Source organism: Myotis daubentonii, chromosome 3, assembly GCF_963259705.1.
Source record: "Myotis daubentonii chromosome 3, mMyoDau2.1, whole genome shotgun sequence".
Classification (NCBI taxonomy): Eukaryota; Metazoa; Chordata; class Mammalia; order Chiroptera; family Vespertilionidae; genus Myotis; species Myotis daubentonii.
Genome location: NC_081842.1, coordinates 163,304,557 through 163,419,090, shown reverse-complemented (window position 1 = coordinate 163,419,090; position 114,534 = coordinate 163,304,557). Strand labels below are relative to the sequence as shown.

Genomic DNA, 114,534 nt, shown 5'->3' with positions numbered 1-114,534 from the left:
TACAGGAATTCACAAACAAAATCAATCACTTCAAATGGCCCATGAAAAGAAGAACTTGCATTTAATATTCTATAGTAAATATTCACCCAAGAAAGCGTACATTAAAAGAACATTAGGAGGTGAATATTCAGTGTGCTGTATGGGGACTTCGCTGTGTGGTTTCCATTGTGGCTGATGGGTGTTTGGTAACTGAGTCCCTGCGCTTCAGTAACCCTGGTATGTGTTCCTAAGGGCTAGATGTAACACCAGGGCGGTTCAGCAACTTCCTAAGATTTCAGAGTTAGAGCTTTTCTTCAAAAATTAAGTGAAAGCAAAACACGAATTATTGTACCTAAAAGAGAAAATTGTGTATGGTTTCGTGGAGTCCTTAGTGACTACTAGATATGTGTATCAGATCCCAAGCAACACTTCTCAAGACAGATTACCTTTGTTTACTGAAATTCCATTACTGATCTATTTGAATTACATTTATTTAGTTATTTATCTTAACCTTCATTGTTGAGAGTATTATTTGAATTACATTTAAATGGAAGGATATAAACTCATTTTTTTAAATTATTTTTCTTGATTTCAGAGAGGAAGAGAGAGGGAGAGAACATCATAGAAACATCAATGATGAGAGAGAATCATTAATCAGCTGCCTCCTGCACCCTCCATCCCCCCACTGGAGACCAAGCCCACAACCTGGGTATGTGCCCCAACCGGGAATCGAACCATGACCTTCTGGTTCATAGGTTGATGCTCAACCACTGAGTCACAGTGGCCGCCTACAACCTCATTTTTAAAATCAAAACCCCCCTCAAAGATTAAAAATCTTGATTTCGAAGCTAAATGAATGCTAGGTAAAAGTGGAAGGAAAAGCTGAAATTCTGTTAGGACTAAGACAGTGTTATTTAAACACTTAAGTACCTATTTACAATAGACCAAATATTTACCCTCATGTAGGAATGGCCTCATTTCAGAAATATACCCTGGCTTCCAAGAGGGTGATGATTGAGATTTCCCAATAGACCTACTCTGAGAGAAGGGTCTCTGTGCCCATTCTCTCTCACTGAATTGTCAGGTGATAACACGCCTGCATATTTCATTCCTGACCTAGTTACTTCTTCCATCCTCACTGCTTCTCTCTTGAACCTCATTTTGTCTAGTTGTTATCATTCTCTCATGGTAGGCTTTTTGTTGTCCACAGTGTGCTCTTAAACCAGCAGTCTTTGGGGGCTGTTAAGTTCTCCCCTGTAGATTTTTAAACTAGAGACCTACCTTAGGAACAGGTTTGGGGTAGGTCCTGCCATGACCATATTAGATGAGAGGAGTATATCTGGCTACAAGACAAGGGTTTTTGAAATACCATCCTGGTTTCCCAGATCCAGGGGAGTAGGAGAGGGAAGGAGGACCAAGACATAGACTCCTGGTACTGAAACCAGGACAGTCCTGGGAAAACCAGGATAGTGAGTCACCCTATCAAAAGGCCACCTCAAAAAAAGAACTGTGATGCTAAGGCCTTGGAGGGAAAAGTGAACCAATTGCCTAGGTTCTAGTATATGCCAGAAGATAATTTGGAATGGAGAGCGATGGTAGAGTGTCCATAAGATTCAAACATGAACAGGAGTAAGCCCTCTATTCTATCTCACTCGTCCCCACCAACTCAGGGTATTGAACCAACATGGAAATGCAAAAAAAAAAAAAAAAAAAAAAAAAGCGCTGCACTCCTGTTTGTTTCTACTTAGAGCTCTAATGTTACATACTACCTTGGGTTGTTCTGTCTTCTTATGTATGTGTCCTGTCAGTCTAATTAGATTGTAAGCTCCTTGAGGGCAGGAACTGTTGCTCCTTTATCTTTGTAGCCTCATGCCTAGTACAGTGCCTTGCACACAATAGGCAGTCAATAAATGTCTGTTGTTGATGATAACCTCTTAATGTTGACCTATACCTATTGGATTGGTAATTGATATATAGTCTTCCATTTAAGATGTACAGGACACAGAATAGGTGATAAAATAGTTACATTTTAAGAGGTTGCAAGTGTATAATGTTTTTAATCAGCAGCACTGACCTAGATTTTGGTAGAATAATGTTGCTGAACTCATTGGGTTTGCTAATGCTGGCTGTACTGAACATAGGTGAAGTAAAGCTCAGCAAGCTTTGTGTCCTCGCTGTTAGTGGCACAAATTAAATTTACTATTGACAAAGGCTATACCATGCGCAGAAGGGCCGTGTGAGCTCTGACTTCTGTGGTTCAACTACAAAAGCTGCTGGAAATCCAACTGGTGGTTACTGAGGGTCTATAAAAATTAAGTTTACATTTGTCTTAAGAACAAAATGAAACAAACAAACAAAAAACAGAACCCTTGTGTTTCTATGAAGCGATCCAAAATGGTTTCATCTCTATCCAATGGGAGGGGAAAGAACTCATGGGAAAAGGTGGGGCATTCCAGGCTCCTGAGTTACTACCTGGCCAGCACCTGGTGTCCAGTTACCTCCAGGTTGCTTGTGAAGGCAAGATGGCACAAAGTCAGTAAAGGTGAGTTAGCATCCAATGGCTACCTTGACAAAAGTTCATAATCATTACTTTCTTAAGCACAGAATTCCTTTCATCATCTACTCTTCCACAATTGTGTAATCTCAATTTCATTTTGTAAAGTGTAGGAAAAAGCACTAGAAGACACAGCATTAAACTGAGAAAAATGCTTATTTCTGAATGGATAGGATTAGAGATTTTCTCACAATTTCAAAATTGTTATTATAATCACATAATGTTATTTCATAAAATATTTAAAAAGATATCAGAGCAGGATTTCAAACTGAATCCCAACAGGGGTGTTCAGAGAAAATCTAATACATGCCATGTCTAACTACACATTAAAAGAATGTCTTTGCTTTACTACATAAATCATCTCAAGGGTTAGCATCTTTAGTTCTTTACCATGTGACTAGTTCTTCAATTTCAAAACCAAATATAGGAAATCCATGAGATTGAATCAAAATCTTCCAGTTGCATTTTAGCTACTGAATATCTACTGGGTGCTTTGCATTTGCTTTGTATATATCATTTCACAATAATCCTATTATGCCATTGTGCAAATAAGTACAGGAAGACAAAGAGAGTTTGTGTATCTGACCCCCCAGAGTGATGAACAAGAGAGTGGACACACGGCTGCCACATACCAGGCACTATTCCAAGTGCTTTACATATAGAAATGCCTTTAATCTGCGCAATTGTCCCAATAAACACATAGGTTCTTTTATTGTTCCCCTTTTACAGATGTGAAAACTGAGGCACAGGGCCCTTCAGTAACTGTCCCAAGGTCAGAGGCTAGTAAGTGGGAAAGTCGGGTTAGAAGCCACAGGGTCTGTCTCCAAAGTCTGTCCTCAGTCACCTTGTACTTCGTGGCAGAAATTTAACCCTACAGGTAGCAATTCTATCACATCACATTTATAGTATATGTCATATTTGATACATACCAAATAATAGTTACACATATGTAAATCATGAAGCAAACACAAGAAGAATATTACCACTAGCCATTAACCTACATGAATGTTCCTTCTATTGTCCTAGATTTTCTATTTACCATTCTCTTGCTTTTAAATAGTGTTATTATATACAGATATATCAATGAATAATCTATTGCTTAGTTTTGCATATTAATTAACATAAGGTTAATAAAACAGTGTGTTTAGTTTTCTAATACTTGCTTTTATTCCCCAGGATTTATTTATTTATTTTGCATGGAACTCTAGTTTATTTTCACTATTGCACACTGCTATTGTGTGAATATGTCATATTTTATTTTTATCCATTCTTCTTTTAGTGAACATCAAGGTTTTCAGTATGTTGCTAACATGCACAATGCTTTTACGAACATTCTTGGAAAGTTCTTTTAGTGCACGTGTACAAGGATTTTTATATAGAGTAATAGAGTATATGCTGAAAAATAAAACTGTGGGGCTATAAAGAGAAGTTGTTCACATGTGCATGATTTTGCCAGATTGTCTTCCAAAGTGGCTGGACACTTTATATTCCTAACAGTAGTTGTCCACTTTTTTGCTAACACTTGGCTTGGTATTTTCAGACTGCAAATTTTGCCCATCTGGTACATGTAAATTTTATCTCATTGTGACCTTAACTTGTATTTCTCTGACTAAACTTGTGAAGTTTAGTATTTTTTTCTTCATTAGTATGGCCTCATCTGTGAAATGGCTCTTCATCTTTGTCCACCTTTCTTCTGGTTACTTTACTTTCCTTCTCTTTGAAGGAATTTTTAATATATTCTAGATATTGTGTTTTGTTGATGGCATGTGTTGCGAATATCTTCTTCTAATCCGTGGCTTGTCTTTTCTTTTTCATGAATGCCTTTCAATGAACAGAAAAGTTTTAAATTTCAGTGCAGTCATGTTTTCTATCTTTGCTTATACCATTAGAGGTGCCTATATTTTATTTAATAAATCTTCCACAGCCCTTACCAATAACTATTTTTCTACCTTTTTATCTTGAAATTTTCAAAGTTTTTGTCTTTCATGGGGCAGTAAGGGACTTATATTTTCGTAGAAAGTGAGGTAAAAATCACTCTTGTTTTTTGTAGATACCAACTGTCCCAGCACCATCTCCTGAAGAATTCATTCTTTTCCAGTGATCTGCAAAGAAATTTCTGTATATGTGAGGATTTACTTCTGTTCTCTGTATTCTGGCCCATCTAACTGAAGTGTCTATCCCCACACAGTCCTAATTACATAGCTTTATAGTAAGTAAGTCTAGATATCTGGTAGGGCTGTTTCCCCTCACCTTATTCTTCTTGAAGAATGCCATGTTTATTCATTTTTTAAGTCACTAATTTTTACTGAGTTGTTTTTATTCAATAAAGTACACAGATGTTTGTATATATATTGATGAAATTTTCTATATCTGTACACACATGTAACCAATAACGGGATCACAATATAGCACCTCTCCAGCACCTGGAAAGCTCACTCATGCGCTCTTCAACTCTCTTGTCAATGCTAACCATTGGCCCCCATCAATGCAGATTTCTTTTACCTGTTTTTAAATTTTATATGGATAGAATTATATGGTATGTACTTCTTGTGTCTAATTTCTTTCAGTCAAAATTATCCCTGTCAATGCATATCGCAGTAGTTCCTTTGTGGTTGTTGGATAGTATCACATTTGAATACCAGTTCTAAAGATGGTGGTCTTTGGGTTGTTTCCAGTTTAAGGCTGTTATGAATACACCTGTTATGAACATATTTACCCACTCTTGGTATTGTCAATCCTTATACATTTAACCCTTTTGCTTTCTATATAGTTGTAAATCTTTATGGGTTTAGATTTATATATTCTTGATGAATAATAATGTTGAGCATCTTTCTATATGCTCATTGACCATTTGCATATTCTCATTTGTGACATGTTCCCTCACTAGGTTCTCCAGCCAGGTTCTGTCCAGGTTCTCCAGCCAGGTTCAGTCACCAGGTTCTAGTCAGGTTCTCTTGCCAATTTCTGTAGTCAGGTTCAGTCCAGGATCTCCAGCCAAGTTCTGGTCTGGATCTCCAGAGAGGCTCTGCTCAGGTTCTCCAACCAGGTTCAGTAGCCATGTTCCCTCGCTAGGTTCTCCAGCCAGGTTCTGTCCAGGTTCTCCAGCCAGGTTCAGTCACCAGGTTCTAGTCAGGTTCTCTTGCCAATTTCTGTAGTCAGGTTCAGTCCAGGATCTTTTGCCATGTTCTCTCGCTAGGTTCTGTCTCTAAGTTCTGAAGCCAGTTTCTGTCCAGGATCTTTTGCCATGTTCTCTCCAGCGAAGTTCTTCTGTCTGTAGGTTCTGTGTAGGTTCTGTCTTCTTGGCTCTCTTCTAAGTTCTGTCTCTCGCTGTCTTGTTACATCTGTATTTATACCAGTTGATTCAATCCTATCAATCTCTATTACAAAGGTTAGGGCGTTTCTTATCTCCATTCCAGGGAGTAAAGATTATGTAGCTTAAGCATGATTGTTCGTAGTTAAAGTGATTAATTACCCGCCTGGCACTTAGTTGAGGGGTTTTATTCCCTCCCTAACTTCAGGGGAAAATCCCTACCTGGGGAAACAACCTTTCTCAGAGGTGACCTTGGTTAAAACACATAGTGCCAAGAAGGTGAGCAAACATATTAAGAACAGTATGCCATGTATGCCAGGTCCCTTGAAACAGCAAGGATGGATCGGCTCCCGGCACTTACATTTTAGGCCTTTCTCATAAACAACAAAACATTTTTTCCTTTTCAAATTTGATAATTTCTTTTATAGGGGGTTAAGTTCATTTCCAAGTTGTGGGAATTAATGATATATTTAGACTTGTTACTATTATCTCGCTTTACAATTTCCACTCATTCTTCTTTAAGTTTTTCTTTCTTTTATTGCCTCTTTGTTTCAACTTTGTATGGTTATTATAATTACTATTACTGTTATTCCACCTTTTTATTATTAGTTTGGAAGTGATATACTTAAGAAATTCTATGATTAATCAATAATTTTAATTTTTTCTCCCTGCCTGAATAATTCTCAATCATAAACTCCCTACGCACAGTCTATTTCCATCTGCCTCATTTTCAATGCCACACATAAGAAATTATTTTCATTTAATATAACATATATAGTTTAAATTTATAAAAAAATTAAATTAAAAATATAAATGTATTCAGGGCAAAGATTTGATGGGAAAGTGGGTATAATCTGGAGCCATCCGTTCACAGATACAGCAGGTCTCAACCTCGAAGCCCCCCTACTCTTTCGGTGGCTGAGCAGCAGCCAGGGAGAGGGATCAAGATGTCTAAATGAAGTTCAGTCTCTTTGTGACTTCTGACTGGAGCAAGAGCCATAAAAGGCATTCACCTTCCCACATTCTCGGGAAGATGATGTCTTCTCCTCTTTCCAAAGAGCTGAGACAGAAGTACAATATTCGATCCATGCCCATCCAAAAGAATGATGAAGTTCAGGTTGTTCAGGGACATTTACAAAGGGCAGCAAATTGGCAAAGCAGTTCAGGTTTACAGGAAGAAATATGTCATCTACATTGACCAAGTGCATAGGAGAAAGCTAATGGTACAACTTTCCACGTGGGCATTCACCCCAGCAAGCTGGTTATCACTAGACTAAAGCTGGACAGAGACGTAAAAAGAGCCTTGAAGTTAAAGCCAAATCTCACCCAGTAGGAAAGGAAAAGGGAAAATACAAGGAGAAACAATTGAGAAGATGCAGGAGTAAGACAATCTTAGATACAACTTTCATTAAAAACTTAAAATGAAGAAAAATGTATATATAAATTGTTTAAATGTATACTTCTTTATTTCTACGCTCTACATTTCTTTTGGCATATCACAAATTTTATATGGGTTTCTTTGTATTTTTTATAAATCCTTTAAAAGTTCCATTGGTGAAGATTTATTTGTAGGGAAAACATATCTGATCCATATGCCTAAAAAGGTCTAGCTCATCCTTGATTTTTGGATATAAAGTTCTAGGTTAATAGTGATTTCCTCTCACCTCTTTAAAGATATTGTTCCACACAGTCTCCTGATTTATGTTGTTGCTGACATGTCTATCATTTACTATTATTACTCTGTTCAGCTCTGGCTGCTTATACAACCTTGTTGCTGTTAATGGAGTCCTGAAGTTATGCCACAATGTGCCTACACATGAATTTTCTTTACTTACTTTGCTAGACAACAAGTTAGTTCCTATATCTATATATTGCCAACTTTTATTAATAATAGAAAATTATTAGCCATTATCTTTTCACCTATTATCTCTCCTACATTCCCTTTATTCTCTTTTTTTTTACTAATATTAGATACATAATAGGTCTGATGGTCTGATTTATCTTCTATGCTTTTAATTATTCTTTTATATTTTTCACCTCCTTGTCTTTGTGTGCCACATTCAAGGTAAATTATTTAATTCTATTCCTCAATTCACTAATTGTCTCTTATCTTGTCTAATCTGTTATTTAATGCAGTCTAACTCAGACCAACTCACCAATTCAGAGCAGTATTCTTTGGCCCAAACCTATATTTCTATTCCTATATTTTTTGTAAAACATTTCTTTGTGGACTTATTGAACATGTAACTATATCTATATATATATAAGCCTAAGCAACTGACCAACTGGCCAGTAGCTATGATGTGCACTGACCACCAGGGGGAAGACGCTCAATGCAGGAGTGGAAACCATAGACATGGAAACATGGAAGAGACTGATGAATCTCAGAGGAAAGGGGGTAGGGTGAAGGGCAGGAAGAGGTTAACCAAAGATCTTATATGCATACTAGAGGCCCAGTGCACAAAATTTGTGCGCTGGGGCAGGGGAGGGTGTCCCTCAGCCCACCCTGCCCCCTCTCTCAGTCCAGGAGCCCTCAGGGGATGTCCTACTGATGGCTTAGGCCCGCTCCCCGGGGAGGGGCCTAAGCCACAGTCTGGCCTCCCTCTGTTGGAGGCAACCAGGCTGATCAGGGGAAGGCGCCAGCCCCATCACCCCACTGCTGGCCGCCGCAGCTGCCAAGGTGTTTTCATCAACACGGACTCCAGTCCCTTCACCACAAAAAAATGGCAACTTTCTTTAGGCATTTTCAAGATGTCTCTTTCATAGGATATGACATTTCTTTCTTCTTTTTTTTTTTCCTCCTCACATGAGGATATTTTCCCATTGATTTTTAGAGAGCGTGGAAGGGAGAGGGAAAGACAGAAACATCAATGTGAGAAGGACACTGTGATTGAGCCTCTGCATGAGCCCTGACCTGGGCCCCGGCCACAGAGGAGCCTGCAACCTGGGTACATGCCCTTGATCAGAATCGAACCTGGACTATGCAGTCCACAGGCCGAGGCTCTAACCGCTGAGCCAAACTGGCTAGGGCAGGATATGACATTTCTTAGCCCCTCCAGCAGCGGACCTTCATTTTTTCCTCCAGGAGTGAGGTGAAAAAACCCTAGATCACCTTCTTGGATTCTTATTACCCAAGTTACCAAGAACACTGCGAGTAGCGTACGGGGAGCTTAGCCAGTGAGCGATAAGAAAAGGTGTTTCCTCTGCAGCTCACGTGCAGAGGCAGGACTGCTGGAGAGGGCCTGCCCTCGGCCACAAGCGGGCTTTCTCTCTCTCTCTCTCTCTCTCTCTCCCCCTTTCCTTTTCCTTCTCCCTCTCCTTCTCCCTCTCCCTCTCCCTCCAGTCCACTCTCTCTAAAAAGCAGTGAAAAAATATCCTCTGGTGAGTATTAAAAAACAAAACAAAACAAACACAGAATAACAGGCCTCCTCCTTGGAGATGCTGAGTATGTAGGCCTGAAAGAGAGAATTCTTGGCTCTGTGAAGATCCCTACATGAATTTTATTAACAATACTTAGAAAATTAGCCTAAGCCACACCAATGATTCAAGTTTGTGCTTTTCTGTGTTCCAGGGAAGAATCAAATGATCTTTTGTTTTATTGTGTCAAAACAAAATTTTGCACTTGTTAAATACATAATTCTTATTCAAATACATAATAGCAGATGCAAAAGTTCTGTTTAACTCAGTGAAGGGACTGGCAGAATGATAATGCTGTTCAAAGGAGATTGCCAAAGATGAAAGCCTGAAGTAAAACTAGATACAATCTGGCTAATGTCCTATAGGACAATAAAACCATCACTTTTTGAATTGGTTTGTCTTCTAGACAGAAATTAGTTACATCTTTAAAAGCCTAAAAATTCTTTTCATCTTCTCACTCTGCTGATCATAATATGTAACTTTCCAGGGCTGTAAAATTTCAAAATATATGGAACTTATTTAATTGTAAATAGTGTATCAGAGTTATGTATTTCATAGAAAAGGAAATGATCCAATTATACTGAAAGGACTTGCTGTCAAAGTTTTACTCTGGGCCTGCACTCGGCCACAGAGGCTGCAGGCGGGCCTGCCCTTTCCTCTCAGGGCCTGCGATCGGCCGGGGAGGCTGCAGGTTGGCCCGCCCTCTCCTCTCCCAGCCTGTGCTCAGCTGCGGAGGCTATGAGCTGGCCCCCTGTCCCTGTCTGTGTCCACTCTGGCCACCCTGTCTCTGTCTCCGTCTCCACTCAGGGCCTCACCTGCAGACGCAACCTCCTCCTGTCTGGCCATGACCCGTTACGGCGTCCTGGCCTAATTTGCATATTACCTTTTTATATATATACTAGAGGCCCAGCGCACGAATTCGTGCATGGGTGGGGTCCTCGGCCTGGCTGGCGATGGGGGCCAATTGGGGTTGGCTGGGACTGTGGGGGGAGGTTGGCTGGCTGTGGGAGGTTGGCTGTGGGAGCACACTGACCACCAGGGGGCAGCTCCTGCATTGAGTACCTGCCCCCTGGTGGTCAGTGTGTGTCATAGCTACCAGCCGGTCATCCCATCATAACAGTTGCTTAGGATTTTATATACATAGATAGACTAGAGGCCCAGTGCACGGATGCACTGGTGGGGTCCCTCATCCTGGCCTGTGGGGATTGAGTTGAAACCAGCTCACTGACATCCCCTGAAGGGTCCCGGATTGTGAGAGGGCGTATGCCAGGCCGAGGGCCTCTAGTAATCCATATAAAATCACAAAATACTCAAGGAAATATGCCACCCTAGGGGAGATTCAACAGAAGTAAGTAACCACACTTTGTATATTTTAATTAGTTATCAGGAGCAAAATATAAAATAATTATATATATATGACATTATTAAATATTTTAAATGGATTTTAAAATAGGAAAGTTGTCATAGGAACAACTACAATTCCCAGTAGCATCTTCCTATAATCCTGCATACCAAACCATATCAACCTCAGGGGGGAAAACAACCTAAATAAGGAACTTAACATTTATCTACCCGAAATCTAATTTTATTGGTGTCGGCCTGTCAAAACAATTTTAATTGTCATCGCTCACACATCTAATCTCTTATTGTTTGTGCCAAGTGTAAAGTTGATAAGAATATTATTTGGGAGATGGTTTTTCAGCCAAGGCTTCTGTGCAGGATAAGAGAAAGCCCCTGATTTGGATGGAACTGATCTACCTGGAATTTGTTCTTACACAGATTTCACCCCTTTTTTTTTACAACAAGAGCCTTAAGCAAACATATCACTGAAAGCAGTCTCTGTCTATATCATCCCCTGGCCTGTCACAAACCTAAAAAAACAAAAACAAAAAACAAACAAAAAAACCTAAATAGGCACCTGGAGACCACTGTATTCTCTTAAGTTCCACCATCAAATAGAATTTTCAAATTCCTTTTTTGTGCCTCTTGGCTGACTTCCAGGGTGACCTTTCTCCGCAGTATTCTGCTCTGGTGTTCAGCGTCCTCTCTTCCTTTTGTCACACCACCTCCTTCCACCTCTTCGACCCACATGTCTGCCTCATTCCTTCCCTGGGTTTCAAAGGGGGTGTGAGCATCTGGCCTGGCATTTTTAGTAAGGGATAGGATGAAACAAGATATTGGGGAGGGTTACCTTGATTTTCTTTGTATGTACTACCATTTCATTATCACATCTTACTGTCCTACTTTGAGGTGGTAACAAGGTATGGGTTTGATGGTTCCCAAATGGCCCACCCAACTAAACCCTTCATGAGACTAGAACTATCCATTCTGTATCTAATAAGAAGAGATCGAGAGGGGAAGCAGGCTCACTCACAGGGTCAGAGAAGATCACAGAGAGTTCACTGGCAAGGATTCATTCCCACAGTCTGCAAAATCAGGAAGTTGATCCTTAGAAGTCTTTGGATTTCTGTCAAGTTATTTTCAACAGAGACAGGATTGTCAATAGCAAACAGTTTCCACGGAGGAAGCAGGACCAAAGCTAAAGGTAAGTAGAGAGAAGTGAGCTTGGATAAAAAAGGAGGAACTCTACAAGGGCTGGATAAGAGAGCTTAGAAATAAAACTGGAAAAAGAGGCTGTGGTAAAATTATCACAGACCTTATAGTCCAAACTGAAAGTGTGAATTTGGTGATGTTAGCAGTGTATCACTGAAGTTTGCTAAGCATGGAAGTCATATGAGTAAAACAATGCTTTAAGACAGTGGCTCTCAACCTTCCTAGTGCCACGACCCTTTAATACAGTTCCTCATGTTGTGGTGACCCCCAACCATAAAATTATTTTCGTGGCTACTTCATAAGTGTTATTTTTCTACTGTTATGAATCGTAATGTAAATATCTGATATGCAGGATGTATTTTCATTTTTACAAATTGAACATAATTAAAGCATAGTGATTAATCACAAAAACAATATGTAATTATATATGGTCTTAGGCGACCCCTGTGAAAGGGTCATTCAACCCCCAAAGGGTCGCGACCCACAGGTTGAGAACCACTGCTTTAAGAGGTTCTAAGAATGTTAAAAACACTTTTTTCTACTAAAATTATTTTTTAAAGAAAAATAACTTCAAGCATCAGTGTTTCAGTTTGTATAAGGTTACTCCTTGTTATCAGTATAATTCTACATGACTCCAATAGAGAAACAAATGTTATTTGACTTATTTTAATAATAATAAACCTGTACCCTTAATACCAAATATCTTCCCCCTTAAATTAATCATCACTATTGCCGTGTGTGTGTGTGTGTGTGTGTGTGTGTGTGTGTGTGTGTGTGGTCTCAGACTGATTTTGGCAAATAAAGTGAAGAAGTTAAATAGCTGAGGGCAGAAGAGGGAGCCCAGTTTTCCAATCTGATTCAACTACAGGACAGAGTTACTGCAAGCAGAGAGCAGGGGTGGCTGTGCACTCCAGAGGAGCGAAAGGCCTGTCAGCCAGTCCATCTCACAGGCCCACTCTCTGCCCCCTCCCAGCTGTGCGCCTCTCACGTTACTAACCCTCCCTTTTCTGTGAAGCTGGGGTTCTCCTATTGTGTCTTTGCTACAGCGCTGCAGTAGGAATCAAATAAGAACATAGGAAAAGCTCCTGTCCACGATTCCTCGGTCCCAGCAGAGGTCCTCTGGACCTGCTCTAAAAGAAGTGGCTACGTATGTCTGTAGGGACTTAGGAAGTCATTTTCATAACCTCCCCTTGTTAAAACATCTACCTGCCCAGGAAGTGCTGCCCACACCATGCCTCTCCTTCCTCCTGCCCACCTTCTCCGGCACCTGGTATTTTAAGACTCCTGTGCTCCACTGATGGAGCGTTTCCTGGTCTCACCGCTGGAGCTGACCTCTCTTCCCACTGTATTCTGTTCGAAGGTCTCTCCCAGCTTTTGTTAACTGTCTCACTCCCCACGGTAGGCGGGGGCTCCTGGGGTTCAGGTTTAGCTGGGATTCATCTGCGAATCTCCAACACCTATCACGATGCTTGAAACCAGGTAGAGGAGTTTGGGAAAGGGAGAGAGAGAAAGGTAAGTTATTTCAGTCAATAAGAGGTCCCTGTCCTCATCATCTTGTGGTTGGTGGGGATATGGATGTGCAATGCTCATATGGGACAGTGAAACCCAAAGGCTCTGTGGGGCTGGGAGGATGGGAAGTGTGACCAGGGCGGCCTCTGGAGCTTGACTGGTGCGTTAGAAAAGTCTTCAAAGTAACTTAACCATTTGATGGGATAGATTTGTAGTGTGAGTCATGTAACAATTGGTTTATTTCTTTTCCCCAACAGGCAGTTTCTTCCCTTTTGAAAGTAAGTTTTCAGGAATTATTTTATCTTTGTTGGAAACCAGTGCAATAGTAAAAGACATCCCCTGCCTTTGCGTAAGTCAACAAAATTGAAAGCTCATTGCACAGGGTGATGAGGTGAAGGAGCACAGAGCTTTTGCACCAATTCCTCTCCTTTCTGCCTGTGAGGCACTCATTCCACTCTGGCCTAGCCTACATGGCCTTCTGGGATTGCCTTTCTCTGGTTCATTCTGTCCCCAGTGCACCATGCAACTCATAAAGTACAGCTGACTCTTGAACAGTGCAGAGTAGGGGCACCAACCTCCCACACAGTCGAAAATCTTTGTATAACGTTTGAGTCCCCTCCAAAACTTTACTGATAGCCCACTGTTGATAGGAAGCCTTACTGATAACACAGTCAATTATTAACACACTAGGGGCCCGGTGCACGAAATTCGTGCACTGGGTGTGTGTGTGGGGGGGGGGGAGTGTCCCTCAGCCCAGCCTGCCCCCTCTCACATACTGGGAGCCCTCAGGCGTTGACCCCCATCACCCTCCAATCGCAGGATTGGCCCCTTGTCCAGGCCTGATGCCTCGGCCAGAGGCGTAGACCCCCATCACCCTCCGATCACCTGATCGGCCCCTTGCCCAGGCCTGACGCCTCCGCCAGAGGTGTCAGGCTTGGACAGGGGACCCACATCTCCCCCCGATCACTGGCTCTGGCCCCCCGCTCAGGCCTGAGGCCTCTGGCCCAGGAATCATGCCTGGGCAGGGGACCCCCATCTCCCTCTGATCGCTTGCTCCACCCCCCGCCCAAGCCTGACGCCTCTGACCCAGGCTTCAGGCCTGGGCAAGGGGACCATCATATCCCCCCAATCCCCAGCTCAGCCCCCCGCCCAGGCCTGACGCCTCTGACCCAGGCTTCAGGCCTGGGCAAGGGGACCATCATATCCCCCGAATCCCCGGCTCCGCCCCCCACCCAGGCCTGATGCCTCGGCCAGAGGAGTTGACCCTCATCACCCTCCGATCACCAATCACCGGATCGGCCCCTTGACCATGCCTGAGGCCTCCGGCAGAGGTGTCAGGCCTGGGCAGGGGACCCCCAGATCCCCGCGGTTGCAGGCTCCGCCCCTGCCCACGCCTAACGCCTCTGGCTGAGGCGTCCGGCCCGGGCAGCAGGGACCCGCAGCTGCAGCGGCCCCGCGATCATGGGCTCCACTTTAGGCCCAGGCAAGGGACCCCTAGCTCCCGGGACTGCCAGCTTCGACCGTGCCCAGCTCCCATCGCTGGCTCCACCCCTACTTCCTGCTATCACTGGCCAGGGCAGAAAAGGCGCCTGATTCTCCGATCATGGCCTGCCCCTGCCCTGCCCCCCAGCTCTTAGCTCCCCCCTGGGTTTCCGATCACTGTCAGTGGCAGGGGGCTTCTTCCTGCTTTCCCTTTCGCCTCCCTGCATTGTGCCTACATATGCAAATTAACCGCCATCTTGTTGGCAGTTAACTGCCAATCTTAGTTGGCAGTTAATTTGCATATAGCCCTGATTAGCCAATGAAAAGGGTATCGTCGTACGCCAATTACCATTTTTCTCTTTTATTAGATAGGATGTTTTTATGTTATATATATTACACATTGTATTCTTACAATAAAGTAAGCTGAAGAAAAGAAAATGTTATGCATTTACTGTATTTATTGAAAACCATTTGCTTATTAGTGGACCCTCAACGTTCAAACTTGGGTTGTTCAAGGGTCCGCTGGACTGATTTTGCTCAGCACTTGCCCCTGAATTCTGACCAGCTGCAGAGTTAGTCCTCATCCTGCAGCCTGGTCTCCCTCATCGGCTCTAGTACCATCTCTCACAGCCGCCAGGTGCGTCCCAAAGCTCTGGCTACATCAGGTGGTTGATGGTGGCTCCAGGCTTCACTCTGCCACTCCCGGCACCTCGAGTGCTGCCGTGTGTCCCATCTCGTGACACAATGTTCCCACCACAGTGTTTCCCTCTGTCCCCACACAGCCTTCAAGGTTCCGTGGAGTAAATACCTGCCATTGGCAGTCCAGCTTCCAGCTTCCCACATTTTAGGCCAAAGTTCCACATATTTTCTTTGAAAAAACAATCCCTTCCACTCGTAACCATGTGGTTTATGGGGACTTAGCTCTACACACCGCTCCAGGAGCAGGCCCTGACTGGCTTAAACCTACCACACATCCTGTGTCACCCCCCCCCCCACACACACACCCAATAATTGGTTCAGGGATGGAAACATGACCCTATGCAGGGGAGCACACTCTTCCCCAGCTCACAGTGCTTTAGAGTCGAGAGTGCTAAAGCCCTATCTGCTGCCGCAAGGAGAATCACCTTAGGCATGGAGCCATCATGGAAAGTAGATACGAGAGATAGATCTAAGAATAGCATCGAGTGCTGGATCAAGCTGGGCCTGAAGACAAACTTCTTCTGAACACTTAACTATGTAAATAAAGTCTATTTTTTAATCTAAGCAGAGCTGTGTTGGATTTTCTGTCATTTTAAAAAAATGTGTATCCCACCAATACTCTCAATTCAATAACAGCTCTGGAACTCCCCTGGAGCTCTCTTCTCCACGGCCCTCCTCCGCATCCCCACCTGTAAATGCCTCAGAGACAGAGGCTGTGTCATTCACAGGGAAGGCATTCACACTTGACAAATATTGGAGGGATAGGAGACAATGTATAGAGTAGATCAGCACCAGGGAGCAGCCAAGTGCAATGTCAGTACAATGGTGTTTGTAATAATTCCACCTCCCTGCTGGACATTTTTCTCGGCTGTGGTTCTCCAATGAGAGTATGGAGAACCACCGCCTGGTTGGCAGGAGGCTTAGAGATGCAAATATAGCCAGATATTACCCAGAATCCATCCACTGAATTATAGTACAGTAGAAGAGAAAAATTAAAGGGTGCATTAAAGAGTCAGTATTGCTTTAAAAATTTTAATTATATAGGTACATAACATATATGTGCATTAGGTCACAATGTAAAATGTACTTCTTACTGCTGATGGGAGTGAAATATTTGTAGAAACCCCTGATCCGGCTCCCACCTGGGAAGATTCTATAATACAGAATACAGAAGAATAGAAACAGTGTGTGACATTAGGGGACTTATTTGGTAAAACGCCTTATTTACTCGCACAGATATATGCATACATATATGTACTGAATCCCAGTGTGAAATTTATTTCTTGCTGTGGGTGGTAGCCCAAAGTCTGAAAACCACTGATTTGCTTTCTAACTGAGGCCAGAAATATTACAAAACAGTGTGAGTGCCGGAGCTGCAAGCCGGCAACATAAGAGAGGAAAAAGGGGACACAATCCCCTCAGCACCGAGAGCTCCGTAGCAGGCAGATGTCTGTGCAGAATGAGTGCTGGGCTTCTAGGCAATTGCAGAATGGCAGGTCACAGGGCTGCTCACAGAGCCGAGGCAGACAGCAGGGCTGGGCCACACCGGGCCCGTGTCTTCCCATCCGGTCCCCATGCCCAGCTCTTCCAGGTATTGCATTGAAAGCCACGCAGACACAGGGGCCTGGAAGAGAGGCTCAGCATTCTGAACTGCTTGTTACCTTTAGCTGCCAGCCTAAAGGACCCCCCAGGGCTGCTCTGCAAGGAATCTGACCTCCAGAACCAGTTACAGGGACAATGTACAGGAACTTGTGGCTGCTTGAGTTATCTGAAGAATAACAGGAACAAAAGCCAGGTGTCTCTAAAAAGCAGGTAATTTGCTTTCTTAAAAAATTGTTTGCTCTTCCCGTGTTTTAAATTGTTCATCTCTTGTCTTCTACATTCACTTTTAGTGTGTGCCAGTCTCTAAACGTTTAGCACTTAGAGAACGTCACATTTCTTTGACTAGTTTTAGCTTCATTTTAATCTTCCTTTAAAATAAATTGTTTCAGCTACCTGGTTTGCTCTTTATATTCCATTTAAATTTTCCTTCCATTGTTTTCACTTTAAAACATCTTTGTTCCCTTTTTCTACTTTAGCTTTACTCACAACTATATACTTGAAATTCTAGCTTCTGATTTTAACACCTAAAATATTTCTTTTATCCTATTTTCCCTAGTAATACTTTATAATTTCTGAACTTCTGGCTTTGTCTTTTAACCTGTTTGATACATTTATGCCTTTGATTTGATGTCTCTTACTTCAGCCTTAATATTTCTCCCCAACCTTTAGTTTTATTGTTGTATAAGTGTTTTTTCTTATTTATAATTTTAATTATTCGTTTCCTTGTATAACGTGCATTTATCAAGCTGACAAGCAGCAGAAGTGTGAAGCTCGGGCTCTTCATCACTGTTCTATTCAGCCTTCTTAATCTGTAGGCACTTTTGTAACGAACTGAACAAGGATATTTACAGTCTGCCTCTAAGATGCTTTTTTCCTCTTTTGATCCATCTCCATTCTTGGCAGGGTTACAAGAAACCTCATTGCCTGAATCTTTCCATTTCTTGTATTCATTGCAAGGAGGATGGAAAGCTGCCTAAAGCTAGAAGAATCCAGGGTTTTTAAAACAGAATCGACAGGACTCTTGGCAGGTGGCTTCCAGGTGTGTGACACCTGGGCCAGCTTCAGCATGGACTGCCAGGAGGCGGCAATCCTCCCTCTCAACCTCAGCGGGCCTCCCAGGGAAGGCTGCAGACTAGGGGGAGGTGGTGAGAGGGGGCTCGTCCCTTGCCCTGGCCTCTGGCAGGGAAGAGGACTTCCCCTTAACCCAGAGGCATAACCTGAACAATTTAAATGACTGCGGTCAAGAATCTTACCCTTTAATACCACCTTGTCTGGGAGGGGGTGTATCAATCAAAGTCCGTTAGAAGGCAGACATCACATACTAAGCCAGTCCATGTTGAATGGGGCCAGCCACTGCCAGGTCACGGGGTGTGTGGTAAATGTGACTGATTCCATGGACATTCGCTCACCGCTGCACTTCCTCGCTGTGAGATGAGTGCCTCGGTCAGACGCAATGCTTTGCAGAATGCCATGATGGTAGGTACAGATTTCTGTGAGCTCACAGAGGGTGACGCTAGCAGAAGTTTAAAGAGCAGGGAATGCAAATCCATACCCAGAATATATCTACCTCAGTGTGGACAAACTTCTGCCCACTCTGTGATAGTCCATGTAGCAGACCTGCACCCTGGGGAATGGAGGCACCAGCCCAGTTAGTGGCTGAGAGTGAATGTAGGTCTCCGCTGTTGCTAAACGAGGCGCTCAGCAGTAGCAGTAGCCAGAGCAGGACTTGGTAAGGAGAAATCCAACCTCTCGCGCCCATACATAGTCTTCACCCACTGTTCTCATGGACCCACCGAGCAAGCACTGGGATGGCTGGCAGAAGAAGCTAGCTGACATCCACAGAGTATGGCGTTTTGCCCACCTGATTATTAAGAGCTTCCTTTACAGAATGCTATGGCGAACATTTGCATGGGGCATGGATATTCTGTACAGTCTGTACCCATTCAGAGAGGATTCAGAATCTAAAATAAGAAAAAGAAAAATAGAGAAGAGCTGGTTAACGAGGTGATAATGAACGGTGTTAAGTTCATCATGGGGTATGGGGTATGCCGAGTCAGATTTCTGTGGGCCTTTCCAAAGGGGCCCTTCTGGAATTCAAGAGAGAAATGAAGATACCGAAATTGGGCTGCAAATGAGGTAGAGGTAATAGTGGAAACCACAGACGGGGGGGTGGGGGGGGGTTGAAGTTGGAGATTTGAGGACAGGACTGTGCAGACCATCGGGGGAGGAGCACACGAAGATGAGAGTCTAGGGAAGAAAGCCCAGGGTGGAGCGAGGTAGGGCCATGAAGGCAACAGTGAGAGGAACCAGCAATTGTTACATATTAAACATTAAGGAGGGAAAAGTACAATACAGGCAGGAAAAACTCCATCGGATTTGGCAGTTAGACCATTGATATCAGTACAAAAAATCATTACAGGTGAGCAGTGGGAGCAGGTCGCTTCAGAAAAAGGTTTGTGAATGAATACAAGGCAGGGAAGCCAAGTCAGTGAAAGCTGCCCATTTATTCAAAATAAGACCAGGAAACGAAGTAAAAAGGAGCTCTATGTGGCATTTCTATATTAGCATTTAAAAGTGGACATAGGATTTCGAAAGTTTTTAAGACGAGAAAGCTTGAACATTTTATAGAATGAAAGGGAAAGCACTTCTATGCGAAGGGAGACTGCTGGACCAGAAGAGAGGCACCATCCCAGAACAAGGGATGGGGTTCATAACTCAAACTCCGTGACCAAATGGGTGCGGGCAGGGATAACAGAGGGGGGGAGGGAAATTTGTAGGATGTACAGCAGCAAGTAGAGTTGGTCACTTTCCCCCAACTTAACTTTCAGATTACAAAGCATATTCCTCTGATGACAGTAAAGGCTGACTTGGAGGGACAGGCCTGAAGAAAATTTGTAATTTTGACTGTGCAATAGTGGGGAATGAGAGGGGAAAGAAGAGAGAAATCTAATCTGGTTGCTTAGTCAAAGGCCACTGCTTTCTTACAGCCTTCTCTGCCACTTCCGCTGACAGTAAGCACAATATTAATAATGTGTTTATATAGCAATTAAAAATAGTTCCTTTTAAAACCCCTATTCTATCCCCTTACGTGGCACTTGTCATTTTCTGCTATTTACTTAGTTATTTTCATGTGTGTCTTGAGTCTGCAGGCCTACGCTCTATCCACTGAGCCAAACCGGTTCTGTCATGTGTGTCTTTTAAGAATTGGTAACGCTTCCAAAAAGAATCCTCTTTTTGTATCCCTCATTGCATCTACTAGACTGGGTGCCATAGTAACACAGTATTTCAGTAACTACCCCTATACAACAAACCAGCCTAAACTTCGTGAGTAAAAACCCAACTTTTTTCAAATTATTATTTCTTACCATTCCAGGGATCCACGCGGTGGTTCTCGCACGGGGAGCTCTCCTGTGGCTGCAGCCGGGACACGCCTGGAGCCTCCCTCCCTCCATCTCTGGAGGGGGCTTGGACTGGTGCCTGGGCCCAGCAGGGCTGTGGGCCAGCACACACATGTGGCTTCTCCAGGTGGTTGGGCTCCAAGAGCAAGTGTCCTGAGCGCGCCAGGCTGCTGCCGGGTCACCTTCCAGGCCAAGCTTTGGAAGCCATGCAGCATGACTCTGCCACATTCCATTCGTCCGAGTTCAATCCTGAAGGCCGGCCCATGTTCCAGGGAGGGGACTGTAGACCCCACCTCTTGAAGGGAGGACTGTCACAAGAATTTTCAGATCCTGCATACAGTAAGTGCTAACTAAGTGCCTGTTGAAGCATTAAATGTGTTGAACAAGCCTCAGAAGAAAATACTAGTCAGGGTGACCGGCTGGTTCCTGTGATCTCCCCTCTGTAGGAGGAACTTGAATAGACAGAGGTCGCTATGTTCTTACAGGACCTCGGCCCTCTGGCCAGGTGAACCCCTGAGACTGACAAGGTTAATCAGTTCTTCCACAGACAGGTAGAAATGGAAATAAAGTTATTTTCCCCCTCCTATGTGAAGCTCTCGAGTCCCCAGGCATGTGAGCAGTCAGTCTCCAGGAGGGGTGAAGGCAGCATGCAGAGGAACTCCAGGATATTCCAATCCCCCGTGAGGCTCAGAGCAGACCGCCTTCTTGGGTGGGTGGGGGTGCGCGGGGGGGGGGGGGGGGGCGGTATGTGAGATGTCACAATATCCCTCCAGTAAATCCCTCTCTTGGCCTAAATCTGTCCTAGTTGGGTTTCTGTCATTTGACACTTGAAAGTTCTGACTCACGTGGGGTGGGGTGGGGTGGGGTGGGGAGGGAAAGGGAGCTTCCTCCTGGAAATGCAGTCCACACTGTGATGGCAAAGTGAGAGAGAAATTCAGAGCGATTACTACCCAGGCATCCAGCACCTGCAGTGGGGATATACTGTCCATCAGGTCGTGCTGAAGGTGTGCTTACAGCAAAGTGGACAGACCACTGAGAGAGAAGATTGAAGGAAGGCTGAGAAAAGCTTCAACCTATTTAAATAGGAGGGGAAAATAGAAAAGAGGGTCTGCAGGTTGAAAATGGACAGTGTTGAAAGAAAGTGAAAAGGAACTGTTACCGCCCTGACCGGTTTGGCTCAGTGGATAGAGCATCGGCCTGCGGACTCAAGGGTCCCAGGTTCAATTCCGGTCAAGGACATATACCTTGGTTGCGGGCACATCCCCAGTGGGGAGTGTGCAGGAAGCAGCTGATTGATGTTTCTCTCTCATCGATATTTCTGACTCTCTATCCCTTTCCCCTCTATAAAAATAAAAAAAAATAAAAATAAAAATAAAAAAAAAACCTGTTACCCCCAAAAGACATCTGCTACAAACAGAAGGGAACAGGGCCGTCCAAGGCTAATGTAACCCCCGGGCCTGAGTGGAGGTTGAGAACGAGCCAGGCAGAGTTCTGCCCAGCATAGGACAAAAGGCTGACTTCCCCTATGTGCCAGGCGCTGTATGTGCTTTACATGTGTGACCTGAGTTAAGGGCCCCTAGGTGTCCTACGTGGTTCCTGCCAGCTGCCCCTGGAACTCTAGCACAGGAGAGGACCACAGAGCACGGGTCATATCACACGAGCTGCCCGCACAGGCCCCGACCGGGTGTTCCTCGGGCAAACGCACAATCCTCTGAAGTCTCTGAGGCTGCAAGCAGCCCAGACAACAGGAATGATGGGACCACCTTCCCGTGCTCGAGGTAACTGAGTTTTTAATGACTGGTTTCTTAGTCACACCTTCATCGATTATCGATCCCGTTACTCAAAAGTATACACAGTTAAATTAATCCAAATATTTCAAAGCACATTTCCCAAAGAGTGAAAATTTTGCACTGAAAGAAAAAAAAAAAAAAGAGACTGGTGACCAAGATGTACTGTCCATGAACTGAAAGACTCTATTTATGCAGCAGATACACATGCAGGCAGGGCAGGTGGCAGCAATGAGGTACTGAAGACACTGCCTCTGTGATAAATGCCCTCGGGTAGGAGACATGACAATGAAGTAATGAGGCTGATTCCATGCAGAATTGCACACCGATCTCATTATAGCCATACCTTGTGGGATGTTTATAAAATATTTCTTTCACAAGTTAAAACAGTATCTGTTACAGATGGATTTAATTTTGGTAAAATCAATGAAAAAAGTTGTATGTTAATGCAACATTTGTTGTAAAGATTCCAGAAACACATGAGTCAAAAATTCAAATTACGATTCTCACAGTAACTGTGACTGTGCTATACAACATACATAATGGAAGAAATGTTACCCACATACACCACTGTAAAAAACACGCAGTAAGCAGAAACAAGCTGAGTTATACTTGTTGTGGGAACCATCGTTTTCAACTAGCGAGGATATATAAAAATTGAAACCATAAATGTGTGCATTATTTTATGTACTTAATTCGAATTTTTCTTGATCCAATTTAATCAGCTTTGCATCCAAACTACATTTACCTTTCATAAACTGCAAATAGATGACTTTCATAATTTGCGAATCTGCATCGTTTGGTTTCCTTTACTCACACAGGCTGCCTTTGCAGAACGGCATCAATATTTCCCGCCTCTCCCCCCAAAGGTCACGACGTGCCTGCCGGGATGCATTTCTCTACATCCCTTTCCTCCCTGAAGGACACCGTAGGGGAGGGTAAAAACACCAAAGAGACAAGAATCACATTGAGTAGCTTAGAAAGGTAAGTAAGTACAACAGAAAAGAGGGCACCGGTACCGTTACCTTTCCCCTTAGCAACTTCCTAAGCAAAAATGAGACAAATAACACCACCATATAGTTAGTTTCCAAAGTGATTAGTCATAACATTATCTCATCTGATCCTCACAACAGAGAGACAAAAAGAAAACACGTTTTGGTTGTTTAGCTCTTCGTGACTCCAATAGAATATATTTAAGGGTGTGCTTTTATGTTAGCATTTAGAGTCTGGGCCATTTAATTGCACTTACAATATTACCCACTTACCATATGCAGAGAAGGTACTTATTATTGAAAGCAGAATATACTTTATGCAAAAAGATCATGGTTACGAGCCAAATACTTAACATATTTTAACTTTAACTATATTTTGAAAATTCAATAATGAAACAGAAAGAGCTACACCTGCCCTTTGCAACTCCGCCTGGGCAAAATGAATCCTGTGCATTACATCCAACACTTCTTGTCCCAGTTTGGTTTTAACTAAGAAGGGCAGCTAGCACAACCTCTGAAGAGGAATCCCTTTACTTCCCAGCAGTCTTTGCCATCAGGGCTTGATTCATTACATTCAAACTGAATTACTCTGATTCAAGAACAGTCACATTTCCTCTAAGTAGCCCCACCCCACCAGGTCATGACCTGGGGTGTGCAAAGGGTGAAATGGTCAAACTTCTTTGTCTACTAGCACTACTATAATTGGCTATTAGAATTTAGGTCTCCCCCCATCCCCACCCCCTCCTTCGTACAGAAGGATCCTTTTCCACATAATCAGGTAAAATTTTCCCTTCTTCATCTTTCTAGTGCACCAAAGACCAATTAAAATGAAGATCCAGAGCTGGAAGTAAGCTTCAATATCACTTGTTCTAACCTGGGAGAGAACACAGTTAATCCTCTGCTTGTGAAAAGTATGACCACTTTGCATATCATTAGAGGGTAATAACTGAGTGCTAAAAGGAAAACAAAACCTAAGGAAGGGGCTTATTGTGGAGAAAGAGTTGTCTTTTTAATGTTACCTACCATATACAACAGACCTTGCAATGAATAATGATTGACACATAAGTTCTTGGATAAAACATATAATCACATGATCTCACTCATTTGTAGAATATAATGAACAACATAAACTGATGAACAAAAACAGATCCAGAGACAGAGAAGCATCGATCAGACCGTCAAACCTCAGAGGGAAGGCAGAGGAGGATGGTGGGATAGGGGAGAGATCAACCAAAGGACTTACATGCAAGCATATAGGCCTAACCAATGGACACAGACACCAGGAGGGTGAGGGCATGAGTGGGGAGGATAGGGGGTAATGTGGGGATGGGTGAGGGCATGAGTGGGGAGGATAGGGGGTAATGTGGGGATAAGGACACATTTGTAATAACTTAATCAATAAAAAAATTTTGAAACAAACATATAATCCAAATAGGTATTCCATGGGACATAAATATGCAACTTTCAGGGTTTTCCCCCCTTATCTGTGAAGAAACAATATCTGGGGCTGACAGCAAAGCATATTCTGAATACTATTTCCAGTTATTAGAAGGTATGAAGCTGGCAGGTAAATGATGGAGATAATGGGCTCTTGGATCTTGTCAGAGACCAGAAAAGGGGCTATTTACTTACTGCCTTATGTGATAAGCCAGTCAGAGGTAAAGGCAGGGCTATAAGCGTAAATCCTCCATACAGTCCATTCACTTTATGGGACTGTCGCAGGAAAACTATGGATCCGGCCAGTGGGCAAGGTTTACCTTAAACAGAATGAAACAACCGCTCTTTCAATAGGGAAACTGAAGCGAAAGTGGTCAATTCTAGATGGTCACAAAATGAATGAATGCTTAGAAGTATAACATGGTTGTTTCTCTTGAGCAGCCAATATGACCTTTGGCAGAAATTCCCAAAGGTCTTAAGTTTTCCAGATAAACTGACAGCAAATAAGGTCCTGAAGACTGTCAGTACCATAGATTAAGAAACTAATTTTTCATATTTAATTAAAATTAAAGCTACAGAATTCCATTAGTGACTGACAGTAAAATATTCACACATTAAAGAATGGACCAAAGGACAATTTTGGGAACAAGGTAAGAGGTCCAACAATAGAACACTGTTAAATAAATTACAGTACATTCATAAAATGGGTGCTCTGCAGCCATTCCCAATGTGTTCTTGCAGAATTTCCAAGGAGAGGCAAATGGTTGATAACATATTGTGAAATGAAAAATGAGATTACAAAATGGTTCTATACAATCTCTATTTTAGACCCGCGAAAATAAGTACATAGAAAAAAGACTGGGAGAACATACCCAAAACTACGATCAGAAATTAGCTCTGCTGGTGAGAATTTAATGTCCTCTTTTTTCTTTTCCAAATGAAAAGGGGCTAATGGGCAATTCTTTCTTTTTCAAAATGAGTCAATAAGTATATTCTGACCTCTTTGTCCCATTTTTTAAATAACACACCAAAGAAAAACATGAAAATATATTTAGCGGCATTTAACACTTGCATTAACAATTATTTTTCTTTAAGTTAAAAAACAATAGTGCACCAAATTTAGTTTCCTTATATTTTTTTGCCAATTCACACAAGTGCAATGAATTTTTAAAAAGATATGACATAAACTTTTATCCAAGATTGTAGTCTTCCATGCAGTCCTCTTTATGCATCATCGCGCCTAGAAAATGAACTTCATGTGCTTGATTCCATAAGTTTTGAAGAAAACCATGATGATGAGTGCCCACAATCCCAGAATAAAACCCCCAGGAGGATGCCAATCTTTCAGCTTTGGTTTCTGCAAAATAAGGATGACATCACATGGTAAATTTAACAAGAGGCAAAGAGTTCAACAATGGGTAAAGCAAATACTAACAGAAAACAGACATTTCACAAGCTGTGTTTTAAGGGGGAGTAATTTAGCCAAATTAAATGTCTTAAGATAGAAACAATGGTGAAGACTTCAAACCAGATAAATATCTCAAGGTGGCTCTTATCAACATCAGTTTCAAATGATATTTTGTTCCCTCAAAGGGGCCTTCCCTGACCACCCTACCCACCCATCTCCATTCAGACAGGTTATTCAGTAGCCTAACAGTCCTCCTTTTGAATTTACATGTTCATTAGTTTGTTGGTTTTATCTGTCTCTCCTATTAGACAATAGCTCTATGAGGGTCATCTTGTCATATTCCCAGCACCGACCTGCACAGTGCCTGGCACATGGGAGATACTCACACAGTACACTAAGTCAGTAGAAAACAAAAGCTACCCAATCCATTTATCCTGACACTCAACAAATACTTGTTTGGGGGGCAGTGCCTTTGGCCATGTTACTCCCTTGATTAGAATGCTCCTTACTCCACTGTGCCTATTCAAAACGCACTAACTCAAATGCCAACTCCTCCAGATTTTCCCAGCTGATATATGCTTTTCTTTTCATCTGTAGCTCCTTCTACTTTTACTTCTACCTATTATCAGTTATCTTTATTGCTTATCTCCCTGTAAACTTCCAGGGCTCAAATTCTGTCTGAGTCCATTTTACATCCTCTTCTCCATCCCCTCCACCTCAACACTAAGCCAAGTCTTGTATGTTTCCTTGCCCAACAAGGACAGGCAAACCAGTCTTCCTCATTTAACTGTCTGTCAACAGCTGCACTATGGCCCTGAAATTGGAGGTCTGTGAGTGACTGTGATCTCTTTATGAGTTCTACTTCATGAATTACTAGCTAAGATTGTAAGGTTGTTATGATGAGAATCATAATTTAGAATAGAGTGGAGAGAAACTGTAATCTGAACTTTGCTTCAGTCATCATGTAAACTCCATCCAACAAACGTTCACAAATCTCTTAGAAGAATCCACATCTTATGGTTTGGTTTTCCCTTATATAACCAGGACACTTAACCTCTTCACTTTTAGTAGTGCACGTTAAGAAATGTGGTGGTGTTGTGTGTGTTTTTATATACTTCATCTCTTTAAAGTGCCCCCAAACCAGGCACATGGAGCATGGTAGCAGATGATCCAAATTTAGCCTAGCAAAACCGCATTGATGCCTGCATGCCAATCACTAGGAAATGTGTAACCAACTATTCTTCAGATGCAGATCTGAGAAGATTGTTCAAACCTAAGTAATCAGTGAGAGGCATCCACCTGTTCTGCTGGCAAACACCAACAGTGCTCTAAGGGGGGGGGGGGGGGGAAGGTGAGGTTGAGGAGTAAAAATACGCCCACGCAGAGAAAGAAATATTCTAAAGATGCAGAGAACATAGCTCTGAATAAGATTTAATAAGGAAGCAAAAGATAATTGAGAAAAATTTTAGTTGAGATGGACTTGAATAAAGACGCACAAGGAAAGGAAAAGATGCACAAGGAACCAAAATATATTTTTCTTAATGTTACAGAGAGAAAATAAAACAAGATACAAGGACAACAGGCTAGATACAAAGAGAGCTGGGTCACATAATTTTGTAACAGCAAATTAAAATCTACATTGAGGAAAAAGATAGTGTCCTAAGGACATCATTAAGTCCTTCTTTCACTTAATTGTGAAAGACTGTGGCAAAAAAACCCCAAACCCCAATTCTCCATACTTCCCTGCATCTACAGCCTTTGCAATACGTTGCTTTATAGCAGCTCTCATCAAGAGGTGGAATCTATCACCCAACCGGCGTGGCTCTGTGGTTGAGCATCGTCAACCTCTGAACCAAGAAATCACTGTTCAATTTCCCTGTTAGGGCACATGCCTGGGTTGTGAGCTCGATCCCCAGTTGGGGAGCATGCAGAAGGCAGCTGATCGATGATTCTCATCATTGATGTTTCTATCTCTCTATCCCTCTTCCTTCATCTCTGAAATCAATAAAAATATATATTTTTTGGACTATATCCTCTGAGATGACAATGTGGAAGGAAAAACCCTAAAATTTTATTTTCATAAGAAAATTAAGTTGCATACTTGTAACCTCGGGTTTCTGAAACAATGGTATAAATACTAGTAAGAAGAGTGTGAAGGGCAGCTAATCCACCCCTTGTCCACCATGAACTTTGTTCAGGTCGGGGGAGGTCTGTCAAGATAATCCCCTCTGACCCTTCTAGAATAAGAAATACTCATTTGAACTAAATTTCACAAAGTAAGAACTTCTTCAACCACCTGTTGCATCCTAACAGTGCTTACAGCCAGCCTTTGATAGAGCTGTCCAGGAAAAATACTGCTGTACTGTCTCCTGGAGGTAAATTTCACACATGTCTTTCCCATCCAACCCCCTCACTTTAAAGGAACTGCAGGGATGCTCACTTCTGGCTCTTGCCTATAGTCTTCCTGGAAACAGACCAACTCCACTTGTCACCATGCCAGGAATCGCTCTCAAGGAAATGAAGTGGGGGGATCTAGAGACTAACTCCCCTAGCTTCCCTCTATCCTTCCTCCTCCCAACTGCAATCTAGGTCGGAGGCCTCGTTCCTTTCCATTTGAAGTTAGCCATTTATGTCATTCAGATGTTGCCCCCTTCTGGAGAAATGAACATCTCCCAGGATCTTGATGCACCTTACCCGTGGTAAACTTGCAAAGCAATTCATCTAATCTAGGATAATTAACAATGATTTGTTTTTAACTGTGATTTTATTTTATTTTATTTATTTTTATTTATTGTGATTTTATTTTTCATAGAAAGTTGACCATGATTTTTCCTTAACCATGACCTTTTTTTCTGTGATAAGAACACCCACTATTAACATTTTTAACATGGCTCTGGAATTTCTGGCCAATTCAGATATAACATTTAGGAAGGAGAAGTAAATTCTCATTATTTGCGGATAGTTTGATTAGTTATCAAACAACTCAAAATAAACTTATAATTATTGTTATTAAAGAGCTCAGACTTAAGATAAACATATTTAAAAAACCCTCCCAATATGCCAGTAAAAACAAGTCAAAAAATAGAAAAAAATTACAGTTGCAATAGCAATAAGAAATATTAAGTAGCATGAGATATAAGGCAAACAATCTGTATTACTCTATAGAGAGGGGTAAATAGTCCTGAATATAAAAAGGAATATGATAAAGCCAATCTATAATGTTGTTCTGATGCAAAATACATCAATGAAACAGAATAGAAAGTAGGCGATCAGCCCAGTATCCAAGAATGTAGTATACAATAAAAACTATTAAAAGCCAATAGGCAAGGTGTTCTAACAAAGGATTAACATTTGGAAAAAAAAAATCAGTTTTGTTTCTAACCCAACACTATAAATCAAAATAAACTTTACATGACTTAGAATTAGATGAAAAAATGTCAGATGGGGGGAAATTTTTTTTAATTACTTTTGTAAAGTGGCACCTACGGACACATCATAATGGGGCTACGTTAATCGCAAAGGTGGAGAGCAGTTACAAAGGAGCTCATGTGGAGAGAAGAACAGGGGTCCAAGGGCCAGCAAGCTGGGGGGACTGTCAGGTGGGTGGCTACTGAGGAAGGACTACTTGGGAAAGCTGGCTCTTGAACGAGGTATCGAGGTATCGTAATTGGGTTGGTGAAGAGGAGGGGATCACACCCAGGCAGTGGCACATGGAACAAAGTCATGGTGATGAGAAAAGCCAGGCATTGGGAAAAGGGTGACGCCCCAGCCTGGGCTGGTGCAGGAAGGTGATAAAAGCTCCAGGAGGGTAGAAACTGGCATCCTCTTTGTTCACTGCAGAAGCCAAGACTGGCACTTAGGAAACCCTGTTGAAAGAAGTAGCAAGTTTGAGCCATGGAGAGTCATTCTGTGAATGCCCAGCTATGTGTTGGGATTTGAGACAATGAGAAGCCTTGAACCAGTGACTAACCACAGGTAAATGGGGTGAAGATATAAAATGTGGGAGAATATGCACAGTAAAGGAAGATATAAGTTTAAAAACAATGAATAAAAACAAGGAAGAAAAGGTAAAAATATTTTTATAAAAAACTTTTGAAAAGATCTACATTTTGCAAAATGTATAAGTCAAATGAAAAGGTAAATAAATAGGATAATATGACAGAAAGGGGGTTGAATTCAGTACATGAATATTTCCCAAAAATTAATAAGAAAATATACAAATATTTATCAATAAATGGGAAAAGAAAATTGTTGAAAAAGGAATAATTATGAGTGGCTAATTAATATTAGAAAAAAATCAGTTTTCCTGGTCACAAAAACAAATTAAAAATGATATTTCTTTCTCTTTTTAAAATTAAACTAGTAAATGTTATTAAAGATGGACTACTTTTCAGGAGAGTAATCTATTAACATGTTCAGAGGTCTTTAAAATGTTCTTACTTATTCACTTCTGGGATATATTATACTCCTAACTAGGATCTATATTAAGAAACTCAGAAATGTTGACAAAAATTTAACAAAAAGATTTTCTTCTCAGTGTTATTTATATAATAAAAAAACAGGAAATAATCTATATCAGAGGTTCTCAACCTGTGTGTCGTGACCCCTTTGGGGGTCGAACGACCCTTTCACAGGGGTCGCCTAAGACCATCGGAAAACACATATATAATTACATATTGTTTTTGTGATTAATCACTATGCTTTAATTATGTTCAATTTGTAACAATGAAATTGGGGGTCACCACAACATGAGGAACTGTATTAAAGGGTCGCGGCTTTAGGATATCAAATATTTATTTATATAAATAAAATGAGAAGTACTATACATCCACATAATTAGCCATAAAAATGTTTTCAAACAATTTTAATAACTTGAAAAGATGTTTATATTGTGACAAGAAAATAAAAGCAAGATGCAAACTAAGTATAAAATATGATCTTTATTTCTATAACAATATTCAAATGAAGAAAATATACTAAAGTTTTAATAGTATTTCTCTGGGGGAAGTAGGATTAGGGATAGTTTTAATCTATTCTCTCCATATATCTATACTTTTGAAAGTATGTTTTCTACAATGGATATGTATGTCTCTCACCATTTTGGTGGAGGAGAGGAATTTACAGAAAAAACTTGTATTAAAAGAGCCCACCTAGAAAAATCTTCATATATTCACTTTTTCCAAATTAGGAGATGTACTGCAATAACACTGTTTAGTATTTGATATCCTACTTTAAGAAAAAGTAACATCAATAGCATGACAGCAACAAAATAAAGTGCTTTTTCAGTATGTACTTAATAATATTCTTGAAGTATAACAATGCTGCTATTTTTAAGACAACTATAGGTAATATTTTAGACATTCTACAATGATTTTACTTACAAATGACAGATTGTTATAATTACTATTGCTTTTTGAGATATGTTAGCATAGGTAGCTAGATAGTAAAAGAAGGGAGCAAAAGGAATCAGACATTGAAAACCCTAATAAACTGGGAAGCTGAATCCAATACTGGGCCTGCTTCACTAGGAGGCTACAGTTTCACACGCTCCCCAGGGAACCACCTGTCCATTCCCTGAAGATTACTGGGAGGAGGGATAGAACAATAAAGGGAAATTCTTCTGCGGGCACATGCCCTGTTGAAGCCAAGATGGCCTAAGGCAGGGGTGGGCAAACTTTTTGACTCGAGGGCCACAATGGGTTCTTAAACTGGACCGGAGGGCCGGAACAAAAGCATGGATGGAGTGTTTGTGTGAACTAATATAAATTCAAAGTAAACATCATTACATAAAAGGGTATGGTCTTTTTTTTTTTTAGTTTTATTCATTTCAAATGGGCCGGATTCGGCCAGCGGGCCGTAGTTTGCCCATGGCTGGCCTAAGGGGAGGTGCTTCTACTAGGAGGCATGGACATTAGGAGGCAAGATGGTGACCATAAAGGCCTGTCTAGCCTGGGAAAAGCATCAGATTGGATAAGGGACACAGGACCCTGGAAGATGGAGGAAATGGACTAATTAGTAAGAGGATCCAACACAAGCCCACAAAAGATTGGGAAGTTGACTGGTTCGTTTCAAGAAGAGCCTAGTCTTTCCCAAACCCAAGATAATAGAATCCCAGCTTAACAAAGAGCATCCTCTCCTCTCCTCTCCCCTCCTCTCCCCTCCCCACCCCTCTACTTCCCTCTCCTCCCCTCCGCTCCCCTCCCCTCCTCTCCTCCCTGGTAACCCATGCTCAGCACTTTCTCCCACAGCACCTATGGGGCGCTGGGGCTCAAGGAGACTGCATGGGCCTGGGCACAGAGCCAGCAGGAGTACAGCCAGGAACACAGAATGAGCTAGCTAGATAAGGACAGAGACATGGACTGAACCACTAGCACAAAATGTCTGGACACTGGCCCTATTTCTGGGCCTGATGAAGACAAGGCTGAACTTTTCCCATGGCAGGATGGACAGAGATGAGGCACCAGAGCTGAACCCAGGACCACTGCATCTTCCCCTCCCATACATAGGTCTCCCAGAATGCTTTCCTTGCAACTCCGTGAAAGGACTTCATTTTCACCAGCAACAAGCTCATATTTAAGTATAGTTTATAACTTCATTTGTGTCCTTATTAGAGCTTCTCATAAAATGACTGTATGTAGTTAAGGTTCTCTACTGACTGCTATTAAGTACACTTTTTTTTTAACCTTTCACAATAACAGTGATAATACAAAGGTGAAAACCATACTTAAACACTGCAATGTGTCATGAGCAAACACTTAAAGGCTCAAGGGCCACCTATTATATAAATGCCTAATACTTCAAATTAGATAGGTAGCTAAGCAACACTGCACTGCCACTTGGGAAGAGTATTCAGTCTCTTCTTTCACGTTGCTGGGAGAACATTACCACAGAACTTTAAAATAGTTAACGGACCACAGATCTAAGTATTAACTTTATGTAAAAAGAGAAAACTAGGATTTTCATAATTGTATATATTTATTGGCAAGCAAATGAAAATTTTCAAGGTTTCAATGGGATGCTTTCTTAAAATATAATAAGCATATCAGTTCAGTTAGACTGTATTTTAAATAAGGTCACAATTACAATTACTTTAGAAAATAGCTGTTTTTAATTGTTTAATCAGTGATAATATGTTAGTATATCTAAACTACATCCTTTCTATAAAATATAATTTGTACTCTTCAAGTGATGTTAATGATATAAATCAAAGACATCCTATAAAACCCCTTCCTCCTGAGTATGCACAGGACTTGTGACTATGATGGGATATCGCCTGTGATTAGGTTACATAATTGAGCAAAGATGAATGGACTCTGAAGATGTAATGAAGGTCCCTAATCAGTTGGCTTTTAGTTAATCAAAAGGGAGATTATCCTGGGGCAGGAGCTGACTTAATGAGGTGAGCCCTTTAGAGGAAGGTCTCGATATCAGAGACAGAAATCAGAGAGACAGATACACTAGGAGCAGACAAGATGCTCTGCTGTTGTGGAGTGGAACTGGGGAAGGAATGGCAAGCAGTCTGCAGGAGCTGAGGGCCTCAGTGAGTCCTACAACCATGAGTAACTGAATTCTGCCAACAACCAATAAGCCTCCTCGAGGACCCTGCGCCGCAGATGAGACTGCAATCTGGTTGACACCTAGACTGAAGCCTTGTTAGGCGGTAAGCATAGGACTAAGCTAAGCTGTGTCCAGACTCCTCAGCCATGAAAATTGTGAGATAATAAATGCTTTAAAATCACTAAATTTGTTTGCTATGCAGAAATAGAAAACTTGTAACGAAAGTATTCATTGCATCCGATACTTATTCCTCGGATTCCTTGGGGAGAATAACTAATTAAGATATTAACGAAATATGTTTTTAAAAAGTAAAGAGAATGAAATATTCTAGTCTAATTCTTCCCACTCTCCCAGATCAATTCTCTAAGACCCTGCTCAAATATCACCTCTAGATGAAGCCTGTTCTCATACCTCAGTAAAAATTAATTTCTGCTTCTCTGTGCACCAATGGCCAACTAATGGGTGTGATTCTAATACATTTTGGTCTTATCTATTTCTACACCTTAAGAAGGTCTCAAGCTTTGAATACAATAAGGTAATCAACTTAATACTAGTTTCCTCTTGAAATAAGAAATATAAAATATTCAAATACAAATAGTAAATACACAGTTACTAGTTATACTCTTGGTTTTATGACTTAAGGAAAAATAAGAATTGCACTAATCAAATAATACGATCTATTTAAGAAGTCTTAGTGAGAAGTTAAAAATATTTCTTTAAAAATATGCAAAACAATTTGAAGTTTGAACTACATGAATTTATTTTTTAGTTCTTCACTAAGATATACAGCATACATGATTAAATGTTTCAATCTCCACTTTACAGTGGCACACAAAGGTAGGCACAACTGACTGGAGTGGAGAGGTCTTTGAAATCATACGCAAATCTGATTATTTAAAGCAAGAAATACCTCCACACACATATGCTTTGATTTTTACATCTACATAAAAATGGCTACCTTAAAAACTACTATGACTTACCTTTTTTTGTAATCCATGTAGCAAGAGAAGTTTTAAGTGCATAATAACAGGCATTATTATGCACCTTCTGCATCTTTAAGGTGTATATATCTATGTCCTACACATGAAAGATGAACCTAAAATGTTTTCCTAATAGGTTGACAGGTGCTTTTAAAATTCAGAACTGCTATTTTATTTTAAAGCTAGAAAAATCTCTTTGTACTGTATTGTCTTACATTTTTCTCGATTTTTCATCAATAATAAATTCAGCAAATATTTTGAATGCCTACTATGTTCAAGCCATTTTAGCTAAGTGGCTCATAAATATGGTTATTCTTTCTTATAAAAGTAAAAATGTATATGAACATAGTTTGTATTTATGTTTGTATGTCATGAAAAAGACCATTCTCATTTACATTTGTATAGAAAAGTTGACAAATTCTTCTTAAGTAAAATTAAGGTATATGTAAGTTTTATAAATTAGCAATGTTCATAAATATTGATGATGATGATAAAAAAAATTATTTCAAGGTTTTTTCCTTTCTCTGCAAAGAGCCAGATAGTAAATATTTTAGGCTCTGTAGGGCATACAATCTCTATACCATGTACTCAACTCTGCCTCCTAGTGTATAACTAGCCTTAAACAATATGTAAACAAATGGGCATGACTGTGTTCCAATAAAACTTTATTTACAAAATCTGGTGGCAGGCTGGATTTGATCTATGGGCCATGGTTTTCCGTGCTCTAGAAAATTGCTATTGAATGGGTTCAGATTATGACACCCCAAAATATGCCACTGATTATTTTGAACCAAAGGCACTTGAGAAATAGCACATGCAGAAAGGGTTCCTTGACCTCTACCTTTCTATCTAAAAGTAGATTATGGAATTTCCTATGAGAAAGGTGCTTCTGCTGTACCAGGAAGAGTGAACTGGTTCTGTTTTTTTCACTGCATAACGAACTTTTTTTCCTTTTACAGATTCTCTATCTTAAAGTAGGTACAAATATGTAGCTAGTAAACTAGCAAAGGAACACATCACTTGTCCCTTCCCAGGATCTAGATTCTAGAGAAAGGACCATCTCTCACTTCCAGTACTGTCTGCCTCAACCACAGAAAGTGAACATTTATTCAAACACCAACAAGCCTCTACTAAAACACACTTCTGCCCTAATATTATGATCTACACTTAACCCTTAAGGCAAATATACTTGGAAAACCTAAGAATACATCAGAAACTATGTGATACATTTTGATATAATAGAATATAGAAAATAAAAACATCCTTCATATTGGGCACATTTATAAAATTACAATGAATTTTAAAAGACCAAAACTCAATTTATAAGTTTCATCATGATTATATCATATCTGTTAATGACAGAAAATTCATATTCATTACAAATTATATTAACGAGTCTTTACTATTTATATAAAATATATTTTAAAAAAGAAAAATTTTATAATGTATTTTCAATGACATACCAAAAACTTTTCTGAAAGTCTTTTGTCTTAGTAACTAAGATGATAAAGTTGTAATGCAAAGGAAGTAAAGTTAATTACTACCAAGCTCTTAATATTCAAAGTACCACCACAGGTCAAATGTCTAATATTCATTAGGGATGTTTTCTTTCTAAATGTAATGAACTCTAAATTACTTTGACTTGTGAAAGAAATGTGTATTTGTCTAGTTGTTTTTAATTACTGATTGTTTACTTTAGTCATGTGTAGCTAATCCTCAAGTCCACTCATACAAATTAGAGATCATCAGAGCTCTTTGACACTCATTTTTCTTACAACTTAGTACAAATCACAATCTATTTGGCTGCCCTCCGTGGTGAAGAACAGACAAAGAATTAGTACAGGAAAACAGTGAATGAGTTGTATTCCAAATGTGCTGTTTATCATCAGTTTTATGGAAAGCAGAAAAGATATTTTTGAAATAAAGTTACATTGTTAGATTATGAGAATAATTCACAAGGGCCTATAAATCCTTAATGTTGCTGAACTATCTGAACTAAATATGAATCCTCAGATTAGATGACCACATAGAAGAAAGTCTTCTCTTGATTCTGAACAGGAAGCTAAGTAGTCAGGAATCGGGACCAAGGGGGAGGGAGGAAAGGAAGTAGAGCCAGGAACCCAACTAATTGGGAGTTACTAAGGAACCACAACTGGGTGGGGAAGGAGGGGTGCATAAGGGAGACATGAGCTTTAAAATGTACGAATGTTGCTAAGACAGGCAACTGCAGATAACCAGTCATGAGACAGTTATTAAGACGTATAATCAATCCCAAGAATGTTATTAAGACAGAATTCTTTGGAAGGACCAATCAGGAGCTAGCAAGGCATGTATCTGCCCCTAGATTAAAAAGCACATGCTTCCTCTCTTCTCTCTGGCACGCAATGGGTTCCTGATGTTCCTGTGGCGGAGGAGCACATCCCCTGTGCCCACGTGGCTTATGGCCATGTGGGACTCTACATGTAGACCAATAGACTTTAACATCCAACTGTAACATGGAAAGGAAGCTCTGGACACTGGCCTGCTCCTGAAACCCTCGCTACACCTTTTCCAGGACTGGTTTCTCTTAATAAACTTTACTTCCACTAACCATTTTTGTCTACGAATCTATTCTTCAGTTTTGTGAGACAATGAATGCAGGCTCAAACATACCACAATTTGGTTTCAAATCAAATGAGCAACTATTGATAAAATTTTAAATAAGCAAAGCTAACCATTGGGACCCTCTCCTATCCCTTTTTGTGCCATAACCCTTCAGATCTCTACCTTGTCTCAAGCCCTCATTGGAGAGCCAAACGGTTGGGGTGGAGAAAGGAATCAAGAATAGAATTATGAAGCGGGTGACTCTCTTTACAACAGATTCTAAATAAATGGATACTCATGTGTTGAATATTGAGCTAGCTCAGTTGATATTTAGTTCTTCCAAAATATGGTTTTAATTAACCATACATGTATTACATCTGTTGGCACCTTATTCATCAAATGTCCTGGGACCAGTTCCTTCATAAAAACTGTTACAATGCTCACAGGAGAAATGGCTTTGAACTCAGACCTACATCCAAATTCTGGCTTTGCCACTTACAAGTAGAAGATCTTAGGCAAGTTACTTAAACCCCTCTGAACCTCAATTTATCCAAGTATAAAATAGGAGTGATAACTTTTTCAATGGTACTAATTATTTCTCATGATGATTATGATTAACTGTGAAATATGATGTTTGTACCTGTTTACAGGTACATAATAAATATGAAAAGGAGTAGATTAATTTCAGAAACATTTAAGAAACAGAATAAAAAGGAAGTTAAAACCAATTATATATGAACTAGAGGCCCAGTGCACGAAATTCATGCATGGGGGAGGGAGGGGCCCCACAGCCCAGCCTGCACCCTCTCGCAATCCGGGACCACTCAGGGGATGTCCAACTGCTGATTTACAGGCCTAAACTGGCAGTCAGACATCTCTCTTGCAATCTGGGATGCTGCATGCACCAGTGACCATACTTTTCATACAGGTGAAAGGCATCTTGCTGTTGTATGGGCAGCTAGATTTTTTGCCCTGATTATAAAAAGTAGTACATAACATGATCCTTCTGAGGCAGTAGTACCATTTCCCCCATCTTATGGGTGGGAAAACTGAAGCAGAGAGAAGTTAAGTAATTGGCTTTGTCACACAGTTTTAAGTGTCAGAATCAGGGCTGACCACAAAATGTGCAAGCCAGAGTCCATGCATGTTATCGCTGCATCATGCTGTTCTTTCAATGTTAGAGTAGCCTTGCCAGATTTTAATTTTTAAATATAAGAGACTGTTCCCGATATATAGGTAGGGTCCATAAGCCTGGCCAGCAATCAGGGCCTACCTGTGGGGAGACTGGCTGGGCGATTGGGCCCCCACTGGCACCTGCCTTAGCTGGCTGGCCTGGCACTGCCCACTCGCCCCACCCCTCACCGACTGGTCCTTCTGCAGGTGGTTCCACCATTTGGTTGATTTGCATATTAGGGTTCTCTTAAAACATAATAAGAGAACCATTAGGAAAAGGTTAAATTCTGCTTTAGACAATGTATTAAAGTCCCAAGTGAAGCTATCTTACAGGCAATTAAATGTTGTTCTGCAACCCAAGAAGGAGATGAGAATATTTGGGGGCCACCAGTATGTAAGTGAAACTGAAAACCATTATGGTAGATACAAGAGTAGGGAGTGCATGTTCAATAGGAATTTGTACAAGAGAATTATAAAGATAGGTCTAGGAGATCAGCAAAGGTTTTTCAAATGAAGAAATCAGAGAGATGGGTATAAAACCAGTATACAGTGGTGGTCCAAGAACAACAACAAAAAAAGAAAACAACAACGAAATGAGTTTTCAGAGAGATTAATAGAGTTCAATACTACAAAGAAGTCAAAGATTTGGATGATATGAAAATTGGGAAATTTTAGTGCACTTTGCAAGAACAGTTACAGAACAGCTGCTGGGATACAGACTATAATAAAGTAGACTGAGGGGGGGGGAAGGGAGTAAAATGAATAAAACTAGTTTATTCTTTTTATTGTGGTAAAATATACATAAAATTTACCATATTAATCATTTTTAAGTGCACAGTTCAGTGCCTTTAAGTACACTCATACTGTTGTGCAACCATCATCACCATCCATCTCCAGAACTTTGTCATCATTAGACAAAAACTCCCCAGTCCCTCCTCCCTCAGCTCCTGGTAATCATTATATTCTACTTGCTGTGTCTATGAATCTGACTAATCTAGGTGGAATCATATAATATTTGTACTTTTTGTTTGGCTTACTTAACTTAGCACAACATCGTAAAATTCAAGCACTTGTCAGCATATCCTTCCTTTTTAAGGCTGAATAATATACTGACACTGTATACCACACTGTTTACCCATTTATTCACTGATATACTGTGAATAATGCTGTTGTAAACATTGGGGTACAAATATCTTTTTGAATCCCTGCTTATAATTCTTTTGGGTATGTACTCAGAAGTAAAAGTGCTGGATCATATAGTAATTGTTTTAATTTTTGGAGGAACCACCACACAGTTTTCCACTGTGGCTATACCATTCTACATTTCCACTGCAAAGGGTTCCAATTTCTTCACATCCTCAGCAGCACTTACTATTTTCTGTTTTTGTTATTTTGGTAACAGCCATCCTAATGCATGTGAAGAGGTGTCTCATTGTGCTTCTGATTTGCATTTCCCTATTGATTAGTAAAGTTGAGTTTCTTATCATGCGCGTATTGGCCATCTGTATATCTTCTTTGGAGAAATATCTACGATGTCCTTTGCTCATTTAATTGGGTTGTTTTTCTGGTACTGAGCTAGTCTATTTTTAAAACATCAATAAGAGAGAAGGGAAAGAGTGAAGCTGGAAAGGAAAGCAGGATTGAGGAAGACTTTTTAAAGCACTTTTCAGCAGTGGGGAGTATAAAGACAAGAGAGAAAAGCATAACTGATGGAACAGGTTCCTGACTATGTAAGCAAGGTTATCGCTGATACAATTCACACACGTCTTCCTTTGAGGTGGACAGAAAGACTCATAAAGATACAAGTAAGTTTGAAGGTACATTGAAAGTGTATTAAAGGTGTTTTTGCCTAATAACCGCAATTGTTCTCCAGACTTAGGAGGCTAAGTCTTAGGCTGAGCTTTAAAGAGGATAGAAGTGTAACAAATATCGGGAACAGCTGCTATGGAAAACTGAAGAACCTAACTAGATATATCCAGCAACATTTAACCCAGATGAAGCTGTCACTCTCTTCATTGTTGTTATTATTGTTACCGTTACTGTCATCATATTTCCAATGTATGATTTGCAAAAGAAAGACTAAGAGACTTGCCCCAAATCAAGCAGTCATTAAATGGTGATTTTGGATTCAATTCCAGTACACTGTTTGTATTACATTATGCTGCTTCCTAAGAAATGCTGTAATGAACATAATGGTTTTAAACATAAATCTTTCTGTCATAATTGAATCCCTTCTTCTGAATAAAACCCTAGAGGTAGAATTACTATTATTATTTATAAATTCACACAAATAAATGACTTCTAAGGAAGGCTGCATTAACTTATATTCCTATCAGCAATTTATGAGCATGTCCATCTCACCGCATCTTCACAAACATCAGCTCTTCTCACCTTTTAAATGTTTAGACATTTGGTGAAAACTGGTATCTGTTTTTATTTTAGAACTAGAGGCCCAGCCTGCACCCTCTCCAATCAGGGATCCCTCTCACAATCCTGGACTGCTGGCTCTAATGCTCACCTGCCTGCCTGCCTGGTCGCCCCTAACTGGCCCCCCTTTGCCGGCCTGATTGCCCTTCACTGCCTCTGCATGCCAGCCTGATTGACCCTAATTGCCCTTCGCTGCCAGCCTGGTTGCCCCTTACTGCCCCCCCTACCAGCCTGGTCCGCCAACTGCCCCCCTCTGCCAGCCTGGTCACCCCTAACTGCCCCCCCATAGGCCTGGTTGCCCCCAACTGCACCCCCCTGCCGGCCTGGTAACCCCTCACGGCCCCCCTGCCGGCCTGGTTGCCCCACGCAACCTGCTTGTTCAGTCATTTGGTCGTCCCTCACTAACCCCCCTGCTGGCCTGGTCGTAGGCAGACATTTTTTGAGGGCATAAGGGTTAATTTGCATATTACCTCTTTATTATATAGGATACTTAATGACCAGTAAGGCTCACACCTTTCATTTCTAATAGAGAAATTTAATATATCAGAAACTCTGATGATAAATTTATAGGTGGACAACATTTTTCAAACTTACATAAAGCTGATGAAATAGTATTGAAATATTGATCAGTATTTTCAAACAGCTTCCCAGTTTCATTTATTCCTTCAAAAGTGACATTTTTGAAGTGACTGTCAGAAGTTATGATAGCTGAGATTAATCTATATACATTTAAAACAATATCCCAATTGATATTTAAAAATAGCACATGGTCTTTAAGTAGTTTAATTTTAATTATCTGTCTTATAATTTGAATGAAAATAAGTGATCAGTAATATTATTTTTCACTAGACTTCAGCTTTAAAGATGCTATAATTAGGGAAAGCTTTAACATTTTAAAGCAATCTTAGTCCTTGAACAGGGGAGTGATACTATCAATACCTGGAAACCCACCAAAAGGATTCAGCAACCTTTTGATGAGTTTCCAGATACCAGTAATTCAATAGGCACATTTTTAAAATGGTGTCAGAGATTTTCCACTTGATAGACATTTTAGTCAACCTTTAGCCATACTGCGGTAGGCCTTACTGGAATAGAAAAACATTAAAATGCCAAAATAACTATAGTAAAACAATATAAAGAGTTATCATAAAAAAGGGCAGAACTGAAAGTGGTGGAAATCCATGTGCACAGATGGAAATGCAGCATCCAAGACATCTCAGAATGTAGAGAAGAAAGAAGAGAGTCTGTTATAAAGGGTCCCGACTTAGGATAGTTTAACTTATAAATTTTCAACTTTACAATGGGGTGAAAGTGATAGTAAGCATTCAGTAGAAGCATTCAAATTTTTAATGTTGATCTTTTCCCAGGCTAGTGAAATGTGGTATGATACTCTCTCATGCTGCTGGGCAGCAGTAACGAGAAGATTTTGTCCAAACGCAGATTAATGTAAGTGTTCTTAGCATGTTTATGGTAGGTGAGGCTAGGCTATGAAGTCTGGTAGGTTAGTTGTATTAAATGCATTTTAGACTTAACAATATTTTCAACTTATGATGGGTTTATTGGGACCTAATACCACTGTAAGTCGAGAAACATATGTATACTTATTTTTAAACTAGAGGCCCGGTGCATAAATTCATGCGGGGGGGGGGGGGTGTCCCCTCAGCTCAGCCTGTACCCTCTCCAATCAGGGACCCCTTGGGGGATATCTGATTGTTCCCCCAAGTTAGACATCCCTCTCACAATCCTGACCGCTGGCTCCTAATTGCTCACCTGCCTACCTGCCTGCCTGCCTGGTAGCCCCTAACTGACACCCGCCCCCACCAGCCTGATGGCCCCTCACTGCCTCTGCGTGCTGGCCTGATCGCCCCTAACTGCCCACCCCTGCCGGCCTAGTCGCCGCTAACTGCCCCTCCATTATCTTTAAGACCTGATACAATTAAATACATAGAAGAGAACATAGGTACTACATTTATGAACCTTGGTGTCTGACAGAGCTTTTAAATTGCATTGTTTACCCATATCTTCAGAAAAAAATCACTTCTACTGTCCTGGTAAACAACCTGCTTCCCTATTTATAATGGTCTGGCCCTCTAGCAACTTCAGCACGAAATTATAGCTAATTTGCCTACAAACGTCAGGTGGTCATAATAATCTGGCCACTCAGTGTATATTGCACTGTGTGCTCATCACTCAAAGTTTAGTCTCCTTCCATTACCATCCTATCTAATAATAGAGAAACATGGTAATTAACCGTAACTTCACTACCCTTCCCATTGGCTAATCAGAGAGATATGCAAATTAACTGCCTGCCAAGATGGCGGCCAGCAGCCAGGCAGCTAAAGCAAACAGGAGGCTTGCTTGCCCCAGTGATGGAGGAAGCCAAGGTTCCCCACCTGCCACAGCCCAGCTCTGAGCTCCAGATGCAACAATGTTGCAATTATAGAAGCTAAACAAACCCCAGGTACCTGCTTTCAGCCAGCGCGGCCTCAGAGCTTAGAGCGACCAGTGATGGCAACAGAGTTTCAAATATAGAATCTAAACAAACCGAGGTACCTGCTTTCAGCCGGCAACGGCCTCAGAGCTGGAGCCAGCTCTCAGCTCCAATGACAGCTGTAGAAGGTAAATAAATCCCAGCATAAAAAAAAAAAAGAAAGAAAAAAGGAGAGGCTGGGAGCTTTAGTCGCCCACCAGCCTGAAAACAGCCCTCAGCCCCTCACCCAGACTGGCCAGGCACCCCAGTGGGGACCCCCACCTTGAAGGGGGTGTGACCAGCTGCAAACAGCCATAATCCCCTCATCCAGGCTGGCCAGGTACCCAAGCGGGATGCCCACCCTGATCCAGGACACCCTTCAGGGCAAACCAGCCGGCCCCCACCCATGCACCAGGCCTCTATCCTATATAGTAAACGGGTAATATGCAAACTGACCCTAACAGCAGAAGGATTGGGAATGACTAATCACTATGACACACACTGACCACCAGAGGGCAGACGTTCAATGCAGAAGCTGCCCTCTGGTGGTCAGGGCGCTCTCACATGGGAGGAGCTCTGCTCAACCACAAGCCAGGCTGATGGTGCCAGTACAGCGATGGTGGTGGGAGCCTCTCCTGCCTCCTCAGCAGCACTAAGGATGTCCAACTGCAGTTTAGGCCTGCTCCCCACTGGCAAATGGACATCCCCCGAGGGCTGCCGGGCTGCCAGAGGGATGTCTGATTGCCATCTTAGGCCCAGTCCCCCCGGGGAGAGGGCCTAAGCCAGCAGGTGATGATCCCCTGAGGGGTCCCAGGCTGAGAGAGGGCACAGGCCGGGCTGAGGGACACCCCCCCCCCCACCCGAGTGCACAAATTTTTGTGCACCAGGCCTCTAGTATATATATAATCCCTTTCACCTTCTTCAACCTCACTGCACCTTCTCCTTCCCATCTGGTAACCACCATATCGTTAGCTGTCAATGAGTTTTTGTTTGTTTTGTTCATTCATATTGCTTCCTGTTTTATATCCAACATAAGAATTAAATCATATGATTGTTGTCCTTTTCCATCTAAATTACTTCACTCAGCATGATATTCTCAACAACAATTCATGTTGTTGCCAATGGCAGTATGTCAATTTTTCTTATGGCTGATTAGCATTCCAATGTATTGTAGCATATCTTCTTTATACAAGTATCCACCAAAGGACACTTGGGCTACTTCCATGTCTTGGCTACCATTTAGTAATGCTGTAATGAACATAGGGGTACATATATCTTTACAGACAAATGTTTTAAATTTTTTCAGGTAGATACCCAGAAGAGGGATTGCAGGGTTCTATGGTAGCTCTATTCTCAATTTTTTGAGGAACCTCCACACTATTTTTCATAGTGGCTCTGTAAATTTACATTCCCACCAGCAGTGTATAAGGGTTCCTTTTTCTCCACATCCTTCCTAAGACTTGTTATTTCTTGCCTTGTTGATAACAGCCATTCTAACAGGTGTGAAGTGATGCTTACTTGTGGTTTTCATTTACATTCCTCTTATAGCTAGACAAGTTAAGCATCTTTTCATGTATCTGTTGGCCACTTTTATGTCTTCTTGGAAAAGTGTTTGTTCATGTCTCTGCCCACTGTTAAACTGCATTGTTCTTTTGTTGTTGAGTTGTGTAAATTCATTATATATAATGGAAACTGGCCCCTTATCAGAGGTATTTGCAAGTATCTTCTCTCATTTGGTTGGTTGCCTTTTTGTTTTGTTGATGGTTTCTTTTGCTGTGCAGTGCATTATAGTTTAATATATCCCATTCATTTATTTTTGCTTGTATTCCCCTTCCCTTTGGGGTAAAATTCATAAAGCCCTATCAAACACCAAGGTCCAGAAATGTAGTACCTATGTTCTCTTCTATGAATTTAATTGTATCAGGTCTTATATTTAATTGTATCAGGTCTTAAAGATAATGGATTATCTTTAATCCATTTTTGAGTTACATTTTTTTTGTACAGTGTCAAATAGTAGTCTAGTTTCATTCTTTTGCATGTGACTTTCCAATTTTCCCAGCACCATTTATTGAAGAGGCTTTCTTTTCTCCATTGTGTGGGGTTTTTGGGTCCTTTGTTAAAAATTAATTACTCATATACATGTGGGTTTATTTCTGAGTTCTCAGTTTTGTTCCATTGGTCTGTGTGTCTGTTTTGCTTCTGCCGATACTGTTTTGATTATTGTTTTGATTATTGTAGCTGTAGCATGATTTTTATTCTTTTGATTGTAGCCTTTTTTTTTTTTTTCATTCTGGAACATTTTAGTGCCTTTGTATTTTTTGCTCTTCTAAAATTTCAAAATGATATTCCGTGGCATTGGGTCTATTTGTTTTAAAGTATATTTAGTGAATCAGTAAGTTCTGGAAAAACTTAGTGTATTATTTAGAATAGCCTCCCTTCATTTACTTTTGTCCCCTTTTTCTAGTATTTTTGTTAGTCAGATGCTGAATTTCATCAATTATTGTCTAAAACTGTGAAGGATCTGAAATGTTATCTTGCTTCCAAGGTAACAAGTTGGCCTGGAAGTTTCATAGATACTGGCAGAACACATGAGACTTCTGGGTTAGAGACAAAGAACTGTATTACGCACAGCGGCCTGAGCTTCCTGTCTGTGCCAATTCTCCTTCCCTCCCAGTCCCATGGGGACAATGTAGTGGCAGGACTAGTTAGAAGCTATGCATACAGTAGGTTTTTTGTAACAGACAAAGAATCCCCAGATTAGGAAATACTGAATATTTTTTGAGGCCACCAAAAAATCTGTCCAACCTTTGCCCTGGAGGAAAACATTATCTTTATTATACCACACAGTAAGCAAATCTGCCCATTGTTCCTGGGGGAGTCACTATTTCCATCTTCCAAGACTGTTCAGTATACAAACATCTTCGACAAGATAATCCAGAATAAATACCTGTCAGTGACTCTGCTCACAAGAAGTATTCCTCCAATTTTCCTTCTCTTTGTCCCACCCTCCTCAACTTTGCCGTCAAAGCTTTCTACTGAAATTTTTATTTCTACTTTCATAGTTTTAATTTCTAAGAGCTATTCCTTGTTTTCTGAATATTCCTTTTTTGTATAGTATCCTGTTTCATAAATAAAATATTTTCTCATTTCTTTCTGAAGTGGTGGTGGCAGTGGTTGTGATGATGATGAAGACGATGATGATGATTTCTTCAGTGGTTGGCATTATCTGTATTTGCTAATTTGCAAATTTCCGTTTGCTTATTTTGATCTTTGTCTTTCATAATGAAGATATTCCCTAAAAGTCTGATGATTCTTGGTTGTATCTTCATAGTTAAGAGAAAATAAAACACTGATGAGAAGACTTTTATGCATTATTAGCAGCACTGTCAACTGCTGGGCTTCTAGTGGGGCAAAACAGACTGAGACATGGCTATTAAACTGGGGTTGTGCAAATGTCAAAATGTGTATTATTTTTCTATTAGGCTAGTGTTTTCAGGGAGGATTCTCCAAGTGTCTGCCAAAATACTTAATCAATTGTTCCAACATCATTTAATGAATAGTCCTTAATTTCTCACTGATCTGTAATGTGACCTTTATTACTGATATAATCCACACACATACTGGGGTTTCCAGGTTAGCTAGGTGATCTATATCAACTAGACAGAGGGGCATTCACATTATTTCCAATTGGTTGTGGTCACAAGTAAGGCTGATATGAATATCATTGTACTATAATTCTTATATATTAGTTCTTTAATTTATATGTTAGTGGTACATGCTAGATACTCATGAATGGAACCACTGGGTTGAAGAATATATATATTAAATATTGAAAAGGACTAGAGGCCTGGTGCATGAAATTCATGCAGGGGGATAGGGGGGCACGGGCATCCCTCAGCCCGGCCTGCACCCTCTCCAATCCGGGACCCCTTGGGGGATGTCTGACTGCCTCTCGCAATCCGAGACCGCTGGCTCCTAACTGCTCGCCTGACTGCCTGCCTAACTGCCCCTAACCACCTCTGCCTGCCTGCCTGATCACCCCTAACTGCTCCCCTACCAGCCTGATTGCCCCTAACTGCTCCCCTACTGGCCTTATCACCCCTAACCGCCTCTGCCTCACCTGGCACCTGGGACCCAAGGTTCCCTCCTCTGGCCGGTCTCAGGCACCCAGGACTCGGGCTTCCCTCCCTCTGCCTGGCTGCAGGCACCCAGGACCCAGGCTGGCTTTGCCCGGGCTGGCCGCAGCCACAGGCGCAGGCTTCACTTGGGCCGCAGCCGCAGGCGCCCGGGACCGCGGGGCGGGTGGCTTGTCCCTCTCCCGGCCCGCAGGTACAGCCACTGGCACCCGGGACCACAGGGCGCGTGGCTTGTCCCTCTCCCAGGCCACAGGCACAGGCGTAGCCACTGGCACCCGGGACCACAGGGCGCGTGGCTTGTCCCTCTCCCAGGCCACAGGCACAGGCGTAGCCACTGGCACCCAGGACCACGGGGCATGTGGCTTGTCCCTCTCCCGGGCTGCAGGCGTAGCCACTGGCACCCGGGACCACAGGGCAGGCAGCTTGTCCCTATCCCGGGCCGCAGCCTGGCTGATCCCCATTCCTCTCTTGGGAGCTCAATTGTGCCTGGCTGGTCCCCATTCCTCTCTCCCCAGTGTTGAGTGCCTGAGCAGTTCCAGCGCGAGGGTGTGATGACTATTTACATAATAGCTCTTTATTATATAGGATGTTGCAAGATGCCTTCTAAGAAGATAAAAATAATTGAGATATTTACCCAGGTATACAAGTATCTTATTCCTAGCATCCCTGCCAGAAATGGATGATTTTTAACTTTAAAAATATCTTTACTGCAATATAATTCACATACCTTAAGTTCACCCTTTAAGTGTACAACTCAAAGGTTTTAGTATATTCACCAAGCTATGCAATGATCACCATTATCTAGGTTTAGAACATTTTTATCACTCCAAAAGAACAGAAAGTCTGTATCCATTTAGAAGTCAGTCATTTTTTCCCTAACATTAAAAAAAAACACACACACACACACACACACACACAAAACTTGTTTTCATTCTAACTAGAATCAATAATTTGGGAAAAACCATACTTTTATATTAAGTTCCCCATATCATCAAATAATTTAGTATACCTTTCTGTTTATGAAACATATTATGTTCCCAAGATTATTACATAGGTCCTTTGGTTTACTTATCACATTTACTCCTAAGTATTTTATTGTTCTTTTCATTGTTGTGAAAGAAAATGTTTCCCATTTTCATTCTGTGTGCGTATTGCAAAAAAGAGAAGCTATCAGTTTTACTTATCTTGTATCTGGCTACCTGGTTAATTCTATTGTTTATAACTTGGGTCTCATGGGTTTCCTAGATGTACAATCATATTTGCTAGGACCCCTAAAAAATAGTACACAATTTGGCAATATAAAATAGCAATAAGAAGAATCTTGCCTAAGTCCTGCTAATAAAATGCAGTTTGAGTAACAAGATATTAATTACTTAATTGACCAAGACCCATTTCTCTCCTATTTCTTACGTTGCTCCTCACGTTACAGCTTCCGCCCCTGCTCCTCCTTTCTAGCAGTTTCTAAACTGCTACCAATGAAAGGCCCTGGCTTCTGGCTCCTGGGTAGTGGAAAAAGAAGTGCTCCTGACTCTCAGGGTACCATTAAAAATACCTATCAATCCATTCAGATGCATGCATACATGGTACAAGGAAAGATGCTGAAAGGAATATCAAGAATGTCCAGTAAGGCAATCGAGTAGGAGATAGAAAACGTGAATAAATAACATTACTTCAAATAGAAATGACACATTTGCTCCAAAATATGAATAAAGCATGTGTCAAGATTAGAGGAAAATAGTTACTACAGTATAAAAATAGTTTCAAGTGGAGGTTAGATATATGCTATAATAATACTATCATTTACATATGCTACAGATTAAAAAGCTTTTATGGGATTGGCTGAACCTAATTATCACATGCTTTTAGGGGGAGAAGTTGCTATCAAATAATCCACTTGTAAGTGAATTTCTAGCAACATAATTCATGTTTCTTAACAACCACTTGGACAGACAATGGTAACAGTCCCAAAGTTGTAGTATTGACAGTAAAGGGAAGTAGCAAGAGGAATAGATAAGAGTCTGGTTTAACAATGACCTTTCCTGATTACCCCTTGAGAATGGAAGTATTTTATTCAATAAAAATAAAAGAAAATGAATCCCTATGAAGAAAATTTCTTAAAAAATCAGAATTTTTATTAATTCGAACACTATAGAATTATAACTATAATGTTCATAATTTAGTGCTTAAATTAATACAGCTTTTTATACTGTAAAAATTATGATAAAAGTTCTCATCAGGGTCAAAAATTTTCATCTTTGAATTCATACAGTCTATAATAGCTGTTACATAAACTATAATTTATTGGATCTTTCCTGCTATAAAAATATGACTGACAATTCATCTGATCAACCAACCATCTTAAAGGTTAATTCTTGCTTCCTGTTTCAGATTTTACTGTAGGTGAACTGGTCTGAGCAGCATCTATTTACCTATTCTGAGCAAACCACAAACTGTGTCATTGCTCACTCTTACTGTTAAGAACATATTGACTTGCTCCTGCTCTGCTGTTTAATTCATTTATGCTGAGATTCAGGCATGAAGACAGAATTTTAAATGTGACATTTGCAGGCTGTTAGGTCACTTAGGCTCTGACAACTCTAGGGAATTCCTGACATATAAACGAACCTGATTACCAAGCACAGGTAGGCTTCCCCAAAGGGGCAAATTTCTGACCATTTTTTGTAATGTCTCACAGAATTTTAATATTAAATTTTAATGTCAATGTAAAGTTCTCTATAGCCAACATTTTAAAAAGCCTGTTTCTTTTAATAAGTTCAAATTGGCACTCTTCTAATCAACCTGTATCAGCTAAATAAAAATTCTTATGATTAACAAAGACATATAGAAAGACTTATAATAATAACATTCATTAAAATTCTGAAAATTTCTGACCTCCAAGGGATTTTAATATTTTCTATTATCTACAGATTCTGGAAATTCTGATAAGTCTAAAGGCCATAACTCTTGTCAACAGACCATTTCAAATTCTTAGATTCTAATCCAGCAAGGAAGACTTTAAATGCTGTCAAAATCACAGTACAAAATGTAAGTTTACTTATCACACTGCCTTTTCTAAAATTACAGTTACGTAGAAGAGATGAGAGGAATTATAATTGGAAATGAAAAAACTTCCCACATGACATCTAAAATTACACTTCCTAAGAGTTGATAATGGGGTGGTATAGAAAAAGTAGGGAAATACTGTCTTCTCATTTTAACTAGTCAAAAAATTACACCAAATTATATTTTTTCAACTCTTTTCCCTTGTCAGTAAGTAATAAGTACTATATACAATGGTTCAAATGAAAGTTTCCCGAATTAAGTCTTATTGTTAAGTAATGCACAAAAGATAATTATGATTTTACCCTGTATTTTATATAAGTAAGAATTCTACTGTTACACAGCAAGCAACCATTTAATACTGTACTTTAAATGAGACTCCCAAATGTAATAGGTGGAATCTAAACACGGATAGACGGCCTGGAATGCCTTCAGCAATAGCACATTGATTCTGAAAAACCTAACAAAAGCAATTACTTTTCAGAGATTAAAAAACTTGTTTCTTTAAAAAGAATAAACTGGAAGCAAACCTGGTGTATTATCTGAGCTACTGGAAGTTGTTCAGCATATTTCAGGGGTTCTATTAGTTCCTCATCCATCCAGTCTTCCTTATCTCTGGAAAAAAGGAATGAAAAGACACAAAGTGAAGGTAAATATTATTTTTAAATATGTCAAGTATTTAAATATGTCAAATATAAAATATATTAAAATATAGTTAATATTTTTGAAATAATCAGTATTTCCCAAAAATCTATGAAAAACCACCTAATGGTAATTTTAAAATTATACAAGTATAAATACATTCACATTGCATTTAATTACTATGTAATAAGAGTAGCTAACATCACCTAACAGTCTCAGATCCTGTCTTTCACTCTAAGACTTAAAAATGTCTAAGAACTCTCTGCTTGTAGGGTGTACTTGTTCTCATACTAAAGGCCTTCAAAACCTGTGCTCCAACCATGTTCAAGCCTCATCACTAGCAAGTCCTTCTGTCTGTACAAATCTGTTCTTTCATTCATATCCAACCACTGCCGGCCACCCACCAATAGGCCTTGCAGTTCCTAGACTCTGATTTTCTCCGCTATTTCTCGTTTGGACCAACACCAATTCCTTCTTTATTTACTCTTCTTTCAAACATAATAATTTATTTGGACCCATCTAGGTACAATTTTTACCTCCTTAAAGACAAAAACCATGTCTTCTTCTTCTTTGTAGTATATCCAATGTTTACCATATAATAGAAAACAAATATGTGCTGAACGAAAATATGAATAAAATAAAGACAATAATAACTCTATGACAGATTATTTTGTATGGAAATCTTTTCTTTAATGTCTACATTTACAAGATACAAAGTTGACAAAATACATATCTAATGCAGTATAAAATAGTGAAGTGGAGAATAGGAATAAAAACCAAATCTCCCCAAATGAAGAGAATTAGAAAAGGTATTTTAAAGTAATTATTGATCTTTTTCAAAATAGCAAATAAACATATTTCAAAACAATAAGACTTCAACATATTTAAAGTTCCTTTTACCTTTTTTCTTTGCAAATTACACATCAACTTATCAACTTAAAAATTAAATTTTAAAAATCAAAACCTTGAATTATCTTGAAAAATACTCGAACAAGAGTGGACCAAGTCTCTAAGGCTACTGAGAACTCTGGAATCTCTCTCAAGATCCCCTTTGCTGTATATCTGAAACTAACATAGAATTATGTTGAATGTAAATTGTAATTTTAAAAAAAAATTTAAAAAGACAAATAAGGACAAAATTTTGGATATGGTCTCAGAGTTTAAAGAATTTAACTATGTAAAAAATCTGAATATATGTGGCATAATTAGCATAAACATAATTAATTTGGGGGAACTTCAAAGTCTCACCAACGATGAAAAAATTAGTCTCAAACAAGGTTTTATAGAAACAGAAAGTAGAGTAATGGCTGCCTAGAGCAAAGGAGGGGAGACTAGGGAGTTATTATTTAACTAGTGGCCCAGTGTACGAATTTGTGCACACTGAAAGGAAATTAGAAGAAATATTTTAATATCGCTATTAGCCCTTTCTCTATAATAGAAGTGCCAGCCAAATTCACGATCGACAATGACAGATGGATACACATGTGTGATTGGCGGCAGTAAGTGCTTTAAATGTATCGCACATGTGCAAGTCAACTTAGCTTTTTGTAAATATAGAATAAACTTGCTTAATTAGACCTGCTTTCTGACTTAGCCAAATGAAGCACACCAACGTCTCTTTCAGGTCAGCAACACAGCAGTAAATATCAACATTAAGCAGATGATTATTGTAGACCACGCAGGGAGAACAAAGGGTAAAATATTTAACTGCAGCAGTGTTCGACTATATTCTGCGCAGTGAAGAAACCTGAACTCATTTTCAAGGTCCACCATTTCGTACTTCTTTTCAGTCGGGTCAAGTTTCTAAAATTTCTAAATCTCCGTTTTCTGGCTAATGAAAAGAAAATAGGATTCCACCAAGTCTCCTATCTACCTACTCCGGGACTCCTGTGAGGATCAAATGAGATGAGGCATGGGAAAATGCTTCACAGACGTTTGGTTAAAGTGTGAAATGTTTCCACCTGGCTATAAAGCAAGACGTGTTCCTGGGTTGAAGGAACTCCAAGGAGGCTAGTCGCCAGGGAGAGGAAGCCTGGCATTGCTACGTGATGTCATTACTCAGTACCCACAGTGACTGTTTCTGGGCTGGGCTGGGCTGTGGGCCGCATTTTGCACCTTGGGGTCTTGGCAGCATTGGCTGTGATTTGGTGAGCTGTCGCTCCAGGGTGGTGGCGAGGTCTGTGTCCCACTTAGGGGAAGACAAGTGTTGCTTTGTGGACGCCAGGTCTGCGGTGCCATTTCTCTGTGTGTGTCATGGCAGCTCCTGCATTGAGCGTCTGTCCCTGGTGGTCAGTGCACATCACAACAACCAATTGGATGGTCAGACACTTAGCATATTAGCCTGTTATATACATAGATTAGAGGCCCGGAGCACAAAATTCATGCACAGGTATGGTCCCTAGGCCTGGCCTGCGATCAGGGCCATCTTCCCCAGCTGCCTGCAGCCGGCCCTACCCCCCACAGCGGATTCCTCTTTCACCATCGGGTGATTGGTGCCTGACGGCCAGGGGAAGGGACCGAGAGGTTGGCTGTTCCTGCCCACTTGCCGGCCCCACCCCCGCAGCAGGAGGCCATCAGGCGATCAGGGCCTGTCAGCCAGAGAAATGGGCCAAGAGGTGGTCAGTGCACCTCATAGTGACTGGTCCAGCAGTTATTCTGCTGTTAGGGTCAATTTGCATATTACCCTTTTATTATATAGGATAGAGGACTGGTGCATGGGTGACTGGCTGGCCTGCCCTGAAGGGGCCCCAGATCGGGGTGGAGGGTCCCTGCTGGTGGGAGGGGCCAGCTGGGGCAAGGGGCTGCCGGTGGTTTGCAGGCCGGCCATACTCCCATAGGGGTGGGGGTCCCCGCTGGGGAGTGGGTCTGGTCTGGGAGAGTGGCCGCCAGGGGTTTGCAGGGAGGCCATGCCACCGATTGGACTTAGGGTCCCTGCTGGGGGGTGGGGCCAGCCTGGGCTTGGGGCACCTGAGGGTTTGCAGGCTGGCCACGACCCAGATTGGAGTGAGGGTCCCCACTGGGGGGTGGGGCTGACTGGGTGAGGGGCCGCAGGCAGCTTGCAGGGCAGCCATGCCCCTGGTTTTGTCAGGAAGGACATCTGGAAAACGTCCGGTCTATCCGGTCAAATTAGCATATTACCCTTTTATTCATATAAAAGAGGCCCGGTGCACAAAAATTTGGGGGGGGGGTCCCTCAGCCCGGCCTGTGCCCTCTCGCAGTCTGGGACCCCTGTGGAGATAACGACCTGCTGGTTTAGGCCTGCTCCCGGGTGGCAGAGGGCAGGCCCAATCCCTAGGTGCAGCACCTGGTTGGGCTCAGAGCAGGGCCGATTGGGGAGTTGGGGCGCCGCCCCCTGTCATGCACAGAGCAGGGCGGATTGTGAGGTTGCGATGCCACCCTCAGTCACTCTCAGGGTAGGACCGATTGGGGGGTTGGGGCACCGCCCCCTGTCACACTCAAGGCAGGGTCGATGGGGAGGTTGCGGCGCCACCCCGTCACGCACAGAGCAGGGCCAATCGGGGTTGGGGCACTGCCACCTGTCAAGCACAGAGCAGGGCCCATCAGGGGGTTGGGGAGCTCCCAGCTGGCATGCACAGAGCAGGGCCGATCAGGGGGTTGAGGAGCTCCCCCCTGTCACACACAGAGTAGGGCCGATAGGGGAGTTGGGGCACTGCCCCCTGTCACCCACAGAGCAGGGCCGATCAGGGGGTTGGGGCGCCACCACTGTCACACTCAGGGCAGGGCCGATGGGGAGGTTATGGCTCTACCCCATCACACACAGAGAAGGGCCGTGTTGGGGGGGGGAGGGGTTGGGGCACCGCACCCTGTCACAGACAGAGCAGGGCCGATAAGGGGGTTGGGGCGCCTTCCCCTGTCACGAACAGAACAGGGCAGATAGGGAGGTTGTGGCCCCACCCCCATCACACACAGACCTGCAGGGCGATCAGTGGGTTTGGGCACTGCCCCCTATCACGCTGATCCCGGTGCCGGGAGGCCTCGCAGCTCCACTGATCCTGGTGCTGGGAGGCATATTACCTTTTTACTATATAGGACAGAGGCCTGGTGCACGGGTGGGTGCCAGCTGGTTTGCCCTGAAGGGTGTCCTGGATCTGGGTGGGGGTCCCCACTGGGGTGCCTGGCCAGCCTGGGTGAGGGGATGATGGCTGTTTGCAGCTGGTCACACATCCTTCAGGGTGGGGGTCCCCACTGGGGTGTCTGGCCAGTCTGAGTGAGGGGCTGAGGGCTTTTTTCAGGCTGGGGGGTGACTGAAATTCCCAACCGCTCCTTTTTTTTTTTTTTTTTTTTTTAATTCTGGGCCAGCTTTAGCTCTGGCTCCAGCTCTTAGGCCTCCACTGCTGAAAGCAGGTTTCTGGCCTTTGTTTACCTTCTGTATTTGAAACAATGTTGCGATCCTGCTGGCTGAAGCCCGGGACTAAAGAAGGTTTCTGGGGTTTTGTTTAGCTGCTATATTTGTAACAGTTGTTTAGAGTTGCAGCTCAGAGGCCGGCAGCGGCAGGCGGGGAACGTTGGAGTCCTCCGTCACTGAAGCAAGCAAGCCTCGTGTTCCCTTCCAGCTGCCTGGCTGCCAGCCGCCATCTTGGCTGGTAGTTAATTTGCATATCACCCTGATTAGCCAATGGGAAGGGTAGCAGTCGTTCGCTAATTACCATGTTTCTCTTTTATTAGATAGGATGGTTAGAGTTTCAATATTGAAAGGTTAAAAAAAGTTCTGGAGATGGATGGTGGTGATGTCTATATAATAATTTTAATGTACATAATGCCACTGAAATGTACACTTAAAATTATTAGAATGATAAATTTTGTTATGTATATGTTATGACTGAATTGTGCCCTGCTCAAATTTGTAGGTTGAAGCCCTAATCTTGAGTACCTCAGAATGTAATTGTATTTGGAGAAAGGGTCTTTAAAGAGGTCATTAAGGTCAAAATGAGTCATTATGGTTGGGCCGAAATTCTATCTAATAAAAGAGAAACATGGTAATTAGCAATACGTCCGCTACCCTTCGCATTGGCTAATCAGGGCGATATGCAAATTAACTGCCAGCAAGGCAGCTTGAAGCTAACATGAGGCTTGCTTGCTTCAGTGACGGAGGACTCCAACGTTCCCCGCCTGCCTTGCTAGCCTCTGAGCTTGCAGTTTGAAACATTGTTACAAATATAGAAGCTAAACAAAACCCCAGAAACCTGCTTTCAGCCCGCCGGGATCTCAGAGCTGGAGTTGAAACAGTGTTTCGATTATAGAACCCAAACAAACGAGATACCTGCTTTCAGCAGTGGAGGCCTAAGAGCTGGAGCCAAGCCTCAGAGCTAAAGCTGGCCCAGAATAAAAAAACAAACAAACAAAAAAAAGGAGCGGTTGGGAATTTCAGTCACCCCCCAGCCAGAAAAAAGCCCTCAGCCCCTCACTCAGACTGGCCAGACACCCCAGTGGGGACCCCCACCCTGAAGGATGTGTGACCAGCTGCAAACAGCCATCATCCCCTCACCCAGGCTGGCCAGGCACCCCAGTGGGGACCCCCACCCAGATCCAGGACACCCTTCAGGGCAAACCAGCTGGCACCCACCCGTGCACCAGGCCTCTGTCCTATATAGTAAAAAGGTAATATGCCTCCCAGCACTGGGATCAGTGGATCCACGATGCCTCCCGGCACCGGGATCAGCGTGATAGGGGGCAGTGCCCAAACCCCCTGATCGCCCTGCAGCTCTGTGTGTGATGGGGGTGGGGCCACAACCTCCCTATCCGCCCTGCTCTGTTTGTGACAGGAGGAGACGCCCCAACCCCCTGATTGGCCCTGCTCTGTGCCTGATAGGGGGGTGCTCCCCAACCCCCTGATCGCCCTGCGGCTCTGTTTGTGACAGGGTGCGGTGCCCCAACCCCCTGATCGGCCATGCTCTGTGTGTGACAGGGTCCAGCGCACCAACCCCCCCACTCCCCGCCACGGGCCCTGCTCTGTGTGTGACGGGGTAGAGCCATTACCTCCCCATCGGCCCTGCCCTAAGTGTGAGAGTGGCGGCTCCCCAACCCCCTGATCGGCCCTGCTCTGTGGGTGACAGGGGGCAGTGCCCCAACTCCCCTATCGGCCCTACTCTGTGAGTGACGGGGGGGAGCTCCTCAACCCCCTGATCGGACCTGCTCTGTGCGTGCCAGGGGGGAGCCCCCAACCCCCTGATGGGCCCTGCTCTGTGTGTGACAGAGGGGAGCTCCCCAACCCCCTGATTGACCCTGCTCTGCGCGTGACAGGGTACAGAGCCCCAACCCCCTGATGGGCCCTGCTCTGTGAGTCACAGGGGAAGCGCCCCAACCCCCTGATTGGCCCTTCTCTGTGCGTGACGGGGTGGTGTCGCAACCTCCCCATCGACCCTGCCTTGAGTGTGACAGGGGGCGGTGCCCCAACCCCCCAATCGGCCCTACCCTGAGCGTGACTGAGGGTGGCATTGCAACCTCCCAATCCGCCCTGCTCTGTGCATGACAGGGGGCGGTGCCCCAACTACCCAATCAGCTCTGCTCTGAGCCCGACCAGGGGCTGCACCTAGGAATTGGGCCTGCCCTCTGCCATCCGGGAGCAGGCCTAAGCCAGCAGGTCGTTATCTCCCGAGGGGTCCCAGACTGTGAGAGGGCACAGGCCGGGCTGAGGAACCCCCCCCCCCCCCGCAAGTGCACAAATTTTTGTGCACCGGGCCTCTAGTCCAATATAATAGTGTCCTTATATGAAGAGGAGACTAGAACAGAGACAGGTAAAGACCACATGAAGACACTGGGGTACTAGGCCATCTATAAATCAAGGAGAGGCCTTAGAAGAAACCAGTTCTGCCAACACCCTGATCTTGGATTTCTAGCCTCCAGAATTATGAGGACATAAAATTCTGTTGTTTAAGCTACCATCTGTAGTACTTTGTTATGACAGCCCTAGAAAAGTACTACAGCAAGCAAGTCAAACTCATAGCCCACGGGCTGCATGTGGACCACAATGAATATTTTTGCAGCCCAACCAATATAAATGGTATGTAGGAAACATTTTAATAAAACTTTTGTAACTTAATTTTTACAATACCCTGTTATACACAGTCTATATATATAAAAGCCTAATATGCTAAGTGTCGACCATTTGACCATTCGCTATGACATGCACTGACTACTAACTAGGGGGCAGACACTCCGACCAGTAGGTTAGCTTGCTGCTGGGATCCAGCCAATCTGGGCTGGGTAAGGCAGGCTGGACATGCCTGGAACCCTCCCGCAGTTCCTCCCCAGCCCCGATTTTGCACTGGTGGGGTCCCTCAGCCTGGCCTGCACCCTCTCACAATCCAGGATCCCAAAGGGGGATTTCAGAGAGCTGGTTTCAGCCCGAACCCTGCAGGCCAGGCCAAGGGACCCCACTGGTGCATAAATCTGTGCCTCACACCAGTTTCAGCCTGATCCCCGCAGGCCCAGCTGAGGGACCCCCTACCCCCCCCCCCAAGTGCATGAATCTGTGCACTGGTCCACTAGTTATTTATAACGAACTGCAACATTCGCTAATGACTGATTACCATAATCATGTTGCATTCGTTTCCCTTACGTGCCTTACACGCAGGTGCACCATTTCTCTCCACTAATACTAGCAGTGAATATTTTAGCAGCCGATTGCCATGTCATTAGTCTTGGACTGACTTGTTTGCTGTGCGCAACAGAAAATATTTTGCTTTCGGAGGACAAGAAAAATAGGTTTATTTGTGTTACACTTATTAATTTGTGCAATTATTCAAAGTCTGGTAAGGTAATATTCAAGAAAAAATATTAATTTTTATTAAAATGCTCGATTATTTTATGTTAAAATTACTCATTTATTTCAGCCCTTTGTATTCAGCATGTCTCTATCAAAATAAACCTACGTCTCTATAAAAATTGAAGATTTAGTTTTTTGTAGCCCACATAAACTTAAACCTTGTTTATTTGGCCCGCATTAGCTTTTGAGCTTGACATGCATGTACTACAGTATAGTATATTTTACCACAATAAAATAAAATATTCATTGACAAAAGCAGACATTATTTTAAAACATTTCACAATGTATATTTTAAAAGTCTATCTACATTTTTAGGTATATAAAACATATACCAAGCAACAAATGGAAAATAGATAGAGTATCATCAAAATTTAAAAGTTTTATGCTTCAAAGGACACTAACAAGAAAGTAAAAAACAAAACAGAAAGAGAGAAAAGTTTTGCAAATCATGCATTTGAAAAAGGATCTGTACCAAGCACATATAAATAACTATTATAACTGCATAATAAAAAGCTAAATAATCCAATTATAATTTTTTTCCTTCCTCATGAAGGATATTTATATGTGAAAGTTACATATTTGCTTGTTTCCTTTTTACTGTGTGGTTGGGATGGAGAAGATTAGAATGACTAGCCAGTACAGTTTGGTACCAGTGCCTTGACTCCTGTTAAGGCACCAGCAGCTTCCATATGTGTCCACTAAAAAAAAAATAAAGATAAAATCATTGACATAGTTCTAAGAGTACATACAAGTATGAAAAGATACTGTTGGTTGTTTATTCCAAAAATCAAAGTAATATGTATAAGGTGAAGTACTTTTCACTCACAAAATTCTGTCAATATAAAAAATGGATATCTAGCAATTTGAATCACATTTTTTAAATGCCAAGTCGCTGTTATGAAACATTCCGAACATATTTCTATATTTTGTTTGTTGTTGTAGATATGACAATTCACATCTAAACACCTAAGCATGCATCAATCAGATAAATTTGAAAGTTTTCTTAGGAACTGCAGGACATTTTTTAAAAATTATGCAAAGTATAATTCACAAATAATCTTGATTATCACTAGACTTAGGAGTTTCTTACTTATTCAATGTTTCACAATAAATTAATATTATTTCTCATTTTTAATTTCTTAAAAATGTTTGTGCACCATTTTCTTCCTTTATATGTTGCTAGAAGTATGATGCCAAGCTAATATTCCTCCCATTTTAATTATTTTCATTTTAAAATTTATTTTACATTTTAAAATTAGTTATTACATTTTTGGCTTGGAGACTCAAGTGATTTTTTTTTTCCTTTTATTTTAAGGCCTAATGCTAAGATAGAGGATATAGCTAAAAGTTAGCTGTTCTAGAACCATTCTTCCACACACATAGGAATATTTCAATATGGAAATTCAGATGTCCTATTTCTAAAAAGTTTTTTCATTATAATTTGAAATATGTTTCTGCTCATTTTTCATTTGTTCTTCCAGTTCAAGTTCTCAAAATAAATATATTGAATTTTCTCTATCACTTTCTCTCTGGTCCTTTTATCTCTCTTATTTCAGGTTCATTTTCTTGACTCTTTTTCATTTCTATTCTTTATGTCTTTTACTGAACTTCTGGTAATATCTATCATCCCTCGGGTACCTTGTAATTTAGTTTTCATTTCTGAAATGAATTTTGTCTTTTTTCATCAATTTTTTTCTAGAGTTCAGTCAGCACCTGTTTCATACATCTTCCTGTTTGTCCATTTCAATAGTGAGTATTGGAGTGTCTGATTTATGGTGTCATTTCATAATGCAATTGCTAGATTATTCATGTTTGGGTTTGGTATTTCTGTTTTCCTATTTTTGGGGGGGGGGCGGTTTCTTTCTCTCTCTCCCACTTTCTCTCTCTCTCTCTCTCTCTCTCTCTCTCTCTCTCTCTCTCTCTCTCTATTTGTACAGATGCTTCCTTCTTTTTCTGTTGAAGATTATTTGTGATTTTTTCCAGGACCAACAATAGCAACTTATTTCATGATGGCAGAAAGAAGGGAGATAAGTTGGCTTGTTAGGCTTCTCAGTTCAAGAGTACCCTTCTTGCCCTGGCCAATGTGGGTCAGTGGTTAGAGTTTCAGCCCAGGCACTGAAGGGTCTCAGGTTCAATTCCCAGTAAAAGGCACATACCTGGGTTGCAGGTTTGCTCCCCACCGCTAGTTGGGACATGTGCAGGAGAAAACCAATCAATGTGTCTCTCTCACATTGATGTTTCTCTCTCCCTCTCTCTCTCATCTTTTCCTCCTCCCTCCTTCCACTCTCTCTGAAAAAGCAATGCGAAAAAAAAATCCTCAGTTGAGGATTAACAAACAAACAAACAACAGTACCCTCCTCTGTGACAATACTAGAGTGCAGTTGCATTAATAAATAGTATTTTTTGTGATGGTGGTGGGAACAATTTGCTTTTTTTGGGGGGTCATTTTATATTATTTCCTTTTAAACTCAACTTCAGCTGCTTCTCTCTTTCCCTTCACCACTGGGCCTCTAAGGAAGAACCGCTGCCTCTGAAAGGTACCTTCCATTCTCTCAGAATTAGTGCTTTCCCAAGACTGTCACCTAAGGTCCCCAGTACTTTCTAAGCCCCATCTCTCAAGTCCTCAAACCAGGTCTCTGATCAAGTAGTCCAATGCTTACAGTATGATTCAGAAACTGAGAAAGCTACAAATATCAATTTCAATTTACATATGGCTGCCGTCCTTAGGGAACCTGAATTTTCTCTCACAAAATGGTAGTTTTCTTCCTTAAAGCCATTCATTATTGCTTTCAGTTCACAGTTTGAGTCCCTCCAAAAAGGGAAAACTGTTTGTATTATTTCTTTTCAAGATCCTTCACTAAGAAGATATACTTAAATCCTATCTAATAAAAGAGAAACATAGTAATTGGTGTACGACCACTACCCTTCCCATTGGCTAATCAGGGCAATATGCAAATTAACTGCCAGCCAAGATGGCGGCCAGCAGCCAGGCAGCTTGAAACTAACATGGGGCTTGCTTGCTTCAGTGACGGAGGACTCCAACGTTCCCCGCCTGCTGCTGCAGGCCTCTGAGCTGCAACTCTAAGCAACTATGTAACAAATATAGAAGCTAAACAAAACCCCAGAAACCTGCTTTAGTCAGCCAGGCTTCAGCCAGCAGGATCGCAACATTGTAAGCAAAGGCCAGAAACCTACTTTCAGCAGCAGAGGCCTAAGAGCTAGAGCCAAGCCTCAAAGCTAAAGTTGGCCCAGAATAAAAAAAAAAGAAGAAGAAGAAGAAGAAAAGGAGCGGTTGGGAGCTTCAGTCACCACGAGCCTGAAAACAGCCCTCAGCCCCTCACCCAAACTGACCAGGCACCCCAGTGTGGACCCCCCCCCGAAGGGTGTGTGACCAGCTGCAAACAGCCATCATCCCCTCACCCAGGCTGGCCAGGCACCTCAGTGGGGACCCCCACCCTGATCCAGGACACCTTTCAGGGCAAACCAGCCGGCCCCCACCTGTGCACCAGGCCTCTACCCTATATAGTAAAAGGGTAATATGCCTCCCAGCACCGGGATCAGCGGAGCCGCGAGGCCTCCCGGCACCGGGATCAGCGTGACAGGGGGCAGCGCCCAAGCCCCTGATCGCCCTGCAGCTCTATGTGTGACAGGGTGCGGCGCCCCAACCCCCGCCCCCACGGGCCCTGCTCTGTGTGTGACGGGGTAGAGCCATAACTTCCCCATCGGCCCTGCCCTGAGTGTGACAGGGGGCGGTGCCCCAACCCCCTGATCGGCCCTGCTCTGTGAGTGATAGAGGGCGGCGCCCCAACCCCCTGATGGGCCCTGCTCTGTGCGTGACAGGGGGCAGCGCCCCAACCCCCTGATTGACCCTGCTCTGTTCGTGACAGGGTAAGGAGCTCCAACCCCCCTGATGGGCCCTTCTCTGTGACAGGGGGCAGTGCCCCAACCCCCTGATTGGCCCCGCTCTGTGCGTGACAGGGGGTGGCGCCGCAACCTCCCCATCGACCCTGCCTTGAGTGTGACAGGGGGCGGCGCTCCAACCCCCCAATCAGCCCTACCCTGAGAGTGACTTAGGGTGGCATCGCAACCTCCCAATCCACCCTGCTCTGTGCATGACAGGGGGCGGCGCCCCAACTCCCCAATCGGCCCTGCTCTGAGCCCGACCAGGGGCTGCACCTAGGGATTGGGCCTGCCCTCTGCCACCCGGGAGCAGGCCTAAGCCAGCAGGTCGTGATCTCCCGAGGGGTCCCATACTGCGAGAGGGCACAGGCCGGGCTAAGGGACCCCCCTCCCCACCGAGTGCACAAATTTTTGTGCACCGGGCCTCTAGTATTTTAATAAGGAACCAATTTCTGCATGGAAAAAGCTGAGTATCCTTTTTTTGTACTTTTCTACTTTTAACTGTGTTTTTGTATGAAACAGCAATAAACGAAATGTATTTATACTATGAAAGGATTTTCAATCTAATATACCATCTCAGGTCAAAATGCAATAGAAATAATGTCAAAAATCCTCTGCATAAGTACGTAAAATACTGCTGGCAATATTCTGAAACCTAGGAAGTTAGTCTTTACAAACTCTCATCTCTTTTGTGTTCTTTTACTTTTATAAATGCCCGGTTTCCTCAAAAATCTTCCTCCTGTGCTATATAAGCACTCCTGAAATTACACTGTGAAATTACTTACTGTGCCCATATCTCAGGCCATCTCTGATTCAGAAACAGGTGAACTTTTTATTCTATATTGCGACAGGGATATTACATTATCATGTGTAAAATGACATAGCTTACTGTGTGCAGAAGGCCAAAACATCTTTTCAAACACTAAAATACATACCCAAAAAAGGAAGAGGAAAACAGAGACACTCTACTGTGCCAAATACAAACTAAAAATTACGATCAATAAATAAGTCAAGACACATAATTTAGTGTAGTTCAAAATCATCAAGAAATTATGTAAACATATCAAAAACAAACACAGGAAGCTAGCCAAAGTTAGTACAACCTCACAAGCATCACAACTCAAAAGAATTATTTAAAACTACATAAAGAAACCAAATTAATTTTATTTAATCTTGTTGGGGGAAAAACAGGATAGAAAAATCTCCACTCCTAAATGGCATTTTTAAAAAATGCCTAAGCATTCACATAAGTGACAACACATATTGTTGTACAAGATATACTTGACAAACTTGGGACCCTATGACATTCTTGAAAGTTTAAAGACACTCTAAGGGAGAAGAGAATTCAATTTTATTGGTCAATAGAGACAAACACAAAATGCTCTTATAATTCCAGACAGGTCCCAAAAGTCACTGAAGATTATTGTAGTGAAGATGTGTTTTATAGCAATGAGACAACAATCTAATACATCATCTTCCTTGAAATGAGATCTCCTAAACTCACAGCATAACCATTCTTCTAATTATCGATTAAAAACCTGTGAGAGAAGGTATTAAAAGATAACTCTGAAGAAACAAAAGGAAGATGAGCCAGGAGAAAGACATAGTTTGACGCAGACAATAGAAAGTAAGTCCCAAGAGAACTAAGGGTACATTAATTTACAGCCCAGTTGTTGAAATGCATCTAATTTACTGTCAGCTTGCAGTGTGGTATAAAAATGCACAAAGTGGTTAAAAAGAATAGCTCCCAAGCAACTCAGTAAAGCAGTTATAACAAAATTCCAGAAAACAAGCTCTAGTTCTCATGAAGGAACTTTAGAAGTAACCTCTTAACTGGTAGAAGTTGTAGTCAGGCTTTCCAAAAGTTCATAATACCAGCTAACTTGTATAACATATGGAATTATCTTTGTAGAATCAAAGGCAATCCTATATAATAAAAGGCCAGCAACCATAATGGCTTAACGAGCGGAACAACCGATCGACCAGTCACCATGAGGTGCATTGACCACCTCTCAGTCCCTCCCCTCAGCCCGCAGTCTCCGATCACTGGATGGTCAATGGGGAACCATGGGGGAACCGGGGTGGTGGTGAGGCGGGACTGGGGACTGGTGAATGGGCGGAAGGCAGAGACTTCTTGGTCCCTCCTCCTGGCCCGCAGGCTCCGATCATGGTGAATGGGGAACCACGGGGAACCGGGGTGGGTGGCGGCGAGGTGAGACTGGGGACTGGCAAGCAGGCAGAAGGCAGACCTCTTGGTCCCTCCTCTTGGCCCGCAGGCTCCAATCGCTGGATGGCGAATGGGGAACCGGGGTGAGCAGCAGCGGGGCAGGACTGGGGACTGACGAGCAGGCAAAAGATGGCCTGATCGCAGGCGAGGCCTAAGGACCCTACCTGCGCAAGATTTCGTGTGCTGGGCCTCTAGTTCTAAAATAACAATGGTGAGAAGTGGTCCGAGAAAAACCTGTCAAAATTATCGAGCCCTTACTCTGTGCTAAGCGCTCTACTAGGAATGTACAACTAAAGTTGTATACTAGTATGTATTGTTCTAGTCATTTTACTTTGCTTTTACATACATATCTCTGTATGCAGGAAAAAAATATTTAGAATATCCATAGCATCATTAGTAAATTATATTCTATATGTGTAATTCAACCACTTACTTTTCTCACTTAATATTGTTTTTGAGATCCAAGCATGTCAATATGATTATCAATTATAGTTCACTACTGTTAATAGCTATACAGGGTATATGAAAATGCTCCATTTTATTTAGACATTCCAATATTGGTGGGCATTTGCCTCCAATTATTTATTATTAGAAATAATGCAATAAGTATCCTTCCAAGCTACTTCATCTACATGTACAAGTAATGTTCTATAAAGGTGTAAACTATAGCCCACAGGCCAAATCTGGCCTGTAACCTGTTTTTACATGCCTGGTGAGCTCAGAATGGTTTTTGTATTGTTTAATGACTGAAAAATAAATCCAAAAGAGAATAGTATTTTATGCCAAATGAGACATATAACATTCAAGTTTTAGTGTTTATAAATAAACTTGCATTTGAACACAGCCATTCATTTGTTAATGTATTATCTATGACAGCTTTTTCAGTACAACAGAGTATTTGCAAGGAAACTATATGACCTACAATGGCTAAACTATTTACTATATGGCCCTTTACAGAAAGTTTGCCAACCCCTGTGTTAGAGTAAGTATTTAGATGTGCACTTGCTGGGTCATAACTTATGCACATTTTAAATTTTGCTAGAAACAACCAAAATGCTATCCAAAGGGGCTGTATGAATTTACACTGCCATGAGAAACATGTCAAGTTCCCATTTCCATCCATCACCACCACTTAATTTTCTATAAAAAATTATACTTCATTATTTCAGTTTCTATTTCCCCTTTTAAAAACATATTTATATGATCACTAAACATGAGTCTTTCCTCTTTCCCAAACTATATTTCCTTTGGTCATTTTTCTATTGTGTTGTTATTTAACCAATGTGTTGAGTTACTTATGGACAGAAATATTTTGACATACATATTGCAAATAATTTCACCTAGATTGTCCTTCTCTTTTAACACTTTTTCCCTTTTTTCTAGCTATGTATATTTTAATTTTGTTGCAGTAAACCTTATCAATCTTTTATTTACTATGCGTTGGGTAGCATATCTTTTCCTACTATTTCTCTACTCTCATTAAGTTTAATAATTATTAAATGATAGATTCTTAGGTTTTCTATTATATGGTCTGTAACAAACACAGGAAAAGTTTGCATATTCCTGATTCTTATACCTCCTATTCTATCCCTTGTCTTCATGCATTAGTTAGGATTTCTTGTGCAATGATGAATAGATGCAAATGTATCCTTATCTTGTCTGACTTTAATTGAGAAGCTTCTACAAATTCACCCTAAAGTATAGTTTGCTACCTGGCTTTAGATACATGGCCTTTATTAAGTCAAGGCATCTCCCTTTTACTTCTAGTTTGCTAAGTCATGTTGCTTTTTTAATCATTAATGACTGACGAATTTTAATCAAATGCTTTCTCTGCATCTACTGAAACAATTACAAAATATTTCTCATTTAATGTAATGATCTATTTTCAAATCCTAAATAATTCCTGCAATTTTAAGATAACTTCTATTGGTCATTTTATTTTGTGAAGTATTTTTATTTATATATTACTAGATTTGAATGTTATTTAAGACCAGAGGCCCAGTGCACAAATTCATGCACTAGTGGGGTTCCTTGGCCTGGCCTGTGGCATCGAGCTGAAACTGGCTCTCTGACTTCCCCCAATGGGTCCCAGATTGAGAGAGGGTGAAGGCCAGGTGGAGGGACCCCACCAGTGCAGGATCAGAGCCGGGGAGGGACGCAGGAGGTTGGCCAGCCGGGGAGGGACCACGGGAGGGCTCCAGGGAGTGTCTGGACCATCTCACTCAGTCCCAATTGGCTGGACCCAAGCAGTAAGCCAGCCTACCAGTCGGAGCGTCTGCCCCCTGGTGGTCAGTGCACGTCATAGCGACTGGTCAACCGATCGACAGTCTGCCCCCTGGTGGTCAGTGCATGTCATAGCGAGCAGTTGAGCAGCCTTAGCATATCATTAGCATATTACACTTTGATTGGTTGCATGGCTGACCAGACTGCCGGACACTTAGCAAAATGAGCTTTTATTATATATACTAGAGGCCCGGTGCACAAAAATTTGTGCACTCAGGGGGGAGGGTGGGGTCCCTCAGCCCGGCCTGTGCCCTCTCGCAGTCTGGGACCCCTTGGGAGATAACGACCTGCTGGCTTAGGCCTGCTCCTGGGTGGCAGAGGGCAGGCCCAATCCCTAGGTGCAGCCCCTGGTTGGGCTCAAAGCAGGGCCGATTGGGGAGTTGGGGCGCCGCCCCCTGTCATGCTCAGAGCAGGGTGGATTGGGAGGTTGCGATGCCATCCTCAGTCACGCTCAGGGTAGGGCCAATTGGGGGGTTGGGGCACTGCCCCCTGTCACACTCAAGGCAGAGTCGATGGGGAGGTTGTGGAGCCACTCCCTGTCACGCACAGAGTAGGGCCGATAGGGGAGTTGGCGCACCGCCCCCTGTCACGCACAGAGCAGGGCCGATCAGGGGGTTGGGGCGCTCCCCTCTGTCACACTCAGGGCAGGGCCGATGGGGAGGTTATGGCTCTACCCCATCACACACAGAGAAGGGCCCATGAGGGGGGGAGGGGGGGCTGGGGCACCGCCCTCTATCACCCACAGAGCAGGGCCGATCAGGGGGTTGGGGCGCCTTCACCTGTCACAAACAAAGCAGGGCCGATAGGGAGGTTGTGGCCCTACCCCCTGTCACAAACAGAGCTGCAGGGCGATCAGGGGGTTTGGGCACTGCCCCCTGTCACACTGATCCCGGTGCCGGGAGGCCTCTCAGCTCCGCTGATCCCGGTGCTGGGAGGCATATTACCCTTTTCTATATAGGATAGAAGCCTGGTGCACAGGTGGGGGCCGGCTGGTTTGCCCTGAAGGGTGTCCTGGATCAGGGTGGGGGTCCCCACTGGGGTGCCTGGCCAGCCTGGATGAGGGGATGATGGCTGTTTGCAGCTGATCACACACCCTTCAGGGTAGGGGGTCCCCACTGGGGTGCCTGGCCAGTCTGGGTGAGGGGCTGAGGGCTGTTTTCAGGCTGGGACTGAAGCTCCCAACTGCTCCTTTTTTTCTTTCTTTTTTTTTATTCTGGGCCAGCTTTAGCTCTGAGGCTCCAGCTCTTAGGCCTCCGCTCCTGAAAGCAGGTATCTGGTTTGTTTTGGTTCTCGAAACTCTGTATCAACTCCAGCTCTGAGATCCCAGCCGGCTGAAAGCTGGTTTCTGGGGTTTTGTTTAGCGTCTATATTTGTTACAATGTTTGAAACCGCAGGCTCAGAGGCCTGCAGCGGCCTGCTGGGAACGTTGGAGTCCTCCGCCGCTGAAGCAAGCAAGCCTCATGTTAGTTTCAAGCTGCCTGGCTGCCGGCCGCCATCTTGGCTGGCAGTTAATTTGCATATTGCCCTGATTAGCCAATGGGAAGGGTAGCAGTCCTACACCAATTACCATGTTTCTCTTTTATTAGTGTAGATTATATAAGATTTGTATATCTGTGGTCTTTAGTGAGGTTGGCTCTATATTTTTTTTCATACTGTCCTTGTCTAGTTTTGGTTTCAAAATTAACTGGTTCCATCAAATAAATTAGGTAGCACAATTTATTTATTCTATTTGTATATGTCAGCCCCACATGAGTTAGATTAATGTCACAGATAAAAATCATCTAAGCCTAGTATTTGCAGTTTGTTAGGAGAGGACACTTATTTTTTACAATTGAAAAATAAAGCAAGATTTTTTTTTATTTGTTGGCTTAACATTTCTTTTAATTACTTTTTTCTTTAATCCCCTCTAAGCATTACTCTAGCCACCTTCCAAGTAATATCTGTGTCCATTTACTAAAGATGTTTCATGTAAACAGCACATTTGGGGGTTTGGTTTTTAATGTAGTATGATCACCCTTTTTAATACCATTTTCTCCTATACTGTTTTTTATCTTATTTCCTCTACTTTTATTTACTTAGTGGCCATTCTCAAAATGTAAAATGCATACTTACCTTACTATCTAAAGCTACTAAAACTTACTACTCGTCTTTCCCCAAAAAGGAAACCTTCAGAATACTTTAAAACTAATCATTTCCTCTCCTTATATAATACTGTTATTAAATGCTTAGTACTTTATTCTATTTTCCAAATAATTATTATCATCGCTATCATCATCATAATTACAAAGCAGACTTAGTTTTTGCTTCAACTTACATTTTTACTAATATACGAGCACAGCACCCTTCCACTCACACCTCTCTTCCAGCTCCTTTGCTTCTTCAAAGAGTTCACTCTTTTCAGTGTTAATTAAGAGTGTACTGATTCAAAATAATCTGCTTTTGTATGTTTGGAAATGTCCTTATTTTTTATTTATTCTTTAACGATAGTTTAACTGGGTAACCAATTTTAAGCTGACAGTTATTCTCTAAAGCCCAGCTACCCACAAATGGACCCACAGCCTTGTGTCCTGGCTCTCACACAAAGCCATTCTAACTCAGAACTCTACATTTCTCTATCAGTAATGATCACTTAGGAAGCCTTGCCTTCCATGTTTACTTCCCACATGGGTTTTAGCCCCTCATATGTTTTTCTCCAAGAGATTTCCCTAATACTGAGGAACGCGGAGCTTACTATTGAGAGGCACTGTTTAGCAATGGGCTCTTGCAAATAACTTTCTGCCTCACAGATAAAAGGGCCTGCCGCAGGATAAAGCATATGATCCCCAGTAAAAGTATGCTGGGATTAAGATGCCACTGGACAAACACATCAAGGGTTAGCTCTATCAGAGGGACCCCACCCATAGATCATCTTTTTATAGTAAATCTAAGCAGAACTTGCAAAGAGAGACAAAGAGCCTGAGCTCACTGCCAACCGCTTAGGAAAGCTGCATGTTTGGAACACCAGCTGCGACTACCTAGAAACTGTGGGAAGTTAAACCTATGCAGCACCTTCCACTGAAAAGGGGGTGCCACCACTTCTATTTCAATCTGGAAAAGCCAGGAATGCCATTCATCAAACAATATTTTTTGTCTCCACACAACTATTTTCTTGGTAGCTCAGCTATGTATTTAAAAGTGCTTTTTTGGCAATTTATGGAGTGTCTAGGTCTTTTATAACAGAGGAGTTTTTCAGAAAAATCCAGTCAGCAATAATTCCAAAAGTGAAGTCAATTGATCGTTCTTTATTATTAACTTCAAACCACTTCTCTAACTCATTTATATTTCTTGTTCTGGAAAAATTGAAATGTTACACCTAATTCTGAATATTATAGGGTATACTTTTATTGAGAATTGTTTCCTTCTAATGAAATTTCAGCCCATGAATGTCAAAAGCCATTAAAGTCAAGTTGTGTTTTTATATCTAAGGTAAAAATAGGATTTTTCATATTCAGAGCAAACTCATTGACAACTTTATTACTGGAAGTACTCAAGGTTTTACTATGCCTAATTTTCAAAGAATTAGAAACAAAAAAAGACTACCCTTAACACTAAAATTATACGTTACATTTTAATCATTTTCTATAATTTAGAAGATATTTTTGTACTAAAGAGAAATCATTATGAACATCAATTATTATTCAAGCCTAAGTTAGAGCTTTCCCTATCACTAGATGTAAGATTTTAAATGTATGTATCATGTTTATGCAAAGCAGCAAGAGCAGTTACAACTCTTTATTACAAGGAGCAGAACTTGAGGGTTATATCTCTAAGCCAGAGATTATCTATACTCATAATTTATTTCTCACATATAGCTCATTACTATCTGTCCCAATACCGTAAAGCAAAAGTGCAAATAACTGTCCTAAACCATGCAACTTTAAATCACCTGACAGAAATCTACTCCATCTGTCAATACATATACTTTTAGCATACATATCTTTGGTATAAAGAAATTAATGTTTAAAAAAATAGATATAATTATTTGAATACAACCCAGTTTAAACTGCTCACCAAGTATCTGAATTTCTGACTGGCAATGTCTTTCAGACCAATTAAACCAGGTCCACGAAAGCAAATTCTCAGCCAGCATCCACACTTAGTAATCACGTGACAAATTCAGGTCGTTTGAGATCATATATTCTGAACTCTTGTATTACTAGTATTTTAGTTTGTTTTCACTTTGAGAATTCATGCTGGAAAATATTAACATTAGAAGCTAATCCCATCAGATGAAGAACAAAGAGAGGCTCTTAATATAGAAGTTAAAATGAGGTTGATCCATCTCACTGAAAAAAGACATCCCATAACAATAGTAGCTGCATGCATCCCTTTGTGAAAGTACTTTCAGAATAATATGCGACAATTTCATTAAAGTGAGAAATTTAGAATACCACTGAATCTGACAAGAACTTTGTATACATAAATTGCAAACAGAGAAAGAAGAATAATAGATTTAAACATTAATGTTTGCTTTATGAAAAAAACATAATATGTTCCCTTTCACACATAAAAATTTAATTACTACTTATATTACCAAGACATGGCCAAAAACAAATAAAAATTTTTTCAGTCTCCTTATTTTTCTTTATTTTTATGAGAAAATTAATTTTAAAATAAGCATTTAAATGAAATGTCCTCTCCCTTGCAGAAATGTATCTATTGCATTTGTAATAAAATATACTTTAAATAATATTTACTATATCAATTTAATGAAAACTCATATAAATGATTTTACTTGTGGTTTTAGATACAGTTTGGCTTTATTAAAAATAATTTATCATGAAATTTCAAATTATTGATTAACCCTAAAAAATCATAGTATTTCGAATTCACTCAATAGGTGTGCCTCAAAATTGATATTAATCATGAAGGATATCACTAGCAAAGACCTCATGGTCTTGTCATTTTTCCAGGTTCATATTTACCCTGCCCACCACAATTAAAACTGTAGATGGTTTAATACTAACATTTTGATATCAGAATGAGTATTATAAAAGACTGATAGGTTACAATAATGAAGTAATACTTCTAAGATAATTAACAGTAAGAAAAAAAAACACAATGAAATAAGCATAATGTCCTGAAATAGAGTTTTGTGTGTTTTTTTAATTAACTACATAAGTAAGTATGGGAAGTCCAGAATGGGAAATATGCAGTATGGGTGATAAAAATGCCAATTGAGTTATATAAATAGAGCTATAGTGCACTAAGTAAAGATGGTAGCACTCCCACTGTAACCTTTTGCATTGGAAGAGAAATGTCAGCCTGGCTGCAATGATTTTTACTTGGCATTAACAAAGTATGCTCATTTTATATACATTACCCCAAATCCTCACAATAACTCTGAAGGTAGAGAGTCGATCACCCTTTTCCAGATAAAATATCTGAGATTAATTAATATACTTGAAAAGATACAGTAAGAAACTAAACTAAATTTGAACACAAGTCCATTCACTCCCACATCTCTCTACTTTATCAGATTGCCTTAAAGGTTCCCTATAGCACTGGGAGGGACAATTTGGCAGTGCCTCACCTATAGAATACTTGAAAATCAGGTAAGAAAGCATACCATGATTTCAACAAAATGGCAATTTCTGGAATCGGATTACAGATTTATATTATAATGTAAATATCTTCTGTCCCTTGTTTCCCCACCAGCTACAATCCTAAAGTGCTATATGTAAATCAATTTTTTAAAACTTCAATTGAGATCTCCCCACTGATAAATTATAAATAACTACTTTATCTTTATTACTAAGTAATCACTAATAATCTTCACATAAACATAAGATTTTTTTGAACCTTCAATTTATTGTGCGAACTATTTCTAAAAATATGCCAGAAGAAAGTCAATTTTTAAAATCCAGTAGATTTACCTATTTTATAACCAAAGTTCCATATTACTAGGCTTATTAAAGCAAAACAAATTACATATAGAAAGATATTTTTACTATCTTTTTAAAACTGAATATTCAATATCAAAAGTCATTTTCTTCTCTGTCAGTGGTGTGAAGAAACAAATATCATGATTTAGCTCGTGGTACATTCTACCTTTAACCTTCCTCATTAAAAAAATGATTGCTCCATATATACAAATATGTAATGCTACTGCCACCTTCTGGTAAAACACAACTTCCCAATTCTTCATAGTATTCCAAATGAGAAACTTGCAGATATGAAATAACTACATGCTAATACTTGATTAATAAAAGAATAATTTTTGTAAATAGCCAAAAATATATTAAAAATAGGATTCTAGCAATAATTTTCATCAGTACATGTAATATGTTCTCTAGATAATGTTGCACACTGAGCATGTTACTATATTTGAGGCACATAATTTAGAGCTATAAAACAAAATGAAAATTAATTCTCCTGAAATGGAGTTATTATTCACATTTTAAAGATGAGAAAACTGAGAATCAAAGAAGTCAAGTAGTTTGCTTAAGATTACACAGTTAGTAAAAGTCCAAGGCTCTGAATTCAGGTTGATTCCAATGACCCTGACTTTGATTATTATGCTGTAATATCCTCTAGAATGGCATTTAATAGGCATGAAGTTGATTTAATTCATTTAGGATGTTAAATCTTAATTTAGTGGAATAGAGCAATAATATTGTAATTAGTAAGTAGACCAAGAGAGTCACCGAACATAAAATCAAACCTTAAAGGTTCCATAGTCTACTTTTCCATATAATTCAGACCTTTATTCCCCAAATAACCCAATGGATTAAGTTCTAATGTTTTATTTTATAAATAAATACTATGTCATTTTGAGATTTTTCATAGTTCAAAAATTTCAGGTTCTGTATGTTTAGTGTTTAAATTAAAATGAACTTTGCTTTGATACAATTTAAATATTAATAAACACTCATTGGAAATTACTATCCCTAGGAAACATATTTACTAATTTACATTAAGAGAGGTTTACTTATTCAAAGGGGCATAGTACTATGTTCTTCTATACTATTTACATACACTTATTCTTAAAAGTCATAAACCAACTCAACAGATATTTTGTTAATTATAGATAGTGAAATAAATTGCTTTAAAAAAATCTTCCCATGAAATGATCAACACATTATTTTGAAATTATAACAATAAGAACTTTATGTGTATGTAAAATGAGAAAATGGATAATATATTATCAGTTTTGGTTTTTAATGAATCAAATAATCACAACCTAATTTATGCTTTCAAAGTCTACTTTAATGAAGTCTTGAATAACTGACGAACTGAAGTGACTAACATTTATAAATAACAATATAAAATGGCCCATAATACAGAATTATACTTATGAGTAAATTCATCACTTTGAAAAATAAAGTAGTATGTACAATAGTAGGGGAGAAATCCTATTAACTATTGTCTGAGCCATTTTGGTGAATCTTTGGTTCATAAAGTTTCATAATCATATCAATTTACTATAAGCAATTTTTAGTGAATAGTTTAATCACAAACTTTCATATTTCTCACAATCTACTTTACCCAACTCCAAAACAGATGTTTCTACTGATGATGTACTTTTAAATTTTTATTTCATTTCCTAGTAAACATTATAAATCATGACTAGAATTCATGTTTAATGATACATTAAATACTGTAGGTCCTTTACAATTTCATATAAATTTTGCTATCTCTACAAAAAAAGCCTGCTGGGATTTTCATTGGGATTGAGTTGATCAACAACAGAATCAATAAGGTCCAAGAATGCAGTCAATATGAAAATTAATTGTTCTATATTTGAGCAACAAATAGAAAATAAATTTTGAAGATATCACTTAAAATAGCATCAAAAATAAAAATTCTTGGAAATAAATTTAATGAAAATTGTGAAAGACATCTACACTGAAAACCATAAAACAACACAAAGAAAAATTACAGATCTAAATAAATGGAGAGATATGTCCACGAATCAGAGGACTCAATACTATGAAGGTGTCCACACTCCTCAAATCAATATACAGAATCAATCCAATCCCATCAAAATCCAGGGGCTTTTATTTTTTTTTTAGAAATTGACAAGCTGTTTCTAAAATTTATTTGGAAACACAAAGTACCTAGAATAGTCAAAAGAACCTTGAAAAATAAAAACTGCTTTAGGAGTTAACACATCCTGATTTCAAAACTTACTATAAAGCTAAAATAATCAAGACAGTATAAGAGTGATGTAAGCAGACCTATAGATCAATGCAACTGTAAAGTCCAGAAATAGACCCACACATATATGGTCATGTGATTTTTTTTTTTTTACAAAGGTGTCAACATATCTTAGTAAGGAATTCAAACTTTTTTATGGTGCTAGAATAACTAGATATGCATATGGAAGAAAAATGAGCCTCAAGTCCTACTTAACAATATGCTCAAAAATTAATTCAAAGTAAATCAAAGACCTAAACATAAAAGCTAAAACTACAAAACTTCTGTAAGAAAATAAAAGACAGTCCTTGTGACCTTGAGTTAAGGTTAAAAATCCTTGCACAAAGGTCATTAAGCATAAAGAAAAAAATTCATAAATGAATGACATTAACATTAAGTCTACTCTTCTAAAGATATTAAAAAAATAAAAGGCAAGCCAAAATACTAAGAAAAAAATATCTGCAAAAATATATCTGACAAAGAATTTATATCCAAAATATTTAAAGATTTCTTATAATTTAGTAAAAAAAAAAACCCTAATTTTTAAATAAGCATAACACTTCAATAGACACTTCATGAAATATGTATGAATGACAAATAGCACATGAAATAGTGCTCAATGTCCTGTCATCAGGGATTTTCAAATTAAAATCAAAATGATATATTACTACATACCTATTACTAGACTAACTAAAATTAAAAAGACAATATTAAGTGTAATTAAGGATGTGAAACAACTTATTTGTAGAAATGCAAAATGGTACAATGACTATAAAAATAGTTTGGAAGTTTCTTATAAAGCTAAACTTGCACTTCCACATGATCCAGTAAACCCACTCTTAGATATTTAATTCAAGTGAAATGAAAACATGTTTAAAGTGGCTTTATTCATAACTAGGGGCCCGGTGCACGAAATTCGTGCACTGGGTGTGTGTGTGGGGGGGGAGTGTCCCTCAGCCCAGCCTGCCCCCTCTCACATACTGGGAGCCCTCAGGCGTTGACCCCAGCCCAGGCCTGACGCCTCTGACAGAGGCGTCAGGCCTGGGCTGGGGGCAGAACCAGTGATGGGGGGAAATGAGGGTCCCCTGCTGGGCGGGAGAGCGGGTTGGGGGCGAGTTGCCCTGCCGGCCCGCGTGATCGGGTCCCGGGCGACCACCGGCACTCACGCCCCCAACCCGCTCTCCCGGGTTGAGGGCGTGAGTGCGGGCGGACGCTGCAGCCACCCTGCCGGCCCCGCGTGATCGGGTCCCGGGCGACCACCGGCACTCACACCCTCAACCCGCTCTCGCGGATTGGCGGCGTGAGTGAGGGCGGACGCCGCAGCCGCAGCCGCCTCGCCGGCCCGCATCCGGGTCTACCGGCGGGATCAGGTCTCGGGCGACTGCTGGCACTCACACCCCCAACCCGCTCTCTGATGGCGCTGTACCATCCTGCCTGCAATATGCAAATTAGCCACCATCTTTTTTGGCGGTTAACTGTCATCTTAGTTGGCAGTTAATTTGCATATCTCACTGATTAGCCAATGAAAAAGGTATCGGTCATACGCCAATTACCATTTTTCTCTTTTATTAGTATAGGATTGCCAAAAACTGAAGGGGGCAAAAACAAATATCCTTTCATTGGTGAATGGATAAACTGTATCACATGTATTGCCCAGCAATAAAAAGGAACTAACTACTGACCAACAGGTATGGATCCAAAATGCATTATGCCAGTAAAAGAAGCCAGATTCTAAAGCTTACAGAATGTATGATTCTAACTATATTACACTCTGGGAAAATCAAAACCACGGGGACAGAAAACACCAGTGGTTTCCAGGGATATAGTGGGAGGATTGGATAAAAATAGCCATAAGGAAATTTCTTGAGGTGATGGATTGTTGTGGTGATTAAGTGTGAGCATTTGTCAAAACTCAGAACTGTATACTAAAAAAGGTGACTTTTGAGGCTTCATAGCTCAGGGGTTAGAGCACTGGTCTCGTAAAAAGGTGAGTTTTGTAAGTAAATTATACTTCAATTTTTAAAAACTGAACAAACTACAGTTGCACACAACAACATAAGTGAATTCCAAAAACATAATATTGGCAAAAGAATCAAAACATAATTGCTTAGGTGATATAACTAAAATGAAGAGCACGACAGTGAATTCCATAAAAGTTAGAATAGTGGTTAACTTTGGGGGAGATAAAAGGGTAGAGATGAGATGGGGAAAGGGCACAAGGAATGGGGCAGCTTCAAGTATACCGTCACTGTTCTACTTTTTTTCAGGTGGTTACTTGAGTAGTTACTTTGTGATACTTCGTTGAGCTACATTTATATTTTACTTTCTTTTAAAAGAGAACAAGCCAAGTAACTCAGGGCAAATTATAAAAGAATAATACAAAATATATATATTTTTAGAAATATAAAGCATTCGTATCTTGGCTATACCATTTATTAGATGGTATCTTAACCTTTCTCAGCCTCAGTTTACTCATCTAGAAAAAAATGTATTCTGTTTTTTTCTTGGGCAATGCCTAAAGAAATTACACTTCCACATTTTGTAACATTAAAATGTGCCTATATTTTTACAGCAATAGGCTGGAGGTTATTCTCCCAATATAGTAAGGACACAAAACTGGTAATCTGAGTAATTCTGACATGGACTTATGACTAAATTCTAGAAAGCCCAATCTTTCAGGAGGGTAGACTGCTTATTTGTCTGCATACTTGTCAAAAATCAACGTCTGTATATTCAGATGAAGAAGTTAGAATCAAATTACATAAGCCAGAATTATTATAATCAGTCCATACTTTACCTCATTTGTTCTTGCAAGTAAATTAATAACACAATTAGTAAGACATATGCAAAATAAAGTGTTGTTACTAACTATACGACTGTATCTTACTTAATATCTAAGTTTCAGAAGACATATAAAAACAATTATTTCATATAGCTATTTTGGTCAATTTTATACTAAGTTATTCACCATATTAGGTTTTAGTATAGTGTACTCTAGTACACAAATATGAAATATAGACAGTCTAAGTCTGAACAAATCAGTTCTGTTGTTTCCCTAATAAATGTATAAAGTAATATTTTAAAGTATAACTGACAATTTTAATAGCAGCTACTGTGTTAATATTTTTAATTTAAGATCTGAAAAAATACATACACATTCTAGCCCATAATTTCCTTAATAAAATAGTTTTCACAATATCTGATCTCTCATTAGTATACTTTTCTCAAAGCACTGGCTATCATTCACTTTTACATGTAAATATAACTACGTACAAGATAATATTTGTAACATCCATGTAGAAATTCCTGAAGCATTTTGGGAACTTAATTTTTCTAAATTAATTGGATAGTCTATACCAGTGATCATGAAACCACCTGTAAGCAATATTCTAAATAAGTTTTTTTTAAAATAAACACTAGAGGGTGCTCTAATTCAACGGTGCCTGGTGTCTGGCTTTAATATTTAAAATTATTTTCTCAATTAAAGATGAATTAAGATAACTCTTCAGCATCAAGTATTTTTGCATCCATCACAGTACATGGGGATAATTTATGAGACAAAATTCCATTCTTCCATAATATATAATGAAACAGTAGAATTCCACTGAAATCATTTTTTATTGTATAATTATTACATATTTAATATTTTGTGAGGTGAAGAGGACAGAAAATAAGTACAGAAGGAGTATAAAGATAGTCCTTGACTATAAAGGAAATTAATGCAGTGTTCATATGGTTAAGAGAAGATATATCACATCTTATAGATTTAAGTTCAAGGGAAATAAAATGAATTTGGTAAAAGACATATAGTAACTCAATTCCAAGTTTAGTTGCTAAGTATTAAGATACAGTTCAACTATTTTACAAAGGTAATTTGAAAGTATTAAACAGTAAATAAAAGTGATATGATCTGTTGTCTTAAGAAAACTGAAAAGAAAAAAATCCAAGGCCTTGAATATCCAGAATAGGAAATAATTAATAATAACATCAATTAAAGTTCAATACCTAGTAAAGTATATATTTCAAGAAAGTGGATATTAACTATTTAATCCTAACAAAATATTTTGCCTTTAAAAATGTTTAGAGAAAAAAAATAAATTATATTTATAAAATTCACATATCCAAAAACAACTAATTCCCCCCCCCACACACACACACACACGAATGCACACTCACTGCTCACTCAAACACAATCCACTCCCCAAGAAGGAAGTACCTGGCTTATGCCTCTCTCTTCCATTCCTTTACCAAAAGCCTCCAAAACAAATCCTAAACAGTGGCACCTGTTGATGGAGGGTCACTTCAAATTTACAACAGCCCCAGAGAAAATGTTCCAGATTAACAGAATACAGCACTAGAGAAAAGCCAGAGATATAACTGAACCAGGCTCACAAACCATTCAGGCTCTAGAAGCCAAAACAGATGGCAGTCAGAGAACTAATCAGATTGCTGGAGCCGGAAGAAATTCTGAACAACAAGCATTGTGTTATGGTTTGAAGTATGTATTTGGCACCTGTATTCTTTGGCACTCACTTCCCTTTTTATGTTTATCTGCCTTGCATCTGCCAGATTCCTAGGGCCCATATTACACACGAAAGGCCCAGCTGCCAACTTCCCTATTCAATGTTACATCACTTAATACCTTCTACTTCAATTGGTGACAGCAAACACATTCATTAGAGATTAATCTTTTGAAATGTTCACATACCTGACCTTTCGTGAAGGTCTTCTGAGCCATTATACACACCTCCAACAACAGAAAAGTATCGCTGTGAGACAGCCAGTTACCGGAAACATTTTAGTCTTTTTTTTTTTTTAGCAAATCTCAAATCATATTATTACAAACATTATATTTTGGAGTTATGACATAATCCTAATCATGGTCATAGCTTCTCACTGATATTTATAGCTTTTGCCCATAAATCTGAAATGCATAGGGCCTACATAAAGTGAAGATTGGGTAGAAGTGTGTAATTTTATTTACAAACACCAACTTTCATCGCTTACTCTTGTTACATAAAAATTTAAAAATTGTTAAACTAGGATATTCTATTTGAATAAAAATTAAGATGAATACCTGCTTTCCAGGATTCCTAAATCTGGTTGCAAACTAATAGTCTCTGTTGTAATTTCCACTTTCCGTACACTTCCAAAGAAATCGGTTATCAGGACATTTTTAGGATCCCTCTGAAAAAGATCAGTGCGATGTCCAGGAGTAGACACACACAGACTTTTCGGACATACCTGAAACTGAAAAAATATATGCAAGCATAAGAAATACACATACAACTTTCATTAAGCCATAACACAATATAGTAGACTGCATTGTGTTTTTAAAGCTCTCCCAACCTAAAGAAGATAGGTTTCTAAAGATAAAGGTTTCATTGTTATAGTAGTGCTTGACATTCTAAGAAAGTTATAAAGACATAAGAACAGGTGAGAACAAGGGAAACTGCCAGGGTAGAGTAAAAAACATTCGAGTTTTTGAATCATATGCTACAAAGTATATTTTGAACCCTTAAATCTATGAGAATGCAAACGCAACACTATGACAAGAGAACTGGTGTTTTCTACGTCTATGTCTGTCTTAGGAGGCTGCTCTGCCTGAGTGGTTTCTTTAAACGTTTTGTAATTGTGACCCTCCATTCAAACTTTAAATTCACATTAAAAATTACACGGTTGCCCTAGCTGGTTTGGCTCAGTGGATAGAGCCGCAGACTGAAGGGTCCCAGATTCGATTCCAGTCAAGGGCACATGCCTAGGTTGCTGACTCTGTCCCCAGTGGGGGGCACGCAGGAGGCAGTTGATCAGTGATTCTCTCTCATCACTGATACTTCTGTCTCCCTCTCCCTTCCTCTCTGAAATCAATAAAAATACACATATTTTAAAAAATAACATGATAGCCGAAACCGGTTTGGCTCAGTGGATAGAGCATCGGCCTGCGGACTGAAAGGTCCCAGGTTCGATTCCGGTCAAGGGCATGTACCTGGGTTGCGGGCACATCCCCAATAGGAGATGTGCAGGAGGCAGCTGATCGATGTTTCTCTCTCATCGATGTTTCTAACTCTCTATCTCTCTCCCTTCCTCTCTGTAAAAAATCAATAAAATATATTTAAAAAAAATAAATAAATAACATTATAGCCCAATATGTAAAAAAAAAAAAATGAAGTAGAAGTGCTCTGGATCACAGGGAGTTCAAGCATAGCCTCCCCACTAGTTATCCCCCTTGCTCTCCTGCTATGAACCTATGGAAACGATTCCATAAATCAAGTAACTTTCATAGTTTATGCATGATGAGAACAAATCCATGGCATGTGCAGACACCAGTGCTCCAAAAACTATTGTCTAAAAACACAACTTCATTGCTACATAGATCTCACAGTAATTTTTAAGTTAATCTTACTCCTGATAACCCACATCAATAAATTACCAAGGACAGACACATATTCAATCACTCAGCAAAGCATATAAAGTACCTATTACATACACTTCCTACTGTTACCTTCACAGAAGAAACAAAAATTGGTAAGACATGGTCCTGTCCTCAAGGTTTACCCAGCACCCCCTTCATTCTGAAGCTACATGAAGGTAAGGACAGTGCCTGCCTCTTTCACTAGGGTATATAGCCAGTGCCTGGCACTTAGCAATAACTCAAGAAATATGTGAATGCATGAACAAGATGTAAATTAATGGGGGGAAAAGAGTGAATGTCATTGATGCACAGTACTATCCAATCTAGAATTGTTTCAAGCTTTTATTATGCCTACTTTCTTTATTTCTTTTTAATTGATTTCAGAGAGGAAGGGAAAGGGAGAGAGAGAGAGAGAAACATCAATGATGAGAGGAAATCATTGATACGCTGCCTCCTGCACGCCCCCTACTGAGGATCAAGGCCACAACCCTAGCATGTGCCCTTGGCCACAATCAAACCTGGGACCCTTCAGTCTGTAGGCCGATGCTCTATCCACTGAGCCAAACCAGCTAGGGCAGTTACACCTATTTTCAATAGCAACCTCTAAATAGATTTATTTAAAAAGATACAACCAGTACAGAAAAATCAGTGGAAAAAGTGAGCTAAATTCAACAAGCCATGTCAGTACACTGTATTAAAAGTTGTAGGTGCACAAAAATACGTAAGAAAAGGTCCCTCTACTCCAAGAACTTCCCATTAAGTGAGAAAGACACTCACACTCTGTAAGTTCAAAAAAAGATAGACTATGGTAAATGATACAAAAGAGAAATAAAGCTCTGAAAAGCTTTTTTTTTAATGCAAATTCCAACAAGGAAGAATTTGGGAAGACTTCCTGAAGGAGGCAGGATCTGATTTTACTCCTGAAAAATAGGCAGAATTTCAATATGTGAATATAAAAAAGTACATTTCTGGGAGGAAAAAGAGCAGAGCAAATGAATGAAAATAGAAAAGTATCTCAAGGAAGAGCAAGATAACTAGGCTAAATCTATATGTTTCTTGTAGTAAAGAGATACTACTGTAAAGGGAGATTCAAGGTGTGGTTTTACAAGGCTGCCTTCAGCATATGGCACAGTACCCTAGTAGTACACGGAATAATAGACTTCACTGATCATGTTAAGATTAGCATACCTATGTGCTATAATCAAATCAAGCAAATACTTACAAGGTCATTCATATTAGTTTGGCTAGCTGGATTAATTTCTTCCAAAAATTCTAAGACATAAAATGTGTATCTATCCATAAGGTGAACTCCAATTGCAGGATCTGGTTGATGCTACAAAAAACCAAAACATATACAATAGCATATTATTCAGCCATGAAAAAGAATAAAATAATATGGAATAAAAATAAAACAAGCTCATAGATACAGAGAACAGATTGGTGGTTGCCAAAGACATGGAGATATGTGGTGGGCCAAATAGCTGAAGGAAGTCAAAAGGTACAAACCTCCAATCATAAAATAAATAAATCATGGGTGTGTAATTTATAGCACAGCAACTTCCATTAATAATTCTGTATTGCATATTTGAACATTGCTAAAAGAGATCTTAAAAGTTCCCATTACATGAAAAAAGATTATATAACTCTGTATGGTGACAGATATTATTTACACTTATTGTGGTGATCATTTCACAATATATACAAACTAGAAGCCCGGTGCACGAATTCAGGCACCAGTGCAGTCCTTTGGCCTGGCCTGCAGGATCAGACCGAAACCAGCTCTCTGACATCCCCCAAGGGGTCCCAGATTGCGAGAAAATACAGGCCAGGCTGAGGGACCCCACTGGTGCACGATGGGGACCGGGGAGGGAGGCGGGAGGTTGGCCAGCCAGGGAGAAACCGAGGGAGGGCTCCAGGGCATGTCCAGCCTGTCTCACTCAGTCCCAATTGGCCAGACCCCAGCAGCAAGCTAACCTTGCAAGCATCTGCTCCCTGGTGGTCAGTGCACATCATAGCGGCTGGTCGACCATCAACTGTCTGCCCCCTAGTAGTAAGTACATGTCATAGTGAGCAGTTGAGCGGCCTTAGCATGTCATTAGCATATTATACTTTGATTGGTTGAATGGATGACCGGATCACCGGACACTTAGCATATTAGGCTTTTATTATATAAGATATCAAATCATGTTATATACCTAAAACCAATGTCAATTATACATCAATTTAAAAAAAAAAAAAAACGTTTTAAAAGCCAAGCAAAAAATATATGTCTAATAACATAATTATAACCAATGTTTTAAATGTAATCAAAGTTTCCTTCTAAGGTATTAAAAAAGCCTAAGAATAAGAAGTAGCAGATATACTCATTAAGCATATAAGTGATTTGAGAAACAGCTACACATTCTAAAGACAATGCAGTTTACAAATGGGAAAAATCACCTACCGAGAGTGAATCTTCCCCCACTTGGCTGCTAGCTAAAGCCATTATGTTAGGAGAATAAAATCGCTCATACATGGATGCTCCTTGACAAGTATCAATAATAAACAGTAGCTCATTGTAGCTGAAAGAAAAGTAGTAATATCTTTGACATGAATCATGTTGTTAATCATACATTGACTAATATTTTTACAATACTTCCATAGCATAACATGTTTAAGTTATATCTTAGTCATTTCATTAGTTAAAAATTGAAACTTTTCAGAAGAATTCCCAATACGAATTTGATATTAGAAATATTAAAGGTATAATCCTGTCTAGAAAAACCACCTCAGTGGGGAGTGGTTATTGTGCCCCAACTCTTTCCCCTTCCCTTATCTGTGCCACATAATTCAGAATTCTAATGAATACTCAAGACTGAATTCAACAAACACAGACTTGGTACTCATGCTGCCCTAGAAACTGACCTACATTCAGAAAAAAAAAAATAGAAATTTAAAAAAATACACACACACACACACAAATATGACTTAGTCACCATACTCAAAGAGCTTAAAAATTTAACTGGAAGACAGATGCTAAACTGTACGATAAGTGATACAAATATTTATTGAGAGCCTACAATGTGCCTGATACTAAGCTGGAAATACAACAGTCCCTGCTCTCATATTGCTTAGGAAAGTCAAAGTGCTGTAAGAGCACTGAGAAAGGAACAGAGAGAACTGTAAAGAAAGGCAGGTCGGGAAAAGGTGATGTCTGACATGGGCAGTGACGAGTGAGTGTTATTGTATCCAGCAAAGAAAGAAAAAGCTTGTGCTAAGGCACATACATGTGAATAAGTATAAATGTTTGGGGAAATGGGAGAATAATACTATATAGCTAGGATTTAAAGTAATTTGGGGAAATGGAGGGAAATTCATTTCAAAAAGGTTAGGTTAGGTCAATCTGTAAATAAAGTATCCAATATAAAGTCTGGATCCTACCCTATAAATTTGAAGAAGCCACCAAAGGCTTTTTTTAAGTGAAAGAATAAACATAATAAGCTATATATTTTAGAATGAGCTGCCTCACTGGTGAAAGTGAAAGTAGGGAGCAGATACGTTTTCTCAGAGGTTTACTGCAGACACTGGATCTAGGCAAATAGCTAACATTGCACCTAGAAAAGAAAGTATGTAATCTTTCTTTTTTAATTTTTTTATTGATTTCAGAAAGGTAGGGAGAGGGAGAGAGAGATAGAAACATCAATGATGACAGAGAATCACTGACTGGCTGCTTTCTGCACACCCTATACTGGGAACCGAGCCCACAACTGGGCATGTGCCCTGACCAGGAATTGAACCGTGACCTCCTAGTTCATAGGTTGATGCTCAACCATTGAGCCAAGCCGGCCAGGCAAAAGTATGTAATCTTGAACCACAATATCTAAGCAGGTGATAGAAGGTACAATTAATATAACATTTCTTCTGAGACAAACTCAGTGGAGGCCCCTGAGGATCAGAAACTTCTAAGGTTACGTGAAGCAGTACAATATTGCATCACCTGGGCATGGATCCTAGTGCTGGCACTTTCTAGTTGTGTAAAGCGTGGCAAGTTACTTAATCTGTTTAGCTCAATTTAATCATTTATAAAAAGCAGGAACAATATAAGTAGCTACTTCCTGGAGCTGTTATTGAAACTTAATCACACAATGCCCAGCACCTACTATGCATTCAATAAATGTAAACTATGAATAAGATTAAACCAGTAACTAGCAAAATCTTCCTCCTCAATACTTCCATATATTCTGCTTATGCTTATAATTCAATATTTATAATATTTAATTTGTAGCGTAGTTGTGTATTCTCTTCTACTATATTTTTAACCCTTTCAAGGCAAAATAAGCATCACATTCCCCTCTGTGCCATATGTTTAAAAGGTACCCATAGGTGTTTCTTGAAGGTAACCAAGTTAAAAGCAGTGCTATGGCTATTTTTTAACTTTATTTTTATTGTTGACACTATTACAGATGTCCCCATTTTCCTCCCTTTGCCCACTCCATCCAGTCCTGCTCCCCGCTTCCTTCTGGCCATCACCACACTGTTCTATTTTAAATTCACTCAATAAGTTCATATAACAACTTTCCACTAAAGGGATGCTTAGCATTAGATTAATAACAATATATCATTGTAATGAGTCGTTACAAATTTTATGCTAATGGTAATTTCAACATTTTTTTTCCAAATAGTAATATATTGTTATCACACGGAGGGCCAGAGAATGTGCAAAAAGTAAGATTAGGCACAAGGTGGAAAATGAGTATCTGTTCATAATCCCCCTACATAATGGGGAACGTTGTTAGTGGGACTCTTAGCTCCTCGAAAAGATGGTTAAATAATAAGAGCTGTGATCTTGAAAGGTTAACTTTTTTCCATGTTCTTCAATAACTCTGAATTTTTTCTTCTAAAAATAACTCCATTCACTAGAAATAACAAACATAAATCTAAAAGAAATGATTCAAATAAATTAAAAATCTCATAAAGTAGGATCTACAGATCTACTAACCATGGAAAAATTAGGTACCAATTTATCTTGTGAAAAGTAGTTATTTGCTAATTACCGTCTTTTCTGCCACATTTGTTCAAAAGCATCTGCAAGTTCTATGTTGGTAATTTCTTCAGAATCTTGAAATTTCAAGAAACCATTGCCACCATGTCCTTATAGGAAGAGGCAAAAGATCAAACAGACACATTTTTAAATGCAAACCACATATATCCAGATATAAATATTTATTTCTTTCATGGCAATCTTTAATATTATTTGTTATTACATACTCTAAAGTAAAAATACTGTGAAAGTTAATTTTATACCAATTACAAAGAGAACAATGATAGACATAAAAACAGTAGATATAATATCTCTAAGAGTTTTTCTATCATTCAGTTATAGAAAAGCACATTTACATTTTCTCATTGGCTCCATTATTAGGTCAGAAATGAGTTTCCATAGATGAAAATTTCTCATACACTGAGCAAACACGTGTGGTGAGCAAAAAGTAGAAGACACTAGCAAGTCTCATGGTAAGCCAGCACTATTCACAGTGTATACTTGGAATGCTTTACTACTAGAAAGTGTAGTTATCACTTAAAAAGTGATGTTTTTACAAGTATCAAATTCCACCCTGGAGAGTTGACCAGAAGATTCTGACATTTAGAATGAATTAAAGACTCAATCTGTCTGGATTCTAACAACAGCTTATCCACTTAATGACTGTTATCTTAAATCACTTAATCTTTCTATGCCTCAGTTTCTTCAGCTGTAAAGTGAGAAATATGTCAGTAAGACCTTCATTAGCATGCCTACATAGCTACAGATTTTATAAAGGCACCTCCCACTGGGCAGCAAAATAGAAAAAGTTTTCTATTTTATTGCCTCTCTGAATATATGCAGTCCTGTGAGCTCAGAAGTGGTTAGTGGGTATGCCTTTGTGGGGGGAAAATACTACTCCTTCCCATTAGACAACTCTATGGCAGGGCACACAGCTTAGTAAGTGTAAACATTTACTGAATTTTAGCTGCCACTCACCTCCCTACCCAAACACTTAAGTGAAGTGCACAACCCACACAACCCTATATCAATTCTAAATATCAGCACCTTCGGTTGCTGTGAGGATGAAATGAACTACACACAGTGGTTTAGAATACTACCTTAGGTATAGTAAGCCTCAGTAAATACTAGCTATTATCAGTTTTATCACCATATTATAATTAGCAACCCTCCTATCTTCTTCCATGGGTTAGCAAACTCCTTCTGTAAAGGGCCAGGTAGTAAATGTTACAGGCTTGTGGGTCATCAGGACTCTGCTATTGTAGTGTAAAAGCAGTCATAGAAAACACGTAAAACAAATGGATGCGACTATGTTCCACTAAAACTTGATTTTCAAAACAGGGAGCCCTTTCATGGACCATCGTTTACAAAATCCTATTTTAGATTACTGGAATTTCTTCCATATCAATCAACTCAGAAAAAAAAACTGTTGTAAAACCTCTAGTTTGGTGTATCAAATAAAGCTAAGCTACAAGACTATACTTCGTCCCATTTGCCACAAAGGCTTTAAAATTTCTTGTAACTTAAATAAACTAAAATTAAAACTTTCCTGACTTCACTAACTCTGCTGAGTTCATTTATAAGGTTTATAAATTGACTGCATTTTAAAAGCTGTAAATAAATGCAGAGTGATAGATAAATAAAAGGAAACTGCTAAGTAGGGGTCAGTAACAGCCTTTCTGTGACATCTAAGAATCATTCTGCACCTGTTTTATCATCAGCTTAATGGAATGTCCCTGAAAAAAATGTTTAAATGACAACAGATCAACATTCCTATTTACTGAATACTACTATAAGACAGGGCACTGGTGATGAAAAGGTGAAAAATACATCATCATTGACACCTTGGAGTTCAAAATGTAATAAAGTCAATAAATATCCAGACAAAAAAGTAATCATAACTTAAATGCTAAAATAGAAACTGCAGATTAATATGGGAGTGCAAAGAAAAGAGCCTACACCAGCCATGGAGATGAGAAGTATCTTAGGGCAATACCAGGACATACCAGGACACTTCTGAGGAAGAAAGGGGGCACTGTTAATTACATTGGGACAATAGGTGTAAACTAAAACTGCTGCAAGCAATTGAAAACATAGGTCACCCTAGACTTAGAAAGGAAAATCACTGAGACTAAAACGTTAAGGAATAATCAGGTAGGCAAAGTGAACTGAGAAGACATCAATAAGCAAAGGCAATAAGCATAAGCAAACAATCTGAGAACCGAAATAGTCCAATGCTTGGAAGGGAATTAGAAAAAGTATAAGAACTAAAATTAAATAAGTAATAATATTAACTAAATTATATTAATTATATATTACATATAGTATAACTCCACAAATAATATAACTATATTATGGAGGACTTTACAACAGCACTCAATGTATAGACAAAAGACTACAGCAGCTCATACTGGGGAACTATATTAAAAATGCAGTTTCATGAGCCACACTCTGGAGCAAAACTAAATCAGGATTTTAGGAAAAGGCCTAAGTATCTGCATTTAGGTAATCCTCATACATACTAATATTTGAGACTCCATCATTGGAAACCAGAGGTTTAAGAAGAGGAGGGATAGATTTGCAATTTCTATTAAATACTTCAGTAGGACAATTAATAGGAGACAAAACTGAAGGCAAGGAGGCTAAAGCAGGATATTAAGTAAAACATAAGAAGCTTTACCAAGGCAATAGTAAAAAGAACAGAAATAAGAAACTAAGGGACAGCACAAAACGTTACACTGTTCTTAAATATTATTTCAAGTTGTTATATATTATGAGAACTATATAACAGAGGGAACTGTATAACAAATCAACTATTTTAACCAAAATATCATTTAAGTTGTTTAAATTTCTTTCCATGCAAATTTCTTATTAAAAAGAGTAGCAATATATTCTATTATTAAATATCTAAATTCTGAAATTACCTGTCATATAAATAAGAATATTGCTCCTATCATCAGAAAGAAGACGTTTTGACCGAGGAGTACTAGGTGGGATCCTCCCAGTTAATACCCGTAAAAAATTCTCCACAGTTACCTGAAAGCGAGAGAGAGAGAGAGAGAGAGAGAGAGAGAGAGAGAGAGAGAGAGAAATCAGATAAAATAGAACATAGGGAAACCTGATTTTTTTTTTTACTTAAAAAAACATTCTTTCTCCTTTCTCTATGTATTACTCAATATAAATTGAAAATAAACACAAAGAAAAATAAACTAAAAATATATTAATTTAAATATGCACCTCAAAATAACTGCCTTCATTTAAAAAAACTAACAAAAACTACTTGGAAGGGGAGAAAAGTTAATTCTAAATTTAAAACTTAAAAGCTATGCAAAGTAGTGCCAAGAATTTTATAAATCTGGCTTCATAGGCAATTCTTTAGGAAGATTAAGAAAATATATATATATAAACTTGTGAATAAATTCAGCTATATAACTATTGCAGTTAATATGGGCAACCACTTCTGTCAGTTCTAGTTCAACCATGAAAGACAGGTCCATAAATCATAAAAATAAAACCATATGGATCGGTCCATGAATAATCCCCAAGTTATGTATCTTTGATTTTTTAGTGCATTTTGTTAAATTTCACGAAGAATATCTTTAACATGTAAAAAATTCATGCCACTTTAAACCAGATTTCCCAACCTGGAATTTCTGCACCTCTGGGATTCTTTGAAAGCATATTTAAAGTCATGGAGAATGTAATGCTAATTTAAAGTTATATTATACAGATCTAAATTTAAAAAGCAGAAAAATCTTTCTAGCTTTTTTGTTTGGCTTTTCTCTAGATCATAGTGTGTGTGTGTGTGTGTGTGTGTGTGTGTGTGTGTGTGTGTGTGTGTGTGTGTAAGCTCTTTGGTTTAAATTTATCCCAGAAGACAGCAAATTTTTTTTAAGTGTTTTAATAGGATGTCTTATTGGCTAAAAAGGAAGGAAAAATTCTGTTCTACATTTTATAATGACTAAATAAACAAATAGAAAGTCCAACATTTATATACATTTAATCATTCAACAAATATTCTTTAAAGTCTTTAAAGGGCTAAAGGTACTTGCTAGATATAAGATAGGTAATATATATAAGTCATGTCCTCAAGTAGTTTACAGCCTGGAAGGTCAAAGATACGCTTTTAAAATTGCTTCAAAACAATTCTGGGAATACAGCACATTGTGTCTTACTTTTGGTAGACTTAGTAAAAGAAGGATTATTGAGGAAAACTTCATCAAAGAACACTTCAAATTTTAAACATATTCACAACCTTTTTTTATTATTAATTTCAGAGAAGAAGAGAAAGGGAGAGAGAGAAACATCAATGATGAGAGAGAATCATTGATTGGCTGCCTCTGGTAAGCCCCGCACTGGGGATCAAGCCCACAACCTGGGCATGTAGCCTGACAGGGAATAGAACCATGACCTCCTGGTTCATAGGTCAATGCTCAACCACTGAGTCATGCCAGCTGGGCAACAATCTATTAAACTTAAAATGACATTTCAAGAGAGAAAATATAGTATAGTGCCACTATTCAAGTTTACATTTTTATTTTTAATCATATATGCATAAAAACACTAGAAGCATATTAAAAGTGGTTACCTCTAAGAAGTAGAAATATGGGTGAGTTTTTGTTAGTCATTTTAATTTTTCCACAATTAATATATTTACTAAAAATATAAAACTTAAAATTTTTGGCCGAAACCGGCTTGGCTCAGTGGATAGAGCATTGGCCTGCGGACTGAAAGGTCCCAGGTTCGATTCCGGTCAAGGGCATGTACCTTGGTTGCGGGCACATCCCTAGTAGGAGATGTGCAGGAGGCAGCTGATCGATGTTTCTCTCTCATCGATGTTTCTAACTCTCTATCTCTCTCCCTTCCTCTCTGTAAAAAAATCAATAAAATATATTTTAAAAAAAATTTTTTTGATCAAATATGAAAAACAAATAATACATTTACTGTAAAGGAAAGTCAATATATGAAACCTCACTAAAATGCTCTCATAAAAACAAAGATAAAATTATTTTATCCTAAATACATATTTAAAATATTCATGTTCTGGTAGTTTTACTTAAATATTGTTTCCTTAATATGAACTCCAGAGACAAAATTATATCAAGGCTTAAATAACTATTATGTACAAAGTTTGGAGACAAAGAACAATACTATTTTATTCTACCACTATTTTAGAACTTAAGAGTAACAATAACTACATTTCAAAAATGTTGCTAAATTAAAAATTTACCTCATAACTTCTATAATCTACTTCCACATCATCTCCATATACATTTAGTTCCATATTCTTGTGACTAAATACTGTAGCTGGCTTGGGATTCCTAGGGTTGCAGGCCATATCATCTGCAAGCATCAGAACAATGTGGCTGGAAAAAAAATTCCAGAAAATATATTATTTAAATAAAACCAAAAAGTTAAAAACAGATGCATTTTCTTTATGTCATGTGGCATTGTTTTCATTCTTTCCTTCATTAAAAATAACTTGAAATCATTGATTACATACTTAAAAGAATTATTTTTTCATATCCTTATGTAGTATAAGTTTTAAAATAGATAAATTAGAGCAATCTGGCATGAATTTATCTGCAGAACTTGAAGTTACTAATTTAAATTTTTTCCCAACAGAGTGTACTTTATGCCATATAGCAAGAGGAAGCTGTAGGAACCACACTATCCTCCCCAAACATTTAAAAATAAATTAGTAATATGTGACATTCTCAGGACCTACACAGTTCATGTTAAACTATGATAGTCCAAACAATTTGACTGTCAGAAGCACAAATGCTTAAATATGAAAACACGCAATCCAGAAGCAAGTGCGATCAGTGTATCACAGGATTACATCTCCTACCCAATCACTCTTCACTAGCTCGAGCTCCCTAGTTCCAGCCACCATCAACTCGTGATTGGACGGCACTAGAATAGCTCCCCCTTGGCTTCCTGCTTCCATTCTCACCTTTTTACAGCCCATTCTCCTTATTGGCACCAGGGTGATCTTCCTTAAATAAGTCAAAACATTAAACTTTCTTACTTAAAACCCTCCAAGGACTCGCCATTATAATTAGAGGAAAACCAAAACTCCTTACAAGGTCTAAAAAGCTCAATTAATGTGGTCTCTATCTCTCTAGCTTTGTTTGGCCGCTACCATCCACCATGTTCCATCTTCTACATTGACCTTTCTGTCCTACGAATATGCCAAGCCTTTCCCATTTCAGGGGCTACCAACCAAATTTAGACTTCTCTTCTCCCAAATCTTCATATCATTTCAACCTCAGCTTAGATATTCTATTCTCATTATGTATTTTATTTTCTACAGGTGATTTATGAATCTGAATCCCTATCATCCCCCACCACCACCCCCATTAGATTACAAACTCTCTGAGGGCAGGGCTTTATCTACCCTGGTTCACCACTGTAACCATCAGTAATACAGCCTGGTATATAGTAGGTATTCAATTAATATTCATTGAGTGAATGAAATATTTTCATTTTTGCATATACTTTCTTTAAGAGAAAATTAAAAAATTTCTCTTAAATACTTATCTTTATCTTACCATTAAAACTGCTGGACATCAATTATTAATTCTACCTTGTACTTGAGCTTCCCAAACATAAGGGAAAGATTAATTTGGCATAAGCAACTAGTTTGGCAGGAGATAACAAGAAGAAAATGTTCTGCTGCATATGTTCCAAATACATTAAAGTTCAAAACTGAATCATTTTGATTTTTCTTGAAAATTGGATAGGTTTATATTTTGAAAGGGTTCCAACTCCACCACATTCAAAGATCAGATCTTCAGCTGTTACTGATTCATATTCACAAAATGATGAAAGCTATTCCTCTTAAAATGGAAAATATATCTTATAATTTTAATTATGTAAGATGATTAGCTTATATTAAGTGATTATTAATCAGATATTTTTATTAAAAGCCACCATTAAACAATACTGAACTGACTTCCCAATCTCAGTGTGAAAATAAAAAGTATTTCTTCAGGCCATGTTTTTGGTTTAAGATTCAATATCTACTCAATGTCAGTATCATAAAAAAGTAATAATTTCAGCTTCAAATTATGAATTCAATCAATATTTTTCTTAAAATTTTTAAATCTATTTTTCAATTACAGGTGACATATAACATTATATTAGTTTCAGGTTTTCCTCCAGATGCTTTTGAGCCTCAGTATAAGCACAATAACCCTATGTTAACATAATCAATACATCATTTAAAAATCATTACGTTTGTGGATAGTAAATGGAAAACTGGACAAAAAACAGACTGAATTTCCAAGGTTTAGAAGTCCAACCACACACTCTGTTCACTGTTTCTAATACTTAAGAAATGTTCAATTCAGAACTGTTTTCCAAGAGGAAAAAAATTCTCACTTGGTCCAAGTGTTAAATTGTTTGTATAATAATACTTACATATATACATGAAAGTTAACTCCTTAGGTTTATAGTTCTTATAAAACTATAAATAAATATAAAATTATAAATTAAACCAATAAAACTACCAAACTAATACTACTCTAAAAACATTAATTCCACTTGAAGGATGATGTTATTTTGCTAAAACTAAATGGCTACTGTTATATTTAAACGGAGAAAGAGATAACATCAGGCCTGGCTTTACAGTTCATATTTTTCTATATTTTGATATCCACACTACCATATGATTTGATGATATGAGAAGTCTGCTCACAAAAAACATGTTGTACAAAATGCAATTCATAACTTCCAGACTGTTTACTTTTCAGTAGTTATATTTAACTATGCCTTGGCCAATAAACATTCTTTGAACACCAGTTATCATGAGATCTATCTTGACTCCATAGTGTCTTTTTCACTTGCATATCAAGTTAGCGTCACAGCAGTTATTTCAGTTATTTAAGTCTTCACTGAGTGGGTATAAAATAACTGCTGGAATTAAGACCAAAACAATCTACACTGAAAACATACTACTATACACCTATAAATAATAGGTAGTTGTTTCTTATTAAAATTAAGACAAAATCCCTCAAATATATCCAATCGATACAATAATATGATATTCTTACAGATTGGCAATCTTATACTATCAGGTGTAATGACTCAATTTTCACACTTTAATCAAGCCCCCGCAAAAGCTACATCGCAAAACAAAGCATATGGTGATATGGCTTTCTCTTAACACAAAAACAAAAGAAAAAGTGAGCACTGAAGTTATATGAAGTTCAAAGTGGGTTTGAATACAAACAATACATAGTGGTTATTTACATAAGTAGTTTTTACATTTTTTTAAATCATGTATTCCAGTAAAAGAATGTGAAGACAAACATATATATGCATACCTATATATACTAGAGGCTCAGTGCACGAAATTCATGCATGGGTAGGGTCCCTAGGCCTGGCCAGTGATCAGGGCCGATCAGGGCCTTCCTTCCCCTGGCTGCCAGCTGCCAGCCGGGGCCTTCCTTCGTTCCACACTGCCCCCTGGTGGTCAGCGCACATCATAGCAAGCAGTCGAACTCCTGGTCGATCAAACTCCCGTGGGGGCAATTTGCACATTAGCCTTTTATTATATAGGATGTGTATATATATATATATACACTTATATATACTTAAGTCTGTTATATATATTTAAAGTAGCAAGTACTTAAGTCTTAGCAATCAGTGTAAATATATATATACTAGGGGCCCGGTGCACGAAATTCATGCACTGGGTGGTGGGGGTGGGGGGAGTGTACCTCAGCCCAGCCTGCCCCCTCTCACATACTGGGAGCCCTCAGGCGTTGACCCCCATCACCCTCCAATCGCAGGATCGGCCCCTTGCCCAGGCCTGACGCCTCTGACAGAGGCGTCAGGCCTGGGCAGGGGACCCTCATTTCCCCCCATCACTGGTTCTGCCCCCAGCCCAGGCCTGATGCCTCTGGCCCAGGCATCAGGCCTGGGCAGGGGACCCCCAGACCCCTCCGATTGCTGGCTCTGCCCCTTGCCCAGGCCTGATGCCTCCGCCAGAGGCGTAGACCCCCATCACCCTCCGATCACCTGATCGGCAACTTGCCCAGGCCTCACGCCTCCGCCAGAGGTGTCAGGCTTGGACAGGGGACCCCCATCTCCCCCTGATCACTGGCTCTGGCCCCCGCCCAGGCCTGAGGCCTCTGGCCCAGGAATCATGCCTGGGCAGGGGACCCCCATCTCCCTGTGATCGCTTGCTCCACCCCCCGCCCAAGCCTGACGCCTCTGACCCAGGCTTCAGGCCTGGGCAAGGGGACCATCATATCCTCCCAATCCCCGGCTCCGCCCCCCGCCCAGGCCTGATGCCTCGGCCAGAGGAGTTGACCCTCATCACCCTCCGATCACCAATCACCGGATCGGCCCCTTGACCAGGCCTGAGGCCTCCGGCAGAGGTGTCAGGCCTGGGCAGGGGACCCCCAGCTCCCCACGGTTGCAGGCTCCGCCCCTGCCCAGGCCTAACGCCTCTGGCCTAGGCATCTGGCTTGGGCAGCAGGGACCTGCAGTGGCAGCGGGGGGCACCGCGATCGTGGGCTCCGCTTTAGGCCCAGGCAAGGGACCCCTAGCTCCCGGGACTGCCAGCTTCGACCGTGCCCAGCTCCCATCGCTGGCTCCACCCCTACTTCTTGCTATCACTGGCCAGGGCAGCAAAGGCACCTGATTCTCCGATCATGGCCGGGGGGCAGGGCAAAGGCAGCCCCAGGGCCGTCTTTGCCCTGCCCCCCAGCTCTTAGGTCCCCCCTGGGTTTCCGATCACTGTCAGTGGCAGGGCGCTTCTTCCTGCTTTCCCTTTCGCCTCCCTGCATTGTGCCTACATATGCAAATTAACCGCCATCTTGTTGGCAGTTAACTGCCAATCTTAGTTGGCAGTTAATTTGCATATAGCCCTGATTAGCCAATGAAAAGGGTATCGTCGTACGCCAATTACCATTTTTCTCTTTTATTAGTGTTGATACACACACACATATATATACGCATATGTATATATGTATATACAGTATATATGTGTGTAAATATGTATACATATATACACATATGTATATATGTATATACATACATATACGCACATATGTATATATGTATATACAGTATATATGTATGTAAATATATATACATATATACACATATGTATATGTATATACAGTATATATATGTGTGTGTGTATATATATATATATTTACACTGATTGCTAAGACTTAAGTATTTGCTACTTTAAATATATATAATAAATATCAGTGAAGCATAGTTTCTTTCCTTTTACAGATAAAATAAGAAAGTGCTAATACTGTCTTCCCTTACCACTCTTGGATATAATCTAGATAGAATACTTTGATCATGCTTATATAGATTTTAATGATCATAAATATAAAAATGAAATTTTAAAACTTATCAAAAAAGAAACATATGTGGGAGGAAAATGGTCTAAAATAAATACTTTCCTATTATCATGTTTGCCAACATTGAAAGAACAGGTAAGCCCTGCATCAATACTGCTAGGACTCTTTCACACCTCCCTGAAATTTTTCCTTGGCCCAATCAGGAACCAGTAACCAGTGGTTATATATGTCTATATATATATGTGTCTATATATATGTGTGTTTATCTATACTAATAAAAGGGTAATATGCTAATTAGACTGGACATCTTCCGGACGTCCATCCCGACAAAGTCGTTGTGGTTGCAAAGGGTCAGAGAGAGAAAAGAGGGCCTTTGTCGCAGCTGTGAAAGGCCAGAGAGAGAGGGCCTGGCAGCCACTGCACGCCAGAAGTCCCATGTCTGCGCGCAAGCTGCACAAGAAACACCTTTTCTGACAGCTCATTGGCTAAGCTTGCGGCACACCACTCGCTTGGGTAATAAGAATCCAAGAAGGTGATCTAGGGTTTTTCCACCTCACTCCTGGCAGATAAAACAGAGGTCTGCTACTGGAAGGGCTAAGAAATGTCATATCCTGCCCTAGCCGGTTTGGCTCAGTGGATAGAGCCTCAGCCTGCGGACCGCAGGGTCCCGGTTCGATTCTGGTCAAGGGCACATACCTAGGTTGAAGGCTCCTCCCTGGCCAGGGCCCGGGTCAGGGCTCATGCAGGAGACAACCAATTAACGTGTCCCTCTCACAATGATGTTTCTCTCTGTCTTTCCCTCTCTCTTCCACGCTCTCTAAAAATCAATGGAAACATATCCTCAGGTGAGGATTAAAAAAAAAGAAAGAAAGAAATGTCATATTCTATGAAAGAGACATCTTGAAAATGCCTAAAGAAAGTTGTCATTTTTTCATGGTGAAGGGACTGGAGTCCGTGTTGATGAAAACATCTTGGTGGCTGCGAGGTGGCAGCGGCAACAACAGCAGGGTGATGGGGCTGGCGTCTTCCCCTGATCAGGCTGTAGCCTCCTGCAGAGGAGCGGGCCTAAGCCGTCAGTAGGACATCCCTTGAGGGCTCCCAGACTGTGAGAGGGGGCAGTTGGGTTAAGGGGACCCCCCCCCCCAGTGCATGAATTTTCGTGCACTGGGCCTCTAGTGTATATATGTGTGTGTGTGTGTGTGTGTGTACAGATGAATAACATTTTATATCAATGAATAACATTTTATTACCATAGCCCAGTGGTTGGCAAACTGCGGCTCGCGAGCCACATGCGGCTCTTTGGCCCCTTGAGTGTGGCTCTTCCACAAAATACCAACTTCTGTGCATGGGCCACGAAGTTTCAATTGCACTGTACGTGTGCCCGCACGTGGTATTTTGTGGAAGAGCCACACTCAAGGGGCCAAAGAGCCGCATGTGGCTCGCGAGCCGCAGTTTATCGACCACTGCCATAGACTATTAGAGTGTGAAATTTCAAAAATGATAACTTTTCATTTATGATACACTGATATTACCTTAATAAATAATTTTCACTGAATGAAATTTAAATAAAGTACTATATTGGTCAAATGTTTCTAAACTGTTCACTTAAAATTGCTATACATTCTAAACCATGCTACTACTATAGAGCATTTTTAGCTACCAGAGGTAGGATCACCAGGCTTACCTTCAATAACATCATCATTCCAATCTAGAACAGTAACTGAGGATCAAAGGGATCTTTGATGCTCTCCTACTAATAAATCTCAGGGTTTCTACTCAAAGGTGTCACTTTTTTTTTCCTGACATAAATTATTCAGGAATACTCTGTATATTATTGCTTCTTCAGGAATTTAATGACTGTTGGACCAAGCAAATGCAACAAATTTTGTTATATCATCATTAGCTTGATGCCAGAGTCATTCACTTTTAGGCTTTTCTTTCTCCTCATCCATGTGTTAAGGAACCTCCAAGTTAATAAATCTCGCCACTGTGCACTATGAAGGTAATCATAACAAATCTAGAAGCAGCAGGTGCGAGACAATTAAGATTTTATGAATTACATTCAACTTGCCAAATGTCAAACAAATGGCATTACTAGATTATATGATGCCAGATATTTTGACCTGATATTATTAGAAATAAAATTTAAAAAACTGCATTGCAGAGACAGGAAGTCAATAGCTGCACACATGTTACATGAGGGTACAACTAGCTAGCTAAAGGCTCATATATTCAAAGTCACATGTGTTTTCGTTTAATACGATGATAACTAACATTTATTGAGTACTTGATATATTTTAAGCACTGTACTAATAAAATAAGCACATGACAAGCATTATATCATATATTATTTCCAAGATATAGTATTTACGCTTTAAACTTCATTACAAATACTTCTTAAATTTTAAATAAACAAATCATTTAATTTTATAGTTATAGATTTTAAGTCCATTTTTACCTTTAAAAGCTGAAAAATCTTCCCAAAATCTTTTTTAAATTACAATAAAATCTGACTAGGAATGCTTGAGGAATTGAATTAATTATTTTTCAAAACCTAATATTAGCCTGGTGCCTCTGTCAACACCTACACTACCTCCACCCTGCAACTGACCACTGTGGACCTCCTGCCTTGTGGCTACAACCACTGCACCTATGTCACTGCCACCATGGTACCCACTGTATGATTAAGCTGCAATTTTCTATGAGTAAACATATTCCTCTTTTGTCATCACACATTTATGGAGTTTCTGAAGGACAATGAAGATTACTGCCAAGCACAGCATAACCTTTACAAGAACAAGAGAAATGTAAAAATTCATTATTAGTTCACCAGAAAGCCACGTAAGAGCAGTTCCTGTACACAGAAGAGTTGGGTGGAAATATGCACAGCATTTTCCAGTTCTGGCCTAGATGGATTAAGCCTCCGTGCACTTCCTTACTATTGTTCGATGTTACGACTGAAGATCTGCTTCTTGCTAGGAGGTTCATTTTTTTTTTTTTTGAATACTTCCAACTTCAAAGCACTGAAAATTTCAAGTGGAATGTGTTGAAGTTTCTTTACATCATTTCTGTATTCACTTTTTAAAATTCTTTTGTAACTAAATTAACATGGCTTGAATGAACTGCCTCCCATGAAATCACATACAAACCCATGATATTTCCTTTTATATGCAATACAACCAATGAGACCTTAAACAAAGTTATTGAGTAACTTCGAAGTGTGGAGTTACCACAATAGTAAGAGTATGTAAAGCAATGTATGACACTATTCTTAAGGAAAAAGAAGGTACCCATGTTCTTGACTGGTTTCTGATGAAGGTGCACCACCATCCAAACCAGACTGTTGATGACTGGTTAAGTCTTATAAAAAAATCACGTTTGGTGAAGAACATGGTTGTTGTACTGATAGTCATTATGTTGCAGCCCTGGGAGACCTCCATGCTTGTTGCCCTGGCATTAATAGAAGGCAGAATGAAACGTGAAGATGCAATAAAGATCATAGGACAAAAGTAGCATGAGCTTTTAACATCAAGAAGTTTATATACTTCGAGAAGTATGCTCTCAAATGGCTTCAATGCAAAGTCTGTCCTGCAAAGGCGTCAATGGCCAATAAAACTGGGGTGTCTGATGGTATAGATTTGAAAGTAAAACTTCTGAAATGACCTAATTTATTGTACAAACTAACCAAAAAGTTAACTTGGTGAATAAGTCTAAATAAGCTTTTATAGGAGCATTGATAAGCAGTTTTACAAGGTTAGATGCTTGACAGAACCTCTATGTTGGTGCTATGACCAACCCATTCAAACACTTAGCAAAGATTCTTACTATTCTGTATTTAAAATATGCTTATCGTTTGTACCAGTTCACCTTTACTAAAATCATGCAATACTGAGTTAAAAGTCTTTTTAAAATCTATTTCTACTAGAGGCCCGATGCATGAAATTCGTGCAAGGGGATCGACCCTCGCAGCCCTGGTTTCGTCCAGAAGGTTATCCGGAAAATTGTTCAGCTGTCTGGTCTAATTAGCATATTACTCTTTAATTACTATAGATTCTAGAATCTTATCAATAGGTAAGAAATTTAGACAGAGTAGATACCAAACTATCCAGTATAAAACTTGTATATATTTAGTATCATAAAACTAAAACCCTAGGAACTGTGAATCCTCTAGATCTTATGTGGTTTATTTCTTCAGTCATTTCAAGCATTGAAAGCAGGGCCTATAGAGTTATTTGCTTACTCACTTTATGTCTATATCTCCCACACCCATACCAGTATACGTCAGATTTGCACAACCATTAATTTTTGTTAGATTTTTTACTAAGTCATACATTATTTAATGTCTCTATATAAATCTCATTTTGTACTGTTATGGAAAACCTCCATTATGAAAACCTGTGTTGTACAGAAGTACATTTTAATGTCTCCAAACAAACAACAAAAAGGAATAGTTTTAGAGATAATTTAATGTTTGTATTTGGGGGTGTAACTTAATAGGTAGAGCCTAAGAAAAAGCAATGGGAGATGGGGTGGCTCTTAAATATTTCTAGTATGATATTGCTTTTGTCTTGTGAAGAATATGTAGAATATGCTCTTTAGTAAATATTTTTAAAGGTAGATTCTTTCATGCTTAATCATGAAATTTTTGAAATTCTTCTTTTTCCATACCCATTAGATATTGTTTACCAGCTATTATTTTTGTTTGAAGCAATCTTTTTTCCCTTCTCTTCCCACCTCCCTTACAAAAAAGAAGTGGGTTTCTGCCTAGTGGGTTTGGCTCAGTGGTTGAGCATTGACCCATGAACCAAGAGGTTACTGGTTTGATTTCTGGTCAGGGTATAGGCCTGGGTTTCGGGCTCGATCCCAGTAAGGGGCTTGTAGGAGGCAGCCAATCAATATTTCTCTCTCATTGATTTCTCTCTCTCTCCATCCTTCTCCCTTCCTCTCTCTAAAAAATTTAGTCATGCTTCCTTGCCCACAGAGCTGCAGACCCCAGGACATCCACCTCCAAGAGCACACAGCTCCCATAGCAGAAACTTGAACTTCTCTCTCCCCAGGTGCCAGCCCCCAGACACCGTGGTGACACCACTCCAGTGCATGGGCCCCCCAAGCCTGCCACTCAGGCAGGCAGCTCCTGGGTGCCTCTGTGAGCCGCCACTGGGCACGCATGTACCTAACCAGAGCTCACGGTCCCACAACAGGAACTGGAACTTCCCCCACCCCAGCTGCTGACCTCCGAACACCGCAGTCGGGCTGCTTCAGAGTGCAGGTCCCCCCGCCCCCCGAGACCCCCGCCCAGGCAGGCAGGTCTGGGGTGCCTGTAAGTTGCCACTGGACACACATAACCAACCAAGGACTCACAGCTCCATAAGCAGAAATGGGACTTCCCCTTCTCAGTTGCCTGCTCCTGGACCCCTAGGTGAGTTACTGAGGACTCGCTTCCCTGGAAAAGGTCACACTGTTTCAGCCACAGACTCCAAGATTTCCATATCCACAGCTGCTGGCTCCTGGACCCCTCGTGATTCACAGAGGGAAATCACTCTGGCCAAAGTCCCACTGTCTCAACCGCAGACTACAGGACAGCTGCCTCAAACCGTCACGAGCTCCAGGACTGTCATAGTGAGTTGCAGAGTGACACGACCCTAGCAAGAGTCACACAACACCAGCCAAAGTCACAATACCTGAGCCTCAGGCTCCGAGACCCCTTCCTCCCAGGCCAGGAACTCTGGCATCTCACAGTGAGCACACACCAGTGAGACCTCAGGCAACCCTTTCCACAAGAGCCAGAACCACGATCACATCCACAACAGCTTGCACAACGAGGTCAGGGGTAAGTCACATTGCCAGACAATCCGCGACGAGACTTCATCCACAAATGAGAAACTAACATTCAAGAATCAACTACTTCAGGAGAACCCAAATACTTCAAGTAGGGGGCTCCACTAGATCACCAAGCTCAGGAGATCTGAGAGACTGCACGACTGGGTCCCAAGATCACCAACTACATAGCACCAACCCCTAAAAAAACTGGGTAGCAAAGAAGTTGGATCTAAGACATAGAAACAATTAAAACATTACAGCAAAAAAGGGGGGACAAAAAGTAATCCCAAAAGGAAAGAAAAAGAGGAATCACCAGAAAAGGAATTAAATGAAAAGGAGGCAAGTAACTTGTCAGAAAAAGAATTCAGAGTAATAAGTTTAAGGATGCTCAAATGTCTGGATGACAAATACACACAAATCTATGAAAATTATAAGGAGCTGAATGAGAATGTCCCCAACGTGAAAAGGGATCAAGAGGAAATAAAGAATGACATAGCTGCAATAAAGACCACAATGGAAGGCTTAACAGTAGATTAGAAGAAGCTGAAGACCGCATCAGTAAGATAGAAGACAAGGTAGAAAAAAACACCCAAGCAGAGCACCAACGGGAAAGAAAAAAAAAAAAACGGGAGGGGAGACTAAAGGAGCTCTGGGACAACGTAAAACTAAACAACATTCGCATAATTGGGGTGTCAGAAGGAGAAAAAGCTGAGCAAGAAATAGAAAACCTGTTTGAAGAAATAATGACAGAAAAATTCCCTGATGTTGAAAAGAAAAAAGCCACACAAGTCCAAGAAGTACGTAAAGCCCCAACCAAGATGAACCCAAAAAGACCCACACCAATACACATAATTAAATTGGCAAACAACAATGACAAAGTAAGAACCTTAAAGGCTGACAGAAAGTTACCTACAAGGAATCTCCCATTAGACTATCAACTGATTTCTCAACAGAAACACATCAGGCCAGAAGGGAATGGAATGAAATATATAAAGTGATGCAAAGCAAGGGACTGAATCCAAGAATATTATACCCAGCAAGGCTATCATTTAAAATTGAAGGTGAAATCAGGAGCCTCACAGAAAAAAAAAAAAGACTGAAGGAGTTTATTACCACTAAGCCAGCAATGCAAGAAATGCTAAAGGGACTGTTATAAAAAGAAGAAATAGAAAGAGAAGAAGGAACATAGGCCTAAAGAATAAAAATGGCTACAAACAAGTACCTACCAATAATAACCTTAAGTGTAAAGGGACTAAATGCTCCAATTAAAAGACATAGGGTAGCTGAATGGATAAGAAAACATGACCTATATATTTGCTGTCTACAAGAGACCCACCTCAGAATAAAGGATTCACACAGACTGATAGTGAAGAAAAAAGCTGGGGTAGCAATACTTATAGCTGATGAAATAGACCTCAAAGTGAAGGCCAATAAGATATAAGGAGGGACACTTCATAATACTACAGGGAACAATTCAACAAGAGGATACCACTGATGAAGGAATAAGCATCTAGATTATTCAACATCCCAAAACGTTCCTATCAACTTACAAATCAATAAAGATATGTCCTCTGTGCTCCATAAAACCCTTCACCATCTTCTTAGTCTTGCAAATGGCTCTCCTTATTACCTAAACATTGAGAGCCTGGTGCAACTGCTCCTTTTACCTTTGTCATTATTTCCACTTGAGAGCACATTTCAAGTTTTTAACCATTCTAAGTATTCATATTCAAACATTATTACTTACATTTTATCTGAGGAAATACTGTTGAGAAGTGACAGAAGACAAGAATCAGAACATTCAAAGGCATGAAGTAATATTATCTTGACAATAACTACATTGAAATCTGCAAAGCCCATTTACTACAGTTCCAGTCCTTTTGTTCATAAAAAATAAGGCAAAATCAGGAAATAATAATAATAAAATAAAATTATAAATATATAATTTAGAAAATTTTATAAATTAATTGTAATTATTTTTTTAAATCATCTGCCAAAGATATCCTTTTTAAAATTGATTTTTAGAGAGAGAGGAAGAGAGAGAAAGAGATGGATTGGTTGCCTCCCATACTCACCTTTTGGGCTATGGGACAATGTTCCAATTAACTGAGCCATCCGGCCAAGGATAATTGTAATGATTTTTTTTAAAGTTACTCAATTACCTCCCTGTAAAGAGTAGTCTACAAAGTTCTACACAGTGACACAAAGAAAAGAAAGACAGATGCATAGGAAAGGACAGGACAGTGGATATTCTAAGTTTTATCGGTGGGATAGTGAAAAAAATAGAAATGGGAGTTACTAAATATTATGTAGCAGATGTCAAAACAAAAAAAAAAATGAACATAGTAAATTGGAATTGACAAAGCTGTAGTTAATGACTAAAGGCTGGTTGAAAATTTTGGATTTTATGGAGAGGCAACAGAGAGTCACTGCAGATTCTTGATTGTGAGAGTAAAAGACAAAAGCAGTGTCTGAGAAAGATAATTCCAACAGCTGTCTGTAGGATGAGTTGGAAGGGAAAGACTTTAGAGACAGAATAAACAGCTACAAAGGTATTGAAATACAGAAGCATGTATTATAGTTACAAACATGATGAAATAAAGAAGCAAGAAGTACATAAAACATGAAGTAATACTTAGACAACAATAAAAACTATGGAAAAAATAACATGGTAACAAGAGAGGCATTCCTTATATTTATTTTTTATAATACATTTTAAACTCTTCTTTTAAGTTTTAGGGGGTTTTTGTTGGTTTTGTAAATTTTTTAATCATTATTGATTTTAGAGAGGGAGGGAGAGGGAGAGAGAGATAGAAACATCAATGAGAGGAAAAACATCAACCCATCAATCAGCTGCCTCCCGCACGTCCCCTGCTGGAATGGAGCCTGCATCCAGGCATGTCCCCTGACTGGGAATCGAACCACTGACCTCCATGCATGTGTTGATACTCAACTACTGAGCCACACCGACCAGGCATATTTATTAAAGTAATATTAACAATTTTCACAACATCCCAACATTATATTCATCATGTAGATATATACTTTTAACTTAATAAGGTATTAAATGATCAGTGTGAATAATTACACCAACCTCTATAGGAATGCCCTAGAATAAAAAGAAATTTTTTTAATTTTCTAATTATAAATACTACATAAATATTAACTGTTATAAATTCTTAAGGAGGGAGGAGATAGCTAAGATATAACAGAAATGCTCCAGCCATAAAGGCAAAAGACCTGGATTCAAGTTATGTTTCCTTTATTTAATGTTACCTTTAATGGACCTTAGTTAAATCATTTAATCACTCTAAGTAATCATTTTTAATATGTAAAATAGGAAAAAATACAATCTCTCAAAAAGGCCTCAAAGAATAAATGAAATAATTCATTATAAAATCTCTAACATAGTGCTGAATTATGGTGGATAATGAATGTTTGGTACAGGGTGGGTAAAAGAGGAGAAAAAAACAGGGGTCCCTTTTGCCTAATCTCATTAGAGAAAAAGCCAAAACTATTTTTAAAGAACCATAACAGCCATGCCCTTCTCCATTAGTAAGAAAAAACACACAAAAATTGCTGAAATATCTTATTAATGCTCTACCTTAGAAAATGCCCTCTTTGGTATACCATCTAATCCATATCAGCATAAAAAGCAATCATTAAAAGCTGTATTACCAATGTAATTTTAAAAACAATAATATAGGCAATTAGTAATTTTTTAATTTATAAAAAAAAATTCATCAGAATTCACATTTATAATTCTAATATTTATTACTTGAGAAAGAATTTAAAACAGCAGACCAAAAATAAAAAAGTGCACTGGAGGGAACTTAAATAGTAGGAAGGTAGGGCATGGTAAAGTTAAAGTTAACTTGTCTTAGGCAAGACTCTTATCTACTCCTATCTAATAGAAAGAAATGAATTTAAAATTCCCTCATAAGATCATCCCACCCACAGATGCTTAAAGTAGGAATTGGGAAATCTATCCTATATAATAAAAGAGAAACATGTAAATTGACCATCGCTCCGTGATGCCCACCAGCCAATCAGGAGTGAGTATGCAAATTAACCTGACAAAGATGGCAGGTTAATTTGCATACACAGGTGCTGGGAGGAGAGCAGAGCAGGAGAGCCAGCAGCTTGCGGGGAAATGGCTCCCTTGGTCGCTGCGCCCCGCAAGCCGCTGGGTGGAGAGCAGAGCGGGAGAGCCAGCAGGTAGTGGAGCAGCTTGGGGAACTTGGCTCCCCAAGCTGCCAGACAGAGAGCAGAGAGGGAGAGCTGGCAGCTTGGAAGACTTAGCAGAGTGGGAGGCCATGGGATGGAGACAGAGCAGGAAGGGAAAACCAAGAGCTCAGGGAGCACCAGGAATTCTGGGAATAGTAGGTCTGGTGGCAGCTCCAGGACCGGAAGAGGAAGCCCAGTGCGCAGGGAGCACCAGGAATGCTGGGAATCATAGTTCTGGTGGCAGACGGATCTCCTAGACGCTAGAGCAAAATGAGCCTGGAGCAAGTAACTGTTGTGGTGGGGGATGGAGGGAAAACAAAGGTAAGAGACATAAGTAAAATCAGAGTGTCTAGGAAAAATTAAAGAGAAGATATCCTAAAACTTCCAGGAAATCTCCACCATTGAAGCAAAGAAAAAAAAAAAGCCTCTATTATTATGTAAGCAACAAACCAAACTGAGTTAGGGTCTCAGACAATTCGCTCATATGATTGCAAAGACAGACAGAAACTCCCAAATGGGAGAGGGCTCCCCTGAGGGCTCCCAGATTGCGAGAGGGATGTCAGAGAGCTGGTTTCAGCCCGATCCCACAGGCCAGGCCGAGGAACCTCACTGGTGCACGAATTCATGCACAGGGCTTCTACTATAGGGTAAGGGAAACATACTAGATTAGTATAATCATATTATAATCAAAGTATACACAGGGTACCATAGAAGCAAAAAAGGGAATAAGGAACTGCTAACAATGCCATATAGTTTTTCTTGCCCCACCAACCTCCATGGAGCATTAACAAGGGCACTTTATCTATGCTGACAATTTCACATCCTTCCAAGGGCTCTAAATTAAGAGCTAGAGACTAAGAAGCTGGGACAGTGAAGGTTGGATTTTGGCAGCAGGCAGCAGTACCAACATTAAGTTTCCAAAGGCAATGGTAGTAGCTATGTAGTACCTAAGTCTAGACTTCAGCAATTCACAGCTGCATAGTTGTCACTGGACTGGTTTTATGTCATTGTTTTTAGAAATGTCTTCTCTGCTACCTAGTCTTCCTTGTTTCTGACTATTTACAGCTACAGCCTTCCCATCAATTTGGGAAACATACTAATCAATATGCTTTCCATAAATTCCTTTTCTACTTCAACCAGTCAGAATTGTCTTCTGTTGTCTGCAATCAAAACCCCACACTGAGGCATTTAATGATTAAATAAATTTTACTTTATCTCAATTTTTACATTAGTATTGATTGATGTTTTATATAATATTCCATTATGGTCTTAAGTAAGTTATACATGGTGGTATGTTCTAACAACAATAAAAAAAAAAAAAAACTTCAAATTTCCTTATCTTTTTAAAAAACAACACAAAAATGCAAATGTTATAAAACAATCATCTACGAGTGATTTTTACTAAAGTTCAGAGTTACTCTTTATTATGAATTCTTACCTGTCAGGAATGCCTAGCCTCTTCACACTTCTATAAACAGAAAGTGTATTTGCAACATGTCGATAATTAAACCAGAATCGGGATGTACACACCTAAAGTATTAAAACCAATATGTTATTTTTATGAATCAAAATAAGCCACAAAGGTACAGAATTATTTTTCTTTAGGTAGGATATAGAGATGCCTAAAGAAAGAGTATATCATAATTCAGGCTTAGAAACAGCAAAGCACATAAAGAATTGTCAATAAAACCAATCGCTCTAGAGCAGTGGTTCTCAACCTTCCTAATGCCGCGACCCTTTAATACAGTTCCTCATGTTGTGGTGACCCCCAACCATAAAATTATTTTTGTTGCTACTTCATAACTGTAATTTTGCTACTGTTATGAATCGTAATGTAAATATCTGATATGCAGGATGTATGTTCATTGTTACAAACTGAACATAATTAAAGCATAGTGATTAATCACAAGAACAATATGTAATTACATACGATGGTCTTAGGCGACCCCTGTGAGAATCGCTGCTCTAGAGAGAGGTCTTTTATAACTAGCATTAAATAAAAAGGCCACTCAGCTTAAGAGAAAAAAAAATCTTGGGTGAATTCAATCAAATAGTGAACCAACTTAGTTACCCTCAATTTCTGTGACTCTAGAAAGTTCCTGTTTCTAAAAGATTCAATTCTTTAAAATCAAAGACAGTGCACATAATCCCTTCACAGAATTGGGTTATATAATATTTCTTTTACTCTAGATTTCTTCCTAATTTTAGTTGTGAAAATTATAAAATAGACACTAAAACATAACATACAAAACAGTTTTATCTGTACATAAGAGAATGTGTTTGGTATAAAGCTGTTAAACTGAACAGAAAACTAGAAATAATGCAAACTAGTTTTACATTTAAAAACTTTACTTGTAGAATGCTTTGCAATTATTTTTATATATTGATATAAAAAATACAAGTTTTAAAGGGACACAAATTGGCATTTTAAAAAAGGATTCCTAAAAATGATATCAAAAGAACTAGAAAAATCTAATGCCATATCTCAAAAGTCAGGTCTCTTGAGAATGCATTCCAAAAGAGATAACAGAGGTTGGGGTCAGATAGTAATATACCTACCCATCAAGCACCCTTCTACCTCCTACCACATGCCTCTGCTAATAGTGTAAATACAATAGTTTTGAGACTAGTATAAATGTTCTTGCCCTGCAAACAGAAAGGAACTACAAGTTCTTTTTATTAAAATAAATGTTCAACTTAGAATCCAATAAGAAAAAAACTAAAAATTTTTACTACATAAAAAAGTAAAACTTCATACGTGAAAAATAGCATAAAATCCTAACTGAAATGAAAAACTTGAAACAATCATCACACAATAACCCGATTTTGAAAAATAGGCAAAGGATGAGAGCAAGCATTTCATAACAAGAGTATTAAAAATGGACAATAAAACTCTTAAAGATGCTCAACTTCTATCATAATTTTAAAAACACAAATCAAAGTGATAGGTATCCAAAAAGTCTGGCAATTCATAGTACTGGCAAAAGTGCAGGGAAATGAATACTCATATTCTACTGACTAAACTAAAATAAACATAAACTAAACTAAATCTTCTACAAGGGTAATATGCAATATACATCAAGTTTGAAAATGTACTTATCTTTTGATTTAACTCATATCAGTATGCAAAAATATGTATTCAAGGATTTCCACTATAACACTGCCTGTATTAGCAAAAATCAAAACCAAAAAGCTAGAAACAAAATCACTACCCATCAGTAGCAAAGAATCTACAGGTTCCCTAACTTGAGCAGAAATAGTAAAATGTATATCTGAACCAATTGGTAATATGATACAATAAATTTTATTTTCAAAATTTTGATTCACACAAAATTTCTCAGACACATATCTAAGTGAATAGAATGGTATACCTTCATAGAACTTACTTACCAAAACCGCCCAGTTGTTTGTGTGGCCACTTCTAAAGAACTGCTCTGCTTGTTCCTATCAGTCAAATAATAGCAAAAAGATTAGAAGAAAGCCACATTTCCCAGAGTAAAGACTGGTAAAGGACAGTCAAGATCCATGGAGTTTTTACAGTTATAATAACAACAAATTATCATTATGTAAGTTTATAAAGATGCTAGTTTTTGACCTATGAAGGACCAATAGAGTTTTATTTTTCTGTTAGGGGGCATTATTTTAGGGAGGGGCTGTTTGTTTTTATCCCAGTCATCTCTTCCTTATATGCTTCTAGTTTTCCATTCAGTCTTCCAATTGTGAATGACTTATTTCATATCTTAATTCTAAACATAACAATTAATAACCTTCCTGTTGAAATTTCATTCAATATTCATTCGTACTCTGCGCTGGGTGCTTCCAATTACTTCATTTGAACTTACCAATATATTTTATTGAGCACATTCTCTGGCATGCTGTCATGTATCACTTCACGAATCTGTTAAAGTGAATCTGAATTATATTTGCTGGCATGGAACATTAAAAACTTCAGCATCCAGATACCTAATGAACATGATTTTTATTATATACTAAAAGAATAATGAATATAAACCATAATGACCTCAGAGCTGCTCCCAAGCAGTATTACTAGTCCAGTCAAACTGCCTGGATCCAAATCTGGGTCCTATTACTTATTATTTGTATAAACTTAGGAAAGCTGTTTTACTTCTCTGCACCTCCATTTCCCCATATATAAAAATGTTATTACCTGGCTCACAGAATATAGGAATGGTGACTGGAACCTAGTAATTGTATATAACTTATGATAGCTGTTTTAATTTTCAACTGGCAAGAAAATTTCAGGGGGAATGAAATTTTTTTTTAAATCACTCAAATGTGTGTGTGTGCATACACAGACATACACACATATTTATTTTTAACCATTCTCAACAGCTACCTAGATGCTTTAAAAAAGCAATGTGTGATGGTGCATAAAGCACTGGTTTAGGGATTTGCAGATCTGAGTTTTATAGCCCAGGTCATATCCCTCACCTGCGAGACTGGGGTAAGTCATTCAGCTCTTTAGATTTGATTTTCCTCAGGCAGAAAATGAGAGCTGAATGTCCTTTCCAGTTCCAAAATTCTTGGATCATTGGGACTTTAGGGAAAAAGTTGAGATAGCAAAACTCTTTTGTGATTTTTCAGACAATATAGCCATTGCAAAGTTACTTATTCATTCTACATATGATTATTGGAGCACCAGTTATGTGCCAGATACTATGTAATATAAAGTGATATAAAAATCATTGCAGAGCATGCTGCTTTCTCTCAAGAATCCGAGTTCAATATAGAAGACAAGCATGTACATTACACTACAATGTCATTAATTCATTCATTCATTCACTCATCACTTCGTTGGGCGCCATGTGCCAGTCACTGTCCTGAGTGCTCAGAATACAATGTTGGGCTAAAACAATCAGAGTACTTGCCTCCAAAGAGGTTACTATCCAATTTGCTAGACATATTAAGCAGATGATAACCTATAAATTCTACCAAGGTAAGATACACAGTATCATGAAAGAGTGTAAGAGGGGGAAATGACCTAATCTGGGGGGTATGGTGTGGAGAAGGAAGGTTTAGGGAAGGTTTCCCTAGAGAAGTGACATTTGGGTTAGGATCCAAAAGATGAAAAGAGGAAAGATAGTTCCAGACAAAGGAAATATGGGCCCTAATGGCAGGTGGGGCTTAAAGGTGTTGAGAAACTGAAAAAGATTAGCACAACTAAAAGTTTGAAAGAGAGAGAGAACTGGGGGTGTGGGTTGGGGCCAAAGTATGCAGGGCTTTGTTTATGGGGTCATATAGAGATTTTGTCCTTTATCCTTAGAGCAGTATTAAGGTGTACATGGGTTACATGATCAGATTTGCATTTTTAAAAGTTACTCTGGCTGTAGCTTGGAGAATAGACTGAAGGGAAGAAAGAATGACTTGATGTAGACTAGTTAGGGAGCCATACTCCAAGTGAAAAATGATGGAATAATAGATAATACAAAGCATACATGAGTTATAATCGATGAATGCTATACAAGCTTAATGTACAAATTACAACGGCAATATCAAAGGAAAGGGATAGGGAAAGGTTTTACTGCATCTCACTAAAGGGACAAAAGAATCAGGCAGTATAAAACATGGTAATGTGAAAAAGCACAGTAACAATCAAAAGAAAAAAAGAGTAATGGCATCCAAACTGAAGTGTACAAGATAAATCACTAGAGTAAAGGAGGAAAACAGAACTATTCATATTCATATTACCTCAAAAATATGCTTTATAAATGTTGAATATATAAATTAGCAGTAGTTCATGAGTATATATATATATATATATATAGAGAGAGAGAGAGAGAGAGAGAGAGAGAGAGAGAGAAGAGAGAGAGGAAGTGCATATTCAATATCCGTTTAAAGTTTGCAGTCCACTGATCTAAATTCAATGTACTGAGGTGGTGGGCAGAATGGGTTCCAATATGAAAGCTGGAAAACTAGACAGAGGCCAAAGCATGATGCTAACTTTATTCGGCATGCAGTGGGAAAGATTCAATCAGAAGGATAACCTGATCAGGTTTACATTCTACGAAGACTAACTTAGCAACTCAAAGTGAGGGGAGTTTGGAAGCCTGGGGGGAAACGAGATAAAGTAATTGCAGTAATTGCACTGGTCTCGGCAAGAAATTACCAGGCCTGCATTAAACCAGTGGTAAAAGCAACTTTAGAAGCTCAGAACACAGAACTTAGTTTTGATTAAAAAGTGCGATAAAGAGAGGTATTTGTTGTTTAAAGCCCCAGGCTTCCCGCCTAGGAGCAACCCCTAGGGAAATGGGGCAAAGAGAAGACACGGCTGGGACACAGACCTTCAAATGCCTGCTGACTGCACGGGCCCCTGAAGACGGTGCTAGAGATCTAGACTGAAGAGCGGGGTGCGGTGTTTCTTATCAGAGTGCGGGGCACAGTGAAAGCTTTACGCGAGGCCAGAACGTCCTGCGAGCCAAAACCCAAACACCGCACCCATCCGACTCCCGGCCGAGCGGCGCGCGGTAGTTTAGCAGCAGGAAAGGGCTGCGCTCTGCTCGCCTTTCAGCCGCAGGGCGTGCACACCGGGCGCAGAGGATCGGGTCCTCGCCCCTCTCCCAGAATTTGATTCTTTTAATTCGTCGGTTTAAAAGGCTGCAACAGACTGAGAAAGCCCTGCCCCGTGACACTCTCCCACATCCCAGGGAGCCCAGTAAGAGGCGAAGGACTCCGGGAGGCTTCCCTCGGCTTCTGTGTATCGGACATCGGCTGGGCGCTCGCGGCCCCGACCACGCTGTCCTCCCAGGGCCCGGTCGCTCGGAGGGCCTGACTCCTACCTCGATCTGACTAGTGGCCAAGCTGCTGAAGGACAAGAGCAGCAACCAGGCCAGGGGAGCCACAGCCCGGCTACAATAGGAGGTGGCGGCCATGTTTGCCGGCTTCAGCCTCCGGCACCCGGAGGGGGCGGAGCGACTGCCGTAAAGCAGCGCGGCGGGCTTGCGTGTTTTTGCGACACCCGCCTCCTCTCCAGGTGGCCGGATTGTTGTCTGTCCCCAGATCTGGAGTTTCCCAGGCTTTCTGGGTGAAGATAGAGGGAATCGAACCTTCATCGTTATTGCATTTTCAATTTGGACATTGTAAAATAAGTATACAGGTTTGAAATACAAGTGTGAAAGGTGAGAAAGACAAACCAGTGATCCCACAAGCTCTCAGAAGCTAATTCCTTTTTTGCGTA

The 114,534-nt window shown here is 39.9% G+C and overlaps 1 protein-coding gene across 2 annotated transcripts; it reads right to left on the bottom strand.

Annotated features, from left to right (window-relative positions):
• Window positions 1-22,267: 22,267 nt before the first annotated feature.
• PIGK (phosphatidylinositol glycan anchor biosynthesis class K) lies at window positions 22,268-114,259 on the bottom strand. Of its 2 annotated transcripts, XM_059689154.1 has the most exons (11): window positions 114,137-114,259; window positions 110,730-110,783; window positions 108,778-108,869; window positions 92,192-92,327; window positions 89,886-89,997; window positions 86,975-87,071; window positions 84,385-84,502; window positions 83,164-83,274; window positions 80,607-80,779; window positions 51,044-51,128; window positions 22,268-26,076 (listed from the first exon to the last, which is right to left on the bottom strand). In XM_059689154.1, exons 1-11 carry the CDS (start codon window positions 114,227-114,229, stop codon window positions 25,960-25,962), a joined length of 1,188 nt encoding a protein of 395 aa, XP_059545137.1. In that variant the 5' UTR covers window positions 114,230-114,259; the 3' UTR covers window positions 22,268-25,959. The 2 variants fall into 2 exon arrangements, with proteins under 2 accessions (XP_059545137.1, XP_059545138.1); XM_059689155.1 differs by lacking the exons at window positions 22,268-26,076; window positions 51,044-51,128 and adding an exon at window positions 59,536-59,639.
• Between the last annotated feature and the right edge of the window lie 275 nt (window positions 114,260-114,534).

Bases quoted from the DNA above. Each gene is read 5' to 3' on its own strand.
- PIGK (XM_059689154.1), bottom strand. From the start codon at position 114,229: ATGGCCGCCACCTCCTATTGTAGCCGGGCTGTGGCTCCCCTGGCCTGG. The intron at 110,784-114,136 runs GTAGGAGTCAGG...TTTGACTGATAG, and splicing joins TGGCCACTAGTCAGATCGAG to GAACAAGCAGAGCAGTTCTT. The intron at 108,870-110,729 runs GTAAGTAAGTTC...TTAATACTTTAG, and splicing joins CAAACAACTGGGCGGTTTTG to GTGTGTACATCCCGATTCTG.